This window comes from Sander vitreus, chromosome 8 (genome assembly GCF_031162955.1).
Source record: "Sander vitreus isolate 19-12246 chromosome 8, sanVit1, whole genome shotgun sequence".
NCBI classification, from domain to species: domain Eukaryota; kingdom Metazoa; phylum Chordata; class Actinopteri; order Perciformes; family Percidae; genus Sander; species Sander vitreus.
The window spans coordinates 22592851-22711608 of record NC_135862.1 but is presented as its reverse complement, the minus strand read 5'-3'; the positions used below and the strand labels follow the sequence as shown (position 1 = coordinate 22711608).

The following is a 118758-nucleotide window of genomic DNA, read 5'->3' as shown; positions in this document are numbered from 1 at the left end:
TTTTCTCGTATTCCTACTGAAGAAAATTGGTCACAAATGTTTAAGGCAAAGTTGGGCACTGTAGCTTTAAGCTAATGTTACTGAAACAGGAGTAAATAGTGCATTATTGGGGAATATTTATTTATTTAGTTCACACATTACAGCAATAGCATCTGTATCTGGGATTGATTCAGAATAAAGTACAGTGTCCACATGTGTTATAATGAAGTAACTTTAATGGACGTCTATGGCACAGAGGAATAAATAAGGCTATTGTGTATCAGGATTTGGTTACATGGGCAATACATGTTGAAAGGATAAGTTCATTGTTGGTTTTGATATTTTGGTGGGATTTGTTGGCAGTAGGGATATTAGCCTTATTCTTAACGCACTAATGTGTTTACTGCCCTGTGATAATATCCCTACCCTCATTTTACCCATCATATCCTAAGCAAATCATCATGCTACCCCGAGAACCGCTCGTATTCCAGCCCCTTTAGTCCTTTAATACATACAGTATCAACCTAAACAGAGCATGGTATTATGCAGTCATTACCTGTCAGATATGGCTATATAAAATGGAAGATAGCCATTCATACACGTCACAGCCCTGAATAAATATACAACACACCCATGTTTCAAGACGCAAAGCAATTTAGCTGTATTGATGTGAAGCCCTGGCTGTGTTTTCATCCATATGTAGCTCTGTGACTGAATTGCACAGCCAGAAGTAGCAATATGATTTATTATAGCTGTGATTGTATGACTCCTTCAGCAGCTGCAGAAAGCCGGCATGGATTCAGGCTGCTGCTGCTGCTGAACTGACTAAACTGAGAAAGAGTGTGTGCAAGAGAAACATAGCGAACCGGAAAAGGTGAATGCAGAGATATAGCAAGATATATTCAAATATACAAGGCTTAGTACACAGTTCAATACTTGCATTATCCTCCTCGCCCAGGGTAACCTCCCTGGGGTATTTCTGAAGACTTTCCGATTTATTGCCCTCGAACATCCTCATAACGTCAACACTGGCCCAAGCCCTTTAGGGTTAATGTACCCTTTCTACAGGGGCAGGTGCAAATGGTAGCTGGTATATCATGATTTCTCACAGCTTTTTAAAATGCATAACATAACAAATTAAAACAATTAAAAAGATTAATCCAGTTTAAAAAGGTGAAAAGTAGCATTGTTGAACACTATTAGGTTCATGAAACCTTCAAATGTGTTTTGTTGTCCTGTTTTTATCTGTAGCTTTTGGTGTTGTTGGCAGAGCACATCCAGTGAACATCAGTAACCTGCAAATTCAAAGAAGAAAATAGTTAACTGACCAATGTGAAGGTGAGGTAACTTGCTGCTTCCTGTAGGTTGGACAAAGGCTTCTCAAAGGAAGGTCGCCCAGTGCAGTCACAGAGTTCCCTGCTGCTTTGCATACAGAAGAGGATTCTCACATTTTCATATTGACTATCCTTCACAGTGCAGTCTGGTACATCCACATATTGGAGGCCCAGATGATTGTCTTTGTCTCCAAAGCAAGCCAAACCCAGGGGAAGGCTGGCTAGTTCCTGAAATGCCATGGAGGGTTTATTGCAGCTGCATGGAGCCAAAGACCTGGGACAACAAGCCATACATCAGTTATATTATCCTAACAAGCTAACTGTAGCAATTTGCTAACCGTGAAGTGCACCGATACTCAGCTGCAATCGGATGGTTACCTGAGATGAGTTGATAGTGTGAGGAAAATACAGAACAAACACATTTTGCTGTGGATGTTGTTTACCTGTCCTTTGCCCCACAAAATACTTACCGTTACATCTTATTCATCATTCTCATCAATGACCCTGCTCTTGCAAAGCATGCCTGTTCTATCTTAGACTAAGATAAAGCACATTTGTGCACACTAGAGCTCACTGACCACCGACCTACAGTAGGATGCATTTTTCCCACCTCAGATGTATAATACCTGATGCCATTTCTGATTGTGCATTCATGACTGTGAAGGCTCATGAACGCCTTCAAAAGAATCCCGCACACTGTCCTATTCACTTGTAAAACACTTTTTTTTTTTCAAATACAATGTTTTGGTCCTCAGACCATCAGGTAAAACCTGTGTTTAACCTAAATAAAAGTTTATTGCAAGTAAATAAAACAGTGTGCGTGAATTTTCTTTGGCCTGATTGTGCGTTCAAAAACCTCTCCAATGCTACCATTTTAAACCCAGCAGTTTATAGCAAACATTTGAAAAATGACGCCTGCGTGTCCATGGATTGATTTAATGAGCTGCTCCTTTTGTGCTGCTGCAAGGTTACTCTCAAGGTACAGGTTTTGTAGACAACGTGCAAACGTTTCTTTAACCCCATACATGTAGTTCTAGATATCCTAACACCTTGATGACAGATAACTGTCGACAAGACAGGTGAAGGTAAAGGATAGTTTTTCTGGGACTGCAACTTTTGTCCAACAACATGAACCACATAACCCAGCAGGCAGATTACTGTCGTAATGCCTGGATCTGGATGACCAATAACCCTGGAACCTTGCCATACATTTTAAGATTTTTTGTGGAATTAATAATAACATCTTTTAATGTATCTTTAATTAAAGATGTGCTCATGTTATGCTTTTTGGCTTTTTCCCTTTCCTTTATTGTGTTATATATCTTTTTTGTGCATGTTGTGCAGGTTTACAAAGTGAAAAAGTCCAAAGTCCACCCCAAAGGGAGTTACCATCTCCAACAGAAAACACTGTTCACAAACTGCTCCAAACAGCTCTATTGTAGTCCAACCTTTACTTCTGGGACAAACGTGCGTCACTTTGTAACACGCGTTATAATGCTCACCTAGCTGCTAGCGTGGCACGCCCTCATACTCTGCTTCTGACTGGCTAGTAGTCCTTACCTAGGTACTGAGCATGGGCGACTCCCAACAAAGATGGAACAGAAGTGAGATGTCTCACTCTGTAGCTAAAACAGAGAGCTCAACACACAGGGTGAAAAGAGGAGCTGCAGCCATGTGCAGTACAACAAAAATATGGTGTTTTTTGAAAATGAAACCATGTAAACCTATTCTGATATAATACAAATATAATATTTAGAGATATAATATCTCTAAATACAATTATGAACCTGAAAATGAGCATATTATGAGCACTTTAAATCTTATCTGTGCTGCCCACACAAATACTGCCACACAACAGCCAGTGCAGCTATACACAGAAAGGCTCACCCAAATGTTAAAACGAGAGGGTCTGATGATCCCAAAATGCAAACTTTGCATTAAATCACTTTGAAAAAGTGGAATATTAATTCAGTTGAATAGGTGCTCCGCCACACACATGGCTTAGTTTGGCTCTGGCTCTATTTCTATTTCTTGGAGCAGTTTGGGGGATTTGCTCTCAGTTGCTGCCCAATAAGCTTTAAAGGCAAACAGAGCAATGACCCAAATATAACTGCTATAACAACTGAGTTTTACCTTCTCTAATGAGTAGTCTGACGAGCAATTCAAAGATGACCTCGAGCGCTGCTACATCACCATCTGGGGAGGTTTTCCTCTCTCAAAAGAGCTCTCTCCTGACAGATCAGCTTATGGGCAGTTTACAGATTTTGGTAGGTTGAACGATAAACTTTCTTTTCTTTTTTTGTAGGAAATAGGATGCAAACAGTCACATGCTCTGATGACCAATCCATCCACCCTAAACTCGTCTCATTGAGGTTCTGAGGCTCTATAACAACATTACCCTACAGGCCAGTGATTCTTTGAAATGAACGTTTACGAGTGTTGTAGTGTTGTGTGTAGAATTTAGGGGGGGGGCTTTTAGGACAATCAGACAAGCACTGGATGAAGCATACTCACCCCTTAATTCCACAGTCATTGTCATTTTGTACAGTGCCACTAGAGTACCTTATCAGGTTAAACAAAAGACATTTTGAACAACCTCTGAAAAATCACAAATGACAATAATCGTTACTTAATATGATGAGTTTTCATTAGACATGAATCAAAGACATTTTGCAGTAATGTTTCCATTATTTTCCCCTTTTTATTCCCATGATTTTTTCTTTTGTCCTCTTCTTTGTCCTCAACCTCACATGACTACCATAAATGGCCAGAAAAGACTTATGGTTGCCACGTTTTGTCACTCTGAGTCACTAGTAAAGCAAAAAAAAGGTGGGCATATCTACTGATCTGAGTCAAAATTGTCCCTCTCCTCCATGGTTTGGACTAGCATTATTCATATATCTTGTGCTTTTTTTTTTTGCAGTTCACAGGTATCTATCAATTCTCAAAGAAATGTGTACTTCAGTTTAAGTTGTGTAACTAACTGACTGACTGATTTTCTGTTGAATTGCAATCATATAAGTTAGACCTGCAGTAGCCTACATGATATACAGATTAGAAAGACGCTGCAGGATGCATGGACATCTGATGGACTTTAATGAGTTTCAGCCTGCACTCTCTAGCAACAAAATAAAGGTCATAAAACATCAAAGCCAGAGCAATGGGGCTGAGAGGCTGAGAACCTGCAGTACACCCTCTGCATGTTAATGCATGATTTGACTTAACTGAAGAAAAAAAAAAAAAGGTTGAACAGGTTTTGCAAGAACTTGGATATGTTTGTAAACCAGGGTGTGTTTGACATAGTGGCTGAGAAAGACAAAGACATAAAGAGAGAGAAGGGTACGTTATAGGCTACATCCTCAACCAACGGGAGTTGCTATTCCCATGCTGAAGAGACAAAGAGGGGGGAAACGGGCGGAGGTGGGTGGGGGAGTCCTAAAGCGCCGAAGAGTGAGGTGAGGCAGAGCTCATTCAGTGGGATCGTTGAGCTGCGGAGCTCAACTCGGATTTAACGAACAGAAAACCCCTCCGTTTGGTGTGAGAAGCGCTCCTGTCCTGGACCGCTGTGCGCCCTGCAGATCGCTGTGGCTCAACACCTCTGAGGCGGATACGGAAAGATCCTGCAAGGGGGCAAGACCAAAAACTTTTTTCATCGTGGTTTTCAATAAAGGTAAGATGCTGTTTTGTTTTTGTTTTAGCTTGCAAACAGGATCAATGCACACGCAATGGTGGAGACGATGAGGAGATGCATGGCTTGTCTTGATCGTGATTTATAGCTTCATTTGTTGTTTACCATCACAGCAAGTCACGGGTAAATGTAATGAATTGCTTTAATCGAGAAATGACTGCATGCTTGTAAACCATTTAAGAATACAAGAAAACACCAGAAGATCTCCCTAAAATTAACTTTTGGATTTGTTTCTTTGTGCAATATTCGTATTTCATAGATTGGCTACTCATTGATAAGCCATAGAGGTGTCCCGGAGCGCTGCTCATTACATTACATTACATTTCATTAGCCTATATTTTGAATAAAAGAGATGCCTTTACTCACATTTTTATTCGGGTTTCACAAAGTACTACCTCAGACGTGCATGCATCAAATACAAGTGGAATTGATATGCTGTAGATGCATGGTAAGTTGACCGTTATGCCCTGCCAGTTACAGTTACAACACTGGGAACAATTCGAATGTGTCTGTTTGACAGCTAAACGAGAAATTGATTTCAGCGCTATTGATACAATCTCCAGGACAAACCGGTTTCTTGAATCTCAGGCTATGTGCTTGTGTGTGTTTCCTCGTGCCCAAAGCAGCATTATCTTAACTAAAGTGAAGAGTTCCACTTGACAAAACGCACAACATCTTCCTGTTGGATGTTTCAAAAGAAAAACAAGTTGCTTTGAACTGAATTATCCCATAGATTATAACTTTAAGCTTCATAGAAACAGTTGAGACGTCCACTCCATTTACAACTACCCTGTGCCATTTCTTGGCAACTTGATGAGTGCAATAAATCTTAGTTAGACACCAGATGCGACTAACATTTACCTCTCTGCTTCGGCATAGCCTATAGTGGTTTTGATTATAAATCAGTCAACAAGTTATAGCCTGAGTTCACAAAGTGTCTCTGCTGTAACACGTTTGTTAAAAAAAACGTCTGCATTGTGATTTGCAGTGTTTCCTCGAAAATAATTTATAGCCTATATGGGCCTCAGGGAAGAGACAGAGGATATTGCATATTTTATTTGCACAGTGCTTATGCAATGGAGTAGTCCATGGCATTCCCTGTGTCCACTACCTCAGGTTTGTTTGTTTTTTTCATTATAAGAGAGTTATACAGCACGAGAAAGAATCCTTACTATCGCCGCCCACCTCTTGAGCCAATCGTTGCAGTCCATTCCCTCTTTCATATTAACACTCTCTCACACACACACACACACACACACACACACACACACACACACACACACACACACACACACACAATTTTTCAATTGCACCATCAATGTCACCATGGAAACCAACTCTCATGGCACCCTCAGTTGATCGCCATCAGGATTACTCTTGGCTTGCCACTGAAAAACGTGTACAGGGGGTGTTTGTGCGATGAGCCTGTCAATTGCATGTTGATGTATGAAAACTGGAGAGGAGGTGGTGCCGTGCTCTCTCTGACTAGAGATCATTGTATGTGTTGGGTTTTTAATGGGCGTGCTGTCTTCCACTGGTGGTCCTGGTCAGAGGAACTGGCCGTATCGTGTGCATTGTGTGGCAGGGCTGGGATCTGAAGAGGCCTTGGCCTTCAGTGTAATTGCTTGGAGAATCTCTAAAGGAAAGTGTCCATGCAGCTAATGCGTTTTGTCCTTTTCCCAGAGGCTGCTCTCTAAACTACTGTACTGTGGCATTTGCTGCCTTACATGAATGAGCACAACATACATTCAACAGAAGCTCATACATGCTGAAAGGCTGTTTGGGTCCGTTATGCACATATTTTGCATTAGTTCACAAAGAAGAACGTCATTAGTGTAACGGAATTTATGCAGAGACAAAATATAGATATATATATATAGATGAAATTTTTATATTATTTATTTATTATTATTATATAGATAAAATAATAGAAACAAATGATTTCCTGGGTGTTTATGTCTAGCTGTATGCTGTTCTAGGAAACATATTCTGTTTAATATTCTTTTGTTGTTTTATGTTATTCGCGACATTTAAATAGACTGCATTAATTAAAATAAATGCAGCATTATATGAATTCTCTCTGGGTTACTTGAAATTCCTGTTTAGACATAATAAGATTTAACATCCAAGTCTCTCATTAAGGAGACACCTTTAAATCTAAATGAATTGTGTGATGTCATTTTGTAGCTGTGTTTGTTATAGTTAACAATTTATGTTTATTACAACCTGTTTTTTCTTTTTTTCTTTCTAAAAACGAATGATCAAAAGTCCATCATGGAAGTGTCAACCCTGAGCATAAATGCATCCAAGTAATCATGCGTGCATACATGCACAAGACAACATACAGAGGCAATCCCACGCCCAGACAAAACCCTGCAGCGTCGCTGATCTCCCACTGGAAGTGAAACGAGTTAAAAATCATATTTCTTGAAATCTGTTATGTTAGCCATCTGTGAAGACGTTACTTTAATTAGGGTAGACATCGCTCGCCCGCGGTACTAAGGGCAGAGAAGATTTTTGCATGAACATGTGTTTGTTAGTTGCTGTTCTACTGTGAGGTTTACACATCCATACAGTTAGGGGGAGGTTAGTTGGTGACATATGCAAGCCAGGTTTAAATAACAGAGAAAGGAAAAGGAAGTAACAGCACACCGGTCAAAAAATCTATGTGCTACCTGATAGCTTCTTCATTGACTGGTCTTTACTGTGGAAGTTAAGTTTTACCAATCAACCTCAACGGTTTTACGGATTGATTAAAGTAGTCGGCTGTGCTTGAGAAAAAATGAGAGGACAATCTACTGGATGGATAATATGGTCTTGTTTTTATAGCGCAAATTAGCTATAATTTTATATAACACCTGAGAACTTACAGAGCAAGCAGGCAGCAGATAGTGCTGGACTATTTTCCTTGCTGCCTTCATATTTTGTACAATGTATAATGTTTGTTTTTACAATGTATAATGTTCTTCAGTTCAGTTTAGCGCCTAAGAAAAGCAATGAAACCCTGAGAACAATGTGGAAACGCTCAAGTTTCTGCCAGACAAACTGAGATTTTACACTGCCAGAAGTGTTAGATAGAGTGGGAGAGTGGCTTTAAAATGTGGGAGGGACAGAAAGAGAAACAAGATGGGGAGGACAGACAGTAAAATATTGAACTCTCTCTTTGGATGAAAAGAGAACAGCCAAAGGATGGAGTGACCGAGTGATGTAAACGGTGGGGTTGTTTCTCCCACGCAAGGACACAAGGACGTAAAAAGGGCCACGCAAGCAGCCAGAAGATGGAGCATATGTTACCTGTCTGTGGCTGGCCAAGTGAAACCTCTTCTCTCGCTGCTGCCTGGTGAAGCTGCAGAGAAAAGGAAGGGTGAGAAAAATAGAGAGTGAGGAAAGGGAGGCGGGGAACATGCTGGGAAAAGTGGAGGAATGAAAAAAAAGGAAGAGAAAAGGACAGTACAACTGGGGTGAAAAAGAGAAGGAGGAGAGGCAACAGGTGAAACAGACACCAATATTCAGACAGCCACAGAGATGTGTATGTGTGTGGTTGTGGGTCTCCATTCACGGAACTTCTCTGTGGTCTTGTTGGCAGTCTGTGGCATCGAGTGCTTGAGTAATCCTCCTGGGAACACGCTGAAGCTGCCAAAGTACCATCCAGCTCCTCTTTTCACTCGTTACCACCCTCATGCTCGTCTATCTCTGTCTCTCTTTTTCTCACTTTCTCAATACTCCTTTTATTTCTTCCCTTAGCTGTTTCATTCATTTCGGTCCTTCCTAATTGCCTTAATATCATCCAATTTCATTTGTTTCTGCACTTGATTTTCCCCGTATTCCTTTGCTTTTCAGGCCTTGAATTCCGATTTATCTCCTCCTTATCACGTTACTCTTGGTGTGAATCTTCCTAATATGTGGGATTCATGCTCTTTTTCTTTTTAAGTCTTGCCTATAGAATCAGTGTTTCGGTTCTCAGAGAGCAGAACAGAGTGAGGCCTTTCCCATGGGTTAACCAAACAAAGAGCCTGGTTCCCTTCACTTCTGTATGACTGCACAGGAACAGAAACACAGGCATTCACTAGCGAGTCTGCTGCTGGGCGGCAAAACGATAGATCTCCGCTGGCCATGGTCAAGGCTTTTCTTCAGTTTCGCTATGAGACTGCAGCGTTCATTAAACTGCCCATATAGTCTGTGTTGATGTGTAACGGATGGAACATCACCTCCAAAAGTGGAACCATGTGTGTTTGTCATTTAGCAAAAATATGGTGAATACAGATGATTTAGTTGGGTTGAGTTGACTTTGTTACCACAACACATGTTTTCAGGAACTTGCCTTGGTGAGCTCGTGTGTGGAGGACAGACATGGCAATGTTCCCCTTGCATATTAAAAAAAACAATCATTTAATAAAACACATTCAAATAGACAAAATAGTATTTATTTCAAAGATAGGATGAAAAGAAAATATTCCTTAATTGGTTGTCAGATGGAGCTATCTTTGGTTTACACCATTGCTCTTTGAACCTTATGCCTCAACACACAGACAGTAATATCTCAATATAAGACAATTAAGCAGCAAGAAATGTTCACTTGAGATATATTATAAATGTTTGAACGTTTCAAATACTGGACGCTTGACTCTACATAAACATAAGACCATTTCAAATATACTTAGAAAATATAAATAGTTATAGTTTCTGTTTAACTTATCCTGTAGGAGCTGCTCTTGCTGCTTTTCTCCTCACATCCTTCCTTTATAGAGTCAAGTTTTTTTTATGACAGTTTCAGAATGTATGAAATATTCCTTAAAGTACCAACGGTTTACAATTCAACAGCCAAATATGTTATGTATATAAAAATACACAAAATACACAAAATATCTTAAATAAGAAAATAAAGACAAGAAAACAATGAGCCGAAAACAAAATATACTACTACTCTGGGATTTATCACGTGTGTGCTTTGCAAGCAATCAGATTGCTTTATATGTATTGTATTATTCAAATATCAGAAGTTTTATTATAATTAGATGTTATTTACTTTCTAGAACTTTCTAGTACTTTGTGTAAAAGTGAAGTAAAACATTTTGAGGTACAAAAGGCTGTGTAGCCAGTACAAACACCATGTGGGAATTTTTAGTTTGGTCTCATCTGGTCAGAGCCCACCCGTGTACGAATTGCTTACAGATTCCACAAGTTGAACAAATTTGGACTTACTTAAACTGGTTAATAGCACATTGTTCTGCTCCAATGGTCTCCAATATTTCAATCTTCATTCCTCCTTTTCAAAAGGACTCAACAGAACACATTAACATTTCCATACTGGGCGGGGGTCAGTGTTTACTGTGGTACAGTAAAGGCCTCATCCCACCCAAGCCCTTCACCACTGCCACTGTCCTCCTTCTCCTCCCCGAAAACCCCAAACCACCCACATCCCATTGGCACCTGCTACATCGGAATTCAGGTCAGCAGAGGGAGTCATGAAATTGCTCTGAGAGTGATTGGTAAAGAGGAGAGGGGGCTAAACGGGGTGGGACCATTTCTCTTGGCACCATAGGTCTTGGCACCAAAGACCATGCCATTGAGAACAATCAGTCCATTATGGGCAACAAAAGAATCATAATCAAAGCGCATTAAGTGATTCGCTCAAAACAAATAGAAGACTTCATTTGAACATTTGTCACAAGATGCATTCTGACAGATTCAGACTGGTTGTCAGATGGAGCTATCTTTGGTTTACACCATTGCTCTTTGAACCTTATGCCTCAACACACAGACAGTAATATCTCAATATAAGACAATTAAGCAGCAAGAAATGTTCACTTGAGATATATTATAAATGTTTGAACGTTTCAAATACTGGACATTTGACTCTACATAAACATAAGACCATTTCAAATATACTTAGAAAATATAAATAGTTATAGTTTCTGTTTAACTTATGCTGTAAGAGCTGCTCTTGCTGCTTTTCTCCTCACATCCTTCCTTTATAGAGTTAAGTTTTTTTTATGACAGTTTCAGAATGAGGATAATGGGAGGATCAGTAAATGGGGAATAAAAAGGGAGAGGATGAATAAACATGACTAATGAATAAACAAAAGGATTTGAGGATGCCTAGAGTTTCTGTATGGTGAGAAAGATGTATCTAGATACCATTTTCACATTTGATCCTCCTGCCATTAGTAATGACCTGACCAGGAACACAGAAACGTTATGTAATAAAGTTAATCTAAGTAAAACTAGTGTCATTGCCCTTCACCCACTACCCCTCCCCATCTCACCCACCTTCCTCTTCCTTTGCCGCTTTTTACTATTCCACAAATCCTCAATTAAGTACGTAATGGGCCTCTGAGGCAGGTTTGTGTGCTTCTTTGTTCAGCTCTGGGTGATCGGCCGGCATTAATGTTCCCCTTGAGTATGTAAATAGCCTGAGCTGTGGGAGCGCAGAGCAGAGCTGCCACTTGTCCACTTAATCGCGGAGAGTTCCATCACTTTCAGACATTTTAGGGAGCCAACACAGGGCATGCATGAGAACTTCGGGACCAAATACAATGCTCACACTCGGAGGAGTAACCTCAGCACCCATGTCCACCTCCCACTTCTTCCGGGAACCCCCTTTTGCTCTCCCTCACTCAGGACCCTTTACCCTCACCCCCTCTCCCCAAAACAGCCCTCACCCCTCCTACTTCAAAGACCCCCGACCAATCCTCCCTCTGCATGGGTGCTGCTCCCCACTGCTCAGCCTATCCCATCCCGACGAGCCCAGCTGATAGACCCTACAGTCTAGTTTTGTTTACCTCACCCACTTGTCCAGCGGAACACACAACAACCCCTTCATTGCATGTTTGTCAGCCCGCTTTTCAGAACTAAAAGAGGAGAGAAAGAGGTGGGGGGTTACAAAAACAAAAACGAAGGAAACAATTAAATTGCCCCTCCTCCCCATGAACCCTGTGCTAGCGGTTTCCCAGCTCTAGAGTCTGTTAACTAACTTGGAGGGCTGTAAAGTGGCCCATTATTCTAGTAGGGGTGGCGTGTTCCAAGAGTGGCTTGCCTCAATGGCTGATGAACACAGAGAGGGTTTTGTTTCAGGGTTTTGGCTCACCACATTATGCACTGGTTAATTAGGAGCTACATCTCTCTATATATCTATCTATCTATCTATCTATCTATCTATCTATCTATCTATATCCATCTGAGAAAGAGAAAAGCTCATATTGTCAAAGTTTTATGTCAAGTTGAATTCATTAAGATTTATTTTACACACTGTACACTGTACAGAATCGTTCTGTATCCAAACTGAACTTGACATCACCGGGAATCCTGGCTCCTCTTACTGTATAGTGGTAGAGGATTACAGTGAACCAGGATTTCAGGGAATTTGTGTTGTATGCTTTAAATCTTGACTTAAGGGGGTTTACCATCCTCCGAGCACCCTAAGATGAATGTGCTCTGGGGATTTGGCTGTGACTGGGATGAAACAGTGGAAATGTGTTAAAAAAAGCTTTTCCCCAGAGCTTCTGATAATGATTGACTGTGACTATAGGCAGGCTGTCATAATTAGGTGATGGAAACAGCCGAAGCGAGCGCATTCGCTCTCAATGGCATTCCAGTGCTGCGTGTGACTGAAGAAATATTTACATAGCTTGATAAAGTGTGCAGCGATTAATGACGTGGAAAGAAAAACAATAAAGTGAGGAGCAGCAGAGGTCCCTCTGTGGCTTTTCATGTGTAACAACAGTCAGTAATAGATTATTTAAGCTCTTATTTTTAAAGCATTTAAGGGACAGGGTTAGGGTTAGGGTCATGTGTATACGTACATGTGGTTCTGAAAGAACAGTGTCAGTGAAGGGGTCCTGAAAGGAAAGCAGGCTGGCAGTGTTAGAAGTCGAGTTAGGTTTATAGCACAAGCTGAACTTTTGCTTTTCTAAAAGGGTGAAAAAAATTAATTGTTTAAAGACAAACCAAACATATTTCTTGGATCCCTTTCAGTCTTTATTTGTGCAGATTTATTTTATGATGTTTTCGCTTCACGCATCATTGGATTTGTTGTTTAAAATTCAGTTTGCTGCACTAAAACAGTTGGCAAACACTCAGGCTCACACCAGGTTTTTCATACTCCACATGTTTGTTAGTAACCCGTGTGCTTCGGTGCCTAGATACAAGACCACGGTTCCAGATATCAGCCTCTGCTGAAAATGTGTTTTCTGTCAGACATGCATAGCAGATGAATGTGATGTTTGATGTGATAGCAATGGCATGTCGTATATGTGTGAGTGAGAGAGAAGGAGAAAGAAAAACAGAGAAAAGGAGGGAAAGATGTGAAGGAGAGAGTGTAATGCACATTGTAGAATGAGAGTGTAAGAGACTGTCAGCTCCGTCACACTTCCGTGCTTTCCTGATATGCTTCCCCGTCGTTTTCTGGTCATCCTTGATGTGATGTGCTTTCCTCAGTGTGATACACAGACAGAGAGTGTTGCAATTAGAAAAAAGAACACAATGCATATAAGGACCTTATAGAAATGTGCATACGATAACATCACTATAGGCCATGTCTAAATATGTTTCAACATCTGTTTACAGTAATAAGCATCGCATGGCAGGAATTTCTGTTGGTTGTATAGAGAGCAGCCAGTGCAGTATGTGACTGCAAGATTTACAGTATACAGTTACTATGCTTTTAGTACTTTTGTTTAAGGTGCACTGTACTGGGAATAATTCAATTCAATTCAATTTTATTTATAGTGTCAAATCATAACAGGAATTATCTCAGGACACTTTACAGATAGAGTAGGTCTAGACCACACTCTATAATTTCCAAGGACTCAACAATTCCAGTGATTCCCCCAAGAGCATGCATGAATGCGTAAGTGCGACAGTGGCAAGGAAAAACTCCCTTTTAGGAAGAAACCTCGGACAAACCCAGGCTCTTGGTAGGCGGTGTCTGACGGTGCCGGTTGGGGGTATGATGAACAATGGCAATAATAGTCACAATAAAGATATTGTAATAGTTATAATAGTTCATGGTGTGTATAGAACATTGTTTACCTGCAGTAAACAGTTAACTGCAAATATGAACCTGAAAACTCTAAAAGGTTGCTTCCCTTGTTGACATTAGGTTTTCTTTTAACTGTATAGATCTTCAACTTGTCTTGTTCTTCACCTGACCTAACACACCCTATAACCACTAAAACGTCCATTGAATATCAGCCTGTGTGTGTGTGTGTGTGTGTGTGTGTGTGTGTGTGTGTGTGTGTGTGTGTGTGTGTGTGTGTGTGTGTGTGTGTGTGTGTGTGTGTGTGTGTGTGTGTGTGTGTGTGTGTGCGTGTGTGTGTGTGTGCGTGCAGGAATGCCCTTTCTGACCATCACTGCAGGGTGGTGTGAGGAGAGTGGGAGCATGGTCACTTCTGCAGGCTACGCTCCGCCCCTACAGGCTCCTGTGTTTAATTAGTGAGAGAACATCCATCCTCCTTAGCCCTCTTATTGGCAAATCCTTAGTGAGACAGTAACTCCCTGTATCTCGAATACCACAGGACTAGACCAACTGAGATTTATGGCCACAGACAGTCTGTGTGTGCGCACATGCTTGCATTTACATGTATTGTACTTGTACACAAAATGTAAGTGAGAGCGGGGTTAGACAGTGAGAGTAAGTGCACGTATCGTCAACGCATATTTATATTTGAGAGTGTGGCAGGTGAGTCTAGTGATGTATGAGATGTGATTTGTGCACTAATCCCATTTCCCAGCTGCCCAACACAGATGTCAGCTTTTCATGTATCCACAGATAACCTGATAACACAGAAGCCACTCATATACTGTTTATGTAGAGGTATGCTCCATCTCATTCTCCACTTCAATTGATTGCTTTCATCTGACCTTTGTCCAATCTGTTTGCCATTCCGTTCCTTTGTCTCCATCCTTACCTTCATCAGCCACACCTTCCCTTTTCTACCCTCCCCCTTTTTTCCTTCACCCTTCCCCCATACATTGTTACACATCTATCTTTATGTGGCATTCTTGCCATTTCACTCTTCCCACCCTTCCCTCTTTCTACTCTCTCTCTTTGCCTATCACCCCCTTCTCAGCAATGTAGCGGGTATACCATAGCAGTGATTGTAGTAGGGGGTGGGGTGGTCCTGCCTTACTGGCAGATTTAATGAGCTCCTGTGGGGATCGGACCAAAGCCATCAAAAGCTGTGTGCTGCTATATCGGCAGCTCTGTTAAACAGATGCGCCTTTGCTAATGATAGTAGCATTGCTTCATATGCAGCAGCCATAAACACAGGAGCGGCTTTAGGAACAAAGAGATGAGTTTGTCTGCATTAGGTGTGCAGCCCCTCATCGGATAGAGGAGGTCATAGGGAGGTACAGTGGGAAAATCTCACGTGACTATGGATGATCTTCTTTTCTCCACTGACCTTTCATCTGTGCAGCTTTAGGCAAAGATGGGGGCTGGGCTAGGAGATACTGGACGGGCAGTAACAAAATCCTTTTGGTTGCAGCTTTGAAGGACACCACTGAAAGAACATGATGGAGGAATGACTGAGGGTTATACAAGCTGAGACATGTAATATGAATGTCAGAGAGTTGCTAACTTTAAATGCAACAAAAAAGAGACCTAAAGGCAGAGAAGGAAAGACGTGTGGGAATGAGTATTTCTTAATGATTTAATATCCAACTGTAGCTCCGGCTGTGAGTGGGTTGTGGTTGGATTGGATGCCATCAAACTAAATCTCTCTGCAGACATTATCCAGATAATTGGGAATCACCCAATTCAGCCCTATGACAACCACTCCCCAGCATAATGGAGCTGTTTGCACATAATTATAGTGGGACTGGTCACATCTGAGAGACCTATGCAGACTACAACACCAGCCTCAGGATTCCCAGAGGCTCTCTCTAATGACTGCCTCATTATGGACACAAAGAGTTGTGCCAAACAAAGGGAAATCTTAGAGGATGCTGAGGGACAGACACATACAGTATGGTTCAATCATGCGTTGCCAGGGTGCACCCTGATTGTAAAATAGGATGACAATAAGGTGATGAAAGCATACAAAGTTACAGTTGTAAGCATTTACCAAATTGCTGCACATGATGGACAGTAACCAAAAAGGAGATGTGTGTTCTTCAGTAGAATTGTTACAGAAAGGCACACAGACTTTGCTCACAGAGGCCAGTGTGTGTGTGTGTGTGTGTGTGTGTGTGTGTGTGTGTGTGTGTGTGTGTGTGTGTGTGTGTGTGTGTGTGTGTGTGTGTGTGTAAATTCCTGTGAAGCGATATCGCCATCTGTCTACAGTTTATAGAATATTGTTACATGCTGATTATTTGACAACAGTGGTACGTATGACTTGTGAGGACTAGCTTCAATGCCTGAATGCCGCTTGCTAACCTTACAGTATGATCACTTAGGATCAGTTGTGGTATCAGCAGCTCCTTTAGCACTACAGCTTACGTAGATCGACCTGAGTTGAGGGCTGAGGCTGTGTCACTGACCGTGGTACTGAAGGCCTGCCCTGCTACTCCATATCTGTTTGGAAGGGTTAACCTCCCAAACACATCAATGGTAGCCCTTTATAATCACCCAAAGTGAGGTATTAAACAGATCAATAGTAGATAATACATAGTCAGTAATGAAGTATTTACAACTGCAGCTAAAATACAAATATAATATGTTGAATTTAATGGTGCAATTGCTGATGACTGTAAGGGCCTGATTCTGTCGACATATTATACTGCAAGAGAGTGTTTTCCAACAAATGCTTTAACAACTGTTAATATTTCCTTTGTTCTGCTCCATTTAAGCAAAAATAGAGACTGTAAATGGGCACAATGTTTGGTATTACTGATTTATTTCCGTTAGAATCAGTTCTTTGCTCTCCAGCTATTTTATTCAGTCCAAAAACCAGTGAGAGGCAGCATGGAATTGACTTGAGTGAATATCAGCAAATATCTGCTTCATTCAATGTGCAGTTCATTTGACTGTGTGCCTCTTTCTGTCTTTGATCAGACTGTACTCTCGCTGCAAGGTTCACTTGGAAGTAGTTCAAGACAGCTTTCAAGTGGACCACTGAGTGACTCTGCACACCTTACATTTGTTTGGGGTCAGTCTCTTACATGTCAATTAACCATATCAAGACGATAAAGAGTCTGGCTCCCTTCCACTGATATTGCCTGTAATATTTTATATATTAACACCAAGGTTTGACCAAATATGTTGTTTGCTTTTGATGAGTAGATTCAGAAATGGTGGAGATATGTGAATATTTGCAGACAGTGGACACAAATACATTTCTAAGGGATGAATTGACTGAGAAACTGGTAGGTCAATTACCTTTAGGCAATTGTATATTGGGAATAACAGGATTATTGATTGTGGTTTGGTATTTGGGGTTGAATCTACACAAAGCTTTAAGGCAGCTTCCCGATGGGAAAGTTTTTTGTCATGGTTACTCTACTCATTTAAGATAATGTGTCTTAGCAAGCAGCACTCTTAGAGGGCCCTCTGTGTTTTGTTTTGCTACTGAAGAACAGTAGGTTACACTGCTGATGGAATAAACCAGATTTGCATGACAGTCCACACATCTCTCTATCACTATCTATCACTGAATGCATCCATCCCGACAACCATCTAGGAAAACATAATTGAGAGGTGTAGAGTGTTAAATCTTCCCTTTCTTCAGATGCTGAATTTATCTCCCACTTTCTATGCACAGCACAACCTGAAGTGTTTGCTGAGAGCTTCATTTTGGAGGGAGGGGGCTTTTTCACAGCTCCTAGGCAGCCAGTATGTGTGAGCCCATTTCTTCCCACTGCATGGCAAGTGGTTGTGAGGCCCCGGGGGGACCAGATATATCCGGAGCCTGGCCCAGCTCCAGTTGTCTTTACCTCACAGTATATTGTGATGCTCCAGTCATGAGAACGGGCATCGGGCCCCTCGAGAGCCCAGTGGGAAACTTGTATTCTCATTTACATCTTCCTCTGTGCTATTGCATGAATCGCAACAAGCTGAAATTCAGACGAGTATGACTGTGCAACTGGTCCCTAATGCAAACATGTTAATTATTATGTAATCTGCTAATCTTTCAAGCAAGCTGTATCCCATCTTTATATGGTGTGTGTGCAGGCTATGTGTTTGTATGCGGGGTGTGTGTGTGTGTGTGTGTGTGTGTGTGTGTGTGTGTGTGGCAATGAGCTTCCTCTTTCCCCTTTATCCCCTTCCCTTTAAGCCGCAGAGTGTTGCTAGGACAACCCCTCGTGGTCCTTGCTGCATCGCAGCGGCCCTCAATGCCAGCACTCAGAGAACCTCCTCGCACTGGGAAGGCAGCATAAAATCGGGATAATCGCCGTCGATTATGGGACACAATGGGCTGGCGTTTCTGAAAGAGTCATTCATCCTGAAAAAAAGAGACTGCGGAGGGGGTAAGAGAAAGGGGTGCCTTGGTCCCTCCGCTGCTCTCCCACGGTGGGCACAGGCATGACATCAGTGGCCTGAAAGAACTGGCATTCTGGACATGCCCACTGCCACCCCCCCTCCCCTCTATACCCTTATACCCCCTCCTATTTGAACCCCCCTCCCTTCTTTTCTCGCCCCTGCCAGTTTGGATGCAGCGCTTGGCCGGGCGAGTCGGGGCCACTGCTGCTGTTTGCGTGTGAAACAAAGCCCCACAGAAGGAAGAGAGAGGAAGCAGAGAGCTTCACATGGTACCAGCCAAAAGCAGGGATGGCTGCCTCAGCCTTCCCCTCATAGGCCCCTCTTTTGGCTGAGAGGTGCTGGTGTGACCCCAGTACCCCCTTCTCCCCTAGTGTCCCTCTCTTGTAACCCCTTCTTCTCTGTCCGCTCTCATCCTGAAAATACTCGCTCTTTGCTGAGAGGGCCTTTTCAATCAATATGACATGTCAAGAGATTTAGGATGAGTGATTTCTCATGACACAACCTTTGCCGACAGGGGATGGGATTCCTCTGGCTTTTGTTGTGCAGTTGGTCATTTGTTTGAAGAGGAAATAGCTTTCCAACACATTTCTCTAATTAGAATAATGTGATACTGCTTAATACGATGTGAAGTCCCATGCTGCTGGGAGACTGGAGGGAAATCAGCATGACACCATGCTCACATGAATCACGTTGGTCATTTGTGCTTTGGAGTTCAACACTTGGAGTTTTGTTGAATAGTGGGACACATAAATCTATATTTTGGAATGTGTGGATCAGAATCTTTAAAGACCCATTTTTAAACGATTATTTATCAAGGTTAAATACGGTGTAAATATATATATATATATATACATATATATATATATATATATATATATATATATATATATATATATATATATATATTGATCATATCTTTGAATCTAATGATTTGGGCCTTGTTGTCTGTGACGTAACAATTTTACAGAAATCTAACATAGGCTCTTGAACCACTGTGGCTCTAGAGTGACATAATATGTCATAGGGTAAACAATAGCCTCTCATCTGCTGTCCATCAGAATGACCTCAAATCTGCCAACCGGGAACATTATGACATTCAATCTTCCATCCATCTTTCCTTTGTTGTTTATTCCTCTTTAAGCAAAAGAGCTACTTACAAAGTACCACTGTCTACATTGTGCCATTAGCAGGCATCGTCAGCAGGCACTCATCTTCAGCAGCCTGGCCTTTCCCTCGCTATCCCATGTAGCTGGATGAGTCTGGGAGAGTGCTCTAGGGGGGGATTACAGTGTCCAGGGAATTGAGGGTCCCTGAGGGATTTGACTCTTAAGCTCACATATTGACTCCACCCTCTACTTATTCGTTTTAGTTTTTTAAAAATGTATTTCTAGGTATGTTGGATGTGTGTGTGTGTGTGTGTGTGTGTGTGTGTGTGTGTGTGTGTGTGTGTGTGTGTGTGTGTGTGTGTGTGTGTGTGTGTGTGTGTGTGTGTGTGCCTTGGTGTGTAGCTGGTTGTGGGTGGTGGTGGAGTCAGGGGGTGGGGGCTGATGGGGGTTTGCAGACTTCAGGATGGGGCAATTCAGGCTGCTGTGGCTGTGACTGGGTCTGTCGTCTGGGCTGTGTTGACTCGCTCCTCTCTGGATGCTTTGGAAGAGCTGGTGGACAGCTGAGAGCTGCTAGCTGTCAGCAGAGCTCTGGTGTTTTCAGCCGCCTGCTGTACCTGGGACCTTACCTGCTGACATCTGGCAACAGTTTTGGATGGAGCAGTCGTGATCCTACTAACGGTTTCTTGTGCTGATTCACTCTTAATTACCAAAGGCTGGAGATTTGATCCTGGTCAATGTATATAGCACTTACCTCAACTCCAACAGAAATGAAGTAAGTACTCACATCCCATTTACAGTTGTAGGCATAAGAGTTCTTAACTCTTCTTATTGAATCAATGCAAGCATTTTTATTTTTATGTAAGCGTTAACAGTAAACATGAAATGCTGTTTGTTAATTTTAGAAAGTACATAGCTATATAAAGTATAGTATATCAGCAAAAACTAAAAGACAATACGATTTAAAACATTTTGACATCTTTCAGTTTAGATTGTATATCAGCTGGGTTGTCACAGGGTTTGTTTTATTAAGACTGTCATTATTCTTCATGGCTTTATGGTCTTGTAATGCAATTAATCTGTGTAAGCCCTCGGCTAAGATTAACTGGTTTATAAGAGGATTCCATTAGAGACTGAGGAGAAGAAACTGTGTGTGTGTGTGTGTGTGTGTGTGTGTGTGTGTGTGTGTGTGTGTGTGTGTGTGTGTGTGTGTGTGTGTGAGTCATGACTTTTGAATTATGAAGTTCCACCAATTTCACAAGTAGCTATTAACATCTTTTTGGCTTTCTTTTTTTATAGTCACAGTTTCTAAAAGAAGCATCTCAGACCCATTTAACTCAATGGATCCTAAAAAACTACAAAGCTTTATATCTCTTTATGGCAGAGACAATTAATTCTAAACTCATAGCATATATATATATATCAAAGCTAACATTATGTACAGCAAGGAGAATTTTCCACTAAGTAAAATAATTCTGTAGCATTAAAAAACACTTACTGATGTGAAATGAAATGACAGTTCTCTGCTGTAGTTGATTACTCTTTGCTGTAGATTTTTCGTTTTCATCTATCACTGGGTCGCACAAGCCCACTCTCCCATCTGTCTCTGACGTGGTGAGAGAAGTGCTAATTAGAGGATCATGACAGAATAATATCCGACCTTGTGATGTCCAACGGCTGCTTCCTCTCTCTCCTATTGCTAAAAATAATGAAAGAGAGAGAAAAGAGGGGGCAATTCAATTAACAGCACTCATAACTCTTATGGAATGGGATTACATGGTAATGCCCATTTTTCAGGGTTTTATTCCTGGGGTTTTACTAATTCATTCAGCTATAATCTGAAGAATGAAATAATGATGGCTACAGTTTGTCTGCTGTTTGCATGTATTTGCTGTATTTCACACTTCACTTTGAAATTAATAAGAGGAGACAGGATGGGTCCATCTGTGTGCCTGGAAGCTGACCAGGTGGTCTTCCTATAGCGACGCTTACAAAGCAGCAATACACAAAGCTGGGGGAGGTGTGTGTGTGTGTGTGTGTGTGTGTGTGTGTGTGTGTGTGTGTGTGTGTGTGTGTGTGTGTGTGAGAGAGAGTCTGTGTATGTGTGTGTGTCCATATGGAATTATTAGCAACTAACTTACACAACAACAATAACACCATAAAGAGCCTTTGTTGGCGAGGAAGTTTTCCAAACGCTGCCTATTGATTGGAGCTCCCCGTCTTGCCTTTGATCAAGTTTAGACTTTGAAAAGAAAAACTTGACAGCCAACATGATTAATTTCTATGAAGTGTTCTGACTTCATAGTAGACCGCCAGGGGAGGGTGTGAGGACAAAAACATTCACTTCACCATTGAGGCTTCCATTTGTGAGTTTTAGGCCATGAACCCTAGGGGTGGGGTAAAAGGTCAGAGTCACATATTTCTTCTTTGCTTTTCTTTGTAATGCCATCATCACAGCAGGCATTTCCATTGGCTTATTGGAGATGAATAGGAACACAGAGACATTTTTATTTCCTCTTACACAAAAAAACGTCAAACCATGCAACACAATTTTATAGATTATCCCTGTGATTTGTTGAGGAGAAGATGAATATAAAGCTCTGGCAGAGTTATTGAACACCTGCCTAACTTGCATGTGACAGGCACAGCTCTATTCTACGTTCACACTTCGCCGGGACTGCAGGAAGCTGCTCTGTGCTGCCTGTGATGGGAAATCACCTTTTCATTCAAATAGGGTGCGTGACCAAGGCCCCTAGTCCTGCTATTGTATTTGAGGCTTTTTGTGTTTCTAAATTTATTGTCACACAATCATAACTGAGAGAGAGAATCTATCGAGGGGGTATACGTCTTAACATACATTTATTGCTTAATTTGCTCCTCTTCTCTGTAATTCATCAAACTTTTTCACTGTCAAATGGGCATCTGTTTCCCTTTTTATTACTGTCTTAAGTGGATGTCTAAATACACTCACTAGGGGATTTTAGTCTCTGGTTGTCAACACTGTAAAACACCCTATACAGTTTTTAATTAAAAATCATAATGGCATGATTATATATATAAAATTACAATAAATAATAATAATAAAAAATAAAAATAAATGACAATAAAAAATATTGTATAAAATTACAATTCAAATATATATACATATATATAAAATATATATATATATAAATATATATATACATATATATATAATTAATATATTAATATATAATATATATAACATTACAATCCATATATATATATATATATATATATATATGGATTGTAATTTTCCATAGTTTCCATAATATAACTGGGTTTGAAACTTGTTTTCAGAATATGAGTATGAATATGATTCTTTTTCAGAATTTTAAATTCATGCCATTTCTTTATGCATGATACGGTAAAAAACTATCCTGGAATCTATTACAGTCAGTCAAGTTGCATAATGTACACATGCCTGTAAAAAAAAAAAACAGTTATTATTTTATCAAAATACAGAACTTCTTTACATAAATCCTTTTAATAAATTGACTTGAGATGCTATGTGCCTGAAGTATCGCCCCCCTGCAACTTGACTAACAGCAGCTTGTAGTCAGCTTCCATCTGTTGGATGCTATAGTAACCAGTTTTGGAGTGACAGCTTGAATGCTTAACATTTTTCATAATATACTGTTTTCTTTTTAAATAGAGATATATTTTCAGAGACATCATGCACATCCAGTCAACACAATGCCTTGTTCTTTCTCAGAGTGACCACACCTGATAGAACATAACCACATGATACACTGTCTAGTGATTTATGCTGTAGAGCCAGTAGTGTGTTTTTAAAGGGGTTCAGCTTGATGCATTTTGTAAATAACAGTTGCACTTGTTCTTTCTCTCTGTCACAGTGCCAACAGTATGCCTAAACAAGTTGAGGTGAGGATGCACGAGAGTCACCTGGAGCCCATTGAGGCCAGGCCTCAGTCCAAATGTGCCAACATCTGCTCCAAGATGTTCAAGAACCTTCTGCTCACACTCACCGTCCTCGGTAAGTCCTCGTCGCCAGCGTATTTTTTTCCTTCTTTCTTCCTTAGGTATCTAAAAAAAAGCAGGGCACGCTGAAGATGGGCAGCAACCACCACTGAGCTCAGTGTTCTGTTAACCCAGAGCTTGATTATGTAGCTTCCTCCTTATGCTCCTTCCTCGACAGTAAGATGACTGTGTGTCCTGACCTTCCCCTGCTCCGTGCCACCTGTTGCTGTCAAACGATCTGTGCAGCACTGGACATCCAAACTCTGGATGGTGCATGAAAAATATTGTGTTTATAGCGGTGGCTCACTTAATGAAAAGAGGAAAGGGCACAAAAGTAGTCATGCAATTTCTGGTTGTAGGCCTTGAATAGGAATTGTATTTAATCAGCATTCAATATCATTTATACGTTGGTGTGCCTGACAGCTATGTGGTCCCTTCCAATCTTATTTGCTATAAGCATAGGCTGTGAACCTGGTAAAACTGTATGAACTCATATATGTGTGTGTAAATTTAATTTAGCCATGCGTGTGCCTGTCTATCTGTATCCTGCTTGCATGGATGTGTCTTTGTGTGAGCATGTGTAATGTGTACATCTCACCTCACTTGGCAGGACTCTCGCAAAGCAAGTGAGCCAGCATGATCATTGATCATCTGTCACTTGGCAGATTAGAGCTTGGATGGGAACTTGCAAATGGGCCAAAGAGAAGGCACAGGAAATCAAGTGCCATCCAAAACCATTGGTTATGCAGAATCCACAGGATGCTGTAAGACTGGAGGATGGATTGAAGAACAGAGGAAAGCTTAAGATAAAAAAAAAAAAAAAAAACTGGAGGGCTTTTGATTCCAGTGTGTGTTATTAAACAACGTCTCGGCCTGTGTGATCTTTGGCAGTGGTGTGGTAGCAGAGGAAGTGCAGCTCCGGGGTGGCATGGCAGAGTTTTGTGTGGCCTGAGATGGCCAGACACAACCAACAACCAGGCCTGGTACTGTAGGCTGGGCTGCAGGGGGGTTAGAGCACACTGAGGTCATGTTTACTTTCAGGGGCAGAAACACTGTGGCAGGAAAAGAACTGTTAGTGGGAAGTGGCATATGTCAAGGATCAACAGTGGCTTTGTTAAGGAGGGGCTGATCTTTCAAATGACAGATTTCAGGCTTTTAGAGACTGGAGTGGAGGCCTAAAGATATGTAAGGTAGCAAAGAACCCACTGGATGGCAGAAATATCCCAGTGAGGAATCAGGAGGTTTGTGGATATCCACTACCTATCTTTTCTCCCTTTTATTGAATCATTGTGTTAGTCTCTTTTACTTGCCCTGCCACAAAGTAAGAAAACAAAATCTCAAAAACATTTAGGGTTTTCAGAGATTACAGATGCTTCACCAGGGAAGCTGACATGCTGCCTCCTCCCTACTGCTTCAAAGAGATCTCATCTTAATCCTCCATGGGCTTTACTCTCTCTCAGCAGGTGTCCGTTTTATCCTCTCAACCCACTGTCCTCTTTAAGCATGTAACAGACAACTGAGTTGACATGACAGGAATCAGTTATTAAGGCTTCTTTAAGGAAACAATAATTAGTTATTTCATAGATTATATCTGAGATCTTCCTATTTGGCACATAATACACCCATAAGAAATTAATGTAATGTTTAATGTTTTTTTATGTTTTTATTCACTTGTAATGTTTAATTTTCTTCTCTCTGACTTCATTTCTGATTTTCGTCTATTTTGCCATCACACACTCTTGCAGTTTACTCACTCATACTCCTCCTTGCACTTCAGGTGTGATCTTGGGAGCTGTATCAGGGATGTTGCTTCGTGTCGCCTCCCCGATCCACCCAGATATTGTCATGGTGATTGCTTTTCCCGGAGACATCCTGATGAGAATGCTGAAGATGTTGATCCTGCCTCTCATCATCTCCAGTTTAATCACAGGTGCAGTGTGACTAATTACTAATTGCAAATACATATATTATTACAAGAATATTAGATATTTTAAACATTTTACTGCTGTGTTTGCATTGCAGCACATGTGCAGTTGAGTTTGATTACAAGGGAAAATAAATACATTTTTCATTTACACCTTTCACTGCTGTAATACTAAAAATAGACACAAGGGAAAAGCCCTGTTATTGCTGTAATTCCTAATCAGAAAACCATAATTGACATTATTCTATAAAATACACCATAACGCAAGCCCCCAATGGTCTTTGCATCTGGTTTTCATGGCCTGCAGTATTAGGTCAACATTTCCACTCAATAAGTCCAAGCAATTACCAGGTAAACACAATCTTGCTTGTTTTGTCTGTAGGTCTGGCCGGTTTGGATGCCAAATCCAGCGGTCGCCTTGGCACCAGAGCAATGGTCTATTACATGACCACCACTATTATTGCTGCTGTCTTGGGAGTCATCCTGGTGTTAGTCATCCACCCTGGCAACCCCAAACTGAAGGAGCATCTGGGCGAGGGCGAGAAAAACGATGATGTGTCCAGCTTAGATGCCTTCTTTGATCTGATCAGAAACTTATTCCCAGAGAACCTGGTGCAGGCCTGTTTCCAACAGGTAATGGAGGATGAAGATAACAAGTTAATACACATGATTTAATGCTGCCATTTGACTGTCAGTGCAGGTGCTAGATGCTTAGAAAGTCTGTGATATCTGAAAGTCACTGTTAGTCTTGGATGACTGGCATCACTTAATATGGAATATCATGTGTAGCCCATTATCTAGTTAGAGAGACTCACAAGCTTGTATGTCTGGAAATAGGTAGGTTTGTACAGAAAAATAATCCTTTGACTGACTTAATATAGTTTAGGGTTTAATAACAGAGAAATCTAAATGCACAATGGATTGTGAAGACTCAAATTTGCAAACATGATTTTCAAACAGAAGGTGCCACTGGGAAACACGGAGGATCATATCTGATTCCAGTAGCCTATTGGTCATCAAACTCATAACTAGTATCATTTCTTCCTTTAACTCAGATCCAGACCGTCACAAAGAAGGTAGAGGTGGTCATTGAGGAGGATGTCAATGCCACCACCATGGAGGGCCTGGTGGCTAACATTACCAAGGATCCTCAGTTCATTGTCAAAAAGTCCCTGCAGTTCAAAAGTGGCATGAATGTTCTGGGTATGTAACCATCCGAAAACATGTACAGTGTATGTACAATTAACATTGAACATGACTAAGCTGTGAGGCTGTACTTTGGCACAGTGGTGCTTTAAGCTAAATGCTAATATAAGCGTGCTTACATGCTCACAATGACAGTGCTAACATGCTGATGTTTAGAAGGGATAATGTTTTGCATGTTCACCATCTTAGTTTAGCATGTTAGCTTGCTAACATTAGCTTATTAGCACACTATGTCATGGCAGTTCATCCAATTGTTGTTCAGATATTTAAGCATGGCCCAAAGTGGTGGACCAACCAACCAGCATTGCTGTCAGCATGGCTAAAAATAAAAGCAATATTTACATTATTACATTTACAGAGTTTCACAGTAGAAAACATCTGAACAAACTGAGTGTTTTTTGGCTGTAAATGTAAAACTTTTCATCTCCTAAAAATAATCCCCTCATGTGGTAGTCATCTCACCTGTCCACACTGGTATTTCAAAGTTTGATACATTTATGATTTTCTGTCACAGGTCTGATTGGTTTCTTTATTGCATTTGGCATCTGCATGGGCAAGATGGGAGAGAAGGCCAGACTCATGCTTGAATTCTTCAGTATCCTCAATGAGATAGTGATGAAACTTGTCATCTGTATCATGTGGTTAGTATCACTAAAGAATCTCATTGAATCATTTTGAAACTCAATTATTTTGGGTCAGAAATAACTGTTAATGCCAAGTTATTTCTCCAGTCATTACAGCATTTGAGAAGATCAAGCTATTTGAAACAGGATTTGTGTCTTGGCAAAGTCTGTGTCTTCTGTATTTAAAGTAGCTATTACCTAAAGCTTTTTCATCTCGTCAGGTACTCTCCCTTTGGCATTGCCTGTCTCATCTGTGGTAAGATCATCTCCATCAAGGACCTGGAGGTGGTGGGCAGGCAGCTGGGTATGTACATGGTGACTGTGATTATTGGCCTCATCATCCACGGAGCAATCTTCCTGCCCGCTATCTACTTTGCTATTGTCAGAAAAAACCCCTTCACCTTCTTCCTGGGCATCTTCCAGGCCTGGATCACTGCCCTGGGGACAGCCTCCAGGTCAGCATAAACATAAGTGGATAGTTGTTTCTTGGAATTTATACAGTGATACAAAGTATAACCTACCTTCTTCTGCTTTTCCCTCCAGTGCTGGTACACTGCCTGTCACCTTCCGTTGTCTGGAGGAAAACTTAGGTATTGACAAGAGAGTCACTCGTTTTGTGCTCCCAGTCGGTGCCACCATCAACATGGATGGCACTGCTCTGTATGAGGCGGTTGCAGCCATCTTCATCGCCCAAATGAACGGCATCGTACTTGACCCTGGTCAGATTGTCACTGTCAGGTCAGGAAACACTCATCATAGTTTATCCTTGTACTTTAAACATATATATTATTAGTTGATGTCATTTGCACTGCTAAAAGCCTATATATGAAATATCAATATCATCTATCTATAAATTGCAGGAACGTCTGTCTGTCTGTGTGTATGTCTGTGTGTTATGCGCATATCTCTCGAACCGTTAGTTCGATGGATTTCAAACAGTTGTCTTGCTACGGGCACAGGTAAGTGCAGTGCCAAGTTTGACGTTGTTTGGATTAGAAATGCATAAGATATCGTTAAATATATATTAGTAAAAGAAGCACACATTGGCTTTTGCTGCTCTAGCCGCTGGCCACTCCCCCTCTCACACTGCACACTGACTGAGCACAGCGCAGGACCAGACACAGAGAGGGTCGAAGAAGGAAGCGGAGCTTTGGCAGCTAAAATGTGACATACACCTCAGACCCACAAAAATGTGCAAAGTAGCACTACTTCGGACTTTCTTTGACTTTGAATAAACAAACGACAATTCCCGAATTTAGGGACGTTTCAGAATCCCACACATGCAAAGCACAACCAGCTACTGTGGTAGCTGGTTGTGCTTTGGGCAGACAGAGTGTGATGCCACTCATAGACAGGCTACTAGACACTGTTTTTGGTGTGTTTGGTGGGAAGGTAACCTGCACGCGACTGTTGTGGGGAATAAGGTTGGTGGAAAAAAAAGGCGCTACGCTTTTCCGTGTCTATTTATTCGCTAAGAGGAAACCCATTTGCCAACACTATATATCAAACAAAAGCCAGACACTATATAGTATTAAGATGGTGTGAGCCTACATTCACCACTTCTAACCAGAGGCATAATATAACGTAATCTCGGAGATTATTCCTTCACAGCGCTGTGCAATGCGAGAAAATCTCAGAGCTGAACCGGGCAGACACAGCACTTTTCATTAGACTCACCCCGGGTTAATTAAGTCTACTGCTAACTAATAACATTACCGTCGCCAACATACCCACGCCAATCAAATCCCCTACTTCACCTTTAACTGTCAAGCCACTACCTGTATGGAAAGGAACACCTCTGCTGAAATGTTAAATTCGTTAACAATCATACGACATGAGACAACACCGTCTCTCTCTCTCTCTCTCTCTCTCTCTCTCTCTCTCTCTCTCTCTCTCTCTCTCTCTCTCGCTCTCTGCACACACACAGTCCTGTTCTGGTGGTTGATTAACGCAGATATGTGCTGATTAGCTCTCACAACGGGCCAGGTGGGTAGCGCACTGCCATGAGTCCATGAGGCTAATTTTGTGATTACATTCTGAATCTGCAACGTTCTCTGTCAGGTAAATCAGTAAGTTAGTAGTAGTAGTAGTAGTAATTGTGAAAATGCTGAAACCTTCCATTATATTTCAACAATCCCTGTATGATAAAAGGCTTCTTAATTGGACTCAAATTTGACTGCACACAGAAGTCAGACTGTGGTTCAAGAAAAGCTATTCTTACCAGTAACATAACAGTAATAATTGTAATTCCCACTATTAAAAGAAGGTTTGAATGGAGCCCTGATGATACACAGTTAGCTCTTAATAAATCAGGACAAACACAGCAGCCGCGTACAGGAGTTTAGCAGTGAAACGAAGAAGCAACTTCAGAGAAGACATTTTCAGTGGAGAAAATGAAACCACCAGGAGGAAGCTACAACATGTGCCAGTGTCGTGCCTAATGCTAAGCAGTCGACAAACACCAACCAAGTATATGTAACTATCTTTCCCCAAACGCTCTTCTGTTAATAGAGTCAATGATGGACGAACTTAAGCTTGACATTTACAGGGCACATCAATTCACGAAACCCTCAAATTAAACATGCCGTCTGTTACATTTAAACCTCTCTTCATGTGCGAAGGAGGACCCACTCTGGGGCTCTTCAGCTGCTGCTCTCCATACAAGTGTCATAGAGAATAAATGTCTCCATCTGTAGCTATATGGTGTAGCGATTTCATGTGCATTGGTGTCTGAGCAGGGTCGGTTGTGAACGATGTGGTTATGTGAAGTAGGTTTGGAGCATGTGATTGAGTGCTGCTTTGCTCTGTCTTCATCCAGCCTGACAGCCACCCTGGCCAGTGTTGGAGCGGCCAGTATTCCCAGTGCCGGCCTGGTGACTATGCTCTTGATCCTGACCGCTGTAGGCCTGCCAACCCAAGACATCAGTCTGCTGGTTGCTGTTGACTGGCTGCTGTAAGTTTGACAAGACAAAAACATATAGTTTTTTCCCTTTGCTTCTACATTAGGTTTTTGTTTGTCATGCATCTGGAAAATCCACCTTGTATGGTTTCCTCATTTGATGATTTGAAGTGTAGCAAACCATGTTTTTACCCTGGTTTCTCCCTCATCAGGGATCGATTCAGGACATCGGTGAACGTGGTGGGTGACTCCTACGGTGCAGGCATCGTGTACCACCTCTCAAAAGCTGAGCTTGAGGAGCTGGATGCACAAGCGGCCAAATCAGACGACATTGAAATGATGACGAAGACCCAATCTTATTACGATGACATGAAGAACCACCGCGAAAACAATTCCAACCAGTGCGTCTTAACCTCTACCGCTACCGTTAGCACAACCTCTACCGCTACCGCCACTGCTAACAATTCTGTCGTAGTAGATGAATGCAAGGTACAATTAATGCTTTCCGACATAGAGACTTCTATATAACCCTCTTGTTGCATGCTCACCTTGCACGTTTGCTTGACTGAGGAACAACAGATGCATGTGTACGTATGTATTTTCTTTTTCTGGAATAGCAACTTTTGTGTTGAACGAACATCCAACAATTTAAAGCGCTCTTGCCAAAAGTTTTTTTTAATTACACAAACTAAAAAAAACTATTTAAGTTCAGTGCGTGTAAATGAGAAATCCTGTTCTATAATTATCTATCTATGATCTGATGACTGTAACCTGTCGGGCTCTCTCATTTAAAAGGCAGAGCCTGAGGAATTATTTAGCAGCCCTCTCATCTATCAAAAGTTCACACTATATCCGTTTTCCAAAAAACAAAACGCCTCAATAAAATAATGTTTTCCCTTTTATATAATCATTTTCAATCATTTTCCTTTTGTTCAGTTTAATGTCCAGTGTGGTAACTTCTGTTTTATTTTAAAATGGAGGCGATTTTAATTGTTTGAGTTTTATTTCCAAAGGTTCACCCTTCCATGTAGGATTTTAAATGAGAGGGAAAATGTTACAGCTAATTAGCAGTTCATACATTCCCTACATATATACACGTCTACCACGCTGTCAGTGAGTCATTCCCAGTTAGTTTTTTTTGCATTTTGACACCAGCTATTTTTGCCCATTGTGAAAACTGTGTTGTGAAATTGAAAGCTGTGAAGTAGCTCCCGTAATGTAAAAAATAATGTGCTTTAAATTCCATCTTTGAATGTAGTCGAGGCTTTTAGAATAATATATGGGAGTTCAGAGTGCTTGTTCCCTGACACACACACACACACACACACACACACACACACACACACACACACACACACACACACACACACACACACACACCCTGGTGGAAAAGGTCTACTGATGAGCCTACTCATTTATTAAAGGATGAAAGGTGTTGCCTAGCAACGTTGGCAACCTGTCACACAAGTAATCTGTCCATAGTCAAAAGTTATATCCTCCTTTCTAAATCTATATGTATTAACGGACATTTATATCTAAATGTGACACAAAAGCTTGCGATTTCCAGTATTCACCATGACTTTCTGTTTTCTGCTCTGTTTTGCTTGGAAGTAGTATGACTCACATTTCTAACCCTTTTCTCAAAAACGCAAACCACTGTAGAGAGCATGCAAAATAGCTCAAACCTAACAATGCATTCATTCAGTAGTGTGTGTACCTTGTTTTCAATGTAATCCGTCTATTTTGCAAGTATTTATTGTATTTTTTACTGCCTGTTTTTGGATATCATAAATAATGTGGTCTGTTCCCAGGTCAGTAAAGGAAATTCCACCCTTAGGACTATCATAAGCATGATCATCAGTGTTCGTACAGAAGTTCCAGTATTCCCCCATAGTTTTTTGTATTTAGCAAAATAGCTATGATACATAAGAGGCAGTGTTTTAATTGCCAAAGTACCCACAATTACAGACAAAAAATGTCAATGTTATAAATGGTATCCTGGCTTTACAGTTATAAAATGTTTACAGTCATGTGTGTTATCTGAAAGGTTTACCTCAACATATGACTATGAAAACCACGACATAGCAGAATTGATTGGTAAAGTTGCTTTTTTGATGGCATAACGAGCAACAAATAATAGTCAACAATGCTTCATAAGCTTTGTAGCCTGATTGACCAATTGCAAGATTGCTTGGCTAAACCGTAAGTGGGAACACTGAATCAACACTGAATTACTTTTGATCCAAAGTTTAATAATGAATGAACTGTGTTTTTTTTTGTCTGTGCCTTGGATCAACTGTTTAGATTGCCCTGCTAACTGCTTACAGGTAACCTCAGCCACTAACGGCTCTGCTGCGGAGTGCACGCTTGTTGAGGAGGGACCATGGAAACATGAATAATGGCAGCACAGAGATCCCCTGCTCCTGGGCTCCACAAGCTTTCCTATCTGGTGATGAAAAAGAGTGAATGAAAAAAAGTCACACGAACAGAACTACTAAAATTGTTTGTTTTTTTAAATGTAGTTTAGTTTTCTTTTTCTTTTCTTTTTTATTAGTCCCTTTAACGGTTTTTGTAACTGTCTATCTGACTGATATATAACACTAATTCACTTAACCGTGAAATGATAACAGAGGCATACTTTACCTGTTAGAGTACATTATGTCCGCATAGCAGATACTTGCACAACATACTTCAAGGCTTGGGGAGGGAAGGAAGAGAAAAAAAGTTAGATAAGCTATTCCTAGCAATACATCTGTGCTCTACATTTATAAGAGAAGGTATTAAAATGAGAGAAGAAGTGGCTGTGTAACATGGGATGTACTGAGATCATCTTCCATGTTTCATCCGGGCGATTCATTATTCTAATGCCAGAGGATGAGTGGGAGTTAAAGCATTAATCATGACACCCAACGTAATGTTTGAACGTAATGTTTGAACTGAACTTCCCTGCTTGATATCACTGTCAACACCATCAACATTTGCGCATAAAGCCACTTCTTTTCCCTGTCAGCTCAGTCTCTCATCTAAGAACACAGATTCTCAAACTGTCAGAGACTTTAAAATGCATCTGACTGCATTTTCCCTGTATTACCCTAGCCCTGAGCTCCAGCAAACTGATAAAGGTAGGAGGCAGGGAGAACAGTAATGAACAGTAAAACCACACTGAGCCTCAAAACATAAAAGCACAGTCACAGTGGAATTATAAAGCACAAATCATACCATGGATGCCATTTTTATCCCCCTTTCGTTTTCCTTTTTTTGTCTACTGTAAAGGAAAGGGACTTTGTTTTCTTTGTGTCACCTGTGGAGTGAAATATAAAACTTGTTTGTGTGTGTGTGTGTGTGTGTGTGTGTGTGTGTGTGTGTGTGTGTGTGTGTGTGTGTGTGTCTGTGTGTGTGATAGAGAGAGAGAGAGAGAGAGAGAGAGAGAGAGAGAGAGAGAGAGAGAGAGAGCTGGGGTTAAGAACATGACCAAGTCAATTGTAGGGACCAAACAGGCAGAAAATCAATCAACTCACAGAGGCCCTTGAACTGCCTCCATGACGTCACTCACAACACATTTTTCAGTTTTCTAAAATTGATGTCCATAAACTGGCTGGCACAGCAGCTGGTATATACCACATTTTCTGAGAAAGCCTAAAAGCTAAGAAAACCACTACCCGAAATATGAAATTTTATACTGTCCCTTCCTCCAAAAAAGAACTTTGCTGCCAATGAAATTAAAAGAACATCTGCGACAAAATGATTATTGTAAAAGTAAACAATAATAAATCATTGACAAATCTAAATAATTTGTAGCACAAAAAAAGAGATTATATAGAGCACAAACAGAGTGACAGAGCACAAATAAAGCCAATGTGTACAATTTTCATGCACATTCCAGTCGTTCCATGTCGACACTGATCATGTTCCAAGTTTAAAATGTAAATGGTGTTTCCATTTACATACATAAGTACAGCAGAAGACACTCAGGCATGTTTACTCTTTTACAGAACAAAAATGTCGTAATCCTAAAATGTTTACTTGCTCACTATAGAGCTTCAAAACAATGGCCTCCTAACAGCACAACTTTTGAAAGCGTTACAGTACTTTTATAATATGATAATATGCTGGAGAGGGAAGTTTCCTAGCACATACAAGGAAGCATACACATAGGCCTATTTCAGACATTCCAGTGATTGAATGATGCTCAATCCTCCTGCATACTCTTTGAAAGCACAGACACAGTTATTACTGACAGAAACAGGAACATAAAAAAGGAAAAAGAGACACAGGAAGAAGTAGTGCAGCGCTCAGCTATCAGAAGGATTCTTGGCTTGCACAAACAGAGACAGATCATTGATAGCACACTCTTTCGTGAGGCTTACCAGCTTCTTGTTTAGGCAGACCTTAAAGGGTAAACAACAATATATTTTAGCCACCAGAGCTCAAGACTGTTTCTACAAACCCTAGATGCTGCAGCTGTGTTTTTTTAGGAAAACTCAGAACAGATCAATGGACACTTCACATGCATTATGTCAGAATGTTACCAACTATCAGGTAATAAGAATATATATTCCTCTCATAGAACCAAATGGCTTAAAAAAAACAGAAACAAAGCTGGACTACTGGCTGTTAATCTTTTTTTGTCAACCTGTTGAGTGAGAGGTGAGACTTCTGTGATGTGGCTGTGGATTTGATTTCTTTATCAGTATTGTGTCCTTCTCTCCTGTCTTGTTTCTTTTCATGTGTGCTTAATGACAACCTTGCCTTGAAGATGTTCACTTTAAACAAATGCCAACCACAAATGCCAATTAAAGTAACTTTAGGAAACTTAACATAACAGCTAGCACAGCACTCTGTCCTTTAGACGTCTTTTACTTTGCTTTTATTTAGCTTGGCAAACAGAGGTGTGCTTTGATACAACATAGAGCACGTTTGGTGTTCTGCAGTACACGCTGCACAGACTGACGCACACCATACACACAAAAACAAGCACACACACACACACACACACACACACACACACACACACACACAAACACACGTTAATATTTTTTTTGCCAAATGCACACATAAAAAGACACACTCTTAAACCTCGAAGGTCACTACATTTGTAACTGTAATCAGCAAGCTGCAGAGCACAGCACTGGTGCCCTAATGGGCCCTTTGAGCCTGATATTTTGAGCTTCAGGAAAAGAAATATTCTCTCCAGTTAGGAGACAATGCAGACCATAGTGTCATCGATGGGGATTGAGTGTTGGACCACTATTATGTTCAAACTCACGGTTTTAGAAGCATGGATAAAATAAAAGTGATGATTATTTTTTTGCACCACCATCTTAAAAGCATGATATTTTGAAGTGCCTCCTTGCACTTTGTGTATATATTGTAGGTAACAGATGTTTTTTTTTTGTTCCTTTTGTTTTCTTTTGGGGGCATTGAAATGGTATATAGGAACATAGTTTCATTGCTGTGACATTTTTAATGTAATCCTTTAGAAGAAAATTATATCATATATGTCCTGAGTAAAATTAGATTAGACAAAATGTATAGAGAGGAAATTGTGTAATAAATTGCTTGTTTTTTTTTAATTCTCTAATAGCTGTTAACTAGTTGTTTTACTTACCTGTCACACACCAATATATAAATATCTTTTTTTTATCTAATGTAAGCATTTTGAATGTTTGTTCCATGAAGATATAAGCAGTCTGCATTCATTTTCATTGTACATAAATAAATATATAATTGTTCTGTTCAGTGGCGATGCAGAATTTCCGGAAATTACAGTGATCCTGAGGCAAAGACGCTGGTTGCATGACAAAGAGAAAGAAAGAGAGTGAGAAAGAGAGAGAGAAAAAGAGAGCGAGCAAAGTTTTTGGTTGAAAAAAGGGGGCCAACATGAGATATATTGGTGGTGGAAAATGACTATGCTAAAAATTGCTGTAAAGAGAGACAAAGCAAAAGGTCACATTTGTCCTGTATGTAGGATAGAGTGAGGAATCAAACACATCCTAGTAGTTGATTTGAGTGAAAGAACAAACATTAGATGTATTCAGATGCCTGTTACAGTATAAAGCAACATTCCTCAGGTGACTCATCTGAAGCATTTTTTCTTTTCAATGAAGAAAACTGGCTTTAGTCTTAGGCATCCTTGTTTACCTGGTGCAAGTGCATTTAAAGCTGCAAGACATGGAATTCTGGATCTTTGAGATTCTGCGTTACCCTGTCTACATGCCACATATTCACACATTTGACCTCTGACGTGCCATCAACTTAATGGAGGTTTATAGAAATCCCACTTGGTAAACTGCCTTTACTCCACTTGCCTTTTTTCGCTTTCTACACAGAAACCATATACACACACTGGAACTTGCTAAGCTAAATGGTATCGATGAAATGGAAATTGATTGACACTGTATTTTAAATTAAAGAGCCAGTACATCTTCAATCTTGTCCTTTTCTACTGCATTGTGTCTTTTTGAAGAAACTCCTAAACAGAGCTGATAACCTGTCTCACTCCTGCCTACAACGTGCTTTCCTGATCTTACTTTTCTAGGCCTTTCCTCTTTGTAAAGCTGTTGTAATTTTGATGTAAAGGCAGAGCGTATGTGTGGGGGAGATACACTATTGAGAAAAAAAAGACATAAATACTTTCCTCCGTCTATGGTATACATAAAAAAAGCTGTTTCTACATATCAATAAGTGTTGTACCTTTGGTGTACATATACAAATATAACTAATAAATGTTGATTCATAACTAAATATTTGCTTTTTGACTGTGAATTTTTACATCTTGTCACAAGACTGTCACACACACACACACACACACACACACACACACACGCACACAAATACATTTTTCATGTCTGTTTCATTCATTCATTATGAGTGCCAGACAGTCAGGACAATCCCGTCACATTTTACATAGAGGACTATTAATAGAAACATTGTTAAAGCGTCGTTGTGACGCAGGGGTGCGTCCTTAGACTGCCGAGAGTTAAGTATAAAAATAAAAATGTGCACATTATCGAGGTGGTGGTCCAGTTGAACTTAAACAAGAGTTAGTATGACACTGTACCATTAACCAGAAGGACATTTGTTATTAATTGGATATCCAATAGACAATTTGACAATAAAAATATCTAAATGACAGTGAAAAACATACAGTAGTTTCTACATGTGTGTATGCACTTGTCAAGCATCATTTTAGCTTAAAAATAGTTTTGCTAACAAGTTGTACGTTGTATCAAATTAGACAAAAACTAATATGTTATATGTCCTTTATTTATACAGGGAACTATCGTCCAATACAATACAAAAACTGACTAAGTGCATTGAACAAATTAACGACTGGATGTGCCAGAACTTTCTTAAATTAAATGAAGAAAAAACTGAGGTGGTTGTTTTTGGAGCAAAAGAGGAACGATTAAAAGTCAGCGCTCAGCTTCAAAAGACAATGTTAAAAACAACAGACAAAGCCAGAAATCTTGGTGTAGTCATGGACTCAGACCTGAATTTCAACAGCCACATTAAGACAATTACAAAGTCAGCCTATTACCATCTTAAGAATATATCAAGGGTTAAAGGACTTGTGTCTCAGCAGGATTTGGAAAAACTTGTCCATGCTTTTATCTTCAGTAGACTTGACTACCGTAACGGTGTCTTTACAGGTCTCCCTAAAAAATCAATCAGACTGGAGTCAGCTGCTCGAGTCCTCACTAAGACCAAGAAAGTGGATCACATCACTCCAGTTCTGAAGTCTTTACACTGGCTTCCAGTGCCTCAAATAATTGATTTCAAAATACTTTTGCTGGTTTATAAATCCCTAAATGGTTTAGGGCCAAAATACATTTCTGATCTGCTGCTACACTATGACCCACCCAGACCTCTCAGGTCGTCTGGGACAGGTCTACTTGTTGTCCCCAGAGTCAGAACTAAACAGGGGGAAACAGCATTCAGTTTTTACGCTCCACATATCTGGAACAAACTCCCAGAAAACTGCAGGTCTTCCACAACTCTCAGTTCTTTTAAATCAAGGCTGAATACCTTGCTGAATACCTAATACTTTTTTATGTTGCCTTTCTTTAAATAACTGTTCATTTCTTATACTGAAGTTGCATTGTCGAAACTGTATGACAATCTATATAAGCTTATAAAGAGAATTAAAAAGTAAGACCGGTGGGACCAGCCTGTTCTGGGAACGGCAAGGATTGCGGGTGGATTACATGTATAGAGCAACGGCTTATACATTATCCCATACTAGCAGCCTAAAATCTCGTATTGTATCTGCTTTTATATTTGAACTGTTTTTAACTGCTCTTTAATGTTTAATTTCTTACTGCACTGTAACTTTTATTCTCGTATTTTATCTGTTTTAAATGTTGTAATGGTTTTTATGTAAAGCACTTTGAATTGCCCTGTTGCTAAAATGTGCTATACAAATAAAGCTGCCTTGCCTTGCCTTGCCTTATTAGACAGTTAACCAACACAGTTATAACCTAATTAGAGACGATACACCTAAATTAGAAACTGCAGCATTAGACCCAAAATAAACTGTAATTAGAAACCAAAAAGCTACCAAATGCTGCTGTAGACACCACTTAATGCTACTAACCTGGGCTTATGACAACTTAATTAGACAACACAGGCTGTAATTAGACAAATAAATCACATGTTCCTTCTAGACTGTACGCTCTACTCCCATAATGACACCAGACCATTTATGGTAATGCTGTGTCACTATCCAACCTCAGTAACATTAGGATACGTGTACGTTTTGTTGCATAAATGCTCTATATTCATGATGCATAATTGATAGATTCATGATTGATTCCATACTTTCATGCAATTAATACATTATTTGAAATTAAAAATGTAAATCTGAAGTACAGGAATATACTAATGTATAACAGGTAGAAAATGATCATAGGCAACTCAAAGGGCTGTAGCCACAAGTGCATAGTCCAATGTTTATAATTTCACATTTCTGTCCCCAAAACGGAAAAGTTCTCTCTTCGTAGCACTACGACAGAATTTGTTGATGAACTGTATACTATCCAACGTGAGCGGATGTCTTTCACTGGGCTCTGCTAATATGTATTCAAAGTTATAATTATTGATGTCTGAAGCCAAAGCAGAAAGTCAAAGAGACTAAGCTAAAGTGCGACCGAAAAATGAGCGTAACCTCTTTAAAGGTCCGTATAGCAGAGGGGAGCTGCAGATTCTTTGATAATTCTCTATTCATCATCATGTGCGCCACCTCTGACATTGCACATCATCTTTTTGTACATTTAACAAATATTGATTATAGAACTTAAACAGAGTATACATTTGCCCATTGAGCAGTATACCAGCATAATGCCAAGTTCAAAGTAAAATTCAATGAGCTGATCCACACTGGGGCATTGAACTGGACATCTGAGTGGAAATAGACCCATGGCTCCTTAACGCAAGGGAATGCAAACATATTGCGAGGGAACACGAAACATATTGCGAGCTAACGCAAATGTAGTCCCTGTGACTCTTTGGGGGCTCCGTAGATGAAAATATTGGCCTCATCAGGGCAGAAAAAATGAAACTAAATAATGGTATTTTTGATAAACAATCATGTCTTTTGTATATGTATATATATATATATATATATATTTATACTTTTTATGATGCAGGCAGTGGAGACTATATATATATATATATATATATATATATATATATATATATATATATATATAGTCTCCACTGCCTGCATCATAAAAAGAAAAAGGCTAATGCAAAAAAAAGAGAAATAGACGACAAAATGATGTAAATAGTATTACAAAGAATGCATGTTCTTCCCAAGATCACAATCATTGACTACATATTAATCATTTGTGATGGCAGCATTACGTGTGAGCAGCTGCTTTAGAACAGTTATGATGAAGCGCAGTGTTTACTAAATGCATGTTAAATAAGCACTTATTGTGCTCTTTTCAGTGCTTGTCAATGAAGACAGCTTGACTATACATGCAGTTTAACACTGTATGGAAAGATGCCATCTAAATATTTCAAAATGGCCGTCTTCATCTCAAGTCTTTGTTTCCTGTGTTAACGTGTTCTCACATCACGACCGCGGTGCCATGGAAACCTCACTTCCTCTTATGTGGGGGAAATGTAACCACTCACATCTTACTGTCATGCCATTCACTTGCTCCTTTTTGTCTTCACACATACAGAATGATCAGTTAATGAGCTCACCACATTCCTGCACATCTCTTTCTATACACATTTATTTTCATTCATGGCTTTACAAATCTTTTCAGCAACATCTTTTGTAAATGTATCATAAAACCTGCCTATACTAGTACTAGTACTGCTACTTCTCCTCAAAATTAATCGTAAGAGAAAAGAACGGAACAAGTCAGATAAAAAAAAAAAAAACAGATCGCAATCGCTGTACGTATTTCAGCTGATACAGAAAAACAGGAAGAATTAGCTGTCACAAAGGAATTAATATTGGTATGACACAATGTATGCTCTATTTCAGCAATGATAAGGTCAGTAGAAAAATTGCAGCATTTTGTTTACATGTGTGAAATGTACAGGGAATGGCACAGTGAGGCCTTGGCAGGCACACAAGCTTCAGTCATCACACCCCTCCCCCTCAGGAGCACATAGACGACATTGTCACAGCCCCTTTCTTATGAAGAAACCTTTACATTGCATGTGTTTACAGCACATGGGCCCCCCATTATCATATGTGCTATGTAGTTTAGCATCTAAAGCTAGGCCGCTGCCAGTCACTTGTCACGGTTGAGTTTAAATCTTGCTTTCAGAAAATGATGAATTTATCACATTTTGTCTTTTGCTCTTTCTTTTTTCCTTAATCAATGTACACACTGTGTATACATTATGTACACATCATCTTTATCATTCTACTTATCCTCAGGATAACATCAGGAACTTCATAGCATAATTGTTCCAACCCAATATAAAGGTATACCATATTAACTTAACTGACATAAATGGTGCATCAATTGCACAGGTTTGGATGCTATACATCAAATTGATTCATACAATATCCACTCCACTTTTAACTATTGCAAAATCCATTCACTGAATTGTTTACCTCTGTTTTCTAATTAAATAACTCTCAAAACATTACACATTCCTTTATTTAAAAGGGATACAAAGCCCCTTTCTACCAAACAACATAAAGCACTGGCAGCTATTGCTAAGGCATTTCCAAAACATATACTTTATATACAGAGACCAAGAAAAAGGGAATCCAAACTGCATAAATTAAGGTAGCGACATCCCCAGTTGTCTTGAAAATGGAAAAATCTAACTCCAGTCCACAGGCAATGTCTGAAATATACACAATGTTACAACAATAAGCAATAAAAAGACATGAAATACATGGAAAACATCAAAGGTCGTTTTGCTCCAAATTATTATTTTTCTATCTGTAGTATCTCCAATAAAATAGCCCAGTTCTCATCATTGATTTATTATTCCCTATTTAGGCTGAAAGGACCTTTAATATAGGATTCACCAATCCTATAAAAAAGAGAATCATTTGTCATCAATATGTTCTTCACTTCACCACCCTCTCCCTTTAAAAACTCATGTCTATCCAGCCCCATATCATCACCAAAGCATATAACTCACAAACACAAATACACAAAACACATTCACACACCCTGCTATGCACCAATGCATAATACACTGCCATGCATGACACTCTTTGACCGCCATTCAGTCCTAGCTAACCTGGTACACCAGACAAACAAAATGCTGCACATGTTGGTTTGAAAGACCTGGTCCCCACTGAGAGGCCACAGTTTCACACCCAATACAATACTTTGTACCTCAGTTAGACAATCTTTCTAAATAACACACACTACACCCTTACTCAGTGTCCATCCAGTGAGTTTTTATCCCCAATGTATGGAGACCCAACCCCCATCTGTCTAATCTCCCAAATCTCCTCACTTTATCCCTCCCTATCCTCACCTACTCTTTCCTGTCTGCCTCTACACTCTCCTCTCTCACGCCAGCTGTTCTTTATCTGGTGACTCCTCTAGCGTGATGACGGTGAACTCCTCTGTGTTGCCGTTCTCCTGGATCTTCTCCTTGTTCATGAGGGTCACCATTTCCTGCTCTCTCTCCTGGGCGTGGGAGCTGGATGCTGATGCGGCAGCCCCGTTCCCTTCGCCGCTGTCTTTGGATGTGCTCATCAGGGTCTGCTCTTTGCCACACCAGCTGCAAGAGCACATTCAGACATTTATTTATTATTGATTTCTTTTGTTGCCATCCCCCAATCTGCAGCAAAATATGTGAAAATGGGAACACTGACTATTGACTACTGTGCAGAGTAAGTTTAATGTATAGTATGTCTAAAACATGTGACATGACATTTTTAGTGTAAGATTTAGAAAAAACAGCAAGCAAAGTCACACCTCTTTCTTTTGGCAACAGCTGCGCACACGAGAAGAATAGCAGCAACTGCCACAATCACTCCAATGATTACAATCCAGTCTGGAGGGAGAAATAACAAGCCATGAGCCAAAAGACTTAAAGCTGAGTCAGAAAAAAATAAAGAGTGGACTCCGACACTATTCCCAATTAATTTGACTGTAATCAGTATGCACTGCATGGTCGTGAGGTGTGAATTAAAGTGGCTGCTTACTTGATGAGCTGCTGCTCTTATGTTGATTAGGCTCAGAACCACCCGGACCCATGTCCTGACCCTTGTCATTAGGATGTTGTTGTTGTGAAGCTGCATGTCAATAAAACAACAGGTAAACATCTAAACCATCTGCGATACGGGTCATTCACTGACATATTTAACTCAGCAGCACCCACAAAAATAAGTTTATTTAAAACACTAAAAACTAGATAAATAGATGAAATAAAAAACAAGATGAAATATTCAAATGTATTTGTGGCTGTATAATGGAGAATATCTTTCACTTTAAATTGCCTTAAATTGAATATGCATTTTTTTATACTCTTTGTGAGGCTGCAGGTTTTGTGGCACCAGATACTGCAAGCTACATACTAATTTGTTTTCCCCTTTGTATAAATCTGTTATTTCAAGTCCCATTTTTGACAACTGATTTGATTTAAAATTAAATGTATATATATTTCAGTGCCTTCAATACACAGTTTGTTGAATATGCTGAGCCTGATTGTAATCCCTCTTAGGGACATAGAAATAATGAATCCGTTCCACAGCTCAACCTAACACAAGGGGGCGGCATGTGTTCTAAAAGTTACTTCAGTCCTCCCAAAACCTGTTGCATCTGATGCCAGTATGTGCTGATCTGTGTGTTTCCATGCATTTTAATTATGAATAAACTCAAGTATCTGCATTTTCTATGATTAAGTTTTTGGATTTACAGAGGGCAGACAAAATAACAGGAACATTGCAGTATCACACAATCCAAAAATGACTATGGGGTTGAATCAGCACTCATTCTTTCTGATACTGTCTCCACAAAAACTGAACATTATCACTGTAGCACCATAGAGGTGCTTTTTATTGCATGGCTATTATACAGGAATGCATTGAATTGTCAGGTGTTGTTATTTCAACCATATTCTGAATACCATAGTGAACACACGTTCTTGATTTGTAGCAGTTCTGTGTGTGTTTGTTTGTTTGATTACGTTAGCCGACGTTAGCAGACGAGGCAAGCAAGCTAGATTGTAATTGACGTCTGTAAATTGCCTGTCGTAATGTTATGTAAGCATGACATGTCTAGCAATCTTCCACCTGTTGGGATCGTTCAATGTGAATGTTGGTGCGAGGCTGCTAAACTAACAGCTAACCTAACGTTAAATAGTTAACGCAGAAAGGTGGAAAAGTAGTTTTTGTAGGCCTTATTAGATCACAGACAAGGTAAGGTACCATAAGTAGAAGTCAATGTGCTTGGTTGGGAGACCTAAGTATATGACTATTTCAAATGCAGGATAACCCATATTGGCTTTCCTTTGAAATGTACCCAGGACGAGGCATGCTATGTGCAGTGCTGACATTTGTCCGTTTCAGGCAGGCTGCTCGTGCCGCTGCTGCTGTCTGGTGTTGAATAGTTTGAATTGTTTAAAGAAAGGCAACATCAAAAAGAAAGATCTTCAGCCTTGATTTAAAAGAACTGAGAGAATTAGTATTGTTTTCTTTACACTCTGTCGTGGCATCAGCTCCGTTAGGCTCCATTTCCCCTTTCTGTTTCTCATTTTCGGTGGGAGGTTCAGGGGTTTCAGGGGCTGTTGGAGATGCTCCCTCCTCAGGTGGGATCATCCCAGATCCAGTGGGATGGTCGAACTCTGCTTCAAAGGGGTCTTCTTCACCAGCATGTAACTCTGTGGAAACCTCTGTCTCCACAGAGGTGAGAGCAGTGGTGGCTTCCATCACATGCTCAAGAGCATCTTCCCCAGCGGCCACCGTGGGGTCAACACCCTCACTACCAGAAGCATCCTCATGTCGTGTTTTCGGAGTGGTCTCGTTTTGGCCCTCTGCTGGTGTTGGGGCCTGAGGCTGTGGTGAGGATTCTTCTGATTGGAGAATAGAGAGGGTCATACAAGGTTACAATCATGTTTTGTAAGAACAATATTTCTTAGCAACATGGCTGTATCTATCTTTTTTAAGATCATTTTTGGGGCATTTGTAGGCCTTTATTTGGATAGGACAGCTTAGACTTAAAAGGGGAGAGAGAAGGGGAATGACCTGCAGCAAAGGGCCGGAGGTTGGAGTCGAACCTACGGCCACTTCGTCGAGGAGTAAACCTCTACATACGGGCGCCTGCTCTACCAGGTGAGCTAACCAGGGGCCCGGGGGTATCTATCTTGATATCATTTCATATCAGTGTTCTGAAGCCTGATTATATTTACTTCTGGGATTTAAACTTTTCATATTTCAATTAATCCTATCATCTTGTCAACATTAACGTAGTCCGTTGCCAATGAAAATTCAGCCGGATGTCCGTTACCTTCCGCTTTCTTTGTGTTGAAATTTTAAACTCCGGTGGATTCATGAGGACTATGGTTAACTGCTCCTCAGATCTTTGCATGGTAAATTGAGACAGCTAGCTAGACTATCTGCCAATCTGAGTTTTCTGTTTGCACGACTAAAATAACTTTTGAACGTGCATGTGTTCCACCAAAACAAGTTCCTTTCCAAGGCTGGCGACGATTGTGATCGGTTTAAAGAAATGCCAATAAACCAGATCACGTTTTCCTGCCATCCCGGAATGCTGTGTGGACTATCCAGACCCTCCTTAGCAGCGCTGTGGAGGATGGTCTGGCAATGCGAGACTAACATTAATGCTACAATAATAAAGCATTATAACACAAAACACATGCATCCATCCATCCATCTTCATCCGCTTATCCGGGGTCGGGTCGCTGGGGGTAGCAGCTCCAGCAGGGGACCCCAAACTTCCCTTTCCCGGGCCACATTAACCAGCTCCGACTGGGGGGATCCCGAGGCGTTCCCAGGCCAGGTTAGAGATATAATCCCTCCACCTAGTCCTGGGTCTCCCCCGAGGCCTCCTCCCAGCTGGACGTGCCTGGAACACCTCCCTAGGGAGGCGCCCAGGGGGCATCCTTACCAGATGCCCGAACCACCTCAACTGGCTCCTTTCGACGCAAAGGAGCAGCGGCTTTCTACTCCGAGCTCCTCACGGATAACTGAGCTTCTCACCCTATCTCTAAGGGAGACGCCAGCTACCCTCCTGAGGAAACCCATTTCGGCCGCTTGTACCCTGGATCTTGTTCTTTCGGTCATGACCCAGCCTTCATGACCATAGGTGAGGGTAGGAACAAAAACTGACCGGTAGATCGAGAGCTTTGCCTTCTGGCTCAGCTCTCTTTTCGTCACAACGGTGCGATAAATTGAATGTAATACCGCACCTGCTGTGCCGATTCTCCGACCAATCTCCCGCTCCATTGTCCCCTCACTCGCGAACAAGACCCCCAAGGTACTTGAACTCCTTCACTTGGGGGTAAGGACTCATTCCCTACCTGGAGAAGGCACTCCATCGGTTTCCTGCTGAGAACCATGGCCTCCGATTTAGAGGTGCTGATCCTCATCCCAGCCGCTTCACACTCGGCTGCGAACCGATCCAGTGAGTGCTGAAGGTCACAGGCCGATGATGCCATCAGGACCACATCATCTGCAAAAAGCAGCGATGAGATCCCCAGCCCACCGAACTGCAACCCCTCTCCACCCCGACTACGCCTCGATATCCTGTCCATAAATACTACAAACAGGATTGGTGACAAAGCGCAGCCCTGGCGGAGGCCAACTCTCACCTGAAACGAGTCCGACTTACTGCCGAGAACCCGGACACAGCTCTCGCTTTGGTCGTACAGAGATTGGATGGCCCTGAGAAGGGACCCCCTCACCCCGTACTCCCGCAGCACCTCCCACAGTATCTCCCGGGGCACCCGGTCATACGCCTTCTCCAGATCCACAAAACACATGTAGACTGGTTGGGCATACTCCCAGGCTCCCTCCAGGATCCTTGCAAGAGTAAAGATCTGGTCCGTTGTTCCACGACCAGGACGGAATCCGCATTGTTCCTCTTCAACCTGGGATTCGACTATCGACCGAACCCTCCTTTCCAGCACCTTCGAGTAGACTTTACCGGGAGGCTGAGAAGTGTGATACCCCTGTAATTGGCACACACCCTCTGGTCCCCCCTTTTTTAAAAAGGGGAACCACCACCCCGGTCTGCCACTCCTTAGGCACCGTCCCAGACTTCCACGCAATGTTGAAGAGGCGTGTCAACCAAGACAACCCCTCCACACCCAGAGCTTTAAGCATTTCTGGACGGATCTCATCAATTCCTGGGGCTTTGCCACTGTGGAGTTGTTTAACTACCTCAGCAACCTCCACCAGGGAAATTGATGCCAATCCCCCCTCATCCTCCAGCTCTGCCTCTACCATAGAGGGCGATAGTCGGATTTAGGAGTTCCTCAAAGTGCTCCTTCCACCGCCCCTATTACCTCCTCAGTTGAGGTCAACAGCGTCCCCATCCTTACTGTACACAGCTTGGATGGTTCCCCGCTTCCCCCTCCTTAGGTGGCGAACGGTTTTCCAGAAGCAACTTGGTGCCGACCGAAAGTCCTTCTCCATGTCTCCTCCGAACTTCTCCCACACACGCTGCTTTGCCTCTTTCACGGCAGAGGCTGCAGCCCTTCGGGCCCTTCGGTACCTTGCAACTGCCTCCGGAGTCATCTGGGATAACATATCCCGGAAAGACTCCTTCTTCAGTCGGACGGCTTCCCTGACCACCGGTGTCCACCACGGTGTTCGTGGGTTACCGCCCCTTGAGGCACCTAAGACCCTAAGACCACAGCTCCTCACCGCAGCTTCAGCAATGGAAACTTTGAACATTGTCCACTCGGGTTCAATGCCCCCCAGCCTCCACAGGGATGCACGAAAAGCTCCGCCGGAGGTGTGAGTTGAAAGTCTGTCGGACAGGGGCCTCCTCCAGACGTTCCCAATTTACCCGCACTACCCGCTTTGGGCTTACCAGGTCTGTCCAGAGTCTTCCCCCACCCCCTGACCCAACTCACCACCAGATGGTGATCGGTTGACAGCTCCGCCCCTCTCTTCACCCGAGTGTCCAAAAACATATGGCCTCAGATCAGATGAAACGATTATAAAATCGATCATTGACCTTTGGCCTAGGGTGCTCTGGTACCAAGTACACTTATGAGCATCCCTATGTTCGAACATGGTGTTCGTTATAGACAATCCATGACTAGCACAGAAGTCCAACAACAAACAACCACTCTGGTTTAGATCAGGGAGGCCGTTCCTCCCAATCACGCTCTCCATGTGTCTCCATCATTACCCACGTGCGCATTGAAGTCCCCCCAGCAGAACTATGGAGTCCCCCAACTGGAGCCCCCATGCAGGACTCCACTCAAGGTCTCCAAGAAGGCCGAATACTCTGAACTCTTGTTTGGTGCATATGCACAAACAACAGTCAGAGTTTTCCCCCCACAACCCGCAGGCGTAGGGAGGCGACCCTCTCGTCCCACCGGGTTAAACTCCAACGTAGCGGCGCCAGCCGGGGCTTGTGAGTATCCCCACACCCGCCCGGCGCCTCACACCCTGGGCAACTCCGGAGAAGAAAAGAGTCCAACCCCTATCCAGGAGTATGGTTCCAGAACCAAGACTGTGCGTAGAGGTAAGCCCCACCAGATCTAACCGGTAGCGCTCCACCTCCCGCACAAGTTCCGGCTCCTTCCCCCACAGAGAGGTGACATTCCACGTCCCCCAGAGCCAGCCTCTGCTGCCCGGGTCTGGTCCGTCGAGGCCCCTGACCTTCACTGCCACCCATGTGGCAGCGCACTCAAAACACATGCAGATGAACATAAACATGCATGTTGAGTTTTATGCTCAGACATCCCCCATACAGTATGACAGCATAACATGTATTAAATAGTTGAAGGCAAAACCAGTTTTGGGAAATCTGAGCCCTCATTAGCACTCAAGGTGGTCATAAAAAGTAACCCAGCTGTCTTGTTGTCTAGCCAGAGACGATTTGGGTTAGCTCTATGTCCCACCTCTGGTAGCATAGCTAGGAGCTGAGAGGATGTTGGTGTCGACTATAGAGATGAGATCATTAGTAACTAGACCAAGGTGTTGTCTAAGAGGTTTTTTTTTTTGTTTCTTTGCTTACCGTTTTTCATATGCAGAGGGTTTGGGCATTCTGCACTAGGAGCTTTGTTTCTGGTCAATTCCACGACAGATGAATATTAATACAGTTTCAGTTTCATCTTGGAAATTCTGCATGCTTTTAAATGTTGACATTCTGGTTGGTCTAATGACAGAAACTGCTTTTAATTGATCATTTTGAGCTTTGGTTTCACTTTACTCTATATTAGCGCTTAAACTTTTGATATATGGTGGTAAACAGGCACTAAACGTATAACAATAAGGTGAGGGTGAATTGCTATATTGTACTAACCTGGTGCATCTGAGGGTAAGTGTCCCAGACAGTCCTTCTCAGGCTCAGCTGGCACATGGGGGAACAGGAAGTCAACGTTACCAATATGGAGAGGCAAATACCAACAGTTCTATGTGATGCAGACTGTAAATTTACATGACAGTGTCAGCTTTGGACTGCACTGATAAAGAGCAACTCACTATTTCCTGTGATATAGTCACCTTTTTCATCATAGCAGTAGGCATCAAAGAGTTCGTCAGAATTTACATGTGAATTAATAATGAAGCCAGTCATGTTCTTTGCACAGTTTTCATGGTGTGTGTGTCTGAGGATAGCAACGGTCACATTACTGGTCCAGCCGTACCTGAATGGACACAACAACATTGTTATTAGAAGAAATATTTTGACATTTTGAATGCTATTTGTCTCGAAGTAGCCAGGTCTAACAGTCATGTTAAAAACCAAAGTAATTCACATTGCTCAGAGAAGTAGACGGAGAACTCAACGAACACATTTCAGATAGTTTCCTGTATTGGAAGTCTACCACATGACAAATGTGGGGTATTGTGTTGTAAAACTGGAAGACCTGCTTCCTCTTATCTGATTTTACATCTCTTGATGAAATGCACCCAATGTGGACGTTATCACTCCCTTCAATGGGTGTTATCAGTGGTTTCGAATCGGGTGAATAAAGACACCAAGTAAAGTTAAAGTTCAATTGTGGGATTTCATTATGATGTCTGACTATAAAAAAAGTATTTTCTGTGACATTTTAGAACTAACGAAGATCCAGAAGGTGAAATGGTGAAAGATGTGCATCAGGGCTCAACTCAGGGCTTCTGAGAACATCTTGAGAAATTTGGGGTCTATAAATGTTTCGTCATGTTTTTTTTTTGTTTTTTTTAAAGTCTTCAGGAAATTAAAAGTATTGTTCACCAAAATGAATACAAATAATTATTAAACAAAAGTTTGTGCGTTCACCTGCATGTTTCCATGCTTTTATCATAGGCCTCTACTACTTGTTCTGGACTCGCCAAGATGCTCCGCAGCTGCTCACACACCTTCTGAGCCATGTCAAAGTTCAGGGAGTGACGGCTTGCTCCCTCAACAAGAAATACCCTGGCATAGCTGCAGGTGAGAGAATTCACTGTTGGGACAGAAAAGGAAAAAAATACAGGTTCAGTGTCTTACATTTCATTCATCACCATTTTACCATTTCACAGTATATGGGTGTTGAAGTAGCCTGCAGGTTACTGCGTCTGTCATTGCTTATGTTCTTTTTTTCCACTGTAGCACTTGAAATGTTAAGTCCAAATCAATTCTAGCCAGTAACAGGGTAAAATACATGTACAATCAACATGTTATTTCATTTTGTTTATGTCTTCAAAACTCATATAGTTTAAATCATATTTAATGGCATAGGCCAAAGACTACAGGAAGAATCCAGATGCTGTGGGTTACATAATGAGAATTTATTTTTTGTTCTTAAATTTAAGTATGATTTCCTGACAGAGAAAACCCAGCTATGCACTCAATTCAACTACCATATTTTCCATTCAGAAGTTGCAGTTACTGATTTTTAAAAGACACACTGATGGTGCACATGAATACTTAAAATGTAGGCTAAAAAAATCTTGATTTATACATGTGCGTTGTCTTTTTGCATCATGTCGAGTCATGAGACGAATGGTTTGTTCAGATGAGTTCTCTGCAACATCATAGGACAGGCAGCATCTACAGTGTTTAGCCCCCAGGTCTCGCTAAGTCTTTTTTGTTCAAAACAAAGTGTGCAAACAAGTCTTTACATAACACTTAGAGGCAGGGAAGGATAGACAAAATTATGCAAACACACATACACTGCATGCTTTACATGCCTGGCAAAGAAATACTCAATCCTGCCATCACAAGTACAAGTTTCACTACACTAACTGACCTCTTTCTCAGAAGTTTTAGCCCAAACAAAATGCCACCAAGACGCACACAGTCTGTCTCTCGTGTGTTGTTCAGCCTATTTGCTGACTAAAGGAGAAAAGGACTAAAGGAGAAACCTCAGGCAAACGACTTTCCCTTGTTGAAATGAAAACAAAAATGCAAACTAGGCCTAGCAAATGAGTAAATGAAAAGGCAGCATGTGTATGTGTACACATGTAGAGCACAAATGTCCATTAAAAAAAGAATGTAATGGTTGGAATTGCCAAAAACTAGGTTTCAACACCTGGGGCTGTTACTGATATGATCAGGGGATCATTTGCATGTCGAAATAAAAGAGAGAGACACCACCTGGGAAGAGTCTTGCGATATGGGACACACATCCCTTGCACTGAATATTTACCTGTGACTTTGTCTTCATGTAGTGATCTTTGCATTGTTTCCCCCTCCCGCATAGAAAAGCATCTAATCTCCAGTATATGTGCCATTGTTGGAGTAAATGGGAAATAGAAGAAGTCGTATTATAGACCCGGAAAATTTGATCAGGAAACTGATGTGTTCGTTCTGTGGAGGCTTAATAGATAGTTCTGACTAAAGTCCTAAAAACAGGCACGTGTGGCAACATTTTGTGCCGCAAGACTTTCAATACTCATAACATAAAAATGTTAGTGCAGTAAATTGTACAGCACCTGTATGTGTCATATCCTATTGTGTAAAAACAAGAACAATCTGCATGAGCGACACCACAGATATGTGAATGTTTATTGGAACATGCTCTGTTCATGCACAGAAGAAACCAATATCTGTACATCTGTTTGGTGCTTGTTTAAATATGCTATGGTGACAGATGCACGGGATGTGAAAGTTGTCTAATGCAAAGTCACCCAGCAACACCCAACTTGTACAGGAAATACCACACAACATATAGTGTCGTTTTAAATTGCGGAGCACCATGCGTTGAAGCCTCGTGAGCAGGAAAACCTGCAGTCACTCCTGCTACACAGTTTTTAAACAAATAAAGCAACCGGTTAAATAAAGTAGCTACCATGCCAATTCATTTGATCTTATAGATTAGTCTCCTGGAGGACCAACACACACAACTAAAGTGTTTGGGATTTGTAAGAAATGTGTTAAAAGTTCCCTATGGTTTCTCACCTGGACAATGTTACACAGTTTCAGGGCAAAACATAAAATATGAATTACAAGAAGAAGAAGAAGAAGAAGACTAAAGTTAAAGGAACAAATCATGTCCCCCTCCCCCTTTCTGAGCTGCAGTTAAAACATGTAAAACCTCCTCCCTCACAATATATTGGTTTTGCCAAAAAGTCCAGTTATCCCAATTACAGATATTTATATCCCAACTGGGTACGATACAACATATGCCTCAACTTTTAAGTCCCTAAGTATGTAGGAAATTTGTGAAATTGCGATTAAGTTGCTATGGAGAAAGCTGACTTCAAAGTCTCTCAAAGACTAGATATGATTTTTTTTTTAAAAGTCCCTCAATTTTTCCACTGGCTGTTATGAGTAAACAAAGCACTAGCAGCAGCAGGAAGTTTAGCTTTCTGCCCGCAGTGGCAGTTGGATGACAAGAGTTAGTGCCAATTTTTGTCAGGCAGTTTCAGTTGTTTGCTTCTCTCTCTCTCTAACACACACACACACACACACACACACACACACACACACACACACACACACACACACACACACACACACACACACACACACACACACACACACACAAAACTGAAAGAACCTCAACACATGCTGCCACATGGCACAGTGTCCCTGAGTGTAAATGGGTGAAAAAGAAGACAGTCCTGGCCTTGCAAACCTGCCCGGAGAGATCAAAGGGAGCACAGCTTACCATCAGTGAGCTGAAAAAGGGGGCTGACATGAATCTGAAGAGCATTCATTAGTATGCAGAGAGAACGGTCATGGGTGTCTTTATACAGTTGCGAAGCCTGCTATGCCGAAGCACTGACTCTCCCAAAGGCTCCATTGTGATATAATAGTGTTGAAACCACGGATACTGCAAAGTCTGGGCGTACTAAACCTGAGAGAAAAGGAGCTTTAACGCAGTGTCTTGCCAAAATCACCAGCTGCTCTAGAAGTAATAGACAAGCCTCTCTCCACTCTCACTCCACTTTCTCTTCCCCCCCTTTCTCCTTTCTCTTGTTTTCTCTCATTACCCTCTGTTTGTCTTTTCTATGCCAGCAATAAAGTACAAATTACCCCCTGCATGCAGGTGCGCAAACACATAGGCTGATCACAGATGCACATGCACACACACTTGAACGTTGGCTGATCATTTCCTGAGTCATAACCTTTGTAGAGCATGGAGCACAGCAAGAGACCCAGTAAGCATAAGCGTGTTTTGATATTAAGATTAATAACACACAGAAAACATTGGCTTTTTTATTATCCTCTTATCTGCATTTTTCTCTTTCGTCTTGTCTTTCTCAGATACACCTTAATGAAAATGTTCGCACTAACGTTTCTCATATCGTGCAGGAATCCCATGCTAGAACAGAGAGTCTACTGTATATGTCCCACTGCTACTGTAACATCCTTTTAGCCATAGTTCATCAGGTGGTTTGGAGAGAGACCTTGTTACATTGCCACTGGTCACAACAAAGATCCACCGGGCCAATAGGACAGGTGAAACATGAGATATGGTGCAAAAATGTTTGCGCACATACACACACACGCACGCGCACACGCACACACGCACACACACACACACACACACACACACACACACACACACACACACACACACACACACACACACACCACCACCACCACAACATTACCTGAAAGTCACAAGAAGTCTCTCTTTCTATGGTGCCATTTCCTATCTTACCATCTCCCTACACCTCCACCCATTATATACATACACTTACACTACCTACACTCTTCAAATAAAACCGGCATGTGCATGCTTTTTCTATTTCTTTTTAATAAACGTTAACCTTTACTGTAAGCTCTCCCCTAAATTAAAAAGATCCAAATAGATGATCTGTGATAAGAAGTTTGACCTCCAACATGCAAAGACATTCCTGACACTGCAGAAGTATTTCATTGGCTGCTTTTTGTAAGCACTATGATCTGTTCAATTCATCATGTACGCATATTTTCATGAATATCTGTCTATTTGCTGTTATTCTTCATGCAAGGGTTTTAAATAATGTTTTGTATGACTGAATTTTTTTAGGATTTTGGAGCATACCATTAGCCTATGCTTATTCACTGGGAGGCGGTTAGCCTAGCTTAGCACACAGACTGGAAACAGGAGGAAACATCTACTCCAGCTCAAAGTTCAAAAATATGCTAAACAGCACATCTGAAGCTAGTTTTTAACACATTTGTTTAATTCATACACAAACAGAAACTGAAAAACAACTCTTTGGACATTGCCAAGTTAGTTGCTTGCCTCTGCTTCCAGTCTTTATGCTATAGGGCTAAGCTAACAACCCCTTTGCTCTAGCTCCACATTCAACATACCAGCACGAAAACGGTATCTTTTCATCTAATTCTCGGAAAGAAAGCAAATGACTTTTTTCCCAAAATGTCAAACTATTGCTCCTTTATCTATTACATTAAGTCTATATATAGAAAACTATGGAATAAGGGAACTGTTCCCTCCATCTACCTCTTCCCAACAAGCATTTTGTGCTTAAAATCAAGTATGGATCCAGTATAATCTACTGTTATGCCTGGTGATACAGTGATTTGGGAAATCCCTGCATCATGCAGGAGGATATGTGTACATTATAGAGCTCTTTCGGAGCAGTTTTCCCATAGACACAAAGACTGTAATGTATGTAGAGCTCAACAGTGCAGTTCCAGAAGAAAAAATACGATTGATTTTCTCCATAAGGATTTAGATTATCAGCCATAATGTCTAAATCATCCAAGGTAGACTGACCATGAGCTACGTGGTTGTGAAATAAAAGCTTCTGCTTCTGTAGAAGCTAGAAGTCTGTATGAAAGCAACATCTCTGATTGGTCCAACTCGCTATTACCATAGAAACGTTTACCGTACCCGCAAAACCGCGGCTAGAGCGAGCTTCAGCCATTGAAGTCTATGATAGTCTTGTACCTTTGCCTTTTTTGCCGTTTTCAAAATGTTTTTTTGCACCAAATCAAATGTTTTTTGCTCACTATTCATCTCGTAGCTGGTTGGCTTGGTTCCAGACTTAAAACTCTATACATAAGCAATTTTTGAAACGTCAATGAAACAATTGAATGGGGAAAAACACTTCCGGAACCAGAGTCGTTAAAAAAGTGGGCCAAAACTTTTGGACCAAAACTGTTGAGCTATGAGGAGGGAAGGCAGACAGAGGGAGTGTGGGCAAGGAGCATAAAACTCTCAAAAAAAGTTTAAAAAAGTAATTAGAAGGTTTAACAGCACACAAAGAGATAGGACCCCCGCAGCCTAAGGGTAGTTTAATCAGTGTCAAACGAGAGGAGTTATACAATATATTGGTGCAGGGCCATTCACCTCCAGGGTGGTTGGTTTGCAGAGGAGGGTACATTTGCTAAGGAAGGCAAACACGTGTCTGAAAGTCTCAGGTGGCAGGAGATGGTACTCAGAGCCTGTACAGGCAAAAGCCCTCTTTGTCAGGGCCCATTCCACAGGGCCCCTGATCACCCCTCACCTTGAAACATGACACGGGTGCATGCAGGAGGGGTCGTTACGCCAAGGAGGCAAATACGGACACATTTCCAGGAAGTTCAGCAGTCAGGTTGGCCCGACTGCATGCATTTCAGTTTGTGTGTGTGTGTGTGTGTGTGTGTGTGTGTGTGTGTGTGTGTGTGTGTGTGTGTGTGTGTGTGTGTGTGTGTGAGAGAGAGAGAGAGAAAAAGAGGGACTAATCCTCTGCATAGAGGAAGCAAGACTCTGTTGTCGTGTTGAAGTCTGTTATCGCAGCAAGTGGACAATCTGCACTTCTAAATAGGAAACTCAAAAGACAAGAGCACCAGCGTACACATCAGATAAAGTTATTAGGAGTTTTGGATGTGTTGATAGTTCTGCATATCTTGTCATTCAGATCACTGTTAAATATGTTACGTTTGATTCAAGAAATTGAGAAATGATCAAATTTGGATGGTCATCACAGATAAAATAACTCTCATAAGTCTCGCTTACTGAAATATAGAAGTGCAGTAATAAATTTGAATCATCCTAAATAAGGTTTTTGTTAGACTTTAAATGGAGGAAAATAATTCAATTAACTACTGGGGGGAAACATTTGCCAGTCACTATGGTGGTAGAGATACCAGTGAACAGTCAAATTGCCTTTCTTTCCAGACATTTATTTGTTGAATCATACATGTTCATAGATGCTATTGGTGGGCATACAGTCAGTATCATAAAAAATCTCTCGGTTAAGTCCACAAGTCTGTACGTACTGCTCTTAATGACGTACTTCAGGCTAAACACATCCACAGGTTTTAGGTTCAAAGACAACGTCTGGACCAAAACGAGATATAACCACCGCAGGACACTACTAGCCAGACACCAATTACTCTCAACACTCATACATGGAGATACATACACAAACACTCACAACGTCTCAGCACACAAGGTGCCTTAAGGGGGAAAACACATGATGAAGCACAGTGGGAGGGAGGCTTTCCATCCCCTTATCCTCTTCCCACATACAGTGCACATACAAGCTGTTTAGGCAGTCTCTTATTTGCCTTTAAATACTGGTCAAATGTATAGCTTGATGCTGATTGTTCTTTGGCGCAGTGCCAGAGGGAGTCTTTGCGAACAACCCCACCACCTTCTCCCAAGGGAGTAAGCCAGACGAACCCAGACCTGTTTGATTCAGTACCAACTTCACCTCCAGAGATGCATTGCTCTGAGCAACAAATCCAATCAAAGCCTTAAACAGAAAGCACATATGAAAGAAAGACAAAGAGAAAAATAGGGAGACATGGGGGGGGGGGGAGCTAGAGCGATTGTTGAACATCCTTTGTGTCAGAGAATAAAGCATTAAGCGTGGCAGCACAGACTCCAGCTGTATCAGCACAGCATGGAAGGGGAAAAAACCCCTCTTTTTCTGCTTCTACCTGAAAATGACTGCTTGTGAAAAGCTACACTGATCATCCAAAACCCTGATTAATAAGGTTCACTTCCCAGCGTGTGAATGTGTGTGAGACAGAACACAGTGAGCAGGAGCTACTGTCTCCTTTGTGTCTGTCAGGAGTCTCAGTCTGCCAGACGTAAGCCTGTCTGTGCTGGTGTAGCACACGCTCTCTTGCCGGCATCTACTCATCCATTCTACAAGCAGCAGCAGCAGCAGCAGCAGACCATAGCTTCTTTCTTTCACTCTCTTCTCTTTACATGAATACTCACTCAAACAAGGCTCAAGAATGGAAAAAATACAGTCAACCAGGCACAATTTAGGCAGAATAAGGTTTTAAAAAATCCCCAGACAAAGAGCCATCCACTGGACAAAGGCACATTCCCCTCACCTTGAAGTTGTTCAGACCTGGAGGAGGCCAGTAATCCAAAGGTGACCCCCAAGAGAAGTGTCCACATCCTGGGCAAAGCGTCTGGCGTTGGCTGGGTAAGTAGCTAGAAGTAAAGGTGTGTAGCGGTTCTCGGTTCTCGTGTGGTCCCGTCTTCCCTCTGCCAGGAGTGACGGGTGGTGTGTGTGTGTGTGTGTGTGTGTGTGTGGGTGTGTGTGTGTGTGGGTGTGTGTGTGTGTGTGTGTGTGTGTGTGTGTGTGTGTGTAAGCGAGAGAGAGTGAATGAGTGAGAGAGCAGAAAAAAAGAGAGAAGAAACCTGTCACTGTGGAGGGAGTTGCTGTGAGTGTCTGGTAGCTGCTGGAGCTGACTTAGACTTTGCCCTAACTTTTCTATTCTCTGCCTGAAAGACACACAGAGACTAGTGGCACAAGCGCAGAAGGGCAAGAGTGGTTCATGTGAGCACACACCCTTCTGCCTCTCCCACACTTGCCCCACCTCCCCTCCCACCCCACCTCACACAGCCTCTCTTTTCCTCTCTCTTTCTCTCCCCTCTTCCTGCCTCTACATTTATTAATGGGTTAAGGAGAAGGTGATTTCTCCGTCTGTCTGGCTGCTTATCCTCATCTCCCTACTTCCATACCAACCCCCCCCCCCCCCCTTCCTCTTTTTATGTCCCTGACAGCAACAGTTTCTGAGAGCCCATCTGGTCTTTTGTTCAGTCCTAACTCCATTTTCAATTTATCCAATGTTCTTGTCTCTGCTCCCTTGCACTGTCTTTCTCTCTTGCTGTATGTCACAGTGTGATCCTGTGCCACCAATTCAAAGAGGTCACTTCCATTTCACAGAGACACACCTCATCCTCGAAGCTTTTATAGATCTGAAACATTGGTAGAAATGTTTGCACACAATTCAGATCTGTTATAGCCGCCTTAATCTCAATGCACTGTTTGGCCAACATACAAACATTCATCAGAGTAAAAATCTATAAGATGCCAAAGCAAGCACCAGTAAAGAGCAAATTCTTTAAACATCTGCCTACTATTAGAATGACAAAAATGATGATAAGAGTCCCCATCATATAGAATTATGCTCAATTCTATCTGCAATATCTCAGCTTCCATCACGAAAAATTTGCCTTCACTCTGGTTTCACTTCACCAGGTGACGGATGGAGTCATCTCAGGTTTCCTGAATCTCTTCAACGACAACATATGATTGTGAAATATCTGAAATAAACAACTGTGTTGAGAATGTGTAACTGCTTGTCTGTGACTCTGTGACTTCCTTTACAACCAAAGACAGAGTGTCTGATGGCTCAGCATTGCCAGTAACCTTGTTGTTATGGGGACAGCACTTAAATAAACAGATGTGACCTGGCCTTTTTAAGGTGAACACAGTTATTTTTTACGCTCAACATCTTATGGCACTTAAACCACAGCATTCCCAGCTCATTTAGCCTAGATCAGGATGGGACAAAAGGGGACCATTGGGGTAATGGGAAAAACTGAAAATCACATAAACATAGATGGCAGATACTTTAAGGTAGATTCTCAACTTCTCAAATGGAAACTTCTCACACGCTATACGCGCTTCAGCTGCAGGAAGTGTAAATTCACACAACTAAAATTCTACAGCCATGGTTGCAGGTTAGCATGTTTGAGGGTTAGCATGTTTTAGCAGTTATTTAGTTGTAAACTAAAGTATTGGACAAATTGACCTGGTGATGGCAGTAAAGTAAAAGTGAAGTGATCACTAAAATGATTACAATGCATACAGAGTGGACCATGAATATCCACATTTCATAGCATTCCATCTCATAGTTGTTGATATTTCACTCAAAAACCACAAATGTCAACCTCATCGTGGCGCTACAGGGAAAGTCAGGAGATCACCAATATCATTAAGATACAAACCAAAATCATAGAAATCTATTTATTTCAGGCCAGACCAAAGGGTTGCACCAACCAAATGACCAACATACAGACATTGCCATCCATGGAGCCACGTCGCTAGACTGGCATAATACCAAAATCCACCTGAACGTAGCAACCAGCCATCAGTGGCCCAAACATAATCCCCATCCCGTAGCTAATAATACAATAAACATGCAGGAAAAGAAACAAGTGGAACTCATTGCAGAACAATACAGAAGACACTGAGAACAATGTACTCCCAGTAGATCAGGAATATCCCCTCGACTTCCTTTAGGCTTTACTGACGTCCTGTTGGGAGCAAACCACTGAGTAGAGCAAGGTCAAGTGGTTTCACGGGAGGCCATGCAAAACAGAGAGATTGATGGTCTTTGACTAAACGCAAAGACTTAATAGGATAATATTTAGATGTAGTTAAGAGGACATATTACAGAAGCAATGACTAATTTCCCCATGATTGTTAGCTATGATTTCACACACAGACTTTTCTGTTGACTGAATTCACACCCACATGATTTTAGAAAGATCATAAAGAGAACAAAGTATCAGAAAGATTCACACTTCCTACACAGAGATTCCTACAGATATAAGTCACTTCCTGTTTTAGCTGTTGCCTCAGTGAACCTTGTAAATAATAGCAATAACAGCAAAGAAACAACCCATGTCAGTTTGTATTTGGTTCACAGTTTGTTTTTTTTCACTTAAACCACATGTGCATTTATGTGCAACACAAGTAAAGTTTGCCTTGACGGCATTACTGTTTTCTGTGATATGAAGACTAATGTAAATATGTCTAGATTAGAAGTGATATATAGTTCAATCTAATAAGGTAGAGCTGAAAATAAGACAGATAATATGATAAATGGAGTCTAAGAGACCAAAAGAAACAGAGCATGACAGACACTGAAGACAAATGATTATCCAGCCTTCCTTCATTCCGTTTCCCTCTCAGAACAATGTCCTAGTTTCTCTCTCTGGAGAAACAACATTGAGACACACTGCAAAGATTATCCGATCCTTTAATGAATAGTCGGGTGAATGTGTAACATTTATAGGAGGAGTACAGTCAACACTTGAGCATGGCGCTATGCACAAAACCCTCAATCATTTTCAGTCTATAGAGGTAAAATAAATGTGTCCACCTTAGTTGAATTCATCACGTTTAAGGGCTTGTGTGAACATGAACGTGACCTAGTGACTAAGAAAGTAATATGTTTCATTTAAGTTTCAAGTGGCTTTGAAAGAAGATGTAAAAAAGACAAGATGATTAAAGCCAGGTGACCTCTAGCTCACCCAGTAAGAGCGTGCGCCCCATGTAGGCTGAGTCCTTTGCAGCAGCCCGGGTTCGAGTCCGATCTGCTGCCCTTTGCTGCGTGTCATTCCCCATCTCTCTCCCACCTTTCCTGTCTATCCACTGTCACTATAAATATGTATTTAAATAAAGGGAAAAGCCACCCCCCCACCCCCCCAAAAAAAGAAAAGAAAAGATGATTAAAGCCTATTTGTAATCAAACAGTTAACCAAGGTTTCAGGGTTATTATGTGGCTATCTATGCTGTGTGACGTTAAAGCAGCAAAAAAAAGAAAAACACAAGAGGTGAACAGCTGTGTACTGGGCATGACTGAAGCCTAAATTAAACATCAGACTGCTGAGTCAGCCAATACGTATCCAGCAAAGAAAAAAAAGTAATTCCATGATTCAGTGAGGACACACATATTGCTATCCCCAGACGCCCTTGTGGTTGGGAATCCTTGTGGTAATGGCCGACTAATGGCACCTCTTCAGCATTCCTGTTAGGTAACGTGCCTTTTTCCTCCGAACAGTGCAGTCACTGGATTGCGATTAGACGAGATTTGCAAGATGTCCATATACGTACAAAGCAGCGAGAGGAAATCCATCATTCACTGTTTAAACATCCAGTGAATATGAGCGTTTGCACAGATGTGCTGTTATGATCAGAACTACACGGTGTGCAGTTATATATGTGTAAAATATCAGCTGGCGACAAAGACAGCGTTTAGTTTCCACACATTTTAATCTGATCCACCTAAGGAAGAACATGTGATCTCTTCGGATTTATTAGATTAGATGTTTCTGACAATTTCCTGTTAACTGGAACTACTGAGAGGCAATCACAAGTCTATATGTTGCTGCCTGTGCTTGGGAGGTGAGAGAGGTTGTCAGGACTGTGTCCTTGTTGTGTATCTTTGGCCGATAGATCAGCTCTGCTTCACCCTGCAGTGTCTCAGGCTGAATGAGCTCTCCCGGCATCACAGAGGCATGACTGGACTGCTTCAAAAGGCCTGGCTTTGTGCAACAATAACAAAGCAAGGGCCTCGCTTGTGTTTGGGTGCTGGGACAGCAGAGCGGGCGTGTTTGGACAGTGAGTGTCATGGACTACTGTATAGCCATGTGGACACGTCTTGTGTCATCCTGGTCAGACTCTCAGTCAGCATGGTTATTATAAATCACATTAATCTCAGTTTCTGGTTAATTTACATTTGTTGCCTTTCAGGGAACTAAAACAGAATGCCGTAAGTTGAGTGGAAAAAGAAAAAGAAAAAAAAAAGAAGAAATTACATCAAGGTCTGAATCTGGTATAACTCAGACAGAAGAAGGAAGTGGAAGTACAACGTGGTAATTTGCAAGCAAAGTCTGCATCCAAGTTAAAAGATGACTGAATAGAGAAGTGCTTGTAGTAAGGGAAAACTATGAGACCAGAGGAAATCCTGTCAACAATGGTTGAACAAACTTGAGCGTGAGATAATGTGGATGAGAGCAAGCCTCTCGCCAACCCTGGTGTTCATTCACAAAGCCTATTCACACAGGGAAATATGTGTCTCTGTGTGTGTGGGAGACCAAAAAAATAGTCAGGGAGGGACTCCTGAGAGGCAAAACAGACTAAATGGGTCATTATTAGAGGATCTAACCATCAAGTTCCTTTTATAAGTGGGGAAATTATTCATCCTTGATCCTTATTATATCCTCCACAACACTACCTTCCTTAACAAGCCAATGAAGTCCCTTACAAATCAATTTGATTTCATTTGAAAGCCTTAGGACTGTTAATACATAAATAGTTTAAAGCTTTGATGGTGCACTGGAGGATTGGGAAGGGATGGATGGAGGCTTAGGGGAAGTGGTGGAGTTGCAGACTGGGGGGCTGCACCACACCCCCCCACCCTGTGTTATTCTTTGTCAATCAAGAGCTTTCAGCCCCTCATTGGATATGTAGTCGAAACCCTTCAAACACTTTCCTCGAGCAATATATCTTAAGGACATCCAAATATCAGCACAACAGAAGAGCTCACTCACTCACTTTGGTCTCCATAGCAACTGCCTCCATCTCTCTGCCCCATGCTGCGTGTCCATGAGTCTGACCTACACACCAGTGTGAGCCCCCGCACTATCTTCAAGACCCCGCACACAGTTCATCAAAACCTCAGCAGGCACAAATCTGATTCCTTCTGCCTGGTGGCTCTCTTATCCAGCTGTTACACATAGCAAGATTGCTGAGCAGAGATTGGCGGGCGCCAGTAAATGTCAGACTGACAGGAAAGCCAAGGAAATGTCAGAATCTGTTTTGCTGCATTCGCAGTGCTGATATTTGGAAGGACATTGTTCAATTATTCTGCCTAACTGTCCCAGCAGTTGTCAAGCTGATAGCAAAATGTGATATAGCAGGGAGGTCTAATAAAGTAACATTATTTCACCATCCTGACAAACAGTACCAACCAAGGGCATATTACAACAGAAAAAGGATGATGGTCTGAAGGATATTGAATACCAATGACACAAGGATGCTTTTTCCTAGCACAAACATCTTATTACACGAGGTTGTACGGTAGCACAAGACCATGAGACAACAAATTAACATTTCTAAGAAAACATACACGTGGTTATCATTAGGGCTGTCACACCAATGGCAGCTGACAGATGTTTTTCTTTGCGGTAAGCGTGGGCAGAAAATCTGTTTACATGTTTCAGCACCAGTTGTAACTGAACGAGGAAAGGTAGACTACTTTGAAAATTTGAGCCGACAATGTGGGCTGTGTTCAAATTTAGCTTTTAGATTTATGCTTAATCAAGCTACATGACACATGGTGACAGTTCATGTTAGCTAGCACAATCTAGCTGAAGGTGTTTACAAGTTATAAACAGTTTTTTGCGTTAGGCCACTATCTCTGAAATATCATATCAAATATATTCACCCCAGTAACATAGCCTAATCAAGACTTACAGTAGTGTTGGCAGTATCTGATGGGAGAAGGCACTGTGCATGCAGAGGATTGTAATTTTACCCTGAATTCCTATTTAATAGGATGCTGGCAAGTCATCCGTACATGCATGGAAGAGTGCTGCTGTTTCAATGAAATGGGCATATTTTCTAACGAAAACATGTCATAAGACCTGGTATTGCATTATATTGAAATTGTGCAAAGTTCCAAAATTCCAGACCTTATAAGTTCTCTTGAAGGTTGTCCGACCCTTTGCAACCCTGGTTATTAATAGCTCTGTGCACTGTATGGCTGTTTTCATGTCAGTTACTGTAGTTGCTGGGGTTACAGATCCTCCATCTAATCTACACTGTAAACCCAGATTTAGTTGTAACTAAACTTTTTAGTGGTCACTACTTATTCTTTCATGTTTTGTTAATAATCATATTCATTACTAAATCACATCAGTTGATTGTAATAATCAGCTTAAGTATGCAGTGCACAGATCATATTAAGCAGAGACAACTAACTCCGGATTTCCACTGGATGTGGAACGTCTGTGGACCGGCTCCACTGTGGAACGGTTGCATGCTCCGCCGTCCGTCAATACCCACCAGGTCCGGATTTGTTGCAGTACGGCTGCGACCATGACTGACAGCTGTAGTCACGAGGACCCACAATATCTCGCGAATTCACGTAGAATAGAACCACAAAACCAACAACAGTTTGTTTCCATCCAGAGGAGTAGAGGGGAAACAACTATGTGTTGTGTTTTCAAGGTGTAGTGCAGGGAAATATGATCCGCCGTGAGCACGGTGTATTTTATTTTGAAAATTAACCAGAATTTTATTTTGTTTCTGTGCTCGACTTCCTGTCCTGCACTATCTGCCGTGTACTAAATTGCTGCGGAGCTCTCCGGCGTCCGCCACAAATAGAAGCTCTGCGTATCTGCGGACCGGATCCGCAGCCGTTACGCATCCAGTGGAAATTGCCGGTAAAGGCCCTGACACACCAACCGGACGGATGACCGTCAGCAGAAAAGGCAGTCGGACTGATCAGTCGGCTCCCCGAGGTCCAAAAACTGCCTCGGAACACATCGAAGCGATGCCGTCTTGAGCGTATGTTTTCAAAAAAGGAAAACCGGAAATGACAACGTCACGTGGGTCTGGCTTCTCCAGCCGATAGTAATGGCGGCTTGTTCGAAATACGATCTCGTATTTTACAGAAATAGTTCACTGAAACATGTTTCTGAAAATATTTTAAGCGAGAAACAGGCCATAAAGTTGCTGAATCTGTCTTCATTTCAGATCGACAAAGGTCAGTTTAAAAGATTTTCGTCAGATTTTGAGAGGCGTTTGTCTCTCATAACGCTCTATATTTCACTCCACCAATCAGATTGGTCCAACTGCCCGCCCTCCGATACAGCAAGTCAGGTTGGCCCAAATTAAAGCCGACAGCTCCTCCGAGGGACGACGGCACGGAACACACCGAACAGACTCGAGTCACTGACCTCACCAGACTGTCCGATGGCCGATTATCGGGTTGGTGTCTCAGGGCCATAAGGATGTTAAGTTTCTGTATGGAAGGGGCGGGGTCATTTGAACTGTTCGGCGCTGAAGCGATGCAAAGGCTCATGGGAAAAACATATATGTTCTGAACGGGTCCTGTCCTAGTTAAAGTGTGTTTTAATAATGTTCTGGGTGTGCATTTATATTATCTGGGTTTTCATTTTGTATGGTTGATTTAGTGTTCATGTTTATTTAGATTTGTTGTTGCACCATGACCGAGACCCGGGTGGGGACTGATGGGGTCTGGGCAGTGAGAGTCATACACTAGTGATGGGACAATCAACTCTTACGCGATTTGGTTCAACTAAATGGTTGTAGGTTGGCCTACAGAGTTAATAGATTCAGTCACTGGTTGCTGGCTTGCTGAGAGCCTAGACACCTGTTTGATTACATAGACTCATGCATTAGGCATGGTTACGGTCTCGTTCAGTAGCCTGGTGCGCGGTCTCTTCGTGGCAGCCTACCTACTATGTAACAATCATTTAACTTTACATAACTACCAACATAACATGACGTGAATTTGTATGTGATGTACTTCCCCATCGATAATGTGTGAATTGCCATGAACACAATCATCTAAGATGCACCAGAAACAAGGTTTGGTTAATAACTCAAACTTGCCGAGAACCAAGACACCGCTTGATTACATTAGACTCGAGCAGCCGGTTGCACGGTTACATTCGGTCTCGTTCAGTAGCCTGGTGCGCGGTCTAGGCCATTTCCTGATTGATTCTACCACCACTCCAGTGGAGGCGCTAATGAGCTAGATTACTACACACACAGTAGCAGTCTAGCAGAAGAATACCAGCTACACACAACGGCACGAATGCATGGATATATTAAGAGAACAGGAGTGAGTCGGTTCATTGACGTATGGCACTCGATTCTCCCGGTTCAGTGACACGAGTCGGGTTAATTAACCGGCTCTTCGGTCAGTTCATCAACACTATCATACACACAGATTGTAAACAAGTAACTCTGTCTTCAGGGAGAAACTGTCAATGCTTGACAACACATTGGAGGGTGAAGATGTTTATTTTTTACAGACTTGGGACAAATGTGTCAAATACGTTTTTTTTTCTAAAACCATGCTGACATAAAGGAAATAACAATATTCATATAAGGAAATGTTTTCTTTAGTATTGATACGTAGCCTAATGTTTTATATTTTTAATGTTTCTTTGCATAGTGAGAATTTCTAAGTAATGACACAGTTGCTAGTAGCCAAGGAGGACACAAAGGACTCTTCAGAAGAGGTATCTTCACTCAATTTTTTGCGCGCAAAAGTTGCCGGATGACACCAGTTTCTGAACATAGCCATAATGAGAAATACAGAGAAAGTTTTTCGGAACTGATAGTCTTAATTAACTTTGTAGCAACTCATTTGCAATGGCTTGAATGTAACGGACATTCATTATTATAAAAAAGTTGTTACACAAAAGTTGTTATTGTCACACATGCTCATTTTAGACAACATGACTCCAGAAGAAAAAATTTTTTACTAATGATTTTTAGTAAAGACTACTAACTTCTAACTTACCATCCTGTGTTAATACAACTTCACATGTTAAGTTTCACCTTGTGTAAAAACTTTCCACACAACTTTCTAGTAAAGTCAACTAATTCGGCATAACAGTGTAAGAGTGTTGATAATACCCAAAACACACATTTGTGTTCGATTCCTGCTATTTTACCATGTTTTTTTCTTTCATGATGGCAGCTCACACATTGGTTTGGCCTTCCTAGGCAGTGGTTTCAATTTCTGCATTTGACCTCCTCTCACATTGATCTTAGAAGCTACTGTATCTCTTATCAGCAGCTGGTAAAGTTGTGCACACATATAAATACTCGCAGGTTGGATTATGTGCACGACTCACCAAGTATTAATACATTTCTTTTATTCAATAAGGAGGAGATAACTGGAAGAAAGGGGTTATCTGGCTGAGACTGAAAGGACATAATGAAGGAAGAGTCTCTAATTTACAAAACTGATTGATTTGCAAAGATTATACTGTATACAAGTATACTGTAAGTTTAAAAGAAATCGGTACTGTTTGACAAGCTTCCGCCAGATCGGTTGTTGAGCCACAGTAGAGATTCCGGTATCGGCTGAAACTGCACATCCAGTCGAACAAGTAGGTGTCAACCGCATTAAGCTAGCATGTTGGGAAGTGGTCATAACATGCCTTCAAAGTCAGCGGAGCTGTTTAAAACCTAAATGGGCAAGATTATTTTCAAACAGGTCCATTAAACTCTCACTTTAAGATATCTAAATGAGCTTTATCTGGCTTTAGTGAGAGTAATTTACAGCCAGGTCTGACACATGTCAGCTAGCTATAGCCTAGGTAAGTTATGTTCAGAGTTCTGCATGAAGTGACAATAATAATGATTGAAATAGTGATAGTGAATATTATTATCACCTTGTTTCCTTCCCTGTTTCTGCATACTGTGGTAGCCTACCTAGAAGTTTTGGCATTGTCAAAATTGGATGTGACTAAATACTGATCCTAAGATGTGTGATTATATGACCTCATAGTAACCATTTTCAATGTGTCGACAGCATTATATAGTTACTATTTGAACTTGACAATACTGTTTAAAATAATGTATTGTGAGCTAAGCAGTTCTGGTCTAGGAATTTTCAAGCACTTAGATGGGCTGGTTAAAACAATCTATCTATTCAGCCCAAACAAATCTTTATATTTTTATTTATTATGAATTTATTGTTTATACCTCATTATCTTTAAATTTGATGCTGTGACTTTTAGTTTTTTTCCACTCATTTAATATTTGCAAAATACCATTTAATTTGTAATACCACCTCATCTTTGTAGTAATGGCCCTGTAGCTCTGCATTAAAGTAAATTTTCTCAAAATTGTTGGTGTCTTTCTAGTTACATAATTCAGTGTTTCCCCTACCATGATGGTCCAAAATGATGTTAATATGCACAGTTAGAACAGTAGAATAACGTTTAAAAAAAATTCCATTAAAAGGGTGCCAGGCACCCCTAAAGCTTGGATCCTAGAATTACCCCTGGTTGTACGGATATTGTGATTGAAGCTTAAAAATGTTAAAGAGCACTGTTTTTCATCCTCTCCTCACTTTTCATTTGAGTGTAGCTTCCATCACCGCGGTAACTAGCACTGTGGAAGGTGTATGTGTGTGTCTGCAAACGGCTAGGAGAACAGAGGGTGTACTGTAGAAAACAGCTGGGCTGTGCCAATTGCCTCTTCCCACCCCTATGTACCCTGCCTGTATGTGTCCCTCCTCAATGCAGAATTTACTATTTTTATCTGATTCCACAGCAACCACTGGACAAAATGTCCTTGGTCTACAGTCATTAAAAAGTGGTACAGTATTACAGTACTAAGAGTTGCAGTAAAAGCAGAACAGTAAAGGAAAATGCAGCTCCTGGAGTTACTATCAGACAGCAATTCTCACTACAGCCCTGGCCGTAACAGCATCAAATATGAATGCAGTTCCTGTACCTCTTTTCTTTCATTACTTACCAGTATAATCTCACTTTAGGTCATTTATATTCTGCATTTAAAATGTAGAAAAGCCATCTTGTAAATCAGCAGCTCATTAAGAAGGGCCATTAATTCAAAAGGGGTCTTTAAGAGCAAGGTCTTTGCCTTGTCAAACTGCATTGACTGCAGCCATTCTCATTGTAGCAGTGTGTGTGATGTGTAAAATGGAAACCTAAGCTGGGGACGTGAGAAAGTCTGAAATCACAACTTTCCCCATTTCAGCAGCTTCTTTCTTACCAATACTAAACCCTGTTCATGCATATGTAGGATAAGCTCTGCACATCTGGTGCTGATACATAAACAGCTGTTATGCCCACGCTTACAGCAAAGATAAACATCTGCAAACAGAGACTGGCCTGTATACTAAGCCCAGCAAATTATCCTAATTGGCTTCTATGGAATACTTATTATGTCTTTAGATTCTAATTAAATAGAAACAGACACACACGGCTGTGGTTTTCCTGGTAGCTGTGTGCATGAAGGTGGGGAGAAACATGTTTTAATGAAGCGCACAGACATTTCAAGGTTGAACAATGTGTTTTATTGGTATCTATGAAAACCAAGTGCTTGGACTTCTTTTATATACACATGGACTTGGAAGATTAGTTTTCAGGGATGTCACATCTGCTTTAAATAAGAATAAGAATTTTGCAACAGGAAATGGTTCATGCGGGTTTACCCTGATCGGAACCTGCATGAATAGACATGCAAGTAGTACTGCATTGTTTTTGCAATAGTACTTGCATGTCTACTTATAGTGACACTGAGTAGACGCACTGGGACTGAAACGAGCTTGAAGTTACGTAAAGTGGAGTAACCACTTTAAATATATATATACACACACACACAGGTGTGACAGAACCACCATCTCTTTACTGTCTTAATATTTGGCACTACTGCTAGAATCCTCTACCACTCCAGCAGAAGCCCAGTTTAACTCCTTCATCACAAAGCCTGGTGATTTTCTATCAGAAGCAAGCACCAATCACAAGTTTATACTACACAAGCCTACTTTTTAATCCTTAATCCAAGCACGAAAAGAGAAGGAGCTCTCTGCTTGTGAAAGCACGAGACAGGCTTTGTCATGCAGGTGTTTGTCCTTCCAATCCCTTTGATTCAGCTATCTCACTTTGTTTTATCAGGCTAGGGCCATGCGTTGCGGTTTTTCTAGGTTGCCGCGGAATTTATCTAGAAAACGTGAGGCTAATTCGTCATCCACTAGTCGTCCGTCACTGGACAGTGTAACTGTCATCAGTTGATGGGTGCGCAGGGTCTGGTCATCCTCTGACAGTCGCAGCTCAGACCTGGAGGTCCCGATGGCAAGGATACACGCCTGAGGAGGGTTGATCACAGCGCTGAAGCCACTAATACCGAACATCCCCAGGTTAGATATACTGCCAGTGAGAGGAAAGGAGAAGGGAGGGAGGAAAGGGATAGGAAGAGAGAAGAGATAGTACACATATTGCATCATTAGTCAAGCTCAGCAGGGGACAAAATGCATAAAAATCAACTAAGCAGGCATAATGGTGGCACTAAAACTAGATCCTTAATGCAAAAAAAGAACATTACTTCTTAGAGTGAGTAAATAGAAAATGAGAGGACAAATTAAGTATATAAACATGATTGGCTGAGAACATATTATTTTACAAAAAAGAAGCACCGGCCTCCAAATCCCTCCTTTAATGTTGTGTATGGTGAGCAAGACTGACCTGAGGGTAGTTTGCCGTTTGCCTTAATGAGAATCCTAGCTCAGGGGCATAGAAAAACGAATAGAGGAAGGGCATACACATATATCCTCAGGAGGACAAAGAGGGCTGCATCTCCATTGGAATTCATCGCTCCTGCCTGACACAGAAACCCCATTTATGTCTAAATGACACCATTAATTCTAATGAGTTGAAAAGCCTCCCTTCCTCTTTTCTGCAATTGATGGCACAGTAACTGATGGTACTTGTCGCCCAAGTCCACATTCAGTTCAGGCCTGCCTGAAATGTAGAATATGCATAATATATTGACTCTCTGTGAAACTGGATTTAAGTCATCATAGCGGAAATTTATGATGGCTATCTTACTGTTGAGCTACAAAGGAAATTGTGAGATAGAATAAGGTGGTGGCATTTAAAAAGTCAGTTTATTGAATTGAAAAAATTGACAGTTATACTAAATATTGAAAAGGAAAGACTGGAAAATAACCATAGGTTTTATAATGTTGTGATTTTCCATACGCCTCTTCTTTACCCAAGAGATGTGTGTCTTAGCTTACCTGAATGAGCCTCCCTGGTACTCCTCAGGTAGAAGTTTCCCATCTCGAGCTTTCTGGGCCAGTGCCTATGGAAACATTACATGTCACTCAAACTCTTAAGCTAAGTGTCAGAGAAGAAGAGATCCGAGCTGATTCTTAGACAAGATGCATGATACGTACAGTGTCAAATCATTAGAAATGCAAGCGAGATGTCACCAGAGCTGCCGATTTGTCCATGTGAATAAAGACATAAGCACATGCACACAGTATTGACATGCACACAGTATTAATGCTGTTCAATACCACACTCTGAAATTATCAGGGAAGCGCTGTCATTTTATAATTTGCTTACCAGTACTTCAATAATACGTAGTAGTAATAAGTAGTAAAATAGTGCAAATGGTGTTTTAGATTAAAAAATATAACTGGAATATGTTTTACTAAGAGTTTAGAGCCATGCTAGCAGCTCTTAGGCACATCAGTGCATTGAGCTAAATGCTAATGTCAGCATGCTAAAATTCTCAAAATGACAAAGCTAGCATGCTAATGTTAAGCAGGTATAATGTTTAAAATGTTCACCATCTTACTTTAGCATGTTTTCATGACAACATTTGCTAATTTTCACTAACACAAAGCTGAGGTTGATGGGAATATTATTAGTTTTGCAGAAATTTGGTCACGTTATAATATTGGACAAAATGACATTTTGACATGATGATGGTAGTAGATGTCTGGGATTCACCTAAGTGATTACAATTCATCCTGAAACGTGCGGTATACTAGCTGCAGCCGACCTGTCGAGCACCAGTGTGACGTCATGGGAGCACCATAACTGTTTATACTCGCACGTGGTGGTCGCGACACTAGTTGCTGTCTTCTCCTGAACAGAGGTGGCGCTAATGAGGAAAGGCTACCGACTTTGCTATTTCTACGGACTAGAAGAAGTAGAAAAAGGTAAACAACGGCAGAACTGGCAGCAGCATTGACGTCAATGCTTCGATTTGATTCGCCATAAAAGAACTCATCTTAACCCAGTAAGTTTACAAGAGAGACTTGCAGTCACTCAGAGTCCTGGCATCTGATTGTCCGCGAGCTCATCCATGCTTCCCGTTTCCGCTTTGTCGCGCGCCGCTGAAAAAAAAAATAGAGTGGTTCCCACCCTCTGGACGTGCACTCAAAATCCTGGCGCCGCCAGCGAGATAAAAGCCATTTTGACGTCACATTGGCGAGCCCAAGCTCGGATGTGGCGACTGTAAAATGGCCTTTGGGGGGGGCATGACAGTCTGCACCAAATCTCAAGGCAATCCATTCAATAGTTGACATTTAATAGATCAGTGGTTCCCAACCTTTTTTCCTTGGTGCCCCCCCTACTTATGTCTAAGAAAAGCTGAGCCCCTCCTCTGAAACCAAAGTTGAGGTAACTCTTGAGATAGAGCCTTATTTTCTTTTTTGATACAGAGGAGTTATCAGCACTTTTACGTTTCTCTGCCATGTTTCATTCATAAAATAGTGATGCTGTGACGGCAGGTAAAACGAGGATGATAGCAGCTAGCAGCTGACCTGATGACAGCAAGGGTCCCAGGTTAAGAGGTCCCGGAGGTTTGGCCTACTAAGTAGCCTGCCTACAATTTTAAGCGAGAACTAAAATACATAGTTTTTATACAGACTTTTGTATACATTATATATTCTAGTGTATTATTATAATTTGTTTAACGTGCAAATATTTTTTTTTTTACCTCAACCTCAAACCAGATAAAGACTTGCGCACCCCCTGTGATCTTTACCGCCCCCCTGAGGGGTCCCCGGACCCCAGGTTGGGAACCACTGTAATAGATGACATTTACTTAAAACCACTAATGTCAACTCATGGTGGCGCTAGAGGTAAGTCAACAGATCACCAAAGTCAGTAGGATTCATCCTCTTGGTACCCTGAATGTCTACAAACTTGTGTACCCATCTATCAAGTACATGTCGAGGTATTTCTCAGAATAAGTGGAAAGTTTAAGTTTGAGCGGGAAAGTCAGGAGATCACCAAATTCATTAGAAGAAATGTATCCTCTGGTGATCTAGGAATAACTGCACAGTATATTATGGCTATCCATCTAGCCTAATAGATGTTGAGATATTCCAATCTGGCCCAAAGTGGTGGACCAACTGAGTGACAGACCATCCGACAATGCCAACCCTAGAGCTGTGCCGCTAGCGTAGCTAAAAAGCTGTAAAGGCCAGACACTGTTAGATACTCTAATACTCAAATGATATTCTATAAGCAATATTGTACTGACAGTAGACCAAACCTCCTCTATCCTAACTAACTATTCACCTAGCCACAACAGACAAACACACTTCTTATCCAGAGCAATCCTCCCAAAGTGTTGCAAGCCATTAAGTCACAGTTTTATACCATTCAGATCTTTTAGTGAAAGGCCACAGAGGTCAACTTTCAAATATCATGTACAAGAAAATGATTAAATGTCCAACAGCAAGCACTGAGAGAAATGGAAACTATCAGACAGTGCATTGCCAAAATGAAGAAAGGTAATTGACAACACCCAGGGGGAAGATGGGACATCTGACACAGAAAACTAACACATTGCTGCAGCCAGGTTCTGTGATTTCATGTTCTATCAGAGCATGCATGAGAGTAGCTGTGTTTCGATTTAATTGTCAAGCAAATTTTAATCGAACTTTTGAATAGTAGCCAAAAAATGCAAATTAGGGGCCTTTCCATCAACTGGTTAGGAATTTGGTTAGTTGTTCTTATGTCCGTGAGAATTGACCATGTCCGGAGACAAACACACATTATGGAATATTCGGGAATACACCAACAGTGGAAACAGCTGTTCAGTCCTGCGAGTTACATGTTCACTACGTCAGAGCCTATTCTGTTAAGGCGTTTCCATATTCCATTTAGTGCATCTACTTTTTTTTGTTGACAAAGGCAAAAATCATGCATTTGTTTTGCACAACTGAAGTTTTATCGAATTCAGTTCAGTTTGGCTTCTCTAATGCGATTTAAAATGTGCATAAAAATACTTGAATGGAAAAACGACTATTGACAACCTTGGAGAAAACACAACATATCTGTCAATGAAGAACAAAATATGTTGATGGTATCGTCTCTGGTGTAGTAGTGGAATAGAATGTGTGCATGCATGTAATCAACTAGATTTTCACCAAGAAGTATTCCTGTGACTCTCTTAAAAAGGTCCCATGGCATGAACATTTCACTTCATGGAGGTTTTTTAACATTAATATGAGTTCCCCTAGCCTGCCTATCGTCCCCCAGTGGCTAGAAATGGTGATAGGTGTAAACCGTGTCCTGCTCTGCCTTTGAGAAAAGGAAAGCTCAGATGGGCCAATCTGGAATCTTCCCTATATGACGTCATAAGGGGAAAGGTTACCTCCCCCTTCTCTGCTTTGCCCGCCCAGAGAATTTGGTCCGCCCATGAGAAAGAGAGAGACATCATGGCTTGCAAACGAGCGAAGAATGGCAGGTAGGTTAAGGCCACAACCCCACCCTCCACCTTGCCCCCCCCCCCCAATAGCATTTAAAGCTACAGACACAGAAATGGCCCATCCTAAGTAAAGCTCATTGTGAGACTGGCTCTAGTGGCTGTAATTCTGCACCATGGCTGAATTTCGGGAAAGAGACTTTAGATACAGTATTAGGGGACCACTGAGACCTATATAAAAGCATCCAAAAAGCAGCATGTCATAGGACCTGTAACAGACACAGTTGTACCACAGATTAAGTATGCGCTTGTAAATCTGTTTAATATACAGGCTTCATTATACTTCAGATAGACCCTGCTAGAATAACGAGGCTACTGTTGAAAAGCAATCATTGAACATCTCTTTTTAAAAGCTTTTTCTCTCAGTTGAGACTGCTGGATGACCACCATGTCTGTATTCAACATGAACTGTATTCAAATGGAAATGTACTTAAAGGTTAATGCGAGAAAACAACCAACACAGAAAATTGAGAATGACTCACAGGATTGTGAGACAAAGTGGGATAGGGCACATTTGAGATAAGAGCTCTTAGTGCAAAAACAGTCTGATGTTCAACTCCATTACATCAATAGCAAACAGTGACCTCTCTTTGCTTCATTCAAACCATATGTTAATTTCAATGTGAGACCAATAACGACTGACAAATGTAGATTTAACTCAAGGCAGCGGCATAACTAAACTGAATAGCAGTGGGTGGCGAGGCTAATTTTGAAGTGGACTGAAATGTCCGCAGTGTTAGTGCCCATGCTTTCATGCAGCTGTTGTACTGTATGTGTATGTGCACTAGTGAAGTTAACATTCTCCTGCAGTGAACTGATTGCTAAGCATCAACAGACCAATACATTATTTATCAAAATTGTTTAATAAAACAAAACATACATAACAAAAATACAGCACACTATCTTTTCCTCTCGGGCTCACCACAGGGGCAAACTAATGTTACTAACACTGCATTTCAAAAGATAAAGATCAGAAGAATTTTTATTCTCCAAACTTAAAATTTTACCTGCAATACAATTTACACATGCACAATGCTTGTGGTACTTAACCAATGCTTCATAGTGTGTAGTTATTATAAAGTGTTACCAAGAAGGGTAAGTTTAAACCAACATATTTTCACAAAATAACTTGATTCACCGATTCACTATAACTTGCTGCTGGACTGTCGGAAAACAACAAAAGTGTACAGTAACTGATGCATCATCTAATATAAAACATTATTTCTTAATTTGCTTGAGAAAAAGCAATGTATGCAATCCTGGCTCTCAATAATACTATAAATCCCCCCAAAAAATCTGACACCATCCAAATGCATAATACAGAACACAACTGCACCCCAACACTTGTGGGATATTAGATAATAAACAAGGAAAAATATGGCACTCAAAAAGATTTGATGAAAAACAAATGTGTAAATTGAGCAAGGAGTGTTGAATTGTAATGAAATTCTTCATGAACACTATACAACCACATGTTGAGGCATCACGCCATTTCCATCAGCAGTAAAGCACCAAACTCACAGCTAGTTTTGCTTAGACTTACAGTATTGACATTAGTGCACTCAGGTGTTTGTCCAGACAAACAGACAACACCTCACGGGCTGAAGCAATCGTATATATTACAATATTTGTTTTGCATGGATTTACACCATAACAGCATAGTCATAAATGCTGGAATCTGAGTAGAAGTATGTCTATATTCTAATTACACACTCACTTCTTCCCTCAACAATTCTCACTGACACACAGACATACTTGTGTGTGTATTCCCCAAAAACTACCACACAGTCTCACCCCTCCCAAGTTGAAATTGCTACTGTCACTACTACAAATACTATCATACCAATAATACTACTTCTGCCACTGTCACAGCAACTACTATTACAGCTGCTGAGTCTGAAATGTGATGTCAACATTGTCAGGCTAATATTGTGTCATTAGGTAGAGAAGCAGTCTTCTAGTTGACAACACTTGAAAACAGTCATTCCATGTTTTGTTGTTAACAGCTGTTGAATCAGACATCATGTCTTCACTGAGACATAACAGGCATACATATGTGCCATGCACATTTAGGAATATTACAACTGGTCACTGCTGGTGAGAGACATTATCTCATTAACCTGATCTTGAGAAATAATCCATTTGATTTGTGTGTGTGTGTGTGTGTGTGTGTGTGTGTGTGCATGTGTTTTAATGAGAAAAAGAATGAGATGCAAATCAGATTTGTTTGTGAATAAATACCTGTCCCCAGCTGCTGACCGTGAGCAAGAGAAAGTGCTGGCCATTGTTGCTTTGCTTTCCATCTGTGGCCAGTGACAGCTGACACCCGCAGCCTAACAACCCAAAATTCTATCTATGCCAAATCTAATCAGTTATCTATATTTTATCAGATCTAGCCAGTTGATCTGCCATGGATATTTCTACTCTAAATGAGTTGATGAATATAAAAAAATACTGTTTATGCAACAGTGTTCTATCCAGAAAGCGAGCACAACTCTACAGATGCCTACAGAGTTTGTTTTTCCCATACAGTTGGGCTGCAGTCAAGTCTCAACTCCCTTCCCACGTACAAATCAACAGCAAAACTCCGTCTTGACCTGAAGTGATACACTGAAAGCCCCCGCAAAGCTTGAAGTTAATCAACCAACAGCAAAGAAAGTATGTGAAAAATGCCCTTGCAAGAAGGCTTTAGGGGATAACTCTCACAACAAGGTTACCTCATAACTAGTCTCTCATTGCCAGACCTTCCTCCCCAGCACGGCGGAAGAGGGTCTGGCTAGTGCACACAGCATCTGGGATGGGAGAAACATGTGCTCTGGTTTATTGGCATTTCTTTAAACCAATCACAATCGTCATGGGTGCCGCTAAGCGCCGGATGAAGCCACGGTGCCGCTGCAATATAGCCTCGGGAAGGAACTTGTCTTGGTGGAACGTGTACATTCAAAAGTTGTTTTAGTTGTGCAACAGAAAACTCAGATTGGACAGATAGTCTAGCTAGCTGTCTGGATTTACCCTGCAGAGATCTGAGGAGATAATAATAAATTATCTATGGCCTCATAAATCCACCGGAGTTTAAAATTCCAACACAAAAAAAGCAGAAGGTGACAGACATCCGGCCGAAAAGAGTGACATCCGGCAGAATTTCCGGCAGCACCAGAACAATCCCGGAAGTGGAACGTCGTGGATATAGACTACCTCATAACATACCGCGACATACAAGACATTACAAGAATGTTTACCTTAGCATTAGCTGAGATCTCCTGGACTCCTTTGTTTGCAGCATCTTTGATGATGGGGGTAATGAGGCCTTTGTCAGTCGCCACTGCGATTGAAATGTGGATTGAATCAAGTGCGCGGGGTCCATCACCAGACCAGGTCACATTCACTTCTGGCATCTCCTAGAATAGAAAACCAGAGTTCAGCACAGGTTTTGACAGCTATTACAGTGAAAAATAACTAGACAAATAGAGATATAAAACCTGGCTCCTTTGGTTACAGGGTGCTTCCATGCAGTTCATGAGTGTGAAGATACAAATCAAAGTCTGATACAATACCAAAAATATGTCATTTTCTATAATACGACTGGTAGCATGTAAATAAATCAATTATGATAAGAAAAGCATGATATTACAGTAAATGTGGAAAATTCATTAATCAATTTGGATGAGAATGTATACACTTGCTATCTGGCCAGCACATCTAAAAACAGTTTTACTGCATATAAAAAAAAGAAACTGTAGATATGTATGCATGGATAATCTGGTATATCTGAATAATCTTGATTAGAGATGCACCGATTGACCGGCTGGTGACCGGAATTGGCCGATTTTCACGTGATTGGATAATGACACACAGTGACAAATAAAGCAAACTTGCTAAAAAAGGAACTACACGCTGTTTTCAGGTAACGTTACTGTTGACATTCAAACAGGCCTGTGTGTGTGTTTTAAGAAATATCTTTATACGGCAAGGCTATATTTATTTTAATTTGTTATTTATACATTATTTTATTGCCATTACCTGTTTCCATACATACAGACGTTTAGTTTGCTAAATATATCACATTTTTTTAGTTGGATATTGGATGTGAAAAGAAGGAAATGGTTCTTTCATAACATTGTACTTTAAATGTGTGTGAATTTCCCACACCAGGAGTAATTTATATAGTTCTTATTTATAGCGATTGGAAATCTGTTCAAATGTTCTATGCAAAATGTTCTATTAAAGAAAAGATAGAAAATAAATATTTGTGGGTGCTGTAATGTGGTTAGAAAAAATGAAATCGGTATCGGCTGGTCAAACTCAATGAAAAATCGGTTCCAAAATCTGCTGTGGTGGTGCCTCAACAACTATATAACTAACTAATACAAATATGTATGTTGAATTATTGGTGTATGAACACAGCCAAATGTCATCAGTCTACGAAACGTACGGTGGAACACATGAGCGTGCACACCATTTGTTTTGAAAAGTAAAACACTGGCCTCAGATGCCGCTTCCTGGTGTGTTCAGGTAAACTCTGGTGAAAGCACAGTTGCTTTTGGTAATTTTCTGATGTTACAGTGTTACACACGTGAATCGCATAGCTCAGTTAAGTGTACAAGCCAATCCAGAGGAATTTTGACTATGTGGGACATAGTGTCCAGACTAAGAGAGCCATGTAGTGTTTTGGCCTTTTACACTAACATTAACTGGGAAATGTTCCACATTCCTCACATTTACTGTAACACATGCACCAAACAGCCAGGTTTCTCAGCTGCTGCTTGATCCTTATATAGCAGCGTTTCATACAGTGTGCATTATACAATGTCCAGCACCCATGACATCTGGCACATGTTAATGCTTAAGGGCAACACAAATTCACTACAGCAGATACAATATTCCATGTGTACTCCATGTAATATTCCCAGATGATAGGATGTTCCGATTAGATGCTGCAGAGACATTCCTGGCTGGAATAACTAAATTACAAGAGCACCGGATCTATTTTTCTCCATTTCTATCGGTTCTATCCTCAAATCAAACAACCGTATCTTTCTTTACAGCATTGTGTTTTCTAAAACTGCTTAGGGAGATGGATGGTTTAAGAGAGTTTCCTCAGAATGTCAAAAAAAGAGAACAGAATGAACACAGTCTGAGTAAACATTTAGTCTCGTCTTATAATGGCAGGGCAACCCGTTGATTCACCATCTGTATAAGATAGCAGCGAGGACAACAGAGATACCTTGTTGCAGAAGTAATATAGAATCTAGAGACCAAAAGATGAAATCATTTACAGTATGAACCACAGAGCGCTGTGTGTGTGTGTGTGTGTAGAGGCTGTGTTAAGCGGTGAAATAAATAAAAGTCCAGATACTTGTAGGCATATAAGTTGAAAAACCATGTGTATTATAAAAATACACATGGTTAGGGGATAAATAATCAAAGATAAACAGGTTAAATGAACAAATAACACAAGAAGTGATTATAAACCATACTTACTTTAAGTGTAACAGCAGCTGCCTTGATAATGAAATCATTAACTGACACTTTGATCTGTTCTGAAAAGACAAAGAAGAAACGTGAAGAAGTCTGTGAGCCTGATTCAAGCAACTAACGGACATATGGCCATCTATTCTGCACAGGACCTGAGAAGTGTGACACCGTTCTTTTGCAAATGGCAAATAAGTGATTCCATACATTCCCTCAGGGGGAAGAAAAATCTCCTATATCTCTTATGGTGCATTCAATTTGTACTCGGAAGTCGGAATTTCCAAGTTCTAAGTTGGAAACACGCCCCCTGAAGTCAGATTTCCGATTTGGAAACTCGGAGAACCTCACAGTACCACGAGCAAGCCAACCTCGAAATACAACATGGCTGCTCCGTGCATCAACAGTAGTGAAAGCTGTAGTAACATACAGTTTATTAGCACTTCTGTCTTGTTTGTGTCTCATTAAACCAGTCGTACACAAAGTACTGTCCAACTTCTATCTGTGGACATGTTGCTACGCTTGGATCGTAGGGGAAGGGAACGGAATCTCCTCCCTCAAGGTAACAGATGGTACTGGTTATTGAGATTATGGGTGGGGTCCGATATGATGAGTTTACTTTTCCTAATGGCATGTTTATCAAATATGGTTGTGACTCTTGTTGACCTATACTCCAGCTGATGAGAATCAGTCCCTCTCTATATAAAAAGGTGCTTTCCGACCGGATAGTACTTGTACTTTTTAGAGGAAAAGTACACTTCTAAGCAGTTCTAAGAACTACTCTCCCCCAAAATCTTTTTTTCCGTTTGCATTCCCACTGGCCAAGTGGCCATAGGGACTGGTAGGAGGGGTAAGGGAGTGACGCAAGCACGGCAACGGTCTTTATAGCATTGTCACTAGACCTTAGCGCCACATACAACAACAACAACAAAGCAGCATGGAGGAGGCCATACATGGCCAGCAGTGCCTGCACCACCGCTTCAGTCCACTTTTCGTTACCATTCTCGTAGTAATTCACATATTGTTTTGCTCAACACAGATGGGGCTGCATTATACTCGGAACAGACCCCGCCTCTGCCTGCTACGCTGTGTACGTGTGTGTGTGTGTGTGTGTGTGTGTGTGTGTGTATGTGTGTGTGTGACTGTGTGTGTGTGTGTGTGTGTGAGACGGCCGGCGAGCTGCAGGACACGCTTGTGGAGTTTAACTCCGAAAAGACAGTTAACCACAGCTTCCCGTTAATCTTATGATGGACATGTGTTGTGATATTTAAACAAACGAACCGTCAATGGCGAAATAAAAGCCTCTTATTTACCGGAGCGGTCTGAGAGACCTCCAGCTTACCGCGAGGCGACGAGCTAGAGGCCGGGGCAGGCGCTTGCTGGCTGTCGCCTCACTTCATGGAGGTTCTCAACTCCGAAAACTTTGAAGCAAATTGTCAATTCGGCATCAATTTTCGCAAGACTGCCTATATTCGAAATCTAAACAGTTAATTTCTCGCCTAAAACGTTGTCAGAAGTGATTTTAATGAATAAGATGGTGAGAATTGTTAAAAATGTCCCGTTGTTGGTTGTTGCTCTGTCTGCAAGTTCCGAGTTGGCAGTGGGCGGGACTTATAAGTTTGACCAATCAAGTACACCTAGGAAAAGGGAAAAGACCCTGCTCTGAAGTAGGAGCTAAAAAAGTACGCTACTGCGGCCAGAGGAACATAAAAATCCCCAAATTTCGTCGGAACGCGACGAAAAAAAGTGTTCTAGGAACATTTAGTTCTAAGAACTGCAAAAATCCCTCCGGTCGGAAAGCACCTAATGTCTGGCTCAACGGATGACATCCGATGCAATGTAACTCCCCTTCCGCTATCTATTTTTCCAAGGACACCGTTATTGCATCCAGGGGTTAGCCCCCACCCCGGTCAGATTGGTTTAAAATAATACAAACAAGCCAGAGCATGTTTTTCCTCTATCCCAAAATAGATAGGTGGTGTAGGCAGACCATACCCCAGCGCTGATACAGCACTGTTAGAGATAGGTCTGGCAATGTGAGACTACTCTCTATATGACTCAGTCACTAGCATTTGCTCCACTCTCCTCTCCCAGTGTCACACAAGTGGGCCAGGCGGGCTTGGCCTGGCATCACTGCCAACTTGTACGAATGTCCATTAGTGCAGTACCAGACAGTTATGAATGCTGTGAGTGGGATGATTAACGAGCTAACCGTGAAATCGCGCTGCTCCTGAACAATGAGATGCCGCAAAAACAACCGGGGAGAGAATCCCTCGGTACACACACAACCTCTCTAATAGGTTTGGAATGGCCGTCCCATTTCATCTATCACAGAGACAGGACCCAGAGAGATTTACTGTTTGTTTGACAGCTAGGCAAAGTTAAGCTAAATAAAGCCAATTACGTGATAGTGTGTGGAACTAAATGTTTAAAAATAGGAAACTGATGAGGCACTCTTGCTATATCAACATAAAAATGGCCCAAAGTAAGCATATGTTACATTTTAGGAATCCATGAAATGCAACCGTTATTTTCTTGGTTGAATTTGCTTGGCTGAATGTAGCAATATGCTGAGTGACTGTTCATGACAAATGAACATTGTTCCCTTTCTCTGGTTGTGGTGTAAATCTTCCATTACTTTAAACACACACATCGTGATAGCTGTTGCACAAGAAGCTGCGGTTTGCTCAACAGCAGTTGCTAGGGATGTCTGTGATGGCTGAAAAAGTAAAAGAGCAGCTTGCCAAAACATGGTAAAGACACTGCTAGGTCCTAGTATTTTATTTATTCTCCGAATACTTAAGCTCTCACTCCATCCATACAGTGACTACGTTACCGATACCGTATGTATGGACCAATTTATTTTCCATTACTTCACATTGCCTCTACACATATATTTTATTTCTCCAGAGGCCTTTAATGCTTTTCCAGAATCTCTACCATTGCCACCCCCCACGTTACGCCCCTGGTCCGATTTGGCATTGTGGCTAGTGTGATCCATCGCAAGATGGTCTCTAGTTTAATGATTTTATCTTAAATCGTGAATACTGTCATTATATAACACAGGACGCACCAAAGAGCAAAACACTCAAAAGAATCAATTGGAAACACTTTGAACCAGAGAGAAATGATTACTCAGGTAGAGTACTATATTCTTGTAAGCACAAAGGGACATTTATATGAATGAAACCTCAATGTTATGGATGAAAACAGCTTCCATTTATATCAAATTTAGTTTTTGTTTGCTGACATTTGCTTTATGAACTGGTGTGAGCCATTTCAAGCTAGACACCCAGTTAGTCAAATGTGACAAATTATAGATTAGAGCAACTATGCATATGACTAAGGGTGGGTGCCTTATCAGCCTTACATTGTGATGTGCGGTCTGAAGAAAGAGCAGATCTGATCAGTGTCAGATATGGATGTTTCCTCCACTATTCAGCCCTCTGCAGGCGTTTGGCTAAGTTTGAACCCTCTTCATCAGAACCCTTACAACATGAACATGAACTCTCCCTCAGAATACCATGCCGGGTTATTCGTAGACACAGGGGGAGAGAGATGTTGGTTTGAACCAGAGGTACATGACCACCCTGAGACAACATGTACCAGAGCTTCTTTCAATAAAAAAAAGACTGTCCTCTTTGTCAAGTGAGCAGTCATGTGAAAACCCTGAAATCCACATCTTCATGGAAAAGTATCCTTCCAAATGTTACTGTCGGACATTCACTTAAGGACATGACACTAACATGTGCATGTAAAAAACAGTACCTATGTGTACACACTCCCTCAAAGTTTTTACCTTTGGCCAAGTCTTTGCGGAGATGCATGACGGCAGCCATGTCACAGTCAACTGAGGCATACGCATGGGGGATGGTAGTCTTCGATTGCGTTAGTCTTTGAGCAATCACGCGGCGGACATTTGTGGCTGGGATCTCTGTGAAAGTGCCCTGAGGAGGAAGAGTGGAGGGAGTGGGAGGTAAATAAATGAATGAGGAGAAAAGGGCATTTTCAGAGTGCATGCAGGAAATGATAGTCAGTCAGACATATCTCAACTGCCATCAGTTACTCAAAAATGCATGGGGTTAACAATGTAATGTAATCAATAGGTCATATTTTACAGCACACACACACACACACACGAAGATAATGATAAACACACAATAATGGAATTTGTAAATAAAAATATGACCCGTTTGTTGGATGCTTGTGGTAGGCACACCAAAAGAAATTGAGCTATCATTATTTAATATACGACTACAGGACTGTGACACCAAAAACTATCAGTGACCCAATGACAAGCCAAACGAAGGAAGACGTTAAGTGTCTGTGGCGGGTGACATCTTGTAGTTTCCTAGCACTGTCACAAAACAAACGGGATGAGGAAGTGTGTTTGTGAGAGAGAGAGATTGGGTGAGGAGTGCTCACCGGTGCTCCTGGTTTCCCTGGTACAGAGAGAGGCGGTATGTTGGGTCTGCTGCCTGGGGGTGGAGGGGCAGCTGCCGGGGTGAGGACAGGACTCAGGGCAGCTGGGGCAGCCATGGCAGCCATGGCTGGGGATGCTTTGGGGGCAGGAGATGTCTTCAAGAGATTTAATGCATCTCTGTTAAAGTAGAAATGATAATATGCAGGTATTGTTTTATATAGTCATTTGAATATTTTCATTCAATGAAATGTGTGCAATAATGTCCACAAAAATCTGACAAGTCTGACCTGAAACCCAAATACATTATAACTTCCCACTTTCTGATGACACTTCTGCATTGATGTTGCCCATACGAAAAGGAATTCCTGTGTATAAGCTTCACTTGTTATTGGTATTAATAGGTTGGCATACTTGATACACTGTTCCATAGTAAACAGGAGTAACTCTGGAGTTACACTTATGAGTTGGTCACTTGCTATTTTCCATAATGAGATAGAGGGAGAGGAGGAGTGGTGGGGGTGAAATGGGGCAATAAGCTGTAAATACACCTAAAGCACTATGTTAGGCAACGCAAACTGACACGCTTCAACACTAAACACATTAGAGCATTGGCTCATAAAGAATATTATGTCTGGATAAGATTAAATATTCAAGACGTTAACACGTGTTCATTCACACTTACATGGGAACAAATGCATCCCAGCCTCTTGTGAAATATTTTGCAACCGCAATAAAGCGTTTGTGTCAATTTTATTTAGGTCAATCTTTGTTGAAGTGCACATGTGAACGACACTGATTCCCAGTATGCCTCTGCTGAACAGATGAACTATGCCATTTCAAGCCTCGGGCAAACTTTTTCTTTTCGTCCTGTTTTTCTTCTGAACTTTAATTAATTTCTAGTGTGAAAAACTAAATTAAACTTAATTTTCTTCTGTGTGAAAAATGCTGACATTTTAAATTTATTTTGCTTTGCCCATAATAGAAGAAATTAGAATTGTATGAAACAACAATGGCATAGCTTATGATAGTACAATAAGGCCTTATTCACCCATACTGTATGCTCTCACTTGGCAAGCTGACTGTAAAGGTAGCACTCTGCTAGGTTTACTGTTTCAGGCTTGTAGAGAGAGGTAACCTTCGGTTAATCTCCAGTGGATGGGCGTCATGAGAATCATTTGATAATCACAAACAAACCCCAGCAGGGTAAGGCTAGGCAGGATCAGGTGTCAGCTGCAGCAGGGGACAAGGTTATTCAAAACCTTGGCTTCATTATCCTTCCCATTGGCATGGTGAGCCATGGACATCCCTACATTTCAAACAGCATCTGTTTCCTATTGCACTACAATAAAATAGCAGACCAGGCCAATGCATTTGGTCTGATTGGTACAGGACCCTAGTGTTATGCTGCATAGTTTAATGACACACTTTACATCTCCGATAAGGGGGGGGGGGGGGGATCTTTACACTGCTAAATTGAGGGAAAAAAAAGTCAAGAATCATTACTCTTCATTAAATCAATTATATTATATTGGCCTGTTAGAGATGAGAGGGGGCGTTTCTCAGAGTAAATTATATTCTACTGCTAAATTTCCCACATACAGTAGATTTCTAATACATCAAATTACTGCTGTTTCATGAAGGTGGAACGGGAAGTGACGATATGATTTGGGTCAGGATCCTGCACACTGAATACTACACAGAGTATTGATAGACAGGGTAAAGAGAAAGGTAAAGAAAAAGGGAATCACACTGTACTGAAAGATTTGCCCCGGATTATTTTTTTCACCCATTAATTTTGGTCAAAGCTTTGAAAGAGGTGGGAGGGGCAGGTATCAGGTGCGCCTGCTTGAAGCTCTCTGGTTCCAGTTCAGTGCACAGGGGTCCACCTACCCACACACATCCAGTCTTTTGTCTGGACCAGCTGCCTCTGACCTCAACATGTAGCCGGGAACCGTCTGGGCCCCACAGCTATTCTCTCCATGTCCCTCTCTGAGCTGCATCTTTTTATTTCCTTTAGCACACTAGCTCGTCCTCTCCTCTCTCTCCCCCCTGATAGGAGTATTTGTTTGTGGAGAGACTGAGGCAACTTGGAAATCCCCCAGCTAATCAGGGAGGACCACATTGACTAACGATTACAGATCACCACATGAAAAAGAAAAAGAAAAGCACAGCACAGAGGTTATATGTGACTAATAATTTGAATGCTTGTAAAAACAGAGCAAGCAAATAATATTATACGCATGAGATTGGACAACATTAAGTAAACAAAAAAAGATTCTAAATGCTAGGTTTTGCCAAACCCACAATATTTGCCAGTGAGAATATAGAAATTCAGAAATTCAAGAGGAAGTCAAGTCAACAGCAGCCTACAGTGGACACTTGACGATGACGCCATAGATACCATTTCTGTAGCTGGTTGGCATGTGCTTTTCACACTGACCATTTACAGCCCTACTGACAGTGGAGGCAAAAGAAGCCCCTGAAAGACTGGGGGAGGTTGAGTAGAATATTAAAACGGGAACGAGGCAGGGCTCCCATGCACATCGGCACACAAACAAATAAACTGTCTTCTACTGCCACCTAGGACAAGCTTAGATAGGAGAAAGGGTCTTCAGGCAATTTAAGCAACCCATTATGGCTGAAATTGAGTCCAATGTAAAAGAGGACGATGTTGTAGTCCAACTGGTCATTTGAGAAGATGCACACTTTAGTGAAAACCCTAGTGAACCATCACACATACAAGTACACCTTCAAAACATTTGCATAGCAAAACAATTAATAAGAATGGGTCCAAATCATCACTCTACCTTTGAGGAAATTGGCAGTTTGTTTCACAGTCAAAGTGTTGCTCTGATGTAATCTCGCAAGATTTTACAAAATCTAGCAACAAGACAATATGATCATATGACTGACTTTGTCATGCAACCACAAGGCAGTAAAATTACTTTCTACAGTCCTTTCTAAAACAGCATTAGGTATAAGTCAACACTGTTACATTGTGTTTTACGTATAACTTACATGTTTTTTTATCTAGTTTTTTTCAGCACAGCTCTGGTGCTGTACATGCCAGAGAGTCATTGATCAGAAAACATCTCCTTGTTAATGAATACCTGTGTTGGTCAAGGTCGAACAAAACCAGTCCCCATTGCTATTTAACCCTCTTTTGTGAGCGTTTCCATTCGCAGTTTTAAACTTGTGAAAGTGAAAACTAGACATCACAGTTTGTCTACTAAAGAACATTTATTTAGATACAGTATTTTGCCTAGAAACCATCAACTTGATATGTAACTACTGAATTTTTACATTTAAGCCAGACTTAGTTATTTCAAACTAACAAGCACAACCAAAACAGCTGCTTGTAGCCAACAGTAACCGTTACTGTTGGCTACAAGCTGGCTACAAGAGATTAATGGCTTGCAGTTAATGGGCTTCCTTGTTGGAAGTTTCAAAATGTGTACCCAGTTTTTAAAGTCATGCTTAATACGTGAAATCAGAAGAGCCTGGGCATGGTGTGATAAATATCATTGAAACCTTTACCCACCACTGTGCTCGCCTTGCCTCTTAGTTAACATTATGACAATACTGAAAGAGAAAAAGAGAAAAAAAGCCGTAATAGAAATGTTTCTTTGTACCCAATCTGTTTTTAAACCTCGCTGGGGATTATGTAACATGCTATGATCTCATCCCTGGGTTGCGTGACCTCTTGCTATTCATGCCCACTATAGAGGGGCCTCACTAGAGTGGAGGGTGGAATGGGAGGGGTACCCTCGTTTCAGTCTTATCTGATGAACCAAAAGGACAAAGGAAGGGAAATTGGGTCTGTTCTGCCCTCTCTTAGAGGCACTAACCCAATGTGAATCTATTCTCTCCAAGGAGATTTGGTTTCCAACAAGAACAGAACTCTTCCATCTCAAAACATACCTAAGCTATAGCCTATAGGTTCAGCCATTTTGGGACATTAAATTGAACATGGCGCTAAAATGAAAAGACCACATCACAAATGTTGGCAAATATGTGCCAAATATTAAGGGAACATTTTAAAGGATGTTTCCTTTTTGTCATTGGTGACATCAATTACAGTACGTATTACGGATTTATAAGGATGTTTTCCCAACTAATTAACATTTTATTCATCAGTTTCCATTCCTGAAGTTATATATGCAACACCCTCAAATGCTCCGTTTTTCCAAACGGGAAAGCTACTTGGAAAAAAGAGAAATAATATACCTTTCATTCCCAAGCTAGATAGTGCCTTAAACATGAAGCTCCGTATACTGGTTTTTGTCTGTGGCTTGGTCAGCAAACGACACATCATTCATTTCAGAAAGGTCTCTTTAAGAAGAATGTACATTGATTTTTGTTAAAACCCCTTGGCGTCCAGAATCTTGCAGCTAATTAGCTAGCCTAGGTTTCAGTAAGTCAATTGGTGAGATTCCAAATCTTGAGTCCTACAAATGGTTCAAAGAGAGGTAATTGAGTAAGCATGGCAAATCAAATCATTGGGATATAATTACACTGCATTATTAATTAAACAATCGGGGAGCACATGATATGCCTGTGACATGTGTTCATTAACCTAGACAATTAATTACAGCTAAATACCAAAGGAACAAGAGACAAAAACAAAAAAAGACTATTCTAAACTGGCTAAATAAGGAGGCATGTGATATGAGATGCTCTTTCTCAGCTTTTAAATTAACCTTTTTTGCTATATTTACAACAAGGTATGCATTAAGGCTTCGCTCAATTTCTGTTATTATTATGATTATTCAGTTATGATTCTTTACTGTGTTTGGTTATGAAGCTTCATATACATTTCTCTATTACTGTCTAAGACACAAATCTCAGAAAACATATGGTCTGCGTTGCTATGGTCACTAGTGGGTCCCGGAGACTGGGTTGCTATGGTGACCGCAGTTACTTAATGAGATCCACCAGCAGGGTGTTAGGTGGGAAACGAGAGCATTCAAGCTGTTCCCTGACAGCAGGTAACCATTAGAGCTGTGTGCGTGTGTGTGTGTGTGCGTGTGTTCATAGCTTTCTGTAGTGTGAAATCCCCATATAACAGGATTAAAGTACCTAACATCTTTACCACCTCTTGGTTACATTTTTCACTTATGTAGCATCTCCTACATTTTCATTTTTATTCACACTGCCTACACTGTAGCTATAACCTGCCTTGCTTTGACATCTTTTTCCCTCAGGAGATGCTTAAGTGTTACGGTGGCCACAAAGGGGCCCCTCCAATCTGTGCCCTTGGGCCTATAACTATGCTAAACAAGCACCTAATGCTGACACATCACTTCATGTAGAGCTGGGAAAATATAGCGATATTATATCGATATCGTGATATGAGAATAGATTTCGTCTTAGATTTTGGATATCGTAAATGGCTTAAGTGTTGTCTTTTCCTGGTTTTAGAGGCTGCATTACAGTAAAGTGATGTCATTCTGTTGTAGCTCTTCTATTATTTTTACCTTTACCCACTTAGACATTATATCCACATTACTGATGATTATTTATCTTAAATGTCATTGTGAAGATATTTTGTTAAAGCACCAATTGTCAACCCTATAATATCGCCACAATATCGACATCGAGGTATTAGGACAAGAATATCGCGATATCTGATTTGATCCATATCGCCCAGCCCTAACTTCATGTGTAAACAAATAAAGCAACCCCCCGACCAAAAAAAGAAAGAACAGAAAGTAATATGTAATAGAGCACATTAGAAGCCCTTAATAGGCTGTAATGATTTTAGAGTTGATTGTAATGGTTTTATAAATCATTACAGCTTCCACGCCAAAACCAAATTTCTATCTCGAACAAGCCAAATAGTTCTGCTTTTTATAATCTCAGACTGGGCCCAATAAAACGGATGTCTGCTTGTTTGTTAAGTAAGCAGAGATATTCTGTATCGGATTGGACTGCATTAAGGAGGCATCCACAGGCCTTAGACCTATACTCACTCCTTGGTGATAAGTCCTCTTGGTCCAGTGGGTGTGGCCAATGTTGGGTCTATACCATGGGTGTCCAGGATATGTCTTGCTGCTGGACTAAGACGTAACCTGGCAGGGAAGAAAGAGAGTAAGGCACAATTTTACAATAGTTCAAGTTTTCATCTTTCACCCTGGTCAAGCTGATGCAGCAAAAGTGCAAATCTGAAAATGTGGACGGGCTCAGAGTAAAATGTTTGCATAACAAATGGGGCCTGTTCATCAGTGGCAGCTCTTTTGCTTTCTACAGGAGTATATATTGTGCAAACAGGGGTGGGTAGGATCTTACACATTTTGGAATTCAGGGTGTTAGATGGTGGTAGATACTGTAGATTCAAGATGTTTATTGTCATACCAGTTAAACAAGTACAAATGTGTGAAAAGCTGATGCTGAGAGGCTCCATTAAAGGAAATAATGGATCAGCACGAGTATCTCATTTTATATCTTATTTCATGTATCTTTATCCCCGTTATATACCTATGCCAGTCTTTTCTTGGCTTTGCAGTTTCATCATACAACTCAGTGACACACAGCCTGTGAAATTATGGTGGGCACAGGGACAACGCGTTGTCCATTGATAATATCTACACAACAACCAAAACAAAACATACATCAGAAAACATCAGAATAGATCCACTCTCATCACTTATTCCAACTAGCATGACCTGATGTAAATACTTACATTGCACTAGTTACTAGTATTAGCTAATGTGCAAATCAGATGTTTTAACAACACTAGAACAATATGCAGACTCTAACGGTGGGTACTTTAGCAACAAGCTTGAAATATAATAAAAATCAAGCTTAATGTGTGGTAACATTATCGGTTTTGGGGCTGAAACAGCATACAAATCAAAATCCTGTTAAAATGGCTAAATTGTAGGTTTAAATTTCCACGAACACTGCTGCCAAGAAGATGTGACCCTCCATTATGGCCACATTAGGCAAGAAAGTGAGTGTACGGACCTGTATTGACTGCAGAGGTTTTATTCATTTGATTTAACTATACAGTGTGTGATTTAAGCAACTAAAAAGGAAGGAGGCAACACTCACGGTCCTGACGTGGCTGGTTTTGGTGGAGTAGCTGGAAAGGCTGCAGCAGGGGGCACAACTGGGGCAGTGGCTGCATCTGTAGCAGGTGGAGCAGCAGCATCTGGAGCGGGAATCTCAACCTGCTTCCAGTCCTGCCCTTCCTCCACCATGAGGGCAATGAGAGTGCCCAGGCGCACATTGCGACTTCCCTCCTCCATCTGCAAAGAGGGTGAGAGGTACTTATACAGTAAGAACATTAGCACTGGTTTAGGCACCCCAAAAGTGCAACTGGGTTTAGAGGAATAAAAAGGGAAAGTCTTTGTTGTATAGTTGTGATGCAAATACTTAAAAAACAGACAAAAGGGAAAGTAATACTGAAGTTAATCAGTTGACCAGTGGTCATTGAGACCAACAGATACACATTTTGACAGCCATTATTATTATTCTCATTCACATCAATTTCTATTGTGCAATTTTCTCCCCTCTTAACTTCACAAATCATACAAAAACCGAGCTGTGCTGGAATAGGTTCTTGAAGCGCAATGGATGTGTTTCCATGCTGTTCAAAGCGGTCAACTATTGATTCACTATCTTGTTGTGGAGTAATCCAAATCGACTGCAAGCTCTACGCTACTCTCCCCAAGCTGTGTGCAAGATGTTGTTCCTCAATCAATATTGATTAGCTTTAATGAAAGGCCAGGCACAATTCACAGGTGTTGGCTGCCGCACTTCATCTCTTTTCAAAAAGGTATCTACTTAGTGAGAAGCTAAGGATCGGCCAAAATAGCAAAGATATATCAGACCCTGACTGTGCTGTTTATATTCAATCATCCAACACCACCACTGATCCCCCAAGAGATTAAAACCTGCAATTTCTAACAACTGACCAAATAAAAAAAATACAGTATGATTTCACAATAAAATGTTTCAAATTGAAAGCGCCATTAGTAAATCAACAGTTAACATACTTTACCCCAACCCCCTCCCTCTAGCGGGCTTGCAAAATCAAAGACTCAAAAAATCAGCAGCCCTCCAATAATCAGCAATAAAGAGCTGCACTTCCATGATTATTCTGGGCTACTTTAGTTCAATTTAGACCTAATTATCCTGCACCAAAGATGAATCTGCAAATTAACTTGCAGGTTGAGTATCACTGCAAAATAACACTGTTGTACTGGGGTACTAAAATAGAACACATTGATTTAACAAATTATAAAAAAATAACTATTTTTGAAAGGCATACTTTCTTGTCCCATTGGACTTTTCTGTAAAGTGGAGAGCTCATATTTATAACCTATAAGTTTAATATGGTGAGCACAAATCTATACTAACCTAAAGTACAATATACTGGGCAACACAAAAAGACTCTTGCCCCAGGTTGTAAACCATATTAAGGACAAAACTTTCGGATAAAGTATTAATCTTAAACAATACATCTGATGTGTGATTAATACAGAACTGCAACGAGAGGTGATGGATGAGGGTAAACGTAAGGCCTTTCAGGGAAATCCAAACTCAATTTCCAGAGATCCCCGTCCTCTTTAGTCCCAAAGGGATTTTTTCACAAGGTAGAGACTAGAGATGCAATATACTTCCCAGAAAAGCTGTAGTATAGTGAGACAAGCAATGCTGCGATATGTGATACGTTGTTACGACAACCACCAATATATCTGTGTGTAACTGAAGAGGAAAACATAGGCTCCGACTAAAAAGATGGGATGCATAATATACTACATTTATTCATTGCAGTATGAAGTGCTCACACACACACACACACCAGCATGTGCTTATGCGTCATTTAACAGCCACAAAAGATCTAACTGCCAGAAAGCAGAACAGTTCCAGCATATAGAGAATACTCTCATGTATTAATGTATCATACTTCTGGTGCCACAAAATTTGACCTCCATTCATAGCTCCCCCTCTGTGGTTGACCCTGAGGGAAATGTTATTAAATATTTATCCTACCCTTATTGTAATTGTACTGATACTGATTGGATGAATACCTATCAGAAAACATGGAACTGCAAGTTGTAAGGCATATCATGTTGAAGACCACTCAGCCTTACAGTTTTACTGACAGAATGTGTAGTGCATTTCTCACAAAAGTGGAAGTTTTGATAACCATGACAACAAGGCCCACCTCCACACACACACACACACACACACACACACACACACACACACACACACACACACACACACACACACACACACACACACACACACACACACACACACACACACACACACAGGACACTGTAGTGGTGTGGGGCTCAACACTGCCATCAAATGGTTATAGAACACACTGAAACCTATGGTAAGTTTCACATTATGGCCAAAGAGGTGCTGCTTAAAAAGCTACTGGTAAAATCCCATTTTATTTCTGTGAGTTAGAAGAAATATTTAATCTTTACAGCCTAGAGCATTAGGCATAAACAGTATGTTTATTTGGTCTATAGTTTACTGTCTAGGTTGTTATTATTTGTATGGTCTTGAATATTGTAGTAGTTATCATCTTTTCTTGATTTTTGTCTGGGTGGGTGGGTAGACGAGAGGGGGGGGGGGAGTATGTCCATGTTGCAAATTCTAGGTTGTGTGTTGTGTTAAAAAAAATATATATATATATATATGTTAATCCCGAATATATTATGTACGAATATAGATTATTATCCTGTTAATAAATAAAGTACATTGTGCATTCTCTACCATTTTGCAACCAACAAAATGTTTATTTTGTAATTGAATTGACATTGACTGGATGACCACTTTTGAATAAAATAATTAGGCAATGTGTTATCTCTGATCTTTATGTTGTGTCCTCGCAGCTATCATTTCTTTGATGCTTAAAGAAAATGAGCCCACGACTGAAGAAAGACTGCTAGGCTGATCCAGTCGTTTAGCCTTTCCTACGGCATCATTCTCACTGTGAAAAGTCTAAACGATCTCGAACAGGGTTCTTAAGGGTCCTCTCCAGAGCTCATCAGCTAGGCTAATGATATTACAAAGTCAGACTAGACCATTTATGAGGTTTAACCTACTTAACTCCAAACTGCTGTTATCATACAGCCATACAAATCCCCCAAGAGTCTAAACAGCTCAGTTACAATAAGCTTGTCGTAAACAAGTATCAACATTCCTTTAAACTTCATTAAAATGGTTGCTATTGTAGGTGTAAATCTTGTCCTGTAGATTTCATAACACGTGATTATTTCAAGTTTGACAGTCACAGAGGCATCAGATCGTGGTCAAACATTGTACAGAGGAAGGTACAAATAGGACCAAGCACAGATCAACCCCTGATTGTATAGGGTTTGAGTAGGTTTATTTGTAAAAGGAAGATGGATTTAGCCCGGAGTTGCATATAAACAGACGGGGAAGGAGTGAGATATTTTTGGAGGGAGTGAGACATTGTCTGTCTCTGATCAATATAGCATGACAGATATCGCACAAAGAGGATTGCAGCCACAGCCTGTGTCTTAGCATTACCAGCGTGTCAGCCCAATGTAATCTCACACATAAAAAAAACTAAAACAATTCAAGCTGCTAGGCACAAATCAACTCATTCCTTCACGGCATCATGTTTGTTAAGCTTTCTAACCATATAACCACAACATTCTGGGTTTGAACTGTCAAGGAACCTTAATCACAGGCCATTTCCCTTTTATGTATGCATTCCATATTTTCTATTGCTCTCCACTCCCTGTTTTCTCTATAATGTGTCACCTCAATCCCAACCACTTTCCCCAATGTACTGCTAGCATTTCTTGAAGAAAAATATGGACTGTAAACTAATTCAATTCAGCCAACAGGCAATTTACTCTCATTTTGAAATTCTGGATCAGTCTTTCACCCATTTTGAACTAAGAGAATGCTCCACGGTTAGAAAGTGATTTATCCGAAGGATTGATTTAGAGGACACATAGCTGCTGGTGTTTAAATTGACAATGACAGTGTGTGGAGATGAAGAGATGAGGGGAAAGGGAATGATATATGGGAAACTGAAAGGTTGGCACTGTGGAAGGTCTTGGATATCTTCATCAATGTATGTTTCTATTCATACATCTATCTATCTATCTATCAGTCCTTTCTGTCATTTACTTCAATATATCAATCACCAACTCATCCACAATCAACTACATTCTGGTGTACCTATCAATCAATTCACCATAAACATTTCTAGAACAGTATTCTCCATTTAAAGCTCAGTAGCATTCATCTTTATACACATCTGAACACAGAGAAGCTATGAGCATCTATAGTATGTATCTGCAAACACATGGGTGTCATTTCCTACAGGCTATGATTGATTGTACCCTGGGCTGATTTTCAGATTGAAGCCCTCGGGTCAGGGTAGATCAACGCTGTAAGGGTATGATGAGATACAGTAATCTCTGTTCACAGTGCTGCTGCTCCTACCCCCCCAACATCCCCAACCCAATATGAGCAGAATCTACCCCCTGTTCTCTCACTCCTAAGAGCCATGGTTGGAAATTGGTAAAGGGCCATAGGAGTACTTAACCCCCATAAATTACCCCTGTGGAGCGCAGGAAGTTCAACGCCTACAGCAGCCTGTCCAGGCGTTTGGCCACAGGCAGGTAATTATGGTAGCCTCTAAATTTGAAACAGACTGGGTGCTTGGCAAGCCCTTGTTACACTTCAGAGATCTAACTCACTCTGACCCAGACAAAGTGGATGTCAGATTGCCCAAGCCATGTTAGAGTGCACAAATCTCTGAAATATTGCCACTAGCTGCTGTTTTTTCATTAATTATGTACATAGGAGAGAGAGAGAGAGAGAGAGAGAGCGAGAGAGAGAGAACGCTACAGGGCTTATCTAATGCAGACCATCTTTCTCTGCCAGATTCAGCTCTGAAGCCCCTACCCCCAATTCTTGGGTGGTTGCTATGGAAACTACCTCATAGCCACAGTGTCAAACACAAGGATGGAGTAAGGGAATGTGAAAGAAAGGAAGCAAGCAAAGTGAAAGGCTTAGCCATTTCTAGGTTTGTGTCTGTGCGCATGTAAGAAAAGATTGTTTTGTTCATGAACAATTATAACATATAATAACATTTGCTGGTGCAGACTCGTTGTGCATTTTATTTTAAAGATTGCACAAAAAACACATCAGCTAATTAAACCCTGCTCCACTCACAGGCGTCACCAGAATGTGAGCATTTCCAAAATGACACGCTGGGTTTTTAGATAAGTCACTCTCTGTGACATGGAGCAAGGGTCGGTGCTTCTGTGAATGCACAGGAACAAAACACAGCAATACCTCACTGCCATCCCTCAGTTTTTAAAATAGGGAAGCAAAAAGTAAACGTTAACTTAAATCTTACTTTAACTACCAGGAGATCTCCCCCTCCTTCCCATTTTACATACTGTCCTCAGATCTCTCACAGATCAGTCAAAAAGCTACTGAAGATAAAAAAAAAACATCTTCATCTTTCTGTTTAAAGGGACGAACATGTGGTGGAGTATGGATGAAAGAAACAAAACTGATCGCTCTCTTTGGCAGCCTATTAAAAATTCAACCGACAAACAGCACGACGTTGGGGGGGAGGTGGGGTATTAGTCACTGAAGACAGCTTGTCAAAGTCACTGTATAGGGAGAGCAGATTTAACAAGTGTAGCCAATTAGTATAGGCAACGGGGGAACCCTGAAACATTCACACGTAAATATTAACAGGACTATATTCTATCTATGTGAATATAAACTCATTTAAAAAACATAGCAATAACTACTGCAAATTGCTGACTTTACATTGTTTGAAGGTATAATAACCGTGGAACACGCTTGTCAAGAAGCACAATTTAAAATCCTGGTGCTAACACTGAAATGCACAGCACTTCAATACTTTGTCAACCCTCTACTTTCATAGCGAAGTATACCTTTATTCCGGTATCTAATCATCTCCTGGAGAGGTGTATCTGTGTTTTGGCTCACTCACCAATATCTTTGCCATGATACCGTCATCATTAGATTCCAGGGTAACAACAGCCTTGTCAGTCTCAATCTCACAAAGGGCATCACCGGCTGCCACTGCCTCACCTGCAAAAGTAAAGAAACATCCAAGAATACATCTTAAATATGAACTTTTGTTTGGCATTTTAAGCAACTAATTCCCAAAACAATCCCTTAATTATAAAAAGGGGTCTCTGACCTTAGTTAAAATGCAAATGACTCATTTTAGCAGCATGTTAACAACAAAGGCTCTTTCCCTGCGGCTCACACACACACAGAGAACAAATTAGTTATCATACAAATGAAAGCATTCCATTGAAGAGACAAAAAGGTTATGCGGGAAAATATCTGCTCGACTTTGGCCTACATATCAAATGAAGAGCCTAATCAATGTTTCATGGGAAAGAACGTGAGATACGGAAACACAGCGTGTCTGAAAGAAGGCAAGATCTTCGCCCATCTTTAGAATCCCAGTAGATTCCCACTGGTCCACCGCATGAGAGAGCTGGAATATATTAGCATTTGCTTAGCAATGAAAGAAGATGGCAATTAGGAGCCACTGGTTCAGTTCTTCCATGCTCATAGATCCACGTTGTGCTACACCCGTTTCGTGCAACAATTCAAATGGGGCTTCCAATGGAATAATATACAGACAAATGGACCTTATTTTTCTCCTTGGACAAAAAAGGAGAGTAGAAGAAAAGCTATTGTTGTCAGTTGTACAGCTCAGTCGTACCGGAAATGCTCGTTAGAAATGAATAGGTTAATGTTGAAGATAAAGAATGTTTTGGTTACATTATAGCCCCCAAGCAATTTCGAGCCTTAAGCACTTGCAGTCAATCTATTTCATGTAGAGTCAAGAGTACTAGGCATGGTATGATTGAATCGTCTTTGTGACACATGTCCATGCGTTAAGAAGCGAGGAGGAGGTAAGGTGTATAAGATTAAGGTCAAGGGTTATTCAGATCTGACATATGGTTACATTTCTATCTTCTGGCAGAAAAAAAACGCTGTAACAAGGTGCATCACCTGGGTATGGAGCTACTAGTGGGAAAATCAAGGAAGACAGTGCTATGATGACAAAGGCAAACATGTATTGAATCAATACCTCAACTGAAAAAGAGAGTTACTTTTTTATATATAGATATTTTTAAAGGGAAAGAGAGGCTTGGGAAGGGAAAAGGAGGAACAGGGTGGGTGAAGGGAAGAGTAGATTGGGATGGGTGAGGGGAAGGTTGAAAGAGCAGAGGGAGTATTGACGTTGAGAAGCCCCTGAGAGAAAGCAGGAGTGGAGAATTCAAAATTGGATTTGGACGGGGCATTAACACCGTATGACTCCGGGGGTTAGGTGTGATGTGCAATATTAAAGATTAAACAGGCGACCTTAAAGGCCCTGACACACCAACCGGACGGCTGACCGACTGAAAAGGCAGTCGGACTGATCAGTCGGCTCCCCGAGGTCCAAAAAGTGCCTCGGAACACACCGAAGCGATGCCGTCTTGAGCGTACATTTTCAAAAAATGAAAACCGGAAATGACAACGCGTCACGTGGGTCTGGCTTCTCCAGCCGATAGTAATGGCGGCTTGTTCGAAATACGATCTCGTATTTTACGAAAACAGTTCACTGAAACGTGTTTCTGAAAACATTTTAAGCGAGAAACAGGCCATAAAGTTGCAGAATCTGTCTTCATTTCAGATCGACAAAGGGCAGTTTAAAAGATTTTCGTCAGATTTTGAGAGGCGTTCGTCACTCATCCCGCTCGTTATTTCCGGATTAGTGAGTCCGAATGCCCGCCCTCCGACCCAGCAAGTCAGGTCGGCCAAAATGAACGCCGACAGCTCCCCCCCCCCCCGAGGGACGACAGCACTGAACACACCGAACAGACTCGAGTCACTGACCTCGCCAGACTGTCCGACGGCCGATTATCGGGTTGGTGTGTCAGGGCCATAAGACTTTTCACCTTTGCTCAACCAGAAAGCCAACGGGCAATATAACAACAACAACAAAAAGATATTTAGACTACACAGGTATGCAGGCTGAGGCTATGTAACATTATCTTCACACACAAATCTACTAAAATAGTTGCTTGGATGAAACCTCAAAATGGGCAACTATGTGGAAAAACAGCTTTTTTTTTGGCATTCCAGCGAGATGGTTATGTTAAATTCTAATTCAGGGAGCCTTCAAACAAGATTCCATTGTAGAACAATTAATCGCATTACCCTGATATAAAATACGTGCAAGGCACGTATTTTATATCAGGGTAATGCGATTAATTGTTCTCTTTAAACTCTATGGTTGATTTAGGGGTAGAAAAGTAGCATCCCGGATGTCACTGAGAATTTGTCTTTCCCTTTCTCACTTCCACACCCATGTACATAGCTCACCCCAAGTCACAGGAGCACATGGCAACACAGCAGAGCAGCCAATCAGAATTCAGTATGCTGCCTCCTGATAAATGAGAGTGTGGCTGAGGCGCCTGGCTGAGCAGAGTTGCTAAGCTGTAATGAATAGTGATTGCCGTCTTTCCTTGAGCGAATTAGCCACCAAATGTCCTCAGGTGTTTCCAGTGCTCAGTCCTCTGCCTTACACGGCAATGTGACAGCATCGAGTAAATGATTAGTGCCAACGTTGGTCCGTCATTGAGGGGAAAATAAATGCTGAGTTTGTTTTTTTTTTAAATCTGATGAGCACAGATGCAGAGGTGTTATGTGAGAATTACATATTGTAAAAAAATAACCTGCTAAACAGTAGATTTAGTAGGTTAGTTAGAAGAAGTAATGCAGAAAAAAAATGTGGTATTGAGAGCTGGGGAAATGAAGCATTGTGTCATGTGTTTTTGTTTACCTTCCTTCTTCAGCCATTTGACTATGTTTCCCTCCTCCATGGTGGGAGAGAGTGCAGGCATTTGCACTTTGACTGGGCTGACACCTACAGGATAAAAAGAGAATAATACCATTTACATCAGGGGCCTTCAGGCTTAAAACTATAGCAGACATATTTCCATGAAAATAATATTCAGAACCTTCCTACAGCCAGGTCTTTCAGCATCAGCCAGGCTATGGGAATGTCCAATGAAATCAAGGTACACAACGAAAAGTAGCAGTGTTTGGCTGAGGCCTCAGGGGTTTCAACATCTTCAACTCGGCAGCAGGGCACGCAAAGAGACAGTGTCATGATGACCAAACATAATGCTGGCAGGTCACTTATGCAATTGTGATTCCTGCTGGCACTGCACCAGAGGCTGCAGAGGCACTAGTACTCTTGCAGGCCTTTGAGCAACCATCAAAGCCCCCCACTGTCACCAGCTGCAGTCACTCAGAAGGGCAGGGTTCAACTGGCTCACAGCACTGTGGTGGACAATGAGTTTTACTACTGCTTTACTACAACTAGCCTGCAGTGCTAAAGAACAGTCAAGCATACTGCTTAGACATGGACAAAACTCAAAAGGAACACCCCTTTGTTGAGTGTATTATACTGTATATGCTCAGTGAACTGCTCACACAATGCAGCCATTTATGAAGTAAGGCTATAGAAAGAAAAAGTGATATAGATACAATGGATAAGAAACAGAAAAAGTAAACGGATGAGGCAGAGGAAAAGCAAGATGTGGAAGGGTGTTTTTTTTATTAGATCTGACTCAAACAGTTCAAATAGAACTAATGAGGGATAGAATGATGCTTGTACATGCACAGGTTTCTTTCTATTCACCAGAAGAACTAAATAAAAATCACTGGAATAAACTATTGAACGTTGAACTATCTTTATAGGTCTTGCTATCATTTCACAGTGCATGTTATAATCAATCCAATACAATAAATGAAGAATCAAAAACCCTAAAGATGTGGTCCTCTTTCAACCCATGATTATATTTACTATACGAGTTATATTGGAACATAACCCTTCTTTTATCTAAGCTGTTGAAATTAAATAAAGTAGCATTCACTCAAAATGAAAATTCACTTCTTTTTTTTTTTAACAAATTAGGCATTTAAGATGCCATGAAGGGTTTTCTGCCTTTGCCTTATGTCAATAAACAATCTTTCCATTAAAATGTTTAAATCCTGTGTGGTCTCTGGTCATGCTGTGTACTGCTGCCATCTGCTGGATATTTGACGATGTTACAAAACTTGAGTGCATCTATTTGCATATATTTATGCAATAAAAAAGAAGTGGGCCCACTCTTGCAAGAGTGAAAAACCACATGTCAAAAGGGTCAAATGATCATCATACTGTCGTATGTCATAAAGGGAGACCCACACATTGGTAAATAACGCTGGTTGCAGCCTGGACTTAACGAGGCTTTCTGTCAGAGAAAATCTCTTGAGAGGCTACTCGTAGAATAACTTGTGGCGCACAAGTAACGTTAGTTGTGTCACATTATAAAAAGGTCAGATGCTGCTGACAAAGCTTAGTCAACAGATACCTGAACCCAACACAAACAACGTTTGCTGTTTGTTGACACACTTTACGTCTAGCTATAGCAATTTGACTCCGAAGAGGATACATTACGTCCCTCCTCTCCTAACGCCCAAAACCTCTCGAAAATCCACGATTGAGTTTTGTCCAAATTTGTAACAGTTATAATTGATTTGACCAACTTTAGTCCGTGTGTAATTTCATCCCTTCACAATGTCATTTTTTTTTTTCTTCTCCATTTTTATGGACTCCGATTTCTCGCAATCTGATGTCAAATAACACCTTCATTATTCAGGCAGGAATACGACATACCAGTACGCCCATTTAACCACACGTTTATTAGTTATCATGTTGTGAAAAACGATACCGAAGTAACATAATTACAAGATTATTGGAAATAGAAAACGATGATAGCAAAATGTTAGCGGCTGACAGCACAGAAGAGGATAGTACAGCTATCCATTACACTGTCAACACTCACCGAGGATCCATGGAGACCGAAAGAAGTGTCTGACATGCTCCTGCCATGGATGTGTAGCCCATACACATGTATTAAAATTAGATAATCTAAGACCAAATAAAATCCCTTGACGACCGAGACGCAAGGAAGCCGCCATGTTGTCGTCCTCCGTCGGTGAGATGTGTCAATACAAATGCCTGACATTAAAACAACGGGAGGGGAACAGATAGCATAATGTACAATTTAAAATTAATCTTATTAGAATGATCAATTCCAGAAAAACTTGAACAAATGTTCGATGATTTATTGCCTATTTAATCTGCACGTAAAATGTATTTATGATTTATTAAGAGATCAACGAGCAGGCTAAAAAATAAGTAACTGTTTTGGGTCCTTCGAGGTCTTTTATACTGTTGTTCTGTTGCGTTCAAAATTGGTCGAAATCCCCAGTGCTCACTGATTTACTGCCCTCTGCTGGAACTAATGGGGGATTCTCCTGTAAAAAGTAGTTCTGTGTTTAAAACTTATAAATTAATATATTTAAACATATATTTGAATATACGTATACTTAAATGTCATATTATGCCTTTATATAGTCCTAATATTAGACACTGGTGTCTTTTTGTTAATTGTTAAGAGTAAATAAGCTCTTTTTAACAAGACTTTTCTTCTTTTTTTTGGGGACAATTTAACTTGTGTCATTACTGGAATGAGATTAAGATTCAGGTCAAGATGAGAAATTACTGTGATGTGATTATGTTTAAGTAAATGTGATGTTTCTATGTTTGTATTTCTCTTAATCACATGTGAATCAAATGTGAGAAAAATGATTTCTTTACACATGTTTTGCAATTTTTCACATAAAACAAAAACATGTGTTTAAACTTCACATTGATGTATAAAAGAGCCATATACAGTAAAAGTCAAAGTCAACTTGGTTATCATTTCTCGGAACATGGTGTTGGTACAAGTATTTAAACCATAGGGAATATAAAACAAATATAAAAAAGAAATCTAAATATTTATCAGTTAAGCTGTGGGTCGGTGGGGAGGGGGGGTAACAAGGTACAGATCAAGAACAAAAAACTTTAATGATAACACATATAGTGCTATGGAACAAATAGAGTGCAAATAGAGGTGAAAAGATGTGCAAGTAATATGCCATCTACACAACAAGTAATTAGCAGTTAGCAATTAGCAGCAGCTGTAACATCATGAGCCTACATGTGAATTATTCGGACTGTGTGTGCAAACAAGGAAATTATTGTTTAAATGGCATACAAGTCCAAAATCTGAGCAGGAAATTGGCTTCATAACAAGACATCTTTTTATTTTCATGAATAGTTTCTCATGTTTCAGACCTGTTGTAACCTACTCTTCATTGTCAATTGTATATATGTGCACAATCACTACAGACGGGTTTGTGATTCATGTAAATTCAGACGGAGTAGATTGAGTCTTAACTTTAGTTCATTTCATAAAGCAGTGTGTTATTTCTAACTCGGCGGTGAACTGCGACACACATCCCCCCTCAAAAAGTAAAGTTGCAACAGTGAAGCAGTTCTAATCTGCCAATCTCACAGTTCAGGCTGAATGCCTCACAGGTCCGTTTGAGTGTGAAGAGAAAATGATAAGGGGGCCTGATAAACTGGGGCTATGTATGGGCTGAGAGAACACAATAGCCCCACTGAGTAGGCATAGGATACAACATCCCAGCTCGCTGTCTTCTTGCCCATGCTACTGTATCTTTCATTACTCATCATTCATTACTTCCGTGTTCTTCCTCCAGCATCTATCTGATTGAATTAATGCACTCTCTTTTAAGTAATAAAATATTCCTTTGTTTCTTATTCAAATCTGAAAATAATGTTCTGACAATAAGATATATAGTCCCTTGTGGGCAGATATTGCATATCTTGCTTTTTTGGGGCAAAATAGCAGCCATTGTTAAATCTGTGCAGCCTTGTGTGACCCACACATTTTTTTTTTTACCTGTACATTTTGTTGTCATCTTCCTATACAGTCTGCGTTATTGTTATCATAATAGCAACGAAACCACTCATCGCTGAAGTAAGCCACATGGATTAAATCATTGTAGCTGAATGTGTGTGTTTTAGTTCCTTCCCAAGATCTATTACAACTGGTTTGGGTGCATGTTTGCCTTTGTGCCATCAGTGCTCGCCTGAGTGCCCTACAAACAAGCACTGTAAGTACTTGTTACGCTTGTTTAACGGTGTTTTCCTAAATGACATATTATCTTCTCTCACTTACAGTTGATTCTTAAGAACCACTGTAGTCATAGGCCTCAGTGTATCACACACAAAACTGGGATATGAGTGGCCATCATGGATCCTCACACACTGAGGGTATGTAAAGCCTGGGTTTGCATTCACAGGGCAGTGGTCTGTTAGGGAAATCAAGCTCCTGTCTCTTTGTGCTGCAGGGCTTAGATCAGTCTAGACAATTTGCCTAACTTTTTACCTATCTTCACTTAGTCACATCAAACATGTCCCCGTATCACCGCACACAGCAGCATCAAAAATATTCAAAAGGGGAACTGATGCCACACTACAGATGTCTGTCTGTGCTTCTGATGATTACATGTTCACCTCTTTGTGCTATGTACATTAATGAAGTTTTAATGATATGGTAGACAAATACAATGAAGCATTTTATACAAATCCTCTTCGTAATGCTTTACCTCATTTGTTTGTGGCTGCTTAACAGTTTGACTTTGCCTCACAGCTGTCGAACACAATCTCCTATTTCCTGTCATTAGTTAAGCGTTTAAAACATATATAACTTACAATCATAACTTTTATTTTAATACATTAAAACACAGCTTTCTTTCATTGTGTACATTTCAAATTAAAAGTGCACAATATGGGCCATGATAAGTGCTGCTCCAGAGAACTGCAAAGTGGGATTTGTACACAGAATCTAAACAATGGAACATAATAGATATGCACTTCGCAATTTGAATTGCATTGCTTGCTTGTTTCATGAACAGTAATATAATCATATGGCAATCAGTAGCTATTGTCACAATCCAATCAGGAGCAGTCACTGGTTATATCATCTCTCTGTTCGGAATTTTCTTTATTTCATCAGATCGTCAATGGAAAACAAAGGTCTTCTAATCAGAGACGGTTTCCTGCTGTTAATCGTTCAGAGATTCCATCAGGCTTGACATCAGAAGATTGATGTCTACATTTTGGTACTGACATGAGGTGTAATTTCCTGCAGCTCGCATCATGACAGTGTCGGTTAGTGACACTGATATGTGTGAGAGCAGAGCGACAACACTGAAAGGGGATGCCGCAGTGGTGCAGTGGGCACATTTTAAAGCCATCAGGAAAGATAAAAAGTGTCAATGTCACGCTATGACAAGTAGGGTTACAAAACGCCAGATGAATCAAAGTGAAGATTAGACCTAATTTGCTTGTGAACACAGGCCAAAGAATTGAGCCTTATATTGACTCTGCTTTTATCTTGTTGGCCATCGAGGGCCCAGTCATTTGTCTGCCTCCTGCAGGAACCAGCATGGCACGCGCTGGTGAACAATTAACTGTGACATTTCACACTGTCATGATAAAACAGAAATGACCTGCACTATCTCTAACTGAAGTCAAGTTTGTACAAGTACAATAGTACAATAGCAGATTCAGTGGGAACCAGGCTTACAGCTGTGGATCTAGATCTAGATGATGTTGATAAAGTCTGGGCAAGAATAGATGCAATTTGGGTGGTCGGTTGAACTCAAAATTCAGATTGATCAGAATAATATTTCTTTGACAGTTAACAGTCACAGGAATTCACCTCTTCTTGATGTAAACAAGAACACCCAAATTGTGCACATGCAATCCTGAAAAATGACTTTATTTGTATCAAACAAATTTCACATGCAAAATATGAAATAAAAACAAATAAGTCAAACCATTCTGTTATGTCAGCACTTGTTTATGTGTTTTTGTACTTCATTGTTGCACTGCGCTTATGGAATGTATTATTTAATTTAGTTCTTTTCTGCAGTGATCAAGCCTCCTTCCCAAAGGACACTTTACAGTATCAGTGTGAAAACATACAGTTTTTTCCACCTGTGTTTTGACTGCTATTGACATGTGCTCCTTTGGGACTTTAGAGAAAAACACACGTTTGAGATTTGACGGCTGACATGCTGGTACAATACAAACATATTTTAATAAGGCACAGTAAAGAACATCTTAGTGCAAAACATTAACACAGTGTAAACAATTCAAACATATTTATCAAACACACTTAATAAAAAATACTACAACATCACATTTGCATACAACATCAAAGACAAAACAGAAAATAAATTAATGAAATTGTCACTTGTCGGACTCCCTCCATCCTCTTGCGTTCCTTCCAAACTTGTAAACCAGTCTGCGTCCGTCTACTCGTTCGAGGATTTCTCTTTTGTAGTAATATCTGTAACAGAGGACAGACGAACATTATCAGACGTATTCGAAATGAATTCATCACAGATCATCTAAAACGTGTTTGAAATCGTAGCTACTCTACAATAATGCAGTGTAATACTTTGTAATGTATACAGTATATTATTGAATTACTTGTGGGTATTTTCTCTTACGTGTAATACATCTGAATCAGATGAATTACAACTATTTATTGTGCCATATGAACAGAAGTGTTTTTATCTTTGAAGGATAAGTCTGGTGATATTCTACATTTGATGATTAACAAATCCAATGAAAAGATCGAAACCACAAATGAATCGTGACTCGGTGCCATAGAGCTCCATTGTTGCTTAATACAATAAACTATAAAAAAAAAAAAAAAAAAAAAACACATCAATGAGCTACACTGTTTCTTCAATGAAATGTTCCTTAAAATTTCAACCAATATTGAGTCTATTTTGAGTCAATCCCACCAAATCCTCAGCTAAAAAAATAGTCCCTAACAAATAAACAATGTCCTCTGGTTTGAGTAACAAACTGTTAAATTTCTATTATCAAACTGTTCTATTAAAAAATTAAAGTATACTTTTTTTTTTTTACCTATTTGTTAATGATTTGTGTCTTCAGTAGGAACCAATGGACTGAGAGCCGCAGACAGGCAGCTGAAGTCAGAAAGTATTTAGAGAAGAACTAAGGTTTTGTTCTTTTCATTAGATTTGTGGAAATAAAAAATAAAAAAATAGTTTCACCTCATTCTTTCACTCTTGTCATCATGTGTAATGTTGATTCTCTTCCAACACAACATACATCATTTGAGGGTTTCTTTCAGTATGAGTAATCTAAATGCTTTGATTATTATGTTGTTTTTTTTTTTAAAGCAAGCATATTGGATTATAGTTCCTGCTTTTTTTCAGATTACTATGTGTAATTATAAATAGAGAGCTGTCAATTACTCCTGGCTTAATTTAGATTTTTGTTTTCATCCAGTGTCGTGAAATGGATGATAGAAGAGTTTGTTGTTTGGCAAATATCTTTTCTTTCAAAATATGTTTTACATTTCCTCTGAGTTCAATCACATGAATGCAAAAAGGAAACAAAGTTAGTTTGGTTGCTATTCCTATGCTTTTGTTATTCCTAACAGAGAGCACCAATCGGTTTGGTGATGCTATCAAGCTGCAAATCCTTCTGCTGCACCACAGTAAATAGAAAATCAGCTTTGTGGTCACAGTGACAATACCTGTAGGCACATTTGTAGTTCTGAGTGGTTTGCACTACAATACATTTAGGATTATTAGATTAGTTCATTTAAATGTAAAACTGGGACTATATCAGGAGCAAAGAATACGTTCTGAGGAGAAGGCTTTTCCAAGAAAAGTGATAACATGTAGCAGTTAAAAAAGGAGCCCATTCTCCTGTAGGTAATCAGGGATAGGAAATGTTTTTAAAAGTTCACAGGGTTTATGTATAACTCTTAATGGTGTCTTAGTTGTTACTGTTTCAGTTGCAAGTACATTATGAGCTTCTTCAGTAGTTCAATTGGATTACGAACAATGCAGTGTGAAATTTCAGATTTTTAAAAGCTAATGCCAAACTAAAGAAACCCCTTGTGTGCATGCATTTTACTGTACTGGAAGTGCAGGAACTTTATTTCTGCAGACAAGTTTCACTCCCTCAGAGGGAAGAGTTAGTGAAGAAAAACAACCTACATGATAACATTTAGAGGCCATGGTCTCTACTGAATACAGTGCATTGAAATCAGTGAGAGCTAAATGTCATGACTGTCTTAGTAATCAGATCTCAACTCAAATGAATACCTTTAGGAAATTCCACATTGGTATCTGCAGCAATTTTTCATCCAGTGACTGATAACTTACTGTCTGCTTTGGGTTTGTGCAACTATATGTATGGTGTGACACCTGCAGGTGTACCTCATTGCACGGCTTAGTTTCTCATAGGTCATGCTGCTGTTGTTCTTCTTCTTGCCCCATAACTGTGCCACTGCCTCTGACTTGAGGAAGCGAAAAACCCCCTCTGTCCGATCCTCCCACTTGATTAGCCCTGGGTTTCGCTCTGGGTTCAGCAGAATGTCCCTGATGAACTCCCACAAGTGGGTCCCCCTTGGGTCTGTGGGGAAAGAAAGAAGGTTGAATGGTAGGAACAAACACACAATATATATTCCTCAGAAAAGAACGGATAAGAATATGTAAAGATGTGTGGATATTACTTACTGTGTTTTTTGACCGGACAACTGAAAGACCTTTTGATATCTGAGAAAGAAATCAAATTATTGATGAATCGGTTCATCTATTTTTTCCATTTGTAATAGGCCTACTTATTGTGTGGTTTTTATTAAAACACACGTTGATTTATGTCTGTAATTCCATTCAAAAAGTGAAATTTGTATATTCTATTCATTCATGACACACAGTGATATAATTCAAATGTTCATTTATTTTAATTGTGATGATTATAACTGACAACTAATGAAAATCCCAAATTCAGTATCTCCGAAAATTAGAATATTACTTAAGACCAATACAAAAAAGGATTTTTAGAAATGTTGGCCAACTGAAAAGTATGAACATGAAAAGTATGAGCATGTACAGCACTCGATACTTAGTTGGGGCTCTTTTTGCCTGAATTACTGCAGCAATGCGGCGTGGCATGGAGTCGATCAGTCTGTGGCACTGCTCAGGTGTTATGAGAGCCCAGGTTGCTCTGATAGTGGCCTTCAGCTCTTCTGCATTGTTGGGTCTGGCGCATCGCATCATCCTCTTCACAATACCCCATAGATTTTCTATAGGGTTAAGGTGAGGCGAGTTTGCTGGCCAATTAAGAACAGGGATACCATGGTCCTTAAACCAGGTACTGGTAGCTTTGGCACTGTGTGAAGGTGCCAAGTCCTGTTGGAAAATGAAATCTGCATCTCCATGAAGTTGGTCAGCAGCAGGACGCATGAAGTGCTCTAAAACTTCCTGGACGGCTGCGTTGACCCTGGACCTCAGAAAACACAGTGGACCAACACCAGCAGATGACATGGCACCCCAAACCATCACTGACTGTGGAAACTTTACACTGGACTTCAAGCAATGTGGATTCTGTGCCTCTCCTCTCTTCCTCCAGACTCTGGGACCTTGATTTCCAAAGGAAATGCAAAATTTACTTTCATCAGAGAACATAACTTTGGACCACTCAGCAGCAGTCCAGTCCTTTTTGTCTTTAGCCCAGGCGAGACACTTCTGACGGTGTGTTTTGTTCAAGAGTGGCTTGACACAAGGAATGGGACAGCTGAAACCCATGTCTTGCATACGTCTGTGCGTGGTGGTTCTTAAATGGGTTTCGTTTCACAATCCTCTCCAGGGTGCGGTTATCCCTATTGCTTGTACACTTTTTTTGTACCCCATCTTTTCCTTCCCTTGGACACAGAGCTCTGTGAGCAGCCAGCCTCTTTAGCAATGACCTGTATCTTGCCCTCCTTGTGCAAGGTGCCAATGGTCGTCTTTTGGACAGCTGTCAAGTCAGCAGTCTTCCCCATGATTGTGTAGCCTACAGAACTAGACTGAGAGACCATTTAAAGGCCTTTGTTTTGAGTTAATTAGCTGATTAGAGTGTGGCACCAGGTGTCTTCAATATTCAACCTTATATACCAATATTGTAATTTTCTGAGATACTGAATTTGGGGTATTTTTCATTAGTTGTCAGTTCTTTTCATCAAAAGTAAAAGAAATAAACACTTGAAATATATCAGTCTGTGTGGAATGAATGTATACATTCTACAAGTTTCACTTTTTGAATGGAATTACTGAAATAAATGGATTTTTTCATGTTATTCTAATTATATGACCAGCACCTGTATATGTATATGTATATATATATATATATATATATATATATATGTATGTTGTATATATTTGGAATTCCTCACCAGGACTGGAAGGGTTGGGGGAGGCAGGGGTGAGGGGGTGATTCAAGGGATCGTAGATTTCTAAGTTAACAGAAGAAAAATAAAAAGAACATCATCAACTTTCATTTTATTTGTTACATGATCCATTTCAAATAAAGCATTAGTAGAAATAATGCAGTACCTCCAGGTGGATAGCTAACGTCTGGAAATGGACAAGAGAAGTCTACTATAAAGAAAAAAAAGTTAAGTAAGATTTATCTGAACAAATGTGGACTGTTTCTTGACTAACAACTTGTTTGAGGGACTCTTACATTCTGGTTTTAGTTCCAGTTGCCCTATTTCCACATGGTACTGTCCTGTGAAGGTGAGAAGGAATAAGGAAGTGAATTATTAGCACAAATCAGGGAATTCGATTAGTCACTGTCGTGTATTCATCAGATTTAGTAGAAAATATATTGCGTTGCTTAATTACATATGCAAATACTTTAACTTTTACAGCCCAAAACAGGATGGTTATGTATTTTTTAGCGCAAACAGAGCCAAAGCATGTTTTACTTTCTTAATAGCAGATGGTAAAAGGAGTGAAAGATTAGTTGAAAAACGACCTGTTCTTCATAATAAAAACAGGTAGATAAACAGAGAAGTAGCAACATTTCAAGAAGGAACACCGCTGAGATACAATTCCCACAGTGATACACATTACTACGGCCTCATGTTTTTTGTGGTAATTATACCCAGGTGTCACACACAGTTTGACAATTATATTTGATGTATACAACTGTAACACCTTGTCCCAAGCAACTGAGCTGGTTTCTGACAGATTTCAGCAACAATAGCAGCATTGTGCTCTAGTTTGGTTCACCTGGAATGTCTCTGCAACCTGGAGGTTAAACCTGTTGTGCCTGGTCTCCTGCCATTACTGTTGTTTTACGATTACCATTAACCTTAGATGTTAGATAAACTATGATGTGCTGCTGATGTCATTTACCACATAATGTCACACAAGAATCTTTTCATTTCTTAATTTCCTCTAAGCAAGTCTCTCAGATTTAAATCTCTGAGCAGTCACAGGCCTATAGCACTTACAATAGCAAATGTGACACTGATCACCCCCTCAATCAACACTTCACATTACTTACATCTGGCAGGAGATCCAGGACTCTCAAAAGGAGAAGAGCTTGTTTCAGCAGGAGTTTTAGACTATATTTGTATGTGGCTATGTGTGTATCTATATGTTGCTATGTGTTGCTATGTGTACTGACTGTGGAAACAAATATCCTCTCTGGGACAATACATCTCCCTTGCTTTAAGCAATCGCTCCCTCTACAGCACCACACAGTGCGACCCCTGACCGACTCTGTAATCCCTCCTCAGCAAGACCCAACTCAAATCACCCAGCTTCTGTTTCACTGGGACTAATCATCTTCCTTTTCCCCCCTTCAGCCCCCCTTTTTAGACGCACCGCTCCATTTGAGTTCTGTGATGCTGTGGAATAGAATGGGTCCCACGCTGCCGGCAGCTCGGAGGAAGTCCTGGTAGCTCAGGCTGCAGAGTTGATGGCCGTCCATATCAAAGTTTTGGAAGGGAACGCTGGAGACATCCATCTGGTGCATGTCCATGACCTGCTGCAGCCACTCCCACACCTGGTACTTACTCCAGAACTGAGGCTGGGAGTCACAAGGCCACAGGCGACTTGTGTAACCAGACATCACCATTGGAACTGGAGACAGACATCAAAGGTTGTGCATGAAAACATTCTTTAAAAAAAACTGCATTAGTCTACATCAGTGAATTCATTTTGTTCTATGTAAATATGCAGCTGATGAAGGAAACATCAAATGCCAATAATTAATTTGCAGAGCAGTTTAAAGAGCTGTTGAGCTACTTCTCAGTCGGGAATATCTAATTCAGACCTTGTATTTCAGAGCTCTGGGCTCACCAGCAATACACCAGTTGCTAATTGTTAAATGATTCTCATTTCGCATTGCAGTTTCATAACCAGTGAGACTGGATTGTTGAACAGAGAGCAATCAGAATCCTTCAGCAGAACGAATCAGTACATTTTCTTGCGGCATTCAAGGATTTTATTCAGACAATTTAATTAACTGATTTACGTATGTGAGGAGTGCACACGTTGTACAGTATGGGCTTCATTAAGAGTGTGTTAGTGTGTGTCATAAGCCTCACCATCAGGGTAGGAGTTCGTAGTGCCCCAGGTAGTGGTCAGCTGGCTGTCTAGGGTGGTGGATGGAGTTACGCTCATATTGTAGCTGCTGCACTCTGATGTACCATGGCCCAGGGGCTAAGGCAGGAGATGAGTAATTTACTTAGAAGACAAAACACGGGTTGGCTTTTATTGTGAAGCAGCCACAGGAAATGCATTGTGTTTGTCACTGCAGTAAGCACTAAGCCCGATCAAATCAACCAGGCTTGACATCTTAAGAATTACAACATTGAAACTGTTTAAATAAGTTGATTTATTAAATGTAATTTATTTATCCAGTCATGCTTAATTCAGCATTTAAGTGCACTAAAAAGCAGTAACACAAAGGAATTATATGTCCACACAGCTTATGGGTTGTGGAAACTGTCGGTTGGACGTTACAAAATTACAGACGAAAGGGCAAGTTGGGTTTTATGTTTTAATGGAGGCTTATTTGCTGGTTACACAGTGTAAAAGTTCTGCAATCACATTTGTTTTGGACTGCTTGTAGTGTCTTTAGTTCAGCAAACTAGAAAAAAAAATGTCTCAGACTTGACCACAAATATATTTGCATCCATGTAAATAAAGCTTTTCCAAATTTCAACAGCTCCACTGTTTTGTGCAGCAGGAGATGGAGAAATGTTGCACATGCATAATAGTTGAGTCATGACTGACAATGCTCACTACCAATATTAGGTTTAATATGTAACATGGTAATGGTTTTTAAATGTTTCGGACATTTGCATTACTTATTAGTTTAGTTATTAATACAGCTGCCAGAATAGAGATTCTACATTATAGTCTACATTGTAGGTCTTGTTTCCCTATGTTTTATTTATGTTTTTACCACAAGCCTTTTGAGTGGTAACATTTTACAACATTTAAACAAAGCTTCATGGCTTTGGGAAGTGAATTTTATTTGTTTTACACCTGAACATTAATTATCTGTCTAAGATGAGAATTTTGTTGTGACCTCAATGTTATTGAGTGGCATATCGTAACCAAGCTGTCAATCAGAATAGGCAACACCTGTTTCAGATGGCTACCAATGAATGTAATTATTTACACAGTGACCCAAACGTTCTGTGGAAGCTCTTGGTCACACCTTTATGACACAAAGGTTTTATGACACCATTATAAACACAATTATACCAAGCCCTGTCACAAAATTCAACAGCAGATTCTGTGTTGCCAGCCTTACACATTACAGAAGACAGGTGACCAAAGCTACTTACAGATCTGACAAATCAGTTTTATAACAACCTTGAATCAAGATCCCTGAATGAGATTTCCCCAGGAGCTAGGTGACACATGCCATCATGCCAAGGTAGATCACCTCCTCAGATGACAATCTGTCAAGTCTGCTCAAACACCTCATGCTGTGTGTTAACTCTCACCACTGTCTATACTGCTAAGCAGGTATTGTATCAACAAGGCAGCAGTAATGTAGCAGCGCTAAAGAAAAGAGACAGAGACATTACGTCACGTTTATCAGTGTCCTGGTTGCTGAGCCACAGTAAAAAAATTACTTCACTGCATTTGCCATGGTGATGACGTGAGACTGTTTCATTTCAGTCATTGTAGCCTTATGATAGCATTGGGCTTAACTAGACTTGTCAATTTTCTGTTTTATTTCTCTCCATTTTTGCTTTATTTTTTGTTTTACCTTTACCGTAAATATGGCTTTTGAAAGTAATCTATAATTAAAACTGAGGTTGATGCCATGGCATTAAATATGCAACCTTTCTGCGACATCAACAGCTGAAAGAGAGTGAGGATGTGCAGCGTTGACAGTGTGCTGAAAAAAATTGAAAGTACAGGGAAATATATTAAAGTGAATGCATTTTTCTTTTTTTTCGGAATTTGATATTCTCTTAGTAAATATTCAAGTGAGTGTAAATTGGTCAGTTTTGGTTGCACTATTCAAGACTCCACTTTCAAAAATCTACATTATTAACTGTCTCTAATTGTCTAACATTTCAGATGATGTACATGATGTGTGATTGCACTCTTGCAACACAATATACATGTGAGATAGCTGGATGTTTAAACCCACTGGGAAAGGAAACTCTGCATTTATGTTTGTGCAATTGTGCAAAGATGTTTTGAACATTAAAAAAGCAATTTTCCTCCATATTTCTTCCAGAATTTCCACACCTGCACAGACTCCCTGAATAGATCAGGTTAAAAGGCTAAAGAAAGCATGTTTAAAACAATCCTAATCATTTTAGAATCAAATTGCATTAAAACACACAAAGCTTATTAAACCTGCCTTCAGTTTGATCAAACTGTGTTCTGCGATTTTAATAAGCACTGCTGGTTTCTAAGCACAATATATGGCAGCTTACCTCAGCAGTAGAATGGGGTCGGATAAGGCCTGACGTAGATCCACTCGCAACTCGGCTGAATAGAGATCAATACTAATTTCTAAAGATTCCAATACTCTAGAGGAAAATTGTTTACAGAGAGACGACGTGAGTCCTTTGCTTCCCAAATCTTTTAATAAGCAGATGAGAGCATGCAGACACACTAGGTACTGCCCCACCACAATGGGTTTTTTATCCTCCTAACTTCCTTATCCTGGGCCAATTGGCTACTTGCCCAGGTTCATACCAGGCAGGTATTTGCATAATGCACACCCACACACACCTCAGGTAACTTATATACTTTTATACTGGCCCTGTTCTCTTTCACTTTCTCACAAACACACACTCACTCACACAGAAAACCATGCACTGGTGAGGATACACATACACAGGCATGGATCCAAACACACTCAATAGCCCATAGAGGGAACGTTAAATTGCTTAAAGTCATTGTTCATATAGTTGCTTAAAATAGTGTTTAACCTTCAGAGAAAATGTCCCTTGTGTTATTATGTTGCACAACATTTGTTTTCCCTATTTCATCATGATGAACGAGGTGCTGACAGTTTAGGTAAGCGGCCCTGAGAGAATTTGTTCCTTTTTCTTTTTGAAAGTCGCTGGAACTGCACGGTGGAAAAACATTAGTGTCTTTGTGCCTGAAGAAACTGTAAGAGAAATTCCTTCATACGGGTTACACATTTACAAATGCCTTTCATTTGTCTTCTAACACAGTGGCCTCTTTCAGCTTAATTAATTGTGCACTTTGCATCTGTTTGAGGGATGATTACTATTTAGGATTATCTTATTTTAGTCTCACTTAGAGCTATCTGACCTCACCTCATCACTATCACATCACTTTGATAGACTCTTGAAATAGCTTCAACCGACGTGCGTGTGTTATCCACAGTTGTCTGAGTGGGGAATGACAGGTGACAATTAGCTTTGGTATGTGTGCCACAAATTCCAGTGAGCATCACACAACAATGACAGGAGTGAAGAATAAAAATTGTTATTTTTCGCCAGTGTTCATATATGATGAACTATTTTCCTGTCAGGTATTGTGTATTTCCCTCTGTGACATTCACAAGATGTGCTGTCTTTGAAGAGAACATCAAATAACACTGCAGAGGACATGTTACATCGAGCTACATTAAGTCAATGCCGTTAATCAAAAAGATAAAATCATGTTTCTATTCAAATCAGCCATTGAACGCTGCACAGCTGTACTAATAAAGAAAGAGAATGTGAATGAAAAGGTGATAACTTTTTTTCCCCTTCAAATTCCTCAAAACATGTTTGTCCTGTTTTGTTTTTTCCAGTTTACATCAGTCCAATGCAGAGCACGTCTTTCCAAATCAAAACCGGATAGATTAAATGAACAGTATCCATGCAGAAGTAAATGTGTCAAAAAAGCATTTTTACTGAACTTTGTCACCCTTCATATCCACTGATGTCCTATACTGACAAAGATCAGAGGGAGTTCAAACATTCTATTTTTGCTTGACGCCAATTAGGGTTTGGGCAAATTGTAACATCTTTGATCTGGGATCTAAATCTGATCTGTAGCCTCGTACCACTACAATACCTCTTGGGACCAGAGGCACGAACAGTATCATGTTGATAATTGAAGTGACTTTGAGCAGGGTTGAACTGTATAATAGGCTGAAGCAGGGAGAAGACTTTGAGAAAGTATGTCAGGTTTCTCTCAGAGCTTGAGTCGTGAGGAGGGAAACAAGAGGTGATGCTGAACAAATACACTTAATTAATATGTTCTTATAGACTGTAATATGGACGTATGAAGACAGTAACCATATAAAATCACTTCCACATATTAATATGTAATCATCTGACAATAATGGCCTTTCCTTATCCCATAGATCCCTGTAATCAACATTCTGGCTTAGTTCTGTGGTCTCCACGGTTCACACTGAGCTCACTTTGGAAGCTCTGAGTGTGTGTGTGTGTGTGCGTGTGTGCGTGTGTGTGTGTGTGTGAGACTTGGACTCCTGCCCACAACTCAGCCTCAGAGGTAATGAGGGAATTATGTGTTAGCATGATCATCCCTTAGAGTTTCCCTCATTTCCCCATGCACACCAGATCGCTGCCCCCACTTCTGATCTCCCTGTGACTCTCTGACACCGTCCTACCTGCACGGGTTAGCCGTTGTTGCCTCAAGCCCTCCCTGCAGCCCGTCTGCTGCATTTGCAACACAGGTGCTATTTTCTGGATTTTTTGCAGCAGTTTCCCATCCTCTTTTTAAAGGGTCAACTGCCTCCAGGGTGTAATTTGGGACCTAGGGTGCATTTGGTGCCGTCCCACTGTGAATGCCTGACCAGATTTTATTGCTGTAAGATTAATATGCCCATCTGCAGTGAAGTGAAATCACACACTTCTCACTATGGCAGATGGTTTAGCCTGCTTCTCAACTTCTTTTGTTGTTCTTTCTCTGTCACACTATTTTTTTTCCATGTCACAAGGAGAGCCTAGTATTTGGCATCTCATTTCATGGATCTTCGTTCTGCTTTTTCAGGGTGGATGGGGGTCGACATATGCAGAGGGCCACTGGGGGAATAGCAAAAGGGAGAGAGGGAGAGTAGGAGAGATCAAGTCTGTCATATCAACTGTGTGAGTCAGCCTACCAAAACTGTGAGAGGCAGTGAAGACATCCTCCCATACACCAGAAAATGTCATCAAAATGCTGGCATTATAGACAGCGTCATCTATTTTTAAATAGAGTCAAGTAGAGGCTTATGTCACCCTCCAATAATAGTACACTACTGATCCATTTATAAAGTGGCTTATAACTTGCTTAGTTGTACTATGAAATATTAATGCTTTATTTGAGGATGCGGTCAAAAGTTTCCCCTTGACAGGAAAGGCTGTCAAAGCTGTCAGTCAGAAGTAACAGACAAGACAGGAGGAGGGTACAGTTTGCATGCTCTAACGAACAGGAACTTATTAGCGGGAGTATGTCTATTACTGTCCCTCTTGCCTCCCCTCTTTCATTAGCTGCTTATCACGCCCGTTAGTGTCTTCTTTGATACTTCACGTTTTCATTAGCATGTGATCCAAGGGGAAAGAGGGAAAAATCATTTTATTAGTGACAATTACTGCTACAAATGACAATTTCACTGCCTAAATTGTAATTTCACGTTTCTTCCCTGTCAAAGAACAATGGCTGTGTAATTACAGTAATGAGAAGTGCAACAGAAAAATGAATTATTCACAATCCTCTCTCTTTCCTGTTCTTTTGAACTCTGCCATGTCTATTTGCTTGTCATCTGGCTGTATTAATCACTCTGCATGGAGAACACAGGTTATGCATGTCTCACAAGTGATATGTTCAGGTGTAGGAGTCCTAGAGCGTGACATGAATGATGTAAAAAAAAAATACCTTTTCACCTGCACGGTGTCCAGGAGGTTGACAAGGTATAGTTTGCATGTCTCCCCTGCCTGTAGGTGTCACTGTTGTCTCATATACTGCTGGGGATCTCTGAAATCAAGGTTATGTGATGAGTGAACAATACAGGTGTGATATGCAAATATGTAGGCGATG

At 40.7% G+C, this 118758-nt stretch overlaps 4 protein-coding genes across 15 annotated transcripts; 1 reads left to right on the top strand and 3 right to left on the bottom strand.

Annotated features, from left to right (window-relative positions):
• Window positions 1-4601: 4601 nt before the first annotated feature.
• On the top strand, window positions 4602-35914 carry LOC144522431 (excitatory amino acid transporter 2-like). 2 transcript variants are annotated; one of them, XM_078257502.1, is made up of 11 exons: window positions 4602-4983; window positions 23400-23539; window positions 25301-25453; window positions 25830-26080; window positions 26503-26650; window positions 27168-27294; window positions 27498-27731; window positions 27820-28014; window positions 30095-30229; window positions 30388-30664; window positions 32503-35914. In XM_078257502.1, exons 2-11 carry the CDS (start codon window positions 23410-23412, stop codon window positions 32572-32574), a joined length of 1722 nt encoding a protein of 573 aa, XP_078113628.1. In that variant the 5' UTR covers window positions 4602-4983; window positions 23400-23409; the 3' UTR covers window positions 32575-35914. The 2 variants fall into 2 exon arrangements, with proteins under 2 accessions (XP_078113628.1, XP_078113629.1); XM_078257503.1 differs by having other exon boundaries at window positions 4603-4983; window positions 30388-30576.
• Window positions 35915-42055: 6141 nt separating this feature from the next.
• Window positions 42056-57951, bottom strand: cd44b (CD44 molecule (IN blood group) b). 4 transcript variants are annotated; one of them, XM_078257499.1, is made up of 8 exons: window positions 57517-57951; window positions 50080-50245; window positions 49299-49462; window positions 49120-49167; window positions 44318-44686; window positions 42822-42911; window positions 42592-42670; window positions 42056-42394 (listed from the first exon to the last, which is right to left on the bottom strand). In XM_078257499.1, exons 1-8 carry the CDS (start codon window positions 57581-57583, stop codon window positions 42181-42183), a joined length of 1197 nt encoding a protein of 398 aa, XP_078113625.1. In that variant the 5' UTR covers window positions 57584-57951; the 3' UTR covers window positions 42056-42180. The 4 variants fall into 4 exon arrangements, with proteins under 4 accessions (XP_078113625.1, XP_078113623.1, XP_078113627.1 ...); XM_078257497.1 differs by having other exon boundaries at window positions 44318-44689; window positions 57517-57950; XM_078257501.1 differs by having other exon boundaries at window positions 49320-49462; window positions 57517-57949.
• An 11326-nt stretch (window positions 57952-69277) lies between these two features.
• pdhx (pyruvate dehydrogenase complex component X) lies at window positions 69278-102478 on the bottom strand. 2 transcript variants are annotated; one of them, XM_078257495.1, is made up of 11 exons: window positions 102309-102478; window positions 100256-100339; window positions 97394-97494; window positions 91462-91658; window positions 90381-90479; window positions 84411-84585; window positions 83785-83932; window positions 79998-80056; window positions 77756-77914; window positions 71023-71087; window positions 69278-70153 (listed from the first exon to the last, which is right to left on the bottom strand). In XM_078257495.1, the coding sequence occupies exons 1-11, from the start codon at window positions 102442-102444 to the stop codon at window positions 69898-69900; spliced, it is 1479 nt and encodes a 492-aa protein (XP_078113621.1). In that variant the 5' UTR covers window positions 102445-102478; the 3' UTR covers window positions 69278-69897. The 2 variants fall into 2 exon arrangements, with proteins under 2 accessions (XP_078113621.1, XP_078113622.1); XM_078257496.1 differs by lacking the exon at window positions 69278-70153 and adding an exon at window positions 70413-70604.
• A 3984-nt stretch (window positions 102479-106462) lies between these two features.
• Window positions 106463-115404, bottom strand: ehf (ets homologous factor). 7 transcript variants are annotated; one of them, XM_078257493.1, is made up of 9 exons: window positions 115185-115390; window positions 112821-112935; window positions 112096-112353; window positions 110945-110989; window positions 110815-110859; window positions 110655-110714; window positions 108958-108996; window positions 108658-108853; window positions 106463-106739 (listed from the first exon to the last, which is right to left on the bottom strand). In XM_078257493.1, the coding sequence occupies exons 2-9, from the start codon at window positions 112894-112896 to the stop codon at window positions 106640-106642; spliced, it is 819 nt and encodes a 272-aa protein (XP_078113619.1). In that variant the 5' UTR covers window positions 112897-112935; window positions 115185-115390; the 3' UTR covers window positions 106463-106639. The 7 variants fall into 7 exon arrangements, with proteins under 7 accessions (XP_078113619.1, XP_078113620.1, XP_078113616.1 ...); XM_078257490.1 differs by lacking the exons at window positions 106463-106739; window positions 108658-108853 and adding an exon at window positions 114579-114634 and having other exon boundaries at window positions 108958-109862; window positions 115185-115404; XM_078257494.1 differs by lacking the exons at window positions 110815-110859; window positions 110945-110989.
• Between the last annotated feature and the right edge of the window lie 3354 nt (window positions 115405-118758).

Coding starts and splice junctions, on each gene's coding strand:
- pdhx (XM_078257495.1), bottom strand. CDS start 102,444: ATGGCGGCTTCCTTGCGTCTCGGTCGTCAAGGGATTTTATTTGGTCTT. Junction 91,659..97,393: donor GTATCATGGCAAAGATATTG/GTGAGTGAGCCA, acceptor CCCTCTTTGCAG/ATGGAGGAGGGAAGTCGCAA. Junction 80,057..83,784: donor CCGCAAAGACTTGGCCAAAG/GTAAAAACTTTG, acceptor TTGTCTTTTCAG/AACAGATCAAAGTGTCAGTT.
- LOC144522431 (XM_078257502.1), top strand. CDS start 23,410: ATGCCTAAACAAGTTGAGGTGAGGATGCACGAGAGTCACCTGGAGCCC. Junction 25,454..25,829: donor CATCTCCAGTTTAATCACAG/GTGCAGTGTGAC, acceptor TTTTGTCTGTAG/GTCTGGCCGGTTTGGATGCC. Junction 28,015..30,094: donor GGTCAGATTGTCACTGTCAG/GTCAGGAAACAC, acceptor GTCTTCATCCAG/CCTGACAGCCACCCTGGCCA.
- cd44b (XM_078257497.1), bottom strand. CDS start 57,583: ATGTGGACACTTCTCTTGGGGGTCACCTTTGGATTACTGGCCTCCTCC. Junction 42,912..44,317: donor AGCTGATGCCACGACAGAGT/GTAAAGAAAACA, acceptor ATTGACATGCAG/CTTCACAACAACAACATCCT. Junction 42,395..42,591: donor GCTGTTGCCAAAAGAAAGAG/GTGTGACTTTGC, acceptor GTGCTCTTGCAG/CTGGTGTGGCAAAGAGCAGA.
- ehf (XM_078257490.1), bottom strand. CDS start 112,896: ATGAGCGTAACTCCATCCACCACCCTAGACAGCCAGCTGACCACTACC. Junction 110,990..112,095: donor CACAGAACTCAAATGGAGCG/GTGCGTCTAAAA, acceptor TCACCTTCACAG/GACAGTACCATGTGGAAATA. Junction 110,715..110,814: donor CGTTAGCTATCCACCTGGAG/GTACTGCATTAT, acceptor CTGTTAACTTAG/AAATCTACGATCCCTTGAAT.